Genomic DNA, 115,849 nt, shown 5'->3' on the forward strand with positions numbered 1-115,849 from the left:
TAAATATTTGGGTCGAAATTTTAATAACTGTGAATACTTTTAATTACTGATTTATGCGTTTATATTATAAATTTTATAAAAATATTTTATATATGTTAAAAATTAGTTATAATAATTTGATAAATTATAATATTTTATATTATTATGTATAAATAAATAAAGTACTTAAAAATTTGTTCTAATAAAATAATGTATAAACAATAATAATATCAAAAGAAATAAGAAATATAATGTATGCTAGGCAATCCAATTGATTGATATCATATCTTATGCTATAAAAAATGTTTTTTTTTTCTTATTTGTAAACCGGGAAAAATATCTAAAAGAAGTGTATTTCTGAGCTTGATTATTCTATTTGGGTGATTGTAATTTAATATATGATTGAAAATGTGGAGACATCATCTTTACTTTTAGTTTGATGGCATATTTCCATGAAAAGAAGAAAAGTGAAAGCAATACATTATAAAGTGAGATTCCTTAATAGAAATGTCTAAAATGGTTATAAATTTATAATTAATAAAAAACAGAAATTAGTCAATATTTAAAAATCATCTTTATTAAATACATATAAAATTACATTTTGCAAGAACTATAAATATTTTAAAAAACACCACATCACCATAATTCAACTTAAAAATTTATATTAGAGATCATAATAATATAATCACAATTTTTTTGACAAATGAAGTTTCATCACATCTTACCACACCCTTTTCTTTTACATAAAAAAAATTAAACTCATTCAACTAGAATTTTAGCAATTTTCAGATAGATTATTATATGACCAAATACTTGGAAAAAAAAAACTTTACATATAGACTCTTTATTAGGGATATCAATTTAATCCATCCAAATTAGTTTGTTTGAAATTGTTTTTCTAGGTGATTGTGTTATCATTCTCACATTTGCAGAACAACATGACACATCATTTTAATTTTTATTTATAATATCACTAATATGAATACTTATATTTTATTTTACTATTTTATATATTTAAATACATATATTAAAAATACACAAATATTTAATTTATTAGAGTATTTATATTATAAATTAGTTTAGTTAAAAGATATTTCAACTAAATTCGTTTAATAGACCAGGAAGATAAGCGTTTTTCTCGGATACGAGTTCAATAATTTTGGGGTTTGATTTTTCGGGTGTTAGTGAAAAGGTAAGTATTAGTTTTATATTTTTTTTTTTTTGTATAACATGTTTTTTCGTTATGTTTAAATAATTTTTATTTTTATTATTTAATATATATATATATATATATATGAACCAATTAAAACATAAAATAAAAAATCACTAATATATATAGTTATATTTCATTTTACTATTTTATATATTTATATAAAGATATTAGAAATTAAAATAATATAAATATTTAATTGACTAGAGTGTTTATATTATAAAGTATTTTAGCTGAAAGATGTATTTTTTTTATATATATTAAAGTATTGTTTTTCTAGTCTATAAAAAAAAACACCGTGTTCCGATATTTATAATGCAGGGATTCCCCAAATTGAACCGAACTAAAACATAGTAATTAGATTAAACTCAATCTGTCTCAATCTATCACATTGTCATGCCATCTATACTCCTTATGCTATGTTATAATATAAGAATAAGTTAAAAGTATACTACATCTAAGGAAGGTAATTAATTATAATCTTTAGGCAGTTTTCCTTGCAAATTATTTTTGTTCAGATGATTTTGTTTGTAGGGTAACCATTTTGGTCGGGTTTGAGTTTGCGGGTTGATCGATACTAACTTAAACATAACATGTATAGTAATTTGTAACATGAATTTGATTCTGACTCCTCAACCCGATTTAATTCGGTGTAATTAATATTTCAAGTTAAAATGTCATCAACACAAAAGAAACCTAAAAAAGAAATCAGGTTAATGAATCTACATGTCGACACAATTTTGATTTGTCGAGTAAAAAATTATCTAACCCTAATCTTTTATTTTTGTAGATATGAGTTATAATAAATGTGTCTATTTATATTTATATATCTATATCCAGCTTAAAATTATTATCATAAATATATTTATTTATATTTCAGGATTATTTTTATTTTTATTTTATAATATATTAAATTATTTATAATACATACAAAAATCTTTAAAATAATTTTACTTGAGTTCAGGTCAGATATGTTAGGACTGAGTTGAGGGCCAATTCGAAATAATATATATATATATATATATATTTAATTTAGTTCATATTTAATTTTTTAATTTTAAAAGGTATGTAAAATTTATACTAATATATCAATTTGATTTTTAAATCTCCCAAATGAAATTTGAATTCCAGTCTAATTTTTTTGGAGTTCACCCCAATTTCAAATCTGTATTCATCCCTAATTGATTCAATATATTCAAATTATTAGCAAAATAAAGTATATCTATATTTAAAAGATATTTAACCTAATATTAATTTATTTCAATCAGATTAAAAGAAAAATATTTTAGTTATTTGTTATAATTTATTTTTAACAAATTACTTCCATCTTATTTATTTCTTATTTTTAAAACCATAAATAAGAAAAGAAAGTATGAACCTACAAATAGTCACAATTAACCACCATAAAATCTTTTTAGATTTTGTTATTTCTAATAAATACTTCATAATCTATTTTCCTTAACTTAATTATAAAAAAAATGTTGTGGTTTTCTAGAGAGAACTTATTAACATTAAGGCCTTGTTCTCTTTAAGTTATTTAAAAAACTCATACAAAATCTATTTTTCAATCAATCACTTCTCATCCATCACATCACTTATATCATTAACCAAAATACAAAAATACCCTATATTTTAAATTATTATTTTATATTTTATTTATAAATATCAATACCCTTTAAGTCTTTTTACCAAAAATAATTATTACTTTCTCAAAATCATCACCTATCATCTAAATTTTCTCTCTCTTAGTTTTTTAAAAAACTAGAACCGAACAAGGCCTAAGTTAATTATAATTCATCAAAATATAAAAGTAATAGAAATACTAAAAGAGGGAAAATGTTAATATTTAAACATAAGGAATAGAATAGATTAAATGAAAATGACATGGTATCAATGATAAATGATTAAATTGAGAGGCCATAGAGGATGGGATCGATTGAAGATGCCATATTGACCATCTTAGATTGTTCTTTCTTTTGCGTGTCAACTTTCCTGTTATTTTTATAGCATATAAATTTGGATAAAAAAGAAGAAAAGGTTGTAAAAGCCATAGAAAGTGAGATTCTTCGTGAATATTTGATCATCTTGCTTGTTATGTGCGTCATCAATCCGAGGTTATTTGTGTGGAACATTAAATTGACAATAATTCTTGCTAAGAAGAACGTCGAAATTGATTATGATTTTGTGTCAAAATAAACCTAAAAGTAAAATAAATAAATATTCATATTGGAGTTTGAATCACATTTCAATGGATTTGTAGTGAAGATTCTTGGGTTTTGCCTTTTGCTAAAGAGAATATAATTAATTATGAAACTAAGATTATTTTAGTTTTTTTTGTCATATTTATTTAGAAGCTAATAGGTCCTATTGCAGTAATAATGAACCAAATGAGGACTTAAGGAGTGTGAATAATTTAGAAGCAATGGAGAGTAAGAAAAATTGATAGAAAATAAATTCCAAGGTGTGTGAAAAGTAAGTTCTAATTAACATTTTTTTAAATTATTGATATATAAAGTTTGGATGTGTTTTTGTATATGTTTAAATGATATTGAATTATTTATACTTATTTTAGAACTTTTAAAGATAAAAAAAATATATCTTATTTAGGATTACAAAGTTTGAATTTTTAGTTATTATTTGAGGATATGATAGGAAATAATATGTTTTATTCAAATAAACATATTTTTAAAATAAGTGAACTAAACTCATCTGTATTTTATTAGTAATTTAAATGTTAGAGTTTAATTAGTTTTTAGCATTTAAAGTTTAAATTAGTCTTTAACATTTTTATAATCTTTTAGACGGTAAAAAATCAATTAGTTAATCTATTATTAAGTTTATGTTTTCGTAATTTAGAAAACTTTGTCTTAGAAAGACTTTGTTTTAAGTCCAACTAAATATACGGAAGCATAAACTAAATAATATATTAACTAATTGACTATTAGAATAAAGGAAATTATTAAAATACTAATTAAAATTCTAAATACTAAAACTAATTCAAACTCTAACATTAAATACATGGAAAATGAACTTATATAACAATTTTTTAGAACTTACAATGTTAATTAAAATGGGAAGAATTATAATAGAAACTAAAAGTCATAATTTTAATTTTTTATTAATAAGGTTCTGTTTAAGTAAAAATGATGACAATAGAGTTAATCGCCTATTCCAATAAATAGACATAAGTTCACAATAAGCTTGCTTTGTTTATTAAACTTTTAAAAATAGATTTTATTATATTATTTTGTTAAGTTTCTAACTAATTTACATAATTTTTTTATGCTTCATAATCACAACGCCTGCTGAAATTATTTTTCTTTTTAAAATTCATAATCATACAATGACTGTAAAAAAAATAGAAAAACTATAAGAAATAATTTGAGCCACTTTTTATAATTTTTGAAACAAAACTAATCTATCTAGGCTTTAATGTGAAAAATTAAATAAATTTGTGTCCACTCAACCATCAACCTAAGCTTAGAGGTAGATTATTATTTTCTCTTATAATCATCAAATATCTTTTTTTTTTATGATGAGATGATTTGAATTTTTGTTTAAACTTTAACAACATAAACTTAAATTACACATAAACCATAAAACCTAAAAAAAAATAGATTCATAACTTTTAAGGACATAAACGTCACACATTTGTCGTTGGGTGACAAATAAAAAAATCACAATTATATTACATTTCCATCACACCCATTCTCTATTTTATAAGTGTGAATATTGTAGTAATGGCTAGTTCAATATCTATTGAAACTTTATCATTATCTATTTTTAATTAGTCCTAAAGTGTGACATTATAGAATATTCTCTTTTTATCAATATTTTATTTACTAAAATGTTTTTTTTTTTCTTTCAAAAAGTTAGTATAATATTCATGTTGTATAGAAAAATTTTACTGTCAAATTAATATAGCTTAAAATGCATTTAATAAAATAGGAAGAATGTCAATTTTACACATCAAGTTGTAGGAAGATGTCAAATTTACTTATTAAGTATCAAAATTCTATTTATATGTATGAACTTGTCAAAAAGTGTCAAATATATTTAAAATAACAGAAATGTTAAACAGTGTTAAAATTTTTGCCACATGTAATATCCATATATTTTTTATTTTTTTAAATTGACATTACTTTAATTATTTTTCCATTTAAACAAAACTTATTTTTACTTTCTCTCTCATCCCTTCACAACTCTTCATTTTTTCTAATTTTTCTCTCTTTGATTAACTTAAGTTCTTTTGGATTTTTACCTTCTTCCAACCTCCAAGTGCTCCCTAACTGAATTTTAAATAGTCATCATCGTTGGTAGAAGATTTTGTTGGCCGATTCCTAAATCATAGACGTTGTGGCCAAAATCTTCATTAGTCGAACCCTAAATCATTGTCGCCATTAGCGGACAATGCCGAATCAAGGTAAAATCTTCCTTAATCGACTTGTTTTAATTTTAGTTTTCATAATACTCACCCTGTTAAACTTTATCAGCTCTCAGACGTAACCTCCAAATCCAAGTCTTTCTCAGTTAAACCTTACACTATCATCATCATTGGTTGAAACATTCATTGATCGAATCCTAAATTGTCAATGTTGTGGTGAAGTCTTTGTTGGCCGAATCCTAAATTGCCAGTGTTGTGGCGAAGTCTTAATAACTCGTTACTTTTTAGAACAATTTTTATAATTAATCAATTAAATATTATTATTAATAATAAAATTACTCATAGATGGATAAATGAAGAGAGAAATATTTAAAGAAAATGGTAAGTTGTGATGGTAAAGAAAGAGAAAATAAATAAGAAAAAATTTTAATGTTTTGTTTGAATAAAAAATAATTAAAGTAATGTCAATTTAAAAAAATAAAAAATATGTGATACTACATGTGACAAAATTTTTAACACGTTATTTTAAATATATTTGACACTTTTTGACAAGTTCATACAAATAAATGGAATTTTGATACTTAATAAGTAAATTTGACACCTTCTTATAACTTGGTGTGTAAAATTGGCATTCTTCCCTTAATAAAATCTTGTAAAAGAAATTGGAAGATATGACAAAAGGAGGAGAGGATAGGTAATAATGAGTTTTGTAGCCCATAAACATTGGGATTGATTTCAATTCCAAAATCTTAGGGCTCGTTTGATGTATGCTTATTTTTGAATTTTTTTTATATTTTATCTCAAGGCCATGTTCGGATTCAGATTTTTCAAAAAACTTAGAGGGAAAAAACAAATAATGATTGGTGATGATTTTGAAGAGGTGGTGATTATTTTTGGTAAAAAGACTAAAGGATATATATATATATATATTTTAAAAAAATAAAAAATAATAATTTAAAATAAAAAATATTTTAATATTTTGGTTAATGAAATTAGTGATTTGAATTGATTTGAAGATTAATTTTGGTTGGAATTTTAAGAACAAGTCTGATAACTCAACTATCCTTCTGTCTATCCTTTCAATCATCTCATTACTCATTTTATATATTTAAATATCAATTTTTTATTTAATTATATAAAATTAATTTATTTTTAAAATATAAATAATATTTTTAATTTTCAACCATAAAAAAACTATTTTTTTTTTAACTTTAAACAAATATGATTTTACTGTTCCAGTTTAATTTATAAAATTGATAATATAAATCATAACTACATAATTGAGTTCTTGAAAAAAAATTGAAATAATATTATTAATTAAATAAGTAATTTTTATCTTAATTGATTTATTTATAATAAAAAAATAACTAATATAAAAAATTTATGAATTAATTATTATATTTAACTTAATTAATAATATATAAATCAATAATTAATAATTTCTCTATTTGTTTAATATTTTATGAAAACCTTAGCATACAAAAATGATATAATATATATAAAAAATTAATATATTAGATAGAAAAATGATTGAAGAAATAATTTAAAAAAAAATGACGTGGAGCAATTTAATTGATATATTTTGTATCACAGATTAAAACGTTATATCACTCGAAACATTGGTACATGAAAATTAGGATAGACTATCTTTTTCCTCACATTTTTTTCATTTTTTAACCAATTTGATGTTATGTTATTTCTTCTACCGTATCGTCTCCCTGTCATTATACTAATATGTTATTATTAATACATATATATTGATATTGATATTAGTCTATATTTTAGATTTTTCTTTAACTTTTTTTATTTTTTTTTATTAATTTTAAATACAATATTTTAATAATTTATTTATAAAAAATCAAACAAATAAGTTTTTATCATTGTTGTAAGTACCTATATAAACCCAAAATCAAACTAAGTAACTCAATTATTAATAGTCATTTCTAATATACGAAAGATCTCAATATTAATTTTAACAAAAAAAAAAAAAACTTCTTAAATAAAAATAAGTTTACAACTTTTGGAATCTTACTAACTTATTAAAATAAAAAAAAATATATATATAATAAGTAATTAAAAAACAATTTAAGCTGCTCATATACTACCTTCCTTCTTTATTTAATATCCATATTTGATGTTTTGATTTTGTGAAGTTTTGTTTAGACTCATTGTATGGTTAATTTTTATAAATTAAATATTTAAAATAATATAAATTTGAAAATAATTTAATAAAAAAGAAGGATAATAAAGAGCCGAAAGTTGGTATCGGGAGTTTTTCCACCATTCATAATGCCAGCCTCAAGAGATAAGGATGGATACCTTTTTATTTTTTTATTATTTTGGGAGTCTCCTGGTACGACGCCGTTTTACCCTGGCAGATACCCCATAACGTGTTTGTTCTGCGCCTCCGCCACGTGGTGATGGACCATCTCTGCATAGTGCTCAATAAAAGTAAAGTCATTGCATACTTATTTTATATTATTTCATTTTCAAATTCACATTATTCCTAATTATTTAAATAAATAATTTTAATGATATATGAAAAGTTGAATTATTCATTGTCTTAGTCGACGTATTATTATGACGTTTTTTTTAGATTCGTTCAGGAAAAAACAGTAGAGTTTATCGGAGAGTTAATCGTTTGTTACGATGATTTATGAGTTTCATAATTTATTGTTTATCTTTTCTTTCTTATCATTTTTTTTCGTTATAATTAAATATTTTTTTTCATTTTTAATATGCATATAATTTAAAAAAAATAGAGTTTATTTAAAATTATATATAAAAAGCTTGATAACAAGGATTGGTTAACAGATCCAAGAATGGATTTTTAAAAAACTAAAAGTAACTTTTTAAAGAGTAACTTGAAACTATAATATATTAAATTTGGTAATAAAATAAATGTAAAAATCTTTTAAAGAGTTAAATGAATAACAACTAAATTTGGTGAGATATTTGAAAAACTGATATCGACATCACTTGCACGTGAAACGATGAAAGAGTCTCTATCACCTAACATAATTGACAATATAAAAATGTTATATTTGTTAAATTAAAGTAAAATATTAATTAACACGAAACAATAAAAATTATCAAATATAACATTAGTTAGTTATATTAATTTTATGTATTATTGTTAACATGTTTTACTTAATAATTTAATTTGATTTTAAAAATCTGAATATGTTAGGTAAATATTCTTTTTGGGACAACACAAATGATTATATTGTTTCCTACTTTTATACATTTTTATTAATAAGTATTTTTAAAAAATGGATTATTGAATAAAATAATTTAAAATTTTAATGATTTCCCACTTTTTAAATTAATTAATTTGATTGATAAAAATTGAAATATTTATAAATTATTTAAATCATCTTATCAATTTTTTTTATAAAATCAATTATATTATTATAAAGAATAAGAATATTTTGATAATTAAAATTAAATAATTTAGTTAAAATTATTTTTCAGGCAAGTAATTAATTCTTATTAATTTATAAATAATAAAAAATAAAAAAATAAAAGATAATCTATATGTTAAATAGTAGGGAGAGTTTATAAAAATAAAAATATTATATTATAGAAGATTAAACAATTTTACAATTTTTTAGGTTGATTTAAATACTAACTCATTTGAGTTCCGAAGTTAAACAAACTATTCAACGGTATCAGAATAATGTTTACTAAATATTCTAAACTATAAAGAAAATTGACATTAACCGCAAGTTGCTAAGAACGTCAAAAAAATATATATATATTCAAAATAGTGAAAAACTCATACAAATAATGAGAGGATACTGGTAAGAGTTTTTTCCAAATGAAATATCAATTTTAATAACTCTTTATTCAAAACACACCAAAGTAGCTAATTGATTAGAGTCGGCTTAAGACCAAAATGTCACAGGTTCAATTCTATCTGAAAGCACTTTGGGTTGAAACGGAAATTATGACTTTGAAATGTCATAGTTCTACTTAATTTAAAAAAAAAACTCTTTATTCAACAAATAATAACAATTAAATATCTTACAATTTTATATCATTTATTACGAAAGAAGAAAATCAATACATACTCGAAAAAAATCACCAACAATCAAATGATATGAACAATAAACGATATTTAATCATTAATTAGTATTTCAAAGAATTTAACATGCATGCATTAGATTAGGGGTGAAAAAAATTACCGATATTATAAGTATATCAAAAGTACCGTACCGCAATATATCGAAAATATCAATTTTTAAGGTATATCGAAAAAAATGTAAGGTATGATACCGATACCAAAATTATTAGTACGGTAAATGTATGAGATTTTTAAAATTTTGGTATATCGAGATATACCGAAATAGTATTTATGAATTAAAATATATATAATACTTATAAAGAAATAATTAAATAGATTTGATATTAATTTAATTATATAAATATAATTTTTGAATAATATCAAAAATATAATTATACTGAAATATTATTCAATATATTCAATCTCTATCTTATCGATAAAATTATTATTTTTTAACTTAATATGTTTTTTTATGTATCAAAGATATAATATCGATGTTGTACCAAAATTAAGGTATACCGAAATCAAAGTAAAAATAATTGTATGAATTTTTTTATACCAAAATTAAGGTATATCGAAATTAAGTTAAGATAAATGTATGAATTTTTTGTATTACCGAAATTTTCGATAAAATATGTACTGACCCACCCTACATAATATTATAATATTATAGTATTATATATATATATATATATATATATATTTAAAATACACTTAAATATGAATTTATGATAAAAGTATAATAAAATAGTTGTGTATATAATATTTTAATAAATAGTTGTAACAATTAAACATGTCAATTTCAATAAGAAAATAGTCCAACCAAGCCTAATTAGTTGATGTTTATTTTTCATTTAATGAGTAGTCATGGGATGATATTATTTAAACGTCGTACCTTCTAACACTAAAATATAATAAAATAATCATATTAATATATATATTTATTATTTTGTATATATATATATATTTTTATGTAATCATGACTTTCATTTGCAGGTAAAAATTTGAACTTGTAATTTTTTTACCATTCCTTTAGCTTATTATATTTTAATGAATATGTAATTTATTAAGCATAGATAAAAATATAATTTAATATTAATCAGATGTTTTAGAACCCAAAAATAATATTAATTAATTTTGAAAAATAATATGATTCGGTGATTTTTGTAATGTTTATGGGCCAGGAATTTTCAGATGATACGTGTCTGATTATGATTAGGCGCATGTTCTCCTTACCATGGTCATGTCCGTAGGCAGACAAAGTGAGAAGATTTTTTATTGCTGACGTGTACAAAGTTCTACTAAGGTTAATATCGTCATTATGACGAAAAATAGACAATCCAATCGAATTCCACCCTAGTTTTCAAAACAGCTAAAGTGGGACCCAGTTGGCATTATTCAAAACGACGTCGTTGCTCTCTTTATAAAGAGAATAATACCTTTAACTGATCCCTCAAAGTGACACGTGTTACGAATCGGATCATTTCAGATCTGTAATGATCTATTAGTTTCTCGTTTTTAGATTCGATGACACGTCACCGTTCAAACCTACGTGTCATCTGACGTGGCACGCAACCATCTCTCACCGATCCTGAGCCTCGATATTATCCACGTCAGATTAGGTTTGGACAAATATAGTAGTATCTTGAATGTATATCTCTTTCTCTTCTCTCATATGTCCGGTAAAATCTGAAAGGAAATCAAAAAAGAAAAGAAGAAGAAGAAGAAATCAGCAATCTCTCTCTAGAAGAATACTTTGAAGCTCAACTCGGAAACCCTAGTAAGGATTCTGATTGATATCTCTGTTCAGATTTTGTCATAGCTATACCAAAGTTTCTTGTTTGACATAGTTTTTTTTAATCTTCTATTCCCAGCATGTATCTTTGAAGAGTAAGTCAGTTCATTATAGAGGTGGGTTTTGAGGGACCAAACAGCATGTGCAATTTCTCTTCAAAGACTCAGTTTTGTTTGCTATCTGAATCTAGTCCATTTTTCATTGGTGGTCTTTTTGAGTCTGGTTGATGAAGTTCGATCGTGTGGATTCTAATGGTCTGGCAAACAAAGGGTTAGCGGAACATAGTCATCATAAGCTAGATGATAGAAGGGAAGTAAGGGGTGGGGCTACAGGAGAAGGACAGGGACTGTCTGAAGAAGATGAATCAAGAGTTAATGGTGATAATGAAAGAGAAAAATGTGAATGCTTGGATATGGCTAGGACCAGTTCTGTTCAGCAGAGATCACTGCAGCAGTCTCAAGGGTCAGTGGTCCATTGGGAAAGGTTTCTTCCACTGAGGTCTCTCAAGGTTCTGTTGGTGGAAAATGATGACTCAACACGCCATGTTGTCAGCGCACTTCTTCGAAATTGCAGCTATGAAGGTGGCCAATTTTGTCTTTTTAGATATCCCGTCTTGTTATTGAGTTAATGATATGATTAATATTCATGCATGATTAGGATCTTCATGCTTTAGGATTTTCAATGAAATAAAAACACTTACGCTGAAGAGAACCCATTTCTAAGAATTAATCTTTGTCTTCTTTGTGTATGATATTTGATTTTTACAATACACAAGCAGTGGCAGGAAACTTTTATTCTGAACTGGTCTACCATTTTCCCTGTACAAGGTTCAATTTCATCCTTCTTGTGAGACCTGATACATTAAAACTTTCAGGGAATATTCTTAACAGGTTTTTATTGTTGACAACACTAGAAGTCTAGGATGGCACTTTGAGTTTATGCGAGGTCCATGTCTGCGGGGTGTCATGCTAGTTCTTCTTTAATTCCCCCAAAAAATATGTCTAAGATGGCCAAATTTGCCTGCTTTTACATATGAACCCATGATTAACATTGACATTTAGTGTGATTCATGTTGCTAAGGATTTCCTCTTTCAAGTCTTTCAAGAACTTCTAATGCACAAGTAACAAATAATAAACTAAATTCAAGAAATTGTGTAGCAGTTTCTTTGCAACAAAAAAAGGAAAAAGAATTATTTTCTCGTAACTCCACATTCCTTGCATTTAGACTCAAGAATCATCTTCCGGCTATAGATGCTTCTTCATGCCCAAAAGAATTTTCGTTAAACACAAGTGACAGTTTAATGGAATGCATTGAACTTTTTGCAGTTGTGGCTGGATCAGATGGTCTTGAAGCATGGAATATTCTGACAGATCTAACTAATCACATTGACCTTGTTTTGACGGAGATAAGCATGCCTAATTTATCAGGCATTGGTCTTTTATCAAAGATTATGAACCACAAAAACTTCAAAGATCTTCCAGTGATTAGTAAGTCTGTAGTTTAGCTTAATACACTTTCAATTTTACTTCAATTTGATGGCATTAGTTACTACACTAAATTATTTTTCTTCTGCAGTGATGTCATCTATCGACTCTATGGGTATAGTCTTTAAGTGTTTATCAAAAGGTGCAGTTGATTTTTTAGTGAAGCCTATTCGAAAGAATGAGCTTAAAAATCTCTGGCAGCATGTTTGGAGGAAGTACCACAGTGTGAGTCATTATGAATCAAGAATGATTATATTGTTTCATTGGCCAGACTGCTTCAATATATTAATCCTAATACTAGCACAACTCCATGCCCTTTGTCCTATTTTATTTGACTGATCGTAACTTTTGTGTTATTTGGCATGTGCTAAAATTGAGATAAATTAAATTTTATAAAATGTAAGACCTTATTGGAAGCATGTACTAAGCTACTTTCTACAAAAGGAATGCCACATAATTTTGGTAAGAACATTAGTTAGCCCCTTAACATATGTTTTTATGAATTTTGGCTGCTGAACGACAAATCAATAACTATGACCCCTGAACTTGAAACAATTGTTGGTTTTGAACAAAGTACAATGCAAAAAATAACATGTTAGTTTGTGATAGACCTCGAAATTACATGAATGAAAGAGATAAATAGAATTTGAGATGAGAAGATAGAACCCTAGATGAGAAGAGAGAATCCGGAGGTGAGAAAATAGACCTCAATTAATTTTTCTCGTACTAAACAATTCATTATCTATTCATACTACTCTAACCGCCCTTTCTTATACCCTAACCCTTCCTCTCGTATCAGTTTCATGATGCGTTTATGCAATCTTTGTTCTTTTATATTTGATGACGTGGTTGCCTAATTGATTAATGGCCAGATAAGATTCTTGAAAGTTTGCTTGAATCACTTTAAAAAACCTTCCTCTATCCAAACTCAGCACCTATAGAGAAATAAAATGATACAGAAACCCTATTCCCATGCAATGATCTTTTCATAAAAATTGGTTCAAAACCAACCGTTTCTTCAAGTAGATACTTAATATATTTAATGACCAAAATCCTTTCACAATTATCTGTTTGTCCTACTTGCCTTTTGCCTTACAGCCTATGTAATGTAGACTCAGGGCATTCCCATAGGTATTTCTTGCAAACAACCTTTTTTTTTCTGTCCGCAATGTTTATCTCCATTGATCTATCAAGAAGCCTATTCTACAAAAAAAATATCAGTCTATTGGATCTTACAAACCAATACACATGGGGAGCAAGTCTATATACCCTTTCTTAGTCTGCTAGTTTTACTAAAGATTTTGATAGGGGCTAAGTTATGCTTTATCCTATATAATTTGGACGGATAAAGGAATATCTTAGTCTTATTAAATGAAATAGACGAGTAAAATGCTTTTTCAGATAACTCCTTTCATCTAGAGACTGATTCTAGATGGATATCAATTATTGGTTCTTACCAGAATTAGGAGGAAATCTCTGCAGTCAATTGTTTACCATTTTTAGCTTTCTGCTGTTAAGTATTGTGTTAACTTTATTTTTTCTTACCAGTCTAGCTGCAGTGGAAGTGAAAGTGGTGTGCGGATCCAGAAATCTTTGACGTCAAACAGTGCTGAAGAATCTGAAAACAACAGTGACAGCATGGAGGAAGATGATATAGGAAGCATTGAATTGAATGCTAGGGATGGAAGTGATAATGGAAGTGGCATTCAGGTAAATATCAGACTTTTTTGTAAGACAATGGAAGTAAATACTTTTGTTGTTATTCCGATCTTAATCGCTCAGAACCATAACACAATATTTCAGATATATTAGATTGTTCTAACTTATATTTGTTGAAATGAATACAAGAGATTTTATTGATAGAAAAAGTCACAATCAAACCCTATCATATATAGGCTACAAGATAAGATTAAAATAAGGCATACATAGCCTTTGTTAATTAATCAGGATATTGGAAATCAAGGGTTACAAGGAAACCATAAATTATATATTTTCCTTAAATTTCCGGTTACCTTATTTAGCTCCATGTGTATATATAGTTGTACCTTGAGTAATAAGATATAGAAAAACCTTCAAAGATTCTATCTATTATGCCTCCATTACATGGTGTTAGCCTATGGTTTCAGTGTGAGATTAGAATTGATGGTCGACCTAGGAGAGGTGCTCCATGCAAAAGATATTTAGAGGTTGAGAGAGTACTGTTGGAGGCACATAATTCATTGGATCTTGTGCCCTTATTCTCGGGCAAACGAGCTACAATAAGTTTGTATACAATGTCAAGTTTAATCTCGATAGATCTGTTTCTTGTTTGAGCTCAATTAGTGGCTAAAGGGCAGTAGCAAAAATGAAATGTACGATTTCTCATCTCTTTAGTTGCGTCTCATAAGTGCTCACTTCATCGGGATGTCAAAAATACATTCTTGGTAGTCTTCTCAAGTACGATTTTCAGGGGAATAATAACTCCAACTTCAAAATGAGTTAAAGTCGACATGGATTATGTTTGCTGAATAATAAACTTAAAAGAGCCAATAATTCAAATTGAAGACAACAAATATAATAATTATTCCTTTTTTCCCTTCTACTGCAGAGTTCTTGGACAAAAAGGGCAGTAGAAGTTGACAGCCCTCAACATATGTTTCCTTGGGATCGTAGGGTAGCAGATCCTCCTGATAGTACTTGTGCTCAGGTTATCCATTCAAAGCCTGAAGCATTTTGCAACAACCGGCTGCCAGTAACTGCCACTATGGACTACCATGGACAAGACTGTGATCTTGGTATTTAAGTTCTACTATTTGCAATCACCTCACAGGACTACACTGTCCAATTTGTTCCTTTGATCTCTTCTTACCGGAAACTTATGTTTTGTTTCTTCCACACAGATAAAGCGATGGTGAAAGACTCGGAGAATGGAATAATACACAAGAACACAGATTTACACTTAGAAAAACGAATCAAAACCACATCTACTACTCCTGCACAAGGGTCAAATATTGATGAACCTTTTGTCTTGGAATCTGGAAAAGATGGTAAGGAGATCGATAAAGGGAAGTTTGAGAAGAATAATGATACAATAAATGCCAAAGCAAGGAAGAAATCCGGTGATGCAATTGGTGGCAGCATAAATAGGTCTGATCCTCAGATGGAGATCATAGGCACTGAAGTTGAAAGTAATGTCACCCAGATGAATAACAAAGGAAAAAATGTATGCCGTGCAAAGGATATACCTACCCTTGAACTCCGTTTGAAGAGAATGAGAGATGACGAAGAATTCGATATGAGCACAATAGAGAGAAATGTTTTCAAACACTCTGATCTCTCGGCCTTCTCAAGGTACGCCATTATTAGTATATATTGGGGGTTGTTTATTACGCTTTTTTTCATCTTCATCATGATCCAGAAAAAACTACAGTTTTGATGTTTGTCAAAAATATCAATGATCTATTCAATATCTTGAATCATGATCCAGAAAAAAATTCTATACCAACAAAAGCAAAAAAACAAATCATCAACAACTATATTTTGGATTGTGCCAAAATACCAATTTTTAAATAGGCTCAGTGTATATATATAATATGTGTATATAATAATTTTGTTTTGCTTGGAGTAGAGTTGAAGAACTTTCTAAATTTCTCTGCAGGTATAACACCATGTCAACTACTAATCAAGCACCAACTGGAATTGTTGGGAGCTGTTCTCCTCAACTTGATCATAGCTCAGAAGTGGAAAAGATGGAAACAGTCCAGAATTTTCAATCAAATTCAAACGGAATCCCTGATCAGGGTTCCAATGGAAGTAGCAACAACAACGACATGGGCTCCACCACTAATAATAATAATACTAAACCAGTAGCGAATTCTGTTGTGAAGCTTCATCCTTCTTGCTCCAAATTCGACCCAGTTGAAACCCCTCCACTTACTTCCTTACAGTCTATCATGCAAAATGAGGTAAATACTGTATCGAAAGATAATAATACGTCGGCTCAAGAAAGAGGCATGAATCCACATGTTCAAGTTCAGCACCATTATCATCATTACCACCACCACCACCATCATGTGCATGGCACAAAGCAACAGTTACATTTCCTAAACCATGATAATCCATCTCTCAAAACCAGCGTTGCAAAGGATCCTAATTGTGGGGTTTCCGATGCATCACAAAAGAAACCTAGGGAAGGTAATGCTGCTAACTACAGTTTGAATAGCAGTGGTTCTGGTAGTAATAATGGAAGTGATGGGCAAAATGGTAGCAGCGGCCAAATTGGCAGCAACAATGCTATAACAACTAATGATGGAGAGAAAGTGGCAATGGTAATAGATAACAGTTTAGCTGGAAAAGGTGAAGTTGGTGCTGCAACTGCGAATGGATGTAGGATGGGGTTAGATCAGAATCGTCTCACACAAAGAGAAGCTGCTTTGAACAAATTTCGCCAGAAGAGAAAGGAGAGGTGCTTTGAGAAAAAGGTAAACTGTTTCTCCTTTTCTACTCCATTCCTAGTATTCTACCAACTTACCAAACAGGGACTTGTGATAAACAGCTGAAATATGATAAAATTCATTTATGCCTGCAGGTGCGTTATCAAAGCAGGAAGAGACTAGCAGAACAGAGACCCCGAATTCGAGGGCAATTTGTGCGACAAGTTGCACGTGAAAATGGGAATAATGAAGAGGAAGATAGCTAACAGAACCAACACACAATTTAGTGTGTGAAAAAATGTACAGAGGTATTATTGATAAGCAGATAGTTGTCATGTACTCTACGCAGGCAGTGGCAGCAAGCTTCCACATAACATAAATATTTAGGGTTTCAACTTAAGTTAAAAAGTACAATGAGGTGAAGACAATGTATGCACTGACTGTGTGTAGTAGCTATCTCTTAAGCTTACTATCTTTTAAGTCTGTTTATAAGACTTGTTGTGTATTATGTATGCACCGACTGTGTTTGTAATAGCTAGTAGCTTCCTGGCTGCATTTGCTGCTTATTCTTGTTAACTATCCATCCTCTAGACTGAAAAGGGGTTTTCCCTTCTCTGTAATAAAAGCATTCAGTCTCTTGTTAAAAATCAGTATTTTTTTCTAGCACAACATTCTACTCCAATTTAGGTGTTTTCAGTAAAAATATACTTGAGCTACCCAAGGTAAAATGATAAAATTAATTTATTGATTTTTTTTTTTATTACGAGCTTACTGAGGCGTTCATGTAGTGCTTATGCAGCAAGCATCAAAAGCAATAAACAATAAGCTGGAGAAAGATTCAAAATTGCTGATATAACAAAAATCATTGATTTGGCACATTATGGTTCTCCATAGTACATTTGAAGATTTTCACCTTCATTAGTCATAGGGCAATCACAAGAATTGAATTTCAAGCTATAGAGAGAATGGACCGCGTTTCTAAGATGATAAAAATTATGTAGGTTTCCGATAAGCCTAGCAAGTCATAGTTCCAGGGTAGGAGCATTCGATGCAATTTTCCTTGACCCTGTAATGGAAATAGCTTATGCCCTGCTTCATGCTTCCTGACCCTTTATCTTTGTTCAAAACTGTCAACTGCATATGAACAAATTTCAATTTTTGATGAGCTAAAGAAAGAACTAGTACTATCTAGCAATACTATAATAATCCTTTCCAATGAACACTTTCTTGCTTACAACCATAAGTTTGTGCATAAATATGAAAATGGAAACTGTTCCATGTTGAATTATAAAATTCACTACTTTGTGTAACCAAGTATGGAGGAAACAGCCTCAAATAGAAACAATCAAAAACTAGTAGATGGACTATTATGACAAAGTGAAGATTTGTTTGGTAAAAAAATAGAGTTGTTGCATGGACTAAACAATATAGACAATATAGACAATATGAGCAATATAAGGGTTGTTTCAATCATAGTAAATAAGTGCAAAATGATACCTGACCATGGACATCAGTTGCCAAACCAGTGGCCAATGGTTCTGTCTTTATAACAACGTCTGCTAAATACTTCATTTGTAAAATAAAGGTAGGTCTTTCCACATCCGAATAGATATCTTTGTGAGTGAGAAGGGCAAGATGACAACCCTTTTAAGTAGAACAATAACGTCAAGAATTAGCATTAAAATGAGTATAAAGATGAAAGGATCTTGAAATTAAGACAAAATATAATGACCATGACTTACAAATTCTACAGTTAATGTGTGACAGTAGTGAAGAAAGTCTAAGACGCAATCTGTACTGCCATTAGCAGCCACTTCCATTAGACAGACATCATCTATCATGACAGTGATGGTCCTTTTTCCATTGGTGGAGACATTCATTTCTATAGCTTTCTGAATTTTCCCATACAGTTCAAGAACTCCATCTTCATTAAATTTAGCTCCTCCAGCTGAGCAAAAATTCAAATGGACTTATCGTTCACTTCACTTAGTGTTACTACTACACAGCTTGGCGATAAGCTAATAAGACAATGTACATTGCATCTAAGTAATTCAATTAAGGAAACTTATGTATATTAAATGACAAATAGCACACCAATAAATCAACCTTATAGTTAATGTTTATGGTTCTTTGCTGAAAGTAATTTAGATTCAACAAAAGATAATGTGTTCTACTTCCGCATATAATTGGGTGGATGAGGCATAAATCCCTACCTTCTTAGAAAACAAGTATTGAATTACTAGATCATATATTTGGCAGCAATCATCATAGAAGTAATAATTTGCAAAATTGACTATAATTACCTGGTTATCTCACCTGGACATTGGAACATGAGCAAATCAAAGAATATGAACTTTTTGTTATCTCGTTGTGCAGATAAATTGCAGCCCTGTTAACATCAACATGACAAGAATGTAAATAAATACTGCAATACATAAGGCAGGAAGATTTGACATTTATTTTGCTCCTCAAAGAAATTTACAATAAACAATAGCAAGATGCAATCTGATCACATAGATGACAATGTTGAATCAATGCCAGTGAAGAAGAATGGAGATTAGAAAGCAAGATGATTAGAAATGTAAAGAGAAAAATTGAGGGTTCCTGAAATGTGAATACTTTCACGTCTATTTCCTAAATACTACTTAATAACTTATGAAAATCAAGAACTAGAAGAACAACCAAAGTATATCAAGAACTTTCACTTTAAACAAACCGCCAACTAGAAAATCGCAAAAGTACCATCTTTCGAAGAATGCGATCATAGTGAGAGAAGGGTTGAGCAAAGGCAAGGAAGATGACGAGAGAAGAGGAGCGAGGAGAGAGCGCGCGCTTGAGGAGGTGATGAATGAGGAAGGCGCCGCTAGTCTCGACACAGTCCTCGACAAGAATCACTTGTCCGTTACGAGGTGAAGAAACATCTTTCTGATCTTCGTCGAAGTTGAGACCTATTGCTTGATCAAGCAAGGTCCTAGATTGATTGTCCATCTTCGTCTTCTTCGGTAGGAGAATTCTCCTTCTGATTCATATAAATCGCGACTGAGGGTTTTTGGCGGATGGAAAAACTGTTTTAACGCTTGAACTTAGTGAAAGTATTTGAATTAACTCTTAAATCTTTTTTTATTAATAATTAATCCCTTAAATTTACCAGTTTATTAAAGTGGAGTCTTAAAAAATAGATAACATCACTAACTTTATATTATCACTAGAGCTGCTCTGGTCATTTGGCAAAAATAGATGGTGATCTATTATTCAATATTATAAATTTTAATTTTTTCTTGAATATTTGTTTAGAAGAGAAAATAAGATTTGACTTTTTTCAAATTAGGGCCAGGCTTAGTAAGGTGAGTCTGCCCTGATATATATAGAGGCTCGCTCCAGATCGACTTAGACGAGTTTATGTCTATATTGATGATATTATTTTTACGAACTCTTTTATTTTTATATTCAAAATCATCGTAAAGATATATCTTCAATTAAAGACTTAGGTTAACTACTCGAGTTTGGAAACTAATCCTACATTAATTGAAATAACATGCATCAATCCAAGTCATTAAATACTAGGATAGCTTCAAGTCTTTCCTATCTCGCAATTTGGTAACTGATCCCACTATTTACCGTAGTATAATCGGTTCTTTTAAATACTTTACTTACACGCTTTCAGCTAACAATTGACAACTGTCATCGTTAAATGTATCTTAAGATATCTTCGACAAACTTCTCGTCATGGTCTGCAAATATGCACAATCACCAATTTCACATTAACTGCTTACTCAATATAATCGACGTTCCACCAACGATTAATGTGTATAATCTAATCACACCATACATCCTTATAAAATATTAAATTACATATATTCTTTAAAGAATTTGTTCTCAATAAGGTTAATTATGCTCGTGACAAGCTCATACTATAAATAATTAAGAGTTAATTATCACTTTGCTAATTATTTAGGATTAATAGATAAAAAAAATCTTATTCCTTTATTATAATTGTGTCATATATATATATATATATATATATATATATAATCAGGAGTTCAAGTTATTGTGTTCTTTCTTTTTTTTCTTTTTTCTTTCTAACTCTTGAAAACCTTCTTTATGCTTGTTTTAGATAACCCCAACCTTTACCAATTGAAGCTATTTATCGGTCAAGTTTTCCCTAGACTCTCATAATATATAAGGGTTGGTTGATTTTCCATAAAGAATATTTTTAAAGGATTCTTAAACCTAATTTAATACTCAATATAATAAGAGCACATGCGTTTATAATATGTTAGATAACGTTCAATTTCTTCATATTGTATTGCATAAATTGTATTCTTAATGGTTATAAAAGCCTCCTAATATAGTTTACCTCAACAAGGATCATTTTTAAGGGAAGGTCAAAAATCCGATTCCTATTTAAGCTAGTTTCACCATTTGAAAAAATTGTTTACAAAGCCTTTCATTTAAAGTATAATGACTATGTACATTCTCATATACTAGTGACCATTATAGAGTAGTTAAGTCATAGATATTTGTGCACATTCGAAGTCTCAAATGTAGGGTGAACAAATTGAAATAAAATTCAATGACTTTTTTTAATAATTTTTTCAATAAATGACAGTTTTATAAAGGCAACTAATGCAAGTCCAGAATAACAAACAAAGTGAGAAAAACAAAGAGAAACAAAACAAAGAAAAAAACTAAAACTAATGAGAAAGACAAGGGTAAAAATAAAATTCCTAAAGACAAGAAAACAAAATAGTTTACACATGTCTAAACATCTAAAATATCCAACACCTCACCACCCGAATAAGCGAGATGATACTAGTCACATGAAATACTCTTACAATTGTACTTTTATTGTAAGAAATCAACAATTTTATTTCATCCTAAATGATTTAACTACCACCAAACAAGGATAGAGATGTGGTCCTATGAGCTAGTAAGGACATTGTGCTTGCCCCCAACTTACCCAAGCTTCCCAAAATTATTGTCAACTTAATTTTCACAATAAGAGTGGTTTAAGAAACAAATGGAAATTAGTACAAAGAATTTTTCCAAGAAAATTTTGAATTACTATTAACAATATTATCGTAGAAAGAAAACGAGACTATTGTGTTTCAAACTTTTATAAAAGAGATGTTATAATAGAAATGATGCATGGACTTCGTAAGTTAACTTTTTTTTAACGTGATTGTTGCATTGAACAACTTCATGACTGTTTATATCTCATTTTTTTCAATTGATACGACAATATATTTAATAATGTCCATATTTGAATACCGAACAATTTTAAAGAGAATAATTATGACTTATAAAAAAGAAAAAATGGATAATATTTTGACCTGTCAATTGAGCAGCAAAATGAAACTAGTCACAACTCACTCAAAAGTGTAAGTAGAAAAGAAAGACAAAAAGAGAGGTGGGGGGAGAAGTGACGAGATCTTAAAGTATTAGGAATTTTTGTGTCTGTTATAAAGTATAGGGACCTTGAAGCAATAAAAGAAAAGTATACAGACAGTCAGACAGAGAGAGAAACCCGCCGTCTGAATTTAACTCTGTCTGAATTGTCATCTGTTCCGAAGCTGTTAAAGACTCTCTCTTTCTCTCTCTCCATTTGCGACGAAACCTGCATTTCTAGTGCAGAACCCGGATAGGTTTTTAGAGGGTTGAATGAATAACAAAACAAAAATGGGTTGTTTCCTCTTCTCTGGCAAATCAAACAAAGCTGTAAACAAGAAGCTCGAAGGGACGACACTAGATGATCAGATCTCATCTGTTTCAGGTACAACATGTTTATACCTTACAAGTCCACTTTTATGGCCGCAATTCATCCTGATAATGCCGGAACTGAACTCCAATCCTACATAACTGATCACCATCCTCCGATTGAATCTGGGTTTTTCATCTTTGTTTGATCTACTTACAGATTTTGTTCATGGACCCAATAATAGAAAACCCATAATTCGTTTACTAGTGATTCTTGATAAATGCCTCATAGATACCACCTCCTACTTTCTTTTTTCTTGGTTTTGCTACGCGTTAGAACGTAATGGGTTTTTGTGTTTTTTTCAATTTTGTTGCTTTTCAGTTTTGCTGGATTGGGTTGAACTTGAATTGGTTCATCATTAAACAGACTGAGCTATGCCGATATGAGCACCTTTTTTTTATTCATTTTGTAAAATTTATGCTTGTATGAACTGTTCAATGTCATCTCACACATGTTTATAAGAAATTTAGATACCCTTAACATTTGAAGTTCTAAACTAGTAATGCAGATGTTCAGATTAGGGCAAATAGGGCTAGATTGTTTTCTTGGATTTATGTATTTGATGAAGGTCTAATAGAGTAGGTTTAAGTTTTTTGAACACGAAATATACGAGAACTTATATGGTTGCTTGATTGTCTTTCCTTTTCTGTTCTTGAAATCCAATGGTCTTTGTATCTTCTTAACATACTCCTCTAGGTTAAATTGTGTAACTTCTTTATATTGTGAAATCATTCGATTCTTGAAAAAGTTGATAACAAAATTTCTATGGGTTGTAGAGAAAGTAAAGACATATTCATCAGTTGATGAAAAGAAAGATTCTATTGAAAATGGAGGGCCTCGACATATCACTTCCCATACATATACATTCCGTGAATTAGCAGCTGCGACCAAGAATTTCAGGTCTGACTTTCTTCTGGGTGAAGGAGGATTTGGTAGAGTATATAAAGGAAGATTAGAAAGTAACAATCAGGTTTTCGGTTTGTCTCTTTCTTTCTTATACTTGCTTGGTTTGTGAGAATTGGCATAACTTTTTACATTTTCTTCTTCTCATAATAGGTGGTGGCTATCAAGCAACTTGACCGCAATGGACTACAAGGGAATAGGGAGTTTCTAGTTGAAGTATTAATGTTAAGCCTTCTTCACCACTCCAATTTAGTTAACCTGATTGGATATTGTGCTGATGGAGATCAGAGACTTTTGGTTTATGAATTCATGGCGTTAGGTTCTTTAGAAGACCATATACATGGTATATTTTAATGCAATCAACTCGTAAAGTCTCATTTCTACATTTGAAGTTTCCATTCATGCTTTAGTTCAAAATTGCCCTTTTAAGTTGAATAATCATAGAATTAGATACTCACCCGGCTAGCTCAAAGTGGTAAGAGTCTTGAACTAAGAAACTGGGGGTCTTAGGTCCTTAATTGAAGTGGGATTTTGGTGTTTAAAAAAGAGAGAAATATAATCAGATCATTTGAAGTTCACCTACAAATTGCTTTAAAATCAACCAGATGTCTATCTAATACAGGAGATTAACTTCTTCTTTTTTTTACTTTTCTAGACCTTCCTCCGGACAAGAAAAGACTGGACTGGAATACGAGAATGAAAATAGCGGCTGGGGCTGCAAAGGGTTTGGAGTATCTGCACGATAAAGCAAACCCTCCTGTAATATATCGCGATTTAAAATGTTCAAATATATTACTTGATGAAGATTATGAACCGAAACTATCTGATTTTGGCTTGGCTAAACTTGGACCTGTTGGGGATGATACCCACGTCTCCACAAGAGTGATGGGAACATACGGATATTGTGCCCCCGAATATGCAATGACGGGTCAGCTTACACTTAAATCAGACGTTTATAGTTTTGGGGTCGTTCTTTTGGAGATTATCACTGGAAGGAAAGCAATTGATAATTCCAGAGCTGGTGGGGAACATAATCTTGTTGCTTGGGTAATTTAATTAGTTCTCTCCTTTCTTTACTTTTAAAATTGGATTCCTTTACAATTTGTCTGAATTTTTCTTAATTTTTTTAAACAATAGGCACGACCATTGTTCAAGGATAGAAGGAAATTCTCGCAAATGGCAGACCTAACACTTCAAGGGCAATATCCTGTGAGGGGTTTATTCCAAGCTCTGGCTGTTGCTGCTATGTGTGTTCAGGAGGAAGCCAACATGCGACCCCTTATAGCTGATGTGGTAACTGCCCTTAACTATCTCGCGAACCAGAAATATGACCCACAAAACCAGCCAGTTCAGAGCAGCAGCAGATCAGGCTCGTCTACACCTAGAGCTAGACGATAACATCCATCAAAGTTGCTCTGGCTGAAGAAGAAGACGAAGAGATATTGATGAAATGATCAAAGTATGATCACTTAATCATTTTTTCTATTTATTTTTTGTTTAGATTTTGGATGATGATCACTTTGACAGGTTGGTTGGTTGGTTGGTTCCATTTGTAGAGATAAGAAGAGGTTTTCATTTCATTAACATTTCATGTTACTTTTGTTTTTTCTTTTTTCTTCCCCATTTGTCTTCCTCTTTGCTTTCTCATGTACATCCTAGTCCTGGGTTACTGTATTTAATGGGGGATATTTTTATATCTAAATTTTTTAAATGATTTGTTTCTTCAGGTATTTGACTTACTATGTTCTTAATTTCTTTTTCTTCTCAATTAGACAATTTTTTGTTTATTTATTTAGATTTCGTTAAAAAAAAGTGGGTTTTAACTATTAGGGTAACTTTAAGTTGAAAAGTAAAATATAATGTTTGATTTTCATTTTTCAACACTCTAAATTGAACTTAACCTATCATGAATAGTTACAAGTCTTACCTTATTGACAAAGTTTAATTTTCGCTAATTTAATTTAATGTTTTTTTTAATATTCTAGTTCATAATTTAAATAATGTAATTAATGATAAGTTATTTGAGAATTATTTAAATTGGTATAAAGAAAGATAACGGTGATAGTAGACGAATTTATTGCTTTAAATGCTAAATATATTTAACTGGTATTTGTATTGTAAATGCTAAAATCAGTTTTTATTATTATTATGTATAGATTATGATTGTATTAAAGTTTAATGAAAAGTAATTACAAATTATTGTGTTGCTAAATATGGGATTTGTTGTCTATAACAAATTAACAATCAATAAAACTTTAAGGACCTTTTCTGTAATTTGATTTTTTTTTTTATCGAATAAAAAAAAAACGCCGCACAGTCGGACTTAAAAAAAAAAAAAAAAAAGTGCTAAAATAAACGGACCCATTTCTACGTCCGGGTTTTGCTAAAATAAGCCTGAGGGTATCTCTCTCTCTCTCTTTCTTGTCTTTCTCTCTCTTCCCTTTCTCGGCCATGCCCCCAACCTCTAAACTCTCCATCGTCTCTTCATCCATTTCTGTCATCAATCCTTATAAATGGGTGCGCAGGTTACCTGCCACTCTTTCCCCTTCTGCCGCACCTCGAAACCCTAGGTTGTCTCTTCTTCAATCTTCCGTTAAAGTTCATACTTTTAGGATTTCACAGGTCAAGTTTAACATTATAATGCCGTCTACAAAACTCCCCCCCCTTCCGGCGCAGGATAATAAGCTCGTCGGAGGATTAGATTTTCGCGGTCAGAGGTGTCTCCATAAAGACCATAATTCCGATGCGCGTGGAGGGGGCGTGGTCGATGAGATTGGGACAACAACGGATAACCACCCGTCGGATCGCTCTCCTCATCACTCCGAGAAATTGCTTACGTTGCCTACTATGCTCACTATTGCTCGTGTAGCTGCCGTTCCTGTCCTAATTAGCAGTGAGTTTGTTTCGTTTTCTGTTTTAAGATCCGGTGTTAATCTACCATACCTAACGTCCAAATCAGTAATGGGTTTTGTCCAGATGTTATAACTTTAGGGGCTTACTTGCATGTAGCTTAACCTTGATCCCATAAAACAAAAACTAACCTTTTACCCACTTGTTGCAACATTTTGTCTAGAAGTGGCAAATTCATCATGACTTTTCTATGGGTTATATCAACTAGCACATATTGGGTACAGCTTATGATGATATAAGTTTGAAAATCTTCTGATTTTGTACAGAAGTGGCATGAACACTCTGCAGATTGTGCTATGATTTTGTTTCTCTTCATTAGGCTATAATCAGAAGGGTGTCCCTAGAATTATTTCTTCGTGTTTTATTACAAATGTCTGAATGTACAAGGTTTCTTATTGATCGCAGAAGGTATATTTGTTTCTGTTGATGCTAAGAAGAAAGTTGTGTTTCTTAACAGCTTTTTATGTGAATAGTGGGTGGGGGCCTAATGCCACGACCAGTATTTTTGTTGCTGCTGCAGCTACAGACTGGCTTGACGGTTATATTGCTAGAAAGGTAGGGAATCAGTTTGTGAAATTCCATGATCATCAATTGCTCTCTAATGTTTGATTTCAATGTATTCCAGCTGAATTTAAAGAGTACATTTGGTGCTTTTCTAGATCCTGTTGCTGACAAGGTATTATTCAGGTTATGTATATTTTTTTAAGAATGATGCAGTTAGTTTCCTTCAAAGAAATGTGATGGCCTTTAAAATGATAAGTCATTGTCATTGTAATTGTAGCTTATGGTTGCTGCCACTTTGGTCTTGTTGTGCACCAGACCATTAGAAGTTGCTGCTTTTGGAAACGTTCCATGGTTGTTGGCTGTTCCATCCATTGCAATAATTGGAAGAGAGGTGAATACCAAACATTTAATTGCTTCTGCTATAACGTTGTTTATTTAAGTTCCCTTGTTAGAGATGGTTTTCAGATATAACCGTCAAACTTTTACATGCAATAGTTATATGAAATGCATTCCATTCATTATCATGTAGAAGAATATGAATTATTCATTTGTTTATGTTCCTGGTGAATGATAAACAAATGTGTAAATGATCAAATTTGTGGTCTTTAAGCAGCACCATGAGAACAGATTCGAGTCAAAGGGATTATTAATTATTATATCATAAATTTTAAAACCATCAATCTAATTGAACATTAGCTTTCCTTCTGGTTGTTGAGCATTTGGTAGGCTGCTGCAATTTTTCTTTGTATTTCTTGTGTATATCCTTTTTTGTTAACTGGCTTTCCCAATTTTTGTTTCTTTACCCTCCTTCATTTTTTGCCTGATTTATCCTTTTTTTGCAATTTTTGCCTGATTCACTCTGTTGCTTCTTATAATGTTTCTTTTTGCTGTATCTCCTTGCTGCATTCTGGTCTGCAACAGTGGCTTAGGAGGATTTATCCCATTTATATATACTTTTTTTTTTCTATCATGCTTAAACAGCCAGGAGAGCTGGCTTGCAATCTTTGAAGTTTGAAAACATTAGAATTCTCAATCTATTTGGAAACACTTTCTGTTTGTGGATCTGAATCTGGATCCAAATGAAAAAACGCCCAAATTTTTTTGTTGCGTGTTGGACTAAATTTTGTTTCCAGATGAGATCCTGATGAGATATCTGACATAAAAGAAACAGTGTTTCCAAATGGGGCCACACCAATGGGATGAACCCATTTTGCACTTGTTTAAACTTCTATTCTCCTTTTTCCCCCCAAAAAAAACTTCTATTCTAATGTATTTTCTTTCTTCTGCACATTAGAATAGAATATTGATGATCCCTTTGCTCGTAGTTTATTGTGCAATTGAAGGTTTATTTAGAAATGTTCTAACTGCCTTAAAATTATTACTGGTATCTGCTTCATCATTTGCACTTGCATTTTCTCGTGCATTGCTTGTATCTGTTTCAATCAGTATATGAGCATTGAAGTATTTTGGTTGGTTGTTATATCTTCAACATTGGTTCGTCAATTTGCAGATTACTATGTCTGCTGTAAGGGAATGGGCTGCTTCTCAAAATAGTAAACTTGGAGAGGTTTTCAAACTGCACCACCTATTCTCTATAGTCAACACTAGATTCAAATTTGGATGACTGAAAAATATTTACATATTTATCCTCAGGCCGTGGCTGTGAATAATTTGGGGAAATGGAAAACAGCCACACAGATGATTGCTCTAACTATCCTTCTGGCTACTAGAGACAGCAGGTAATTGACTATAAATTTTAATCATGCCCTTTCATGTCTAGCCGAGGCTGAAATTTAACGCCTAAGTTGAAGGGATGTGTGGAAATATCAACCACCTTTGTCTTTTCAAGAGACATTTACTCCAAATGGTTGGGGGTAATTTGTCTTCTGGACAAAAACTCATTCATTATCTAAGTTGTTCATATTTCCCTTAAATTTTAGCCTCTTGTAATAGTTTACTAGTCCAAATACATGAAGAAAATCCTCTCTACAAAATTCATATACACCTGGATGAGAAATTGGTTTGAAAGAGTGTTTCTAAATCACCCAACTCTTTGCATAGACCCCAGATTTTGGTAGGTTATTTTCATTGGGCATTGAATTTGGGTTTGTGAGGATAAATGTTTAGTTTATTTCTGCTGGTAATGTTGTTGTCCCTTGTTTAATCAGCCTTACAGGGTTGGACTCGGTGGTAGCTTCTGGGGTGGTTTTGCTTTATGTATCGGCAGGTCTTGCTGTATGGTCCTTAGTAGTGTACATGAGGAAGATATTGAAAGTATTGCTCAAGTAGAGTATATAATAATAATATATGCAATATAGTAAGTACTGTGCTCTTTGGCATCTAAGCTGTCTGTTCGTGCAGTGTTTCTAACTTTTTCATGAACAATCCACAAAATTTAAACCCAGCACTGAGGAGACACTTTGATGGCTAAATCATCCCACATTTGTTGGTGGTATTACTATATCAAGGCTCAACTTTGAACAAGAGAGGGATTAACATTTTTCTATTATTACTTTTTTCTTTTTTTACATTGAATCTTGAGGAGAATTTAGGCTTTTATTATTGGCTGAAAGTAAAGTATAATGTGAAAGTATCACTTATTTTTATGATAATAATTATGTAATTATAAGCTCTTGCTATATTTGTTTACCATTTTCTTAGTCATATAACTTTGTCCATTCAAAATCTCATTTAGCTACAAGATAGATTGGTTGGTGTGTTTCTTTCAAGATTGTAAATGAAATATAATCGTATCTGCTCCCTACATCAGAATCATATCCAACCCAATTTTGCTGCTACTCTATGACCACCCTCTGCAAAACCTCACTTCTTAGCCTGCATTAAAAAGCATGTAAAAGTTAGTTAGCCACATCAATCAGTTTTACACTAAATATAATTTAAAACAATCGAGAGAGAAATCTACCAAGAAACGTTTCTTCAAGCCGTCAACAAGCACCTTAGGGTCGAGCCGAGTCTGTTTGTATCCTTCAATCTTGTTCATCTCCTACAAAGCATAAAAGCAACAATAAGCATTGTCAAAAAAATCTAGTCCACCACAACATGACAAAGCACGTGATGATTGGCATGCATTTCATCATCACAAATGAACGTGTTAAGCTTCATCAAATAGCGAGAGCAATCCCAAGACCTGCTGCCCAACTTCAGGAGTGAATAATTAATGAAGTATGGAATTCCTAGGTGATGAACAAATGAGCAGTTTGTAACATCATTTAATTTTCTCTTTGTTTTTGTCTATATTGCAATCTTGAATCTTGCATCATTTTTAAAAATCAATTTGAATATACAATATGATCTTCTTTAATTTACTTTGCCTCTCAAAATCTACACATTAAAATGTAACCATGGAAACAAGGAGCTTCAATCAGTTATCTGTGTCATTTAAGGCATGTCTTCAATGGAATCCCCAAGACTAAGAGAGAGGGAACAAAGATGCAAATTGTAAAGTTTGGATCTTTTGCTTCATGCAATGGTAACTTGATCCTATATGAATGAAAAAAATAAGAGGAATAAGAGTTGCACCTCAATCCAGGTTGCCAGTTTGGGTCTGCCAGCAACGATATCATATTCTTTAACATCTAACAGGAAAGGCTGATATCTTTCAATGAAAGGAGCATAAGCTATATCCACCTTCAAAGGGACACAATCAATGTAAACAGATTTATAATTCTCAACATGAATATCTAAAGCCACTTTCAAAAGGGACAACAATTATGCTTACTAGACTAAATTGTCCCAGAAAAAAAGGTCCATCGTCAAACTTCAATAGATTCGCTTCAATTTGGTCTAGTGCAGCATCTATAAACAAATGGTGGTTCAAAATTACACAATGTATAAATTAATTGACATTCAATCTCATACAGTTTTAACATTATTACCAGTATCACTTGTTCCGTCTGTAGTAAATAAACTTCTCAAGGACCGACTGAAGTTATCAGTATATGACAGTAATTTCCCCGCAAATTCATTCTTGGTGGGTTCCTGCACGCTCAGAACATGAGATATTCTTTCATGTGTTGATTAAAAAACAGAGATCTCAGATTAAGCTTATTACATCAGGGAAGAGTGAAGGCCCTTCAAAATTACTGTCAATGTATCTGATCAAATCAAGACTCTCTCCTTTTACTTCATTGTTGTGTTCCAAAGCTGGCACCTATTAAAGAATTACAGAAATGAGATTATAAAAACAGTCATTCTATTAGGATAAGGCTAAGTTCGAAAAGGGATGGAAAATGAAAACGATTAGCCCCACACGGGGTTTGTGAATAAGTGATTGCCCTTGGTTGAGACCACATGTAAAAACAAGATTGCCATAAATTGACTAGGTATGGGTTTACACAGTTTTACCTTGTTTGGTGGGTAAACTTTATCCTTGTACCATTTTGGCCTATTTTGCAAGTCTATAGGAACCAACTGTATCTTCTCCTGCAATCCCTGTTTTTTCCCCCAATCACGAAGTTTGAAGTCATTCAATCACCATTCCTGTTTGTGGGATAGAAAAGGGTCGGCCATAACAAACCTTACAGTTTCTGGTAATCCATGTACGTTGGGCATATGGGCATGTATAAGATATATACAACCTTCAACAAAGAATACATCCCATGATTCAATCAATGTTTAAATTATAATAACATATTACACTAATCAAACCAACCTCGTTGTTCCATCAAAAAGTGCCGGTTCCTCTGAAGAAGAATCCAGAGGAGGTGGGAGAATTGTCTGCACACTTTTAAGCAAAAGAAGACAGATCAAAACTAAAAGAAATAAACAGGGAAGGATGATGATGCGCTTTGTTCAGAAATTGGATGTCTTTATTTGAGTTAAGGAAGCAATTCTATAATTAACTTACTCATCCGCCATTATTGGAGGTGAGGCCGATACTCTTTCTGTAAACAATCGATTTCTCCTATTTGGCGCAAATGGGTGATTGTAAGGATGGCGATGGTGGATTGAGAGAGTGGATGGATTTCCAGAAGGGTAATGAGAATCGTGGGAAAACGTCGCTGCTGACAAAGAAAAGGGTAACATGCAAAGAGAGAATCTTGATGCCATTTCCGGGGTTAGTTCAGGTTTCAAGAATTCTAAAGTGTAAACTAAACCAGAGAAGTAAACTGGGTTGTTTTTGGATGGCAGAACTCAACGAAGGAGAACCTCAAGCTCTCTCATTTCTTTTTGGCAGTCTGAAATTTTAGGGTCTGTTTGACTATAAATATTTAGCTGCTTCAGTTTTCTCTCTACTTTCTTCTTTAATTTAATAACTTCCCCCCACAAAAGTAAATCTCCCCTTTCACCTAACGCGTCATCGCCGGCGTAGCAGCCATGGCCAGCACAGTTCGAGTCGCCGCCGCCCAGATGACTTCCATCAACGACCTCACCACCAATTTCGCCACCTGTTCTCGTCTTGTCAAAGTATTCTCCTCCTCCATCTACCCAAATGAATTCTTGTTGAAGTTTTCTAATTGATTTAGCATAATGGGTATTTCTTACTCTGATCAATCTGATATTATTATGATTGCAAAGGAAGCAGCTTCTGCAGGGGTGAAATTTGTGTCTTTTCCTGAAAATTTCTCTTATGTGGGTGCCAAAGATGGTGATAGTCTTAAAATTGCCCAACCATTAGATGGCCCGATTATGAAAGGTTACTGCTCTCTTGCAAGGTGAGGCTTATATATATATGATCATATCTAAAAAGGATTTAAAGGTTTTTGAGGAATTTATTCACTTTAATCATGTTTCAGAGAATCAAGCATTTGGTTGTCACTAGGGGGCTTCCAAGAAAGAGGATCAGATGATGCACATTTGCGTAATACTCATGTTTTAATAGATGATACTGGAAATATTAGGCATACTTATTCAAAAATACACCTGTAAGTTGTAAGCCATTTTGAAAGCTTCTTATCTTCATTTGGATCATCATAATGTTAACAAAATGGGTAATGAAGATTTGATGTAGATGTTCCTGGGGGTAGATCTTATAAAGAGAGCAAGTTTACAGAAGCAGGTAGTTGTTTTTTTTGGGTTAGTTTCCTTGAATTGTGTTCCTCAAGCAACAAAACATTTTCAGGGAAAGATATTGTGGCTGTGGACAGCCCAATTGGGCGGTTGGGTGTTACAGTTTGCTATGATTTGAGATTCCCTGAGCTTTATCAGAAGTTACGGTTTGATCATGAAGCTCAGGTAGAAATTTAAGAAGCTTGAAATGCTTAAGGAAGTTTTTTTTTTTTTAATTGCGTAATGAGTGTATCCTTCTTCTACAGGTGATGTTGATACCTGCAGCTTTCACAAAACCGACTGGTGAAGCGCATTGGGAGATTCTCCTTCGTGCTCGAGCGATAGAAACACAATGCTATGTATGTTGATGAATAATATCTCCTCATTAGGGTTAGTTAAGAATTTTAAGAGAAATTCTTCCTTTCATATCTGCAATTTTAAGGTGATAGCTGCTGCACAAGCTGGAAAGCATAATGACGATAGAGAAAGTTACGGTGATTCATTAATAATTGATCCATGGGGAACCATTATTGGTCGGCTACCTGGTGAGCGATACAAATGGTTTAAAATCAGACAGAAGAATTCAATTTTGCTTTAAGAAAATCTATCTATATAACCCATTTATTGTTATTTCAGATCGATTATCAACAGGCATTGCAGTTGCAGATATTGATCTATCTTATGTGGAGTCTGTCAGAGCAAAAATGCCAATCTCCAAGGTAAAATAACAAAACATTGTTTCTGGTTGATTCAATCATGTGTTATAATCTATCATATACAGTTTTAGCCCTTTCTAATTGCGTTTTATTTGATATTTCTTTCAGCAAAGGAAGCCTCTTTGAGTTCAAGAAATGATAAAGATGCTTCTTCTTCCAACTCTCTCTTTTCCTATTTTCTCAAATTCAGAACTTTGATTAAATGTGGTGGATTATGTTTTGTTCTCTAATGGTGAATTATTCTAAATAAATAGCCATAAATTTCAATGATTCTTCATCCCAATGTTTTGAGGTTATTTCAAATAACCCTTGCCTTAGCCTAAAAACTATATTCATTTTTGTGTATCAAACAAAAATCATTTTGAACAACAAAATGCCTTGAAACTACACACTTCAAAAATTCAAACAATTACTTTTTTATATTAAAAGACAACTCATTTCCATTGCATTGTGAAAATGATCAACATAAGAAGAAAAAGTTTGGAACAGTTTTTCCCAATGTAATATAACAGTTGAAGAATTTGAATATCTTCAACTTCCATGTTACTCAAGTATAAAAAAAAAACTATGAAAAAAAAGGGAAGAGATTATAGAATCCAATTCAATCCAATTCATTATTGCAGCTGGAAGTCATGTATAGAATCTGAACTCGAGAGAAGATCAAAAGGCTTGGCTGCTAGGGAGTCTTTCAAGATAGTAATCTGACCTTCTTTAACAAGAATATCTTCGTCGAGACCCTCTACCATTTTCTTTAACTTGTTAATTTCCGAGTTCAACAGCATGTTCTTCTCACTGTATTTCTTTACCTCGTCCCACATCGCATCTCTTTCATCCGACACTTTTGGTAGTATGCCTCTCAGAATATTTAATTCCTTTTTGCATTCTTGTAGATCATTTTGAAGCCCATTTACATTCTCCTCCTTCTGTATAATCTGTTTGTTTTGTTTATACACATCAAATTGCTAACTATATTAGTGCCCAACTTTTACCCAAGAAAATTACCCTATTAACTATAATCCACTATTTGTATTAAAAAAACAGTTTATTTCAGAAAGAAAAACAAACTAAATCAAACAAGCTCTTAGCCATCCAGTGAGAAGATAATGGGGGACCGGGGTCTTACCTTAAGTTCAAGATCTTTCATTCTGTGAGAAGCACAGGAAAGGCCATCTAGTGCAGTCTGGACTTCAGATCTAAGAACATCATTGCATCTAACACCAACAGCCACATCAGCTTGCAGCTGCTCCACTTCAACCTCCTTGCTTAACAGCTTTTCTCTCAATAATTTCGTTAGTAAAGTTTCCGCCTTCAGCTCTGATTTAATAGTGTCGTCCTGTATTATTAAACCAAACAATAATTATCTTTGTTTTTATATTTCTCTTATGATAATCATTTTTTTTAATGAAGAAACACATTCTAGTAGAATATACCTCCGTTGTGCTTTGATCATGGATGGGCCCCTCCTCTGACTTGCATGATCGAGATTCAACAATACCACCCAAATTGCTTTTCTCATCTATGACAGCTTTTGTTGTCTGTAAATTCCTCGCTAGGCTCTGAATTCCCCTCTTAAATCCCTGAACTTTCGTATTGTACTCTATCAAAAACTCATCATTGAAGCCTATCTTTGTATCTGTAGCTTTTGATTTGACACAATCGAGCAATTTTGTGCAAGCATTGATCATATCATAAAGAAGCGAGAGTCCTTGATTCTGGATGGAAGATATACAATTCAATAGTTCTTGATCTAACTTGAAAGTTAATAGAACTCCCTTCCCACTGCCACTTAGACGTTCTAAAAGGGAGATATTCTCATGCCTTAAAGAATTAACTTCCATCTTGTAGGACTCGATTTCCTTCCTCAAAGCTTGTTCCACTCCAGCCAATCTAACATGCTCCATTTGCAGCTTTCTTGTATTCTTGTCAACATTACGGACCGAACTATTCTGACTAAGTTCCTCACTAAGTCCTTCTCGTAAACCATCCACAGTTTTCTCCAATTCATTGCATGTTCTTTGTAACCTTGAGACAGATCTATAAAGATCCTTGCACTCTTTATCCTTTTCTTCATAGTTTCTTTTAAACAAATCTCGATCTTCTTCTTTGGCTTTATGCTTCTCCTGCATATCCAAAATATTACAATGAAGACTATGATTCTCATCGTTTAGTCCCTCCAACCTTTCTGTCAAATCCTTAAGTTGCACATCTGTATGTGCCACCCTATTCCTTCCATCAATTTCCCTCTCACTTGAGCAAGTGATTTCTCTTTGGAGAGAGACATTCTGCTCGGCAAGCTCTCTTACCCTCTCGCGAAGCCTATGCTCTTCTGATTGACATTTCTCAAGCTTGAATGACCAGTCATTCGATCTTCTGTCAAGTTCCTTCTCTAGTGACAACTGAATCTCACTCTTCTCCTTTTCCAATTTCCGGGTTCTCATATCCAGTTCAATTCTTACCAATTGAAGTTCTTCCCGGGCCGATGCCCTATCAGAAATTCTGTCGTGCAAAGAAGCAGAAAGTTCGGCTGCCATTCCTATCCTCTCTTCAGCTAAGTCTCTAATCATCTGAACCAATGCTGGGACAGTAAAACCCTGATCAAGGAAACTCTGCTGCTCAAGCTCTTCCGAAAGCAGCAAAACCCTCTCTTTAGCCTCTTTCGATTTTCTTTGTAATTCGCAATCCAAGTCTTCTTCAGCCTCAGCATAACCCACATCGCCATATTGATCACAACTGTTAGGAATTGCATCAGATTCATTCATCTGACTATTCCCACAAAACTCAGCAGCAGTGAAGCTCTCAGATCTCTTATGAGATCCACCATAGATATCATCAAGAGTAATTGGAAAGTCAGGACTGTAGTCTTGTAAACACGGTTTTTGCAAAGATTGGGACTGGGAAAGTCTCTCGATTACATTCTTGGCTAATGTCCGAGGTGATTCTTTCCCAAATCCATTTTCTGCCCAATCTTTTGATGAATAATAAATTTGATTTCCTTTAGAATAACGAGAACTTGGTTTCTCCTTTGTACTGTGGATTATCGGTGATGTAGGTGCCGTGTGCTGAACTCTTGGAGGACGTTTTCCCAAGCCACTCTTCTGACCATCAAATTGATTCCTCATAGGTGAATTGCTCCTAGGTGTAGTAATATCGTATTGTTGTTCCCCATCAATGTAACGGTCCAAAACTTTGCTTGAATATGAGCTTTCTGATGAATCACATTGCCCCCTGGAAGAATAGGAGGAATCAGACAGTTTTGACGAACTTCCATTATGTAAGACTGCTTCATGGAATTTTGACCTAGATTGACTTTGAGGAGTAAGGGCACGACCACTTCAAAAAAAAAAAATTAATAAAGTCAGTTGAGAAATAAATCCGGCATATAAAATCAAGCATATTCATATATCAAATGTCTTACTGAGATGATCGTCTGTTTGACTGTTTTGATGAAGCATGTTTGCTACTATGAGATCCAGTTTGTTCTATGAAGCCATGAGCATTTCTCTGTAGTGAATCTGCTTCATTGAATGCAGCTGATGAGAACGAAAAGCTTCTCCGAAGGCATGGACTGAGATGTGAGGACTGCTCTTCAGATACGTGCTTTCGAGATTTTGAAAGTGAACGCCTGGGGCTTTGATGATTATCTCTAGAATTCTCATTAGATTGATCATTTGTTTTGAACTTCGAGTTATTTCCCCAGAAAGTTTGGTCATCCTTTGATTCTTGTGGAACAGAATCATTATTTGCACCACTTGAAGATGATGATGTTGATCTGAAAAAGAAAAGCTTCTTCATCTGAATGACTAGGAGTAGACAGCCTAAAGCACATATAGGATGTTTAGCTGTCTTTAGTAAAAAAACTACACCAGTCCTTCAGTTCTTTGACCTACAAAACAAAAAATACAGAAGAATTGAAAATGAAATTGAAAGACTTTTGAAGTAGATATATCACACTTTCATCATTTCATTTGCAAATCATTCATTTCTAACACTGTAGGTAACAAACTTTTTGATTGATTGAGAAAGATTAAACATAAATACATAATAATTCAAGCATGACAACCTCTAATGATCAATGGCTTTACAACCTCTATATCTGTCCCGCCTTAGCTAATCATATGATAAAGCATGCCTAGATTCAACCCTAAAAGTCAGAATAAATGTTCCAGAATTTCTGAGTATGACCCATTTCTTTAACCCCAAAAGTACACCCTCTTCCCAAGAACAGCCACCAATACAAAAGAAAACAAATTAAGACATTCCCCTTGATTCAAGAAAAGCTGGTTTGAGAGTTAAAGAAATCCTACATCTATTCAAGAAGATTATTACACAATCAGCTGTTTAAGTGGAAAGAGAAGAACAACACTTACCAAAGGCACTGAGGAGCAGTTCACTATCTACACTTCTCTTCTTTACCTATAAATTGATGGATGCTTATATAAAAATCGATGAACCCTGCAACCAAGAAATGACCGTTGGAATATTCAGGGTAAGCACCAAGAAGAAAAAGTAAACTTCCGTAAACAGCGCTGTGATATGAACTACTAGAGAAGAGAATTCTATACAACTCAAGAGAGAGAAGAAATCCAAGATCAGTCAATTTCACAATTACCACCGTGATCAAAGATTTCAAGAAATCAAACAATTTCAAATTTCAAAAAGAGAATCTCAACGACTAATAATAATAATAATCAAAGATTTGGATTGATTTCCTTAATCAGAATCAGAATCCAAAAAACCTAGATATACATTATACACAATAAAACACAAATCCTGCGTATCTCAAATCTATCTACGTAAATCTTTATCAGTTTACCTGTGTATAAGATTCGCCGGAGTAAAATTTACCGTTGATAAAGTCAGAGGCCGGCGGCAATCAGGTCGCCGTTCATATATATATATAGAGAGAGAAACAAGCTTATACAGTGTAGTTATTTTTTTTTAGTTTCATTTTATCAGTGGCCATGGACAAGGGTAATTTCGTCAATTTAAAAAAGTTTAAAATTTTAATATGCGCGAATACAGCGGAGCCTGATTGGAGCGTCCTTTTTAGAATATAACTTTTTTCCAGATATTTTATTTTTTAATTAATTATAAAAATATATTATTATTTATTTAAGAAATAGAAATTTCGAATTCTCTTTTTGTTTATAAAAATAACAATTTAAATGGATAAGCTTCCAGAAAATAAACTCTAACTTATAAAAATAAAAAAATTAAATTGACTAATTTTCAATTTTAAAAAAAGTAAATTTACTTTCTTAATTAGTTGTACTGATGATTACATATAGCATGCAAATATATGTGTGTGATCATATAAAGCCATGTTATTAATTAAAATGTTTAAATAATAAATAAACAAATCAAACAAGCTTGAACAATATGATTTTATCTTTTAATTATGATTCATAATTGTATTTGGTTAAATAAACGTATGGATTATAAATTAGTGATGATAAAAGACACTTTTGTCCTTCATTATATTTATATTGGATTTATAAATTAATAAGGATAATATTTAAAGTAATAAATGTGTTGATGTGATTTGAAACTATATAAAGATATTTTATTAAATTTAATTCACACCAAACAAGTCTTCTCCTTAAATAACTGTCGGATGGACAAAAACGGATTTTTCCCAAAATCCTACCGTTGATTTTGAATTAGGAATTAATTATGATATTAGGAATTTATTTTATAAACTAATTCATAAATTTATATATTTTAAGTTTTTTTAAACCTAAGTAACTTTTTTAATTTAAAATTAAAAAACTTAGACTTCTACAAAAATATTATTTTAGAAAAATATTACTAATATTATTATTTAAATAAGAATGCTATATATATAAGTTAATAATAGTAGAACTTATGCCTTTTTAGTAAAAAAAAGTAATAAAGGTATTAATGTTAATAATAGTAAAAAAAAAATTAAAAAAAGGGAAAAAAAATATAGTATTAATAATAATAAAAATTACATAATCTCAATAAGATACTGGAAATATTCAGTACTTATTTTATTTTTATTATTTTAAATATGCATTTTAAATTTGTAGCCTAATATTAATAATATAATGATATTTGTATTAAAAATATATATGTAAATAATAAATTATTAGTACTAAAATCAATATTATATAGATAGTAATATATTTTACTTTTATTGTTAATATTATTAATTATATAATATTATAAAAGTGTATTTTTTAATGTGATTGTCACTTTTTTTAATTATGCTTTAATAGTAGAGTTAATCTCTCTTTCTTCTTTTTTTAATTGTAGCAAATCTGGTAGTTTAAATGTATATATTTTAAATAAAGCATGAGATTAAGAAGCTGTAAAAATTAAATATAAATTATTTATTTTTTTACTAATTAACAATTAAAAGGTATTTTGAGACATTTTTAAAAAGTTAAACAAAACAAAAATCTTCTAAATATTCTATATGTGATTCACTGGATTCTAGGGGATGGACATAAAGCATAAAATTAGAATAATGTTAATTTTTTATATATATATATATATAGTTATAAATCTGGATGAGATCACAAAAATAAAAATAAAAGATTAATCACATAAATTCAAAAAAGTGTAATTTTTCTTTTTGTAAAGAAGGTTAAAGAATATTTAATTTTCTCTCATATTTATTATTGAAAAGTTCCTAATAAAATTTTAAAAAATATTTCTAAATAATAAGACATACACATATATTTTTTTAATCAAAATTATATATGTGAATAATAAATTATTAGTACTAAAATCAATATTATATGGATACTGTAATAAAATAAAGTAATATATTTTACTTTTATTGTTAATATTATTAATTATATAATATTATAAAATTGTATCTTTTAAATGTGATTATCACATTTTTATAATTATACTTTAATAGTAGAGATAATATCTCTAATTTAAAATCATCATTCATACAAGATTTTTATTTAAAAATAAGAAAATAATAATTGTAGCAAAACTGATAGTTTAAAGTATATATTTTAAATAAAAGATGAGATTAAGAAGATGTAAAAATTAAATATAAATTATTTAAATTTTTACTAATTAACAATTAAAAAGTAATTTGAGACATTTAAAAAAAAAATCTTTTAAATATTCGATTGACTGGATTCTAGGGGATGTGCATAAAGCATAAATGAGATCACAAAAATAAAAGCTTAATCACACACACATAAATTAAAAAAAAATATATAATTTTTTATTTTGTAAAGAAAGTGAAAATATATTTAATTCTCTCTCCTATCTATTATTAAAATTTTCCAAATATAATTTTATAAGGTATTTCTAAATAATAATAATAATAATATATATATATAATCAAAATTATATATGCAAATAATGAATTATTAGTACTAAAATCAATATTTTATAGATAGTAAAGTAATATATTTTACTTTTATTGTTAGTATTATTAATTATATAATATTATAAAATTGTATATTTTAAATGTGATTATCACTTTTGTATAATTATACCTTTTAATAGTAGAGATAATATCTCTAATCAATAAAATCATTATTAATACAAGATTTTTTTATTATTTAAAAATAAGAATATAATAATAATAATTGTATCAAAACTGATAGTTTAAAATTATATATTTTAAATCAAATATGAGATTAAGGAACTGTAAAAACTAAATATAAATTATTTAACTTTTTACTAATTAACCATTCAAATGTAATTTGAGACATTTTTAAAAAATTAAACAAAACAAAAATCTTCTAAATATTCCATATGTGATTCACTAGATTCTAGGGAATGGGCATATAATTCTGGATGAGATCACAAAAATAAAAATAAAAGATTAATCATACATAAATTCAAAAATTTATAATTTTTTCTTTTTGTAAAGAAAGTGAGAATATTTAATTTTCTTTCATATTTATTATTTAGAAGTTGGGATAGAAATTTAAAAAAGTATTCTAAATAATACTACATACATATATATATTTTTGTAATCAAAACTAAAAAGATACAAATCCAACCAAATCTACACAATTCTAAATCAACCAATTGACATATTCATATATTTAACCGGCATTTATTTATTTTTATTTTTACTCTCCTAATTTTTTTTTAAATTTATTATTAATTTTTTTTTTGAGATTTGAATTCACGACAAAAAACAAAAATCATCCTAAATCACTATGTTTAATTAATTTTTTTTTAAACTACATATCTTTTATTTTATTAAATGGACCACTGGACTTGCTGATATATATATAAATGAACTTATTAACGGAATGAGTGTAATTGTTAATAATTTAAATTTTAGCTTATATTTATTATTTTTGACTCATTAATTTTAATTCATTTTAATTTGATAAATAATTTAACTTATTTTATGAATTAAATATATATTTTATTTAAAATTTTAATAATTTAAAAATAAACTAACACACTTTATTAGAATTTTAAAAGAATGTTCATATATATTGAATCTTCATGTTTAGTTTATAATTTTATATTTTATCAAATGATCTTATGGCAGAAAAATTTATAAATTTTTCTGAAGAAAAATCTATAAATTTTTCTGAAGAAAAATCTATAAATTTTTCTGAAGAAAAATCGGACTGAACCAGTTAAACCCTACCTACATCTACCAATTCAAACAAGACTTGAAGTGGTTGATTTAAAGTATAATAGATTTGGATGTAAAAAAGATCATAATTGGGATGAAAATAGAGTCATAGACCATTATCTTGTTCAAGGAACAACAAACATAAATATTTTTCATACAAATAAAACTCAACCTAAAATAGTTATTGGCAACTACAGTTTGATTCTGAGTATAAGAAAGAGAATAAACATGAGTTCAACACAAATCCCATCCATCCATGTCAAGAAAATTGCATAACCAAATGCTTAAAAGAGAAGAAATCATGATCTTGTCTGTCTGTCTTTCTTAACATTAATTTTGATTCCTTTTCCATTAGAAGGACACTCTGATGATATCATCATCACCTTGGAGAGGAGCCATTGTTGTCATCCTCATCCTCCTCATAAGCAGGAGCAGCAGCAGGGCTCCTATCATCATCATCATCATCTTTAGCCATTGGGCTACTACCACTTCTACTGCGCCCACCACCATTCTCTTCTGAAACTGCCGGGCTCCTCTTATTATCCCTAGGGCTTGCTCTTTCATCATCATCCTCAATTGGACCTGGGCTCCTCCTCTTTCCTACCGGACTTAGGCTCCTTCCCCTTGGACTTGGGCTTCTACTGTTGTATCCCGACGACCCTCCATTTGTCGCCTTCCTTGCCGGTGGTGACTGGCTTCTCTCCTCCTCAGGTGGTGATGGGCTGCGTTTCCTGCCTTTAGCTGGCGGTGATGCCCTGTTGCTCCTCTTTGGAGGACTCCTGCTATAACTGCGGCTCCTAGATCTGTGCCTATCAATACTTACCTCTCTCTTTGGAGCAGGCGATCTGGACCGGCTACAGATTATAAAATAAAAAAGTTGATGAAATGAATCCCAGATGTTAAAGGTAATAATATTTGAATCTGGAGGGTGATGATACCTGTAGCTACGGCTTCTGCTGACATTCCTCCTTGGGCTTCTGCTTCTCCCACGTCGCGGGGGAGGGGAACGAGAATAGCTCTTCTCACGCCTGCACAATAAAGGGAGTAAATTCAAATAATCCAACTCTTTGGAGGGAAAAAAACAGGCCCAACACATTTCAAGAGTTAGTAATCAAAGGTTATGTGAAAAAGTGAGATGATTTTGCACAAGGGAGTATACATACTTGAGTTTCTTGGGACTGTTTTGACAGTTCCTTTCAATATGTCCACGATCCCCACAGCGATAGCACTTGTTCTTCCAGTCTCCAGCTTTGCAGTCTCGGGCCCAGTGACCATCAAGACCACAATTGAAGCAACGCCCTGCACCAGGTGGGGGACCCCTAGCCAAATCTCCACGAAATCCACCTGGAGGACGTGGTCCCTGTATGGTGTTGTCCACAAAAATCTTTAACATCATCTTTTCAATGAATCAAACACTTTATCCAAGAATACGATTCTCTGTTTAAGATGTTTTTGCTATGGATGGATAAACAAGAAAGAAAAACATTGCACATATTTGTAACTGTCAAACAAAATTCGTATTAAATTAATAATCCACTACAATGTTATGGGAATTTTGATGGTCATAAACAAACCAATTAAATTCAATAATATAAAAAAATAAAGGAACTGGAGACCATCTACAAAGATTCATGTATTCAATACCTTATGAACATAGACAATTAGACATGCACATTTCATTCTGGTTATCGTTATTGAGACTATTTTAGTTTGTTTTAAGAATTGGGAAAATGAAGAACCTAGGGAAGGCATAACCATGCATCAAAGTTATACAGGTTAGCTTGGGATTTATAAGAATAAGACCTTGTTTGATGCAAAAAGCTTGTCTGATGAAAGAAGTGAATTATTTGGGGTTATTGAGTTAAATGACTAAAGATTTGGGACTATTGAGTTAAATGACTAAAGATTGAACATACATACCCCTCTTGCAAGTTCAACAAGGATTCGGCTTCCACCTATATCTCGGCCATTTAATGCATAAACTGCATCATCCGCATCGCGAGGATCACCAAATTCCTGTTTCAAGGACAGTAAACAATACAGAAAGAAGGCTACTATGACTTGTAGCCTTTGTACAGAAAAGGACAAGCCAATGCTTCTAACATAATAGTAATAAAGTAAAGAAAGAAAAAAGTAACAAGGAAAGAATACATACAATAAAGGCATAGTCACGCTTCATATCCACATCGCGTATTCTGCGTAAATGGGTGCCATAAACAGTAAGGCCATCATGACATATCTACGGAAGGGTTGATACTTTTTTCCCCCCTCAATGATGAACTAAAAACCACTTCAAACTTTTTCCAGATCCATGATTCAAAAAAATAATCAAGAACACTATAGAAAGAATCGCCAAGATCCTTTTAACACATAGCAAGAGTGGCCACCAATTCCCACACCAAGGACAACATCTCATCATTGACCTCCAGGTTGGGCAATAACCCAGAAACCTTCAGAAAGACCATTCAAGTTAAACTTCTGAGGCCACATGGCTTGACTTAGTGAATACTAAGCACACGTTCTTGTAACTGAACGAACATTAGTTGGGAAAACATCTCATCTATCTCCTAGAGACAAGGTTGAGTACTCTAATTGTCACTAAAGACAAATCACACTAACAAGAGAATAAGCACATATCAGAAGAAACAAAGGCTAACCAACAACAACGATAAAACATCTTCCAATTGAAATAGCAAACTACGGAGATGTTCTTTGTGATCATCCTCTCTACCATAAGTTTATTATTACCTTCCATATCTGCTAAACATGTCCTCCAAATCGCGGGTCCTTGTTCTTGATGACAAACGGCCAACATAAACTCTTGTTGAACCATGGTGATCATCATACCTAGGCATCTTACCTGAAATCAAGTCACATTTTTGACAAACAAATGTGAATAGACAAACTATACAAATTCTATAACAACACAAGTAGAATTGAGTTTTAATAATCCCCAAGGTCACACATTTATACATTAATAACTAATTACAACCATAATTAACAATTAAAATTGAACAGACTATTCTGGAGATTCTTCCTAAACCCTATAACCATGTTTCTGTGACATCCCTCAAAGGCCTTGTCCAATTACTTGGAACAATCTCCGATATTTCATCTCCTCCTATCAAAGGAGATTAAGCAGGCTTTTGTATATCCATTATTCGGTACAATAATCTATAAAAGCATGTTTCTTTACAGAATAGATCCGAAAAAAACAAGAAAACGAGATTGACTAACAAGTTTACGACACCCTAAACTCACCTGCGAGTCTCCACGCCGCTTAACAAACGCCGAGGATAGATATGGAGAGAGAGAGAGAGAAAATGATAAGAGAGAGAGAACCCTAGTCGGTCTGTCAATCTATATGATACATAACTTCCCACGGTGATATTTTTGTAGCCAAACATATAAAATCACCATCAAATTTGAATCATATATTCAAATTCATCTTTTATGTTTTTTATTTGTCAAATATTGCCATCACCTATTTGATTGAGTTGTCAATATTATAGTCCTTTACCTTAAAATTATTTTTTATTTTTGTTATTTTTCTTTGGTTGATCATAAATCCGCTTCTAACCACGTATAAATCCGTATAGGGTCCGACATTGAGAGGGTTTTGTAAATATTATAAAAAAAAATCACAATAAATTTTGTGAGTTAAATAAAAGTTGATTATAACATTCAGGCAATAGGGAGGATTGCTTTTATGACATTGAAAGAAAACATACAAATAGCTAAAACATAATAAAATAATTATTTTAATTAGAGACAAAAATAAAAAGAAATAATGTACTAGTGGAACCATGAATGTGCTCTTCCATCAACTGTAATAAAATCCTCAGTTATTTTGTAAATTTCTTTATCAATTTTTTTACTTCATTCTTATTTCTTTCTTGAAATTGTTTTATCTTTACAATCCTTGAGATAGTCAGTATAAAAAAGTCAGGCCAATTTTTTTTTTTTTTTTTTTTTTTTGTAAATGTAAGAATTTTTTTTAGGATTAGTGTGAAGTTTTGTAATTTGAATAATATTTTCAACTGTTTAATTATCGTTGGTTGCATCAAATAGTTTAGTGATTGTTTGTTGCTCATCATCAAATTTAAACCATTGTAAATTAATAATGAAATATATTATTATAATAAGACTAGTATAAAATATAATAATTATCAATAGGAATTCGAATAGAAAAAAAAATGCTAGCTACAAGCATATGAATAAATATTATAATATATAATTAAATAATTAAAAATATTAAATATTGAAAATTTGGGCAGACAAGGGTGGGTGCCCTGTTCAACCAATAACTCATCTATAAAAATTTAGGTTACATTACGGCTGTGATGATGATTATTTCTCAAATATTTGTAGTCTCATTCTTATAATAAAACAAAGTTATTGAATATGAAGTTTTTTTTTTTTTTAATAAGTCATTTAAACTATCTTTTAGTTGAAGATCTTTTTGAAGATATTCTCATATTATTATTTTATGAATTTTTTATTATTATATAACTAATTAGATTATTAGTTATTATTTAATAATATTCTTTTTATATTATTTATCAAAGTTCGTTAATAATAATTTTTAGTGTTACTCAAATTTTTTTGAAAAAATTCTTTTTTTAACATTGTTTGACTGATTTGTTCGATTTACTCTAATTCATCATTATCATTATAAATTTGGAGTCATAATAAAAAAAGTTACACGATTATTTGATTTTCTTATTATAATTTTAACTTTTATAGAAATATATATATATATATATATATATTATTTAACATATAGATTCTCGTTTATTTTTTTATAAATTTTTATATATAAAATAAAAAATCTAATGGACACAAATTTTTACCCACTTGAACCATCAGTCACTATATAAAATATAAAAGTTGTACAAATTATTTTGGTTTAGTTTAAACAATAATAGAAAATGTTAAAGTTGTATATATATATATATATTTAAAATGATTATAAGAACTTACATTTATTTTATTTTTCTTTTATTTAATTTATTATTATAATTTTTTAATTTGTTTAATAATATTATTATAGTTTTGATGATCTAAATGAATTCAACAGGGTCTGCCATGATGTGACAAATGGTGGAACCTCTTTTGGTATGATTATTATGGATAAGGAATTGTCTGTTAATATTCAAAATCTCCTTCTTCTCTTCATTTTCTCTAATCTTAATTATTATAATTTAATAATAAAATATAGATCTTGATTAAATATATACAAGTTTATTATATTGTGTATACTTTTTTACTGTTAAATAAATATGAATTTAGTCTACTAGTTTAATTATTATTAATTAATTTCCAATTAAAATAAAGTAATTTTAATTTATATAAATAAATAGATACTATAACTTAGAATCTAATAACAATTAAAGTATAAACTAGTTTCTTATTTTTAGATTTTATTTTACCAAATGTGGTATTAATTTTACCACAAGATTGAAGAACAATAATATATGACAGTTACCTACCATAATGGTCACATGGCCTTGATAAAGGTGGTAGGCCATATATATATAAGGCCTTCTAGTAGATGTTTGAAGGTATATTGTTGATCTTCTTCAAGGGACATATCAATAAAGGAGATGAATTATTGACAATAATGTCTCTCCTTGTGAATTCAAGTAACATCTATTTTATAAGTACATTTTTTCCAATCTTAATTTAGTTTATTTTTGTTTGTTTGAATAGAGAAGAATAACATGCCCCACAGACATGATACCCATTTTAATTTAAAGTGTTTTAAGTGAGAATCGAATCTGTGATATTTGGTCTCTTATGAATATTACTTTCCACTTGAACTACCTTGATGAATTGATTTAGTTTCACTTTGTTAAACTTGGAGATTTATATAAGTACCCGTTAAAGTATTTTTTGACAAGGTCTGCAAACTCAAATGCAACCTAGTTATATGATCTTATATAAACAAACATCCATAGAACTGAATCTTACTAATCAATAACAACAAGTTACTTGTTTATGGTTTTATTGTCATGTCATGTTCAAATCCATTCATCTAACTAGAGTTTGGAAAAACATACAACTGAAATAGTAGTTTTTGAAGAAAAGTTGTTAAATTTGTTTATATCAAATAAAACTTGTTCACTATAGGGATCTTGGTGATAAAAAATGATAGAACTTAATAATGGGCTTGGCTGGGTCATCATGGGCTTTACTAAAGTGAGGCCCATTTTCTGCTAATTGTTTCAATTTGTTAGCAACTTTAGTGTTTTTTTTTTTTCAAAAAGGAAAAAGATCACTTCTTACTAAAATAAATAATTAAATTAAATGAGATGGCAAACATAATCTGATATAATTTTCAAAAGAAAAAAATATGCACCATAAAATTCCATCAATGTATACTATTATAGTATATCTCCTTCATATTATTGTCACGGTGAAAAATGATATATCATAATGGTTCGTTAAAGAGGAGCATAGAAGGAGAGAATTTGAAAGAAGAAATGATGAGAAAATTTGAGAGAAGAAATGATGTGTTACCATATCACTGACAGGAAAAATAATAGAGGGTGAGGAGAAAGAGAATACAATTTTTTTTTTTTTTTTTCAGCGAATCAAATTGCGCCATATAATTTCCTCCCCAATCATTTATCTTCTTAAAATAGCTGTCCATACATTTATTTTCCGGGTCAGTGGGTAGTGAGTTTTGGAATTTTCCAGCCCAAAAATATAAAAAATGTAAAAAAAATAAAAAATTGACGCTTCTATTTTAATTAAAATAGATTGTTTTTATTGAGATTTGAACATATATCCAAATAAATTTCACAACCACATCTTCAACCATACAATAAATCATTTTATGTTTATAAAAACAAACAAATTTAACTAAAATCTATTTTTTTAAATGAGTTGCCAGTCTAAAGGCTTACCCTGGGCTCAATGTTCTTAAATTATTGCCCAATGTACACGAAATGTTTAGTGGTTATTAGTGTCTAAAAATTGTATATTTTGAAAACCACCTAGCTCAAAACATAATATAATTAATAATTATGATTAAAAAATTAACTTGAAGTTTATCAACATTTTTTATTACTAAATATGATTTCAATAATCTCAGAGTTTCATTATTACATTAATTAAGTGTTACACAATTTCAATCCAGTTGACTAGCTAGGATGGATACAAATTGAAGCATGTGAGGCAATTTCCTTTTTCTTTTCTTTTATATACATGCATGATAATAAGAGATGGGGTGATGATATATATATATTTATTTATCACAAATAATAATATTATTTTAACTCATATAAATTATTTATATTAAAACCAATTTTTATTATTTTTGCTGATGATATCATTTATTTAAAATAAATAAATGCATATGAATAGAATTTACTAAAAGAATCTAAAATAACACCCCGAATCAATCAAACAAAGTAACCCTTAATTAAATTGAAGGATGTATATGAGTCATCTTGAGTCAAATATACAAAAGAAAATGACTATTAATTTCAACATATTGAAAGAGTTTTGTTAAATATTTGACCACATTTGCACTTAAATTACTCATTTTTTTTTTTTTACATTTTACAATAATTTAGTATGACTTGTTTATTTTTTCAAACTAATTAGATAATCCATTTTACATTTGCACTTATATTTTCAACTCTTTGTCGTCATAATAATATGTTGTGGATTGAAACTACGAGTTCAGTTGGATTGAGTACTGTTATCTTTTTTTAATGGACCATTTCATCCCAAAAATCGTATGACATTCAGTTATCACGGTCGACCTACACGTTTACTCCACAACATATTATTATGACGACAAAGAGTTCTTCTCGGTAAAATCGGTGGAGACGGGAGAACTAACATGACACCCACAACTATGACTCTCAGTTTACATTCAAGTTGACGAGTAATTTGTTTTAATTTTTATATAGTTAATCTCACCATGATTTATGTGTTTAGTGTACTTTAAGGCCACATATATTTCATATGTTTTTTTTTTAAGTTTAAACAACTCTCTTATATCTCCTAATGCCCATAAAGCTCCATGTATTTTTGTACCAAGACAGGAAATAATCCTTTCCATCTTCTAGTTTCGGTTGAGCAATCAAAGAAGTAACAAGAAAAATTGAAATCTTTCTACTCGAATAAAAAGTTCTATCATCATTTGTATAATGGAGTTCGTCATTCATTGACGATTTTTTCCGGTTATTTTTTTTCCTTGTATTGTAATAAAAAGATTTAAATTAAATGTTCCATTTTTATATCGATGAAAATACTCAAAAATTGTTGGACATATATATATTTCAACCAGTTAATTAAACTACTGAATATAGTGACCTTTATTTGGAATCGATTTAATATATGATTGTACATATATATCTGGTAGTTGAGACCATTTAAAAATAGTCATGGAATTAATAGTTGCATCTCCTATTACTATTATTATTATTATTATTATTATTATTATTATTATTATTATTATTATTATTATTATTATTATTATTATTAAGACTAGTCTTGACACGAGAATCATGAGTGGTTAGAAATAATATGTTTATTTATCTTAAAAATTAGTTTGATTATAAATAATAAATAAATTATATAATCATATATTAAAAAATTATTTGGAATCGATTTGATATATGTTTGTACATATCTGGTAGCTTAGCACATTTAAAAATAGTCATGGAATTAATAGTTGAATCTATTATTATTATTGTCCAATTAGGATAATTAATTAGTCTTACACGAGAATCATGGAGATTATAAATAATATGTTTATTAATCTTAAAAATTATTTGGATTATAGTTAAATAATAAATAAATTATATAATAAAACATTAAAAAAAACATTTGAAGTAAGAATTTATTATATGAAGAAAGTTAGCTTGAAGTAATAGTCTCTTCCTTCAGGGAATTAATTATTAGTGAGAATCAATTTTTTGACTGAGTATGTACTTGAATTACCCAAGAAAATTAATAGCTTACAATAATTTAGTACATATATTAACTATTTAATTTTTCAAACTAATTAGATAATCAATATTTGAGTATATATTTATATTGATATATAATTGAAAGCTTAAAAATGGCTAGTTCAATGTAAGGGTACTAAAACTAATTTAATTTGGTTATATGTTAACTTTTTCTATTAAATAAACTTAGATTTATAAAAATATAAAATAAATTAAAGTCTATAAACATGTTTGATAATCCTATTTGAGTTTGTGCGACAATTCTTTAAAAAATATCTTAAGTGAAAAATATATATATTTTTTTTTGTTAACTTACCCAATCCATTCAATTAAATTATTACCTAAAATATATGATCAGTTAGGTAAACCATCTAAAACAAATAAATTAATTAATAATATAATTAGTAGACAAATTTCACAAGCTGCTTTGAATAATATTTTTGTAAGGCAGTTAGTTAGACAGTGATGATATACATGTACATTGATCATGCCTATTTTGTGAGATCGTAGAAGAGAGACTGGAACAAACAAAAGATGTACAAACATCTATACCGGTTCTTTCCTGTGCGTCAAATAAACTCAATAAGTTTTTTTTTTAATAAACGCTGGGTTTCGCAACTCCTTCCGTAATGCGATTAATCTCTGCGAATTAAATATATAACCCACACACTCAATCAATTTAACTAGACGTGTCGTCTTACCAGGAAATTGGGAATATCCACTATCTTTTTGTTATTTTTGTGATGATGTATGAAACTCAATAATTTTATACATCAAAAGAATTTTAAAAAAACTAACTCACAAAAACTAACATTAACCACTTAAAAGATACAAATAAAAAAATAAAAATAATTAAAAACACACACAAGCCCTTACAAAATGAAAATAAAATTTTATTACTGTATTATATAAATTCTCACTCCAATAAGTAACTAGTTAGTCAACCAACCAGACCTATGACTGTTTTTGAGAAGGATTATAATGTCAATGGTACTTTACATTTTCTTCTTGTTTGGATTGGGTTATTTGAATAACTTGGAGAGAGAAAAATAATGATGGTTGATGATTTTGAGAAGATAATAATTATTTTTGGTAAAAAGACTTAAAGGGTATTGATATATATATAAATAAAATAAAAAATAATAATTTAAAATGGAGGGTATTTTAGTATTTTGGTTAATTAAATGAGTATTGTGATTGGTGAAAAATGATTGATTGAAAAAAATGATTTTAGTAGTTTGACTTCTGTCTTTTAACTCTCGATATGGATTATTCCAATTACCCTTCTCGGGACCTTAACTTAAAAAATGTTCAAAATTATTAATCATCGTGGGATGAGGAACATTTGGTGTGGGATGTCAAAATGGAATGGTACTTTACAAAAAAATTGGTGAGGTCATTACAAAAGTGAACCTACTGATTAAGGCACTTAAAAAGAGGGAGTGGAGATTCATCTCTTGAGTCAAGCCGAGGCGTCGGCTGCACCTTTAATTGAAGTACCATTCGACGAACGAACAAGCGAGAGAGAATGCTATTATATATGGAGGGTGAAAATAAGGAAGTGTAAAGGTCATCCATGTTTGTCAAATAGCAAATAAAAAGAGTGGATTGATCAATTTGTATACTTAGAAAATCATTGTTTATCCAATGAAATGAGGTGATTAAGAAACATTATAATTAGTTATAATACTAAATTTATCATAATAGAGAAAAATATTAAAAATTCTTTTTACAACAATTACAAGACGACGAAGGATAATAAATCGAGCTTGAAATATAAACCTAGAATGATTCCTCAATTGAAATACTAACGTGTAGTTTTGTTTTGATGAACATGTGTCAAATTGTGTCACTTCATTTGTAATTATTAATTGTACATGTTACATGATTTTTGTAATTTTGTAGCACCTTTATTTAATGAAAAGACATTTTTAAATTAGTGTTGATTTAAGTTCATTAATTCTAATTGTGTCAGCAATTAAAATTTATGAATATATATTAATTGCAAATAAATTTATTGTATTTTTCGGGTAGTGAAAACTTAAGATATGAATACATTAATTTCTTAGAGAGGATTTGATAAATGAACAAAGGGTTATGGCTAAAGCAAAAATATTTAATATATATATATATATATATTTTATTTATTTATATTTTCTCAAAAGAAAATTAAAATCAAGTCAATGAAACGTGTTTATACATACCAACAAATATGGCATGTCTTCCTTATCTTGGTTAGATTTATCATTGAATTATTTTATGATAAATATAATTTTTTCCGTGCCTCTATATCATATTTATTAATAAAAAAATACTCTCAAAATAATATTCTTTGTCCAATAATCTAGGCGTAGACCGATTAGATGGTCTTCAATTATTGCTTTTTCAAATATGTTATGTTTTTAACAACATGATAATTGCCAAGATTTATGATAAGAAGAGGTCGGAAAAGCCTATGAAACTTGGTCAAAATTTTCATACGATTGACAAATCTAAACATAGTGTATTTGAAGAACTTGACGGTGGAAAACTCTTTCAAAGGATGCAAAGAAAATAATAATGGAAAAGACAATCAAAATTGAACGAAAATAAAAAAAAAATAAAAATGAACATGGTAAACATTATGAATTGATAACACAAATGAAATATAATAAAAAACTTATTACGATGAAATACTAGCTTGGTTAGGAGCCGTTGTTAAAAATATTAATTGAGTTATTTTAAGATTTTACTGTTATATTGCTATATTAGTGATTAGTGAATCAATTAAATAGTTTAATAAAACAAATATTAAGGCCCGTATAATAATGAGTACTACACATGATCTTAGAAACTAATTAATCGAGCTTTATATATGTATTTTAAAAAATAAATTAAAACTTAAGGGGTTTAAAACTTTAAATATATATGAAATGAACAAATTCAAATTGTAGATTGAAATTGATACAAAAAGAGGTTTCAGCATATTAATATATAAAGTTTAAGTATAAAAAAGCATTGAATATGAGCACCTATGCGCCATCGAGAGCAAACAAAAATCATTTTGGATCAAATGGGTCCACACCCCGTTTATGAAACACGAAGCAAGCGTCTGGACACACAAAAAAAATTAAAATATGAGATGGTTGTTATAGAAAATTCGTATGCTAAGAAACAATATTGCATGACTTTTTGACATTAGCTGGAGAGACGGCATAAACACACTATTTTGGCATGGTTCCTGGTATGAGGACTAACCGCTAATCAATAAAGAGGAATTCAAAAACGTGAGGATCAGATGTGACTGCCTAACTGCCAATGTCAGAGACATTAAAGACGGGCTATGAAATTCGCTTTTTAGACGAATACCGGTGGGGCGACGCATTCTCGAACATATCAGTAACATCCAATTCAACGAAAGAATAGACGTACACCGATGGAAAGCCGAGGAAAACGGGAAGATGATTTCAAGCAAAGTGTGGAACACTATCCGAGAGAAGAAGCAAACATTAGATTGGACTAATCTGGTATGGTCGTCAAAGGTTATCCCGAGACACCAATTCATCATATGGCTTGCATTTCGAGAAAGGCTAAACACGAGAGATCGCGTCGGGAAATGCATGAAAATTTTGGATCCAAGTTGGTTGTTGTGTGAAGGGAATGAAGAAATAATAGATCACTTATTTGGTTGTTGTCCTTACACAGCAATGGAAGAAGTTTGCCAAAAGCATGGAAATGGTCAGCCTTCCTACATAATGGAAAGAGATAAAAAAAAAAGGAAGCCATGCACAAAGTAAAGGGAAAAAGTTTCAAATCAAGTGTTTTCAAAAGCGGCTTCGATACAATCGTCTACCACATATGACGAGAAAGGAACGCAAGGGTGCACTCGAGAATAAGAAGAAGTGTATAGAAGATATGGGAAGACATAGTATTCGACAACAACACAAATCTACAAAGGCTGAGACGAGTACCCATGACTGAGCAAAACTTGAAACTAAACTGGAACTAGAAAAACACATTCAAAGAAGTCACGAGGACGAAATTTTTTTTAGTTAGATAAACGTTTTCAATTGTTTGTGTGTTGTATAATTCATTTGTTTCAGACGGTTACCAACTAAATTTTCTTAAACCTATCTAGGAAAATACATAAACTCATTTGTTTTTAATAAAATAAAATTAACTCGGTTTTCTAATAAGAAAATGGATTAATTTAAGTATAAAAAATAATTATATGTAAATAAATTATATTTTTGTATGAACAAGGAAATGTTTATATATGTTATGCATACATGCATCTTAAGAGTAAATTAAATGTTCATGTATACCAGCAATATTGTCATTAATTGTTTACAGTTAGCTTTCATTATACATTTTACACTGGCCTACTAAAATATCAACGTGGGAATGATAAAATTAATGTCTTTGTTTTCAAATAAGAGTTTAATAAAAAAAGTAAAAAAAAACATTTTTTTTTGTTCACACTCAACTAAATTAGAGTTATTTTAAAAGATAAATCAATATAAATCATAACAATTTATTTATTTTTTATAATAATATGAGAACAATTCTTGGTTTGGACAATAATGCTGCAACAACTTCATGGTTTATTTTGAGAATTTTTATTTTTTTTATAGTGAAATAATTATTTATTTATTTTTTTTAAATATAATCGTAAGAGATTCTATATATTAAATAATATCACATTATAATTATATTATAATTATATTTTGATTTGATTTTCAAAAATAATATTTTATATTTAATTAAACTAATATCATATCTATTTATTTTTTTATAAAGATTATATATATATATATATATATATATATATATTAATTTATAAATATTATTTACCCGAAGTACCTAAAATTTAAAAATCTCCTTACTAATCATTTTGAAATAGGTACCATATCATATTAATTAGCTCAAAACATAACTTAATAATTAATAATTATGATTAAAAGGTTAACTTTAAGTTTATCAACAAGCTTTATAGTTTATACTGACAAATTTTATTACTAAATATGATTTCAATAATCTCAGAGTTTCATTACAATATTAATTAAGTTTTACACATTAATTTCAATCCACTTGACTTGGTTGGATACAAATTGAAGCATGTAAGCCAATTTTCTTCTTCTTTTATATATAGGTGATAAATTATATATTCCAATTAATAATATTTATTTAACTCATATAAAGTATTTACAGTAACACCAATTTATTTATTATTAATTATATATTATATTACTTTTGTTACTAATTAACACTACTCATTCTTTAATGTCATAACTTCATATAAATTTGTTAAAAGCATTGTAATTCAAAATTTTATTTATTATATATATCAATGTTAAGTTTTTTTTTTTCATTTAATACACTGATTTAAATAAAACAATAGAAATAAATATGAAAATAGAAACAACAAAAAAGTACTTAGATCTATAAATACTGAAACAAAGTAACCAAACAAAAAAAAAACTAAGATCGATGTGTGAACATAAATGATCAATTAAGTCTATAGAATGTTTCAAAAGAGTTATATATATATAATTTATTTATACTAATACAAATATTTTATTTATTAGAGATTATAAATAGTTTTACTTAAAATTAAACTATAAATTAATCTAAATCTATGCTATATTTGTTTTGAAATGGTTCATGTATACTTAAAAAATAATTATATTCATTTAAACTTAACAAAAATTCTTCGTCACATCCAAATAATTCATCTTCTTGAAAATGACTATTATTTTCAACATATTAAATGAGTTTTGTTAAATATTTGACCTAAGTGACAAACCTTTTGAATATTGTTTTGGTATCATGCACAAAAGAAATTTGGGATTGAAAATTATAATATATATATATACATGACAATACAATTCAAAACAATATACATAAATGTGAGTAGTTGTCCTCCATTTGGGGTACTATATTTAACATGCACATATTTTATTTTGTGAACAAGTCATTCACAACTGTAAGAATGTTTCAAATATTTTTAGAAGTTTTTATTTGGTTAATAATTAAGTACAACTATAACAAAAAAAATTACAGATATATAAATAAAGAATCAAAACTCACTATAATAATTTAAATGAAATGAGTGATCTTATAATGTATTAATTTTTTTAAAATTTAAATACCCCAAATTAAAATTAAAGTGGAAAATCATAATTATGAGATACTGCTATTTTTTAAAATAATAATTATAGTTTAAACAATATAAAATTTGAAAAAAAATAATCTATTGATAATTTAACCTAACTACTAAAAAGACTTAGATTTGATATAATTCTTCCCGCCTCATCACCCCTACAAATCAACGATCTAATAGTTAGACAAGTCCTCATGCATTAATTGTTGATTAATTAATTCGTTCTATTAGTAGCTAATGTTTTACGAGAAGGTAAAGGTCACTTGATCACTTGATTTTGTATTACAAAGTAATTAAAGGCATAATTTGGAACCTATTTTAGAATATGATTATATGTATTAAGTGAGTCAATGTTCGGTTGTTGGAAAGATTGGATTGAAATCGCGAGTTTGATTAGCTTGAGTCGATGAGTCTCTATCCGGATTATCTTCTTCTGGTGGACCATTTGAAATTTAAAAAAATGTATGACATTCAGTATCGTGATTGACTGATGCATTTACCTTGTCACGTTTTTTTTATTACAATACAAAACCTGTAGAGACAGTTGTGAACTAATTAATCTTCTAGAGTATCTCTTATATTATAGTTCTACTAATATTTTATTTTAATTTGTGGGTGGTGAGTAATTTGTTTTACGTTTTATTGTTATTTTTTAAATAATAAACTAGTGGTTCTTTAGGCAGACTTTTTTTTTATATTTTGTTTTTTCGTTAATTAAACTATTATCTTATATATATATATATATATATATATATATATATATATATATATATATATATATATATATATATATATATATATATATATATTTCAGCCAGTTAATTAAACTATGGAGATCACAAAATTGACCTTTATTTGGAATTGATTTGATATATGTTTTGCGCGCATATCTTTAAAAAATAGTCATGGAATTAATAGTTGCATCTATTATTATTATTATTATTGACATGATAATCATGAGAGGATAGAAATAATATTTTTATTTATCTTTCAAAAATATTTTTACTATAAATAATAAATAAATTATATAATCAAATATTAAAAAATAAAAAAATTAAAATTAGAGTTTATTATATGATGAAAGTTAGCTTGAAGTAATAATCTCTCATTTCAGTTTAATTGGAGAATGGTTATTGGTTAGTGAGAATTAAATTTATGATCACATTTGCATTTGAATTACTCAAAAAAAAAATATTTTACAATAATTTAGTACATATGAATTGTTTAATTTTTCAAACTAATTAGATAATCAATATTTGAGTATATATTTATATTGATAAATGAAAACTTAAAAATGTCTTGTGTACCTAAACTAGTTTGGTTAGCTTTAACTTTTTCTATTAAATAAACTTTGATTTATAAAAATGTAAAATAAATTAAAGTCTACAAATGTTTGATAATTATATTTGAGATTGTGCGAGATTGATTCGTCAATTTTTGTTTCTCAATTCTATAAAACAATCTTAAGAAAGTGAGAGTAATTTTATTTTTTTTAACTCCTCCTAGTTCCTCTTGTATAAAAGGGTGTCTCGTTTTTTATTTCACAAATTAATTTGAATTGGTTTAAGTTGTTGTTGGGTGCGATGCCCTTTTTAATCGAATTGAATTTATTCTTGAATATTTTTTTTTATCTCAATAACTTTCAGAATTTAATTAATTGGTCAATAGTTGCTCACATGCATCCTCTCATTGTGTTGATAACTTTATATTGAATCATTGTCCAACCGTATCATAGTAGCAAAGAACCTCTTATTTATTTAGGTGGGGACCAAGTCAAAGATAAAAAAAAAAATCACATTAAATTTTGATTTCATAGCTAGAGATGAACTGTCGACTACTAAGTTGTTTCCCGATAATGAAGTCTATACAGATGATAAAAAAGCAATTTTAAATTTAACTTGTATCAAGTCTATATTGGCTATATTGGTGACAAAGTTACAGAGATTTGGAATATGGATATGGTCTAGCAAAAGAGGGTTAATTCTTGTTAATTAAATTATTACCTAAAAATATATGAGTTAGGTAAACCATCTAAAACAAAGAAATTAATTAATAATATAAGTAGACAAATTCCACAAGCTATGCTTTGAATAATATTATTGTGAGGCAGTTAGTTAGACAGTGATGATTTACATGTACATGCCTATTTTGTGAGATTGAAGAAGAGAGACTAAAACAAACAAAAGATGTACAAACATCTGGACTTTTTTGTAAAAGAAACTCAATATTTTTTTATTTTATTTTTTTATTAGAACTCTAATTTCCCGTAACTTATTTTGAGAATTCCCGTGAGTTATATATATAACCCGTAAACACACTCAACCAATTTAACCAATCATGTCGATTGATGGACTCGACCCAGGACCTCAAGGAGGTTAAGGATACGAGTTCATTAGCATCTTCTGTGATAATGTATGAAGATCAATAATTTTATAAGTCAAAGAATAAAAAAAAATTACTCACAAGAACTAACATTAACCACCTAAGTAGACTATTGTTGAGAAGGTTGATAATGTGAACGGTACTTTGTGAATGTTGTTCTTCAAACTTGTGCCGCTTTAACCATCTATATGGACTATTCGAATTACTACATTAACATAAAAGAGTTCAAAATTATTAATCATAGTGGGATGAGGAACATTTGGTGGTGATTGTTTACAAAAAAAAATGGCGAGGTCGTTCCAAAAGTGCACTCACTCGTAATGCCACTTAAAGGCGGGAGTGGAGATTCATTTCGTGAATCAAGTCGAGGTGTGGACGACACCTTTAATATAAGTACCAATCCTCAAACAAACGAGAAAGAATGTGATCTTGGAGGATGAAAACGTGGAGTCAAAGAGCATACAATTTTTTTTTCATATTTAGAAAATGATTTTTTCTCCAAAGAGATATGACGTGATTTAAGAAACATTAACTTAGAACAACGATAATAAGACGATCGAAGGATAATAAATCAAACTTGAATTAGAAACATAGAATGATTCCTCAACTATAACACCCATGGAAAAATAATATACAGATCTAAAACACTAATCTGTGTAGTTTTGTATTGACATCTGACAAATTTTGTCCCTTGATGTAATTATCAATTGTGTTGTTACAATATTTTGTAATTTTGTGGACCTATAGTTAACGAAAAGTCGACATTTTTAATAAATTTTAAATTATTGTTAATTTATGTTCATTAATTCTGTTTGTGATAGAAATTAAAATTAGTGAATATATATATATATATATATATATATATATATATATATATATATATATATATATATATATATATATTAATTGCAAACGAATTTATTGTATTTTTCGGTAAGTGAAAACTTAAGATATGAATACATTGATTATTGTTAAAGAGGATTTGATAAATGAACAAAATGTTGTGGTTAAAGAAAAACTATTTAATTTTTTGTTTTATAATTTATTTATTTAAAAAAAATGAAGTCAATGAAACGTGTTTATATGAAATATGTCACGTCTTCCTTATCTTTTCTTAGACTTATCATCGAATTATTTTGTGGTAAATAGAATTTTTTCTTGCCTCTATATCATATTTATTAATAAAAAATACTAAAAAATATATTATTCTCTGTCCAATAATCTAGGCGTAGACTGATTAGATGGTTTTCAATTTTTGTTTGGTATTAAAAATCATGATAAGAAAACTTGATGGGGGAAAACTCTTCAAAAGGATGCTAAGAAAATAATAATGGAGAATTAGACATAAAAGTTGAATGGAAAATAAAATATGTTAAATATCATGAATAAAAATATATAAAAAAAATTGAACATGTTAAACATCACGAATAGATAACACAAATAAAATATTTTTCCGGTTAGGATGCGTTACTGTTATTGGCTTATCTGGTTCATCGGTTTTTTAAATAATTGTATATTTAGGGGTTTAAAACTTTATATATATATATAAATAAATGAACAAATTAAAATCGTACATTAAAATTTAATACAAAGAGGTTTGGGCATACTAATATATAAAAATTAATTATATGTTTGAATATAAATAATAATTTTTTTTTTTTTTTTGTATGAATAAGGAAATTATGCATGCATCTTAAGAGTGAAATGTCACATCTCTTAAGAGTAAATTAAATGTGTAGCAACAATTAATGTCATTTATAACTGTTTACAGTTAGCTTTCATTGCACATTTAAAACCGGCGTGCCAAAATATCAATGGGAATGAGAAAAATCAATGTCTTCATTTGTTTTCAAATAACAATTAATAAATTTATTTAAATACATTTATTTTTCAAATATTTTGTTAAATATCAAGTGGGAATGAGAAAATGAATGAGAAAAAACTACAAAATTACAAATGAAAATATGAATAATGTGTTTTAATTTGAATATTCTCACACACACACATATAATAAATATATCATCGTTAATTAATTAACATGCATGCTGCATGCACCACTGGCCGTTGACTTTAAAATATAAATAACTTTTTGCTTTTTCAAACAATAATAATAATTTATGTTAATTATTTTGCAAGAGGTTATTTGCCGATGTAATTAACAATTTTGTAACTTGTTTCTATTTATATTGTTTATTTAACCAAAATATTATTCTTTTAAAAATAGACTAACGACCCAAAACCATATGGCCTTTTTCTTTTATAAAGAAATTATAACATCATAAATTGAATAATTAATCAAATCTCTAAATATAAATTTATTTTATTATAATATTTAATAAATTAAACTAGATAACTTTTATTAATATTTAACGCTTAAAGGATACAATGTAGAAAAAAAAAATCAAAAAATCAATTGAGACTTAGGATTTGTATTTTTTTAAATTTGTATGCTGGGTTATTGAAGTCATCTTTTATCATTAATTGGTGACAATTTATTTAACTATTTATTTTAATAATATATTTTCACCTAATGAATGAGACGTTTTCTTAGTACAGTATCATATATATATATATATATATATATATATATATATATATATATATATATATATATATATATATTATTATTAAAATTAATTTAATATAATATAAAAATTTACTATACAAACAATAAAAAGTGAGTGAAATTGTTCAAAATTATGCGTATTATAACATCCTATATTCACTTTATTTCTCAATTTGCTCAAGTCCAAATATATACAATACAAGGAATGCCATATTGATAAATAATTTTTTTTTGTTAAATCATTCAATTTGAAAAGATTAATGATGTCATGTCAAATTATCGCAATTTAAGAAATAATTCAGCAAAAATAATAATATAATTAAGGAATAAACCATTATTAAAAGAAAATATCATTTCCAATTGAAATCTACTTTAATTCAATATAGCACTTCAAAGTTAATGATTTAAATGTTATATATGAATTAGAATTTTATAAAACTTAAAATAAATTAATATATTTTGAATTTACTAATTCGATTTAACTTTATATTTATAAATCAAATTATTTAAACATACAAAATAAAACATTATTTGAACTCATATTTACAATATCACAAATATATCTATTTAAATTTCATACATTTTTTAAAATATTAAAATAAAGACATTATAAACAAAATAAAATATTCAATATATTATTAGACTATTTATGCTCCAAAATCCACCTGAGCGTTTTTTTAAAATATTTTTTTTATTGATAAAATACTTTTGTTGTCATCTATAATATAACGGGTACCCAACATAGCTTCTCCGAACCCTAATGTATGCCCTGCGTGGGAATTCTCCGAATCGATACATGTTAGAATGGATTGGGGATGATAAATTCATTCTCCACCCAAATTCGACAGATTGATCTTCATAATTTTAATGTAAATATATCATTATAATAATTCGTAATATTAATTTTGTAATTTGATGTTTTACACAAATACATAAATAATAATACTTTTATTGAAAACACTTTAAATTGTTTTTTTAATGATCTTATTGTATCAAATCATTTTTGTGTTCAACTATATATATCTAATAATTTAATATTCAATTATTTATTCAAAATACGGTACTAGTCTATTCAAACAATTCCAAACTGAGAAAGATCGTGTTCAAATTTAATTGGATATAGTAAAATTAGCAAATACAACATTAATTATGATGTAAAGTGGAACTATTTATGTTTAAAAATATTATTTAGGAATACTTTGGTCTATTTCTATGTGTAAAAAAGACAACTATCTCTTTCTCCTTGAATATTTCATTCAGAAATGTATTGGTAACCTAATTTGAAAATTCGTTCAAGATCGGTTACAACAATAAATAAATTAATATAGCTTAATAATTTTAAATAATAGACAGGATAACTTGTCATGTCTAGTAAAATCAATTTACTTACTTGTAGATAATTTACCCACAACTTATTTAAGCCTGAAAAGTCAAATCCCATGACTTTATTATTATTATTATTCCCAAGTAAAAGGAATATAAGTATAACATGATCATTCTTAATTAAAAAAACTATTAAAATGAATTAATGATTTAATGTCGCTTGTTCTTACTACCAAGCAACAAACAAAAGTAAAACAGGATTCTAAAAAAGAAACCCCATGCAACTGTAACCCACAAACAATTCCACTTGCTCAAATCAGTAATCCCCTGTTGCCGGAGTATGTCAGCTCCGGTAGTCAAGCAGGTGGTCGGAGTAATATTCATTCCCAAAGTACTACTCATACTCCCCAAAAGCTTCACCTTCAACGCCTCCGGCACCTCCCCAAGCGGCGAATTATCGAAGATCTGAATTCCACGAACGAAACACTTGACGGGATCTTGAAACTCGTTAAGAAGAACAGCCTCATATGGATATTTCACTAAAGAAAGATAATGAAACCATATCCAATAAGATGGGATTCGGTTTCTGTTTATGAAGAAACCGCTGAATAGGAGGAAGTAAGCTAGGATTGCTACCACGATTGTGTAACCGAGCATGACTTGTGGGACTACGCCTGAGAGGAATGTTACGAATGAACTTCCTGCCCAGAATGAGGCCAGGATTATTATGAAGTAGAAGAAGAAACCGGATATTCCTCCGTCGAGTCCAACCGCCCAAAACGTCACAATTGATAGCGATAATGCTAGGAAGATAAGAGCTGGGAGGGAAGTTATTGCGTTTGAGAGAACGTAGGAGGATCGGCGGTAGGCGTTATGAGAGGTCTCCCTCATGAAAATGTAGCGTTCTTGTAGGAAAACAGGGAGGGCGTCTGCACATGTGTAGAACGTTGTTGATAATGTGAACGCGAAGAAACCGAGGCGTTCGAGGATTCCTTTTGGGGAGTTGTCGAGTTTTAAGAACACCGTGGCTAGAATAAATCCGGTAACTAGAACCGCGGCGAAGCGGATGGCGAACAATTCAGGCATTCTCCTGGAGTTCGTTATGGAACGTTTCGACAACACGACAAGCTCTTTCCACATCGGGTTTGCGAAAGTGGGTACTATCGAGGAGGAGGAGGCGGCGCCTCCGCCTGAAGCGGTGGTTCCGGGGACGAGCTTACCGCGAGATATGCTAGCGGTTATGGCTTCTTTCAACGACATTTCTTGGATTGGATTCTCGTGGGTTTGGGTTTGGGTTTGTGAATTAGATTGCCAGGTTTTGTTGAATTCCACCAGCTTTTTCGTTCCTCCTTCGGATACTTCAAGATCTCTGATAAGATCCAGGGCGTATTCAGTCCTGTTTTCTTTATCGGGTATTGGCGAACCGAAATCAGCAAAGAATCGAGGCAGGCTTGACGGTGAACCACTGAAAACGGTCTGTCCACGCGATAGGAAAATGAGTTTGTCGAGTAAACCGAGGATTCGATAACTCGGTTGATGAATCGACGTAATCACGATACTTCCACTCCGTGCAATTCGCTGGAGAACCTTCACCACCATAAATGCACTCGTGGAATCCAAACCCGACGTGGGTTCGTCGAGGAATAGAACAATCGGGTCATGAATGATATCAATTCCAATCGAAACCCTTCTACGTTCACCGCCGGAAACACCTCTATGACCTTCATCTCCGATGACAGTTCCAGCAGCATTACGAAGTCCCAACTGATCAATCAATGCTTGAACACGAAGCTTCTTCTTGTTATTAGACAGAGTTCGTGGAAGACGAAATTGGGCAGCGAACATGAGAGTCTCCTCAACAGTTAACATTGGATAAAGAAGATCATCTTGTTGAACATAAGCAGAGATAACTTTAAGCAAACGAGATTCAAGGTTTTCACCGTTTAAAGTAATTTTTCCTTTAAGACTTTCTTTAGAGATTCTATTAGCTAAAGCATCTATCAAAGTTGATTTCCCGGAGCCACTAGCTCCGAGTACGGCCATGATCTCGCCGTCGCGAGCCTCGCCGGAGACATCGTTTAAGAGGAGCTTTGTTGATTTGGTTGTGGTGGAACAGGGGAGGGAGAACTTAGTAGGTTTGTTGACGGAGTAAGTTAGGTTTGTGAATGAGAGAAGGAAAGGAAGTGGGCGGAGATCAAATGGGTTATTGTAAATGTCGAGAATTTGATGGTCGGGGGTTTGGACGGCGTTTGGGGCGGTGGAGATATCTCCGACGCGTTTGAGGAGATCTCCAAGCGTTGGAGACATGGAGAAAGTATGGGAAGTACTATTGTCCTCGGCGACTATTCTTGCCATTGATTTGATTGATCAATGGAATGGAAGTTAATAATAATAATGAAGAAGAGAAGGAAAATGGGATGAGTAGAAAAGAGAAGTGAGGATGCCTTTTATAATTGCATGGAGTTTTGATTATTGAATATGGTTGGAACGATCAAGTTTTAAATGCTTTAAATTCTTTCTCATTGGAAAAAGTCAAAAACATAAAAACAGAAGAGAGAGAGAGAGAGAGAAGGGGGTGACCTACATTATTTACAACAAAGATTGTACTCTGCAACTTCCTAGGACACGCAGGATAGCTGCTATTGTATGACCGGACACGTGGCAGTAATTTTTTTTTTGTTTATTTTGATTTAGGTGTAACTAGTAATCTACTATTGCTACTAGTCTAATAGTAATGCTAATTAATACTGTAATCGTAGCTCCCAACCTATAATTAAGTTTTTTAATTAATTAATGCTTTTGTTTTTGTTTAAGGTTTAAGAGCTTGTTTGATTATGGGTTATTTGATTTTAATAATTATTCAAACCTTATTATGGATAACTTGTGAAAAGGAGCTAGGCTTCTAATATGGATCTTTCCAAAGAAGAAGGATGGATGTTCAATGCCCAACTACTATAAAGTATGAATGTTTTGATTGTTTGAATGTATCAGTGTTTTTGAGTAATTAACATATTTGTTCTATATATATTCAAACAGTAAAGGTTTGTTCAGATTAGGTTATTTAAAAATAATGGTTTGATAAAAATATTTAAAATGTATTAATATATAACGGTAAAATAAAAAATAATAATTTTAAAAAAAATTATTTTAATATTTTATGATTGAAGAGAGTAAAGTGAAAATATATTTTTTGAATTTTAGTTATTTACATAACTCAAATCAAATCCGTCTAAATTATATGATATATAGTTTTTAGGAATATTTTTTTTAATTAAACTATTTTAATTGGTTAATAAAATACTTGATTTCAAAATTTATAAAATAATAATTAATTTTTATACTTTTTACGTAAAAAAATTTATTTAATTCAATTATGGTTAATGCATCAGAATTAAATAATTATGGTTAATAAAATCGTTTTTACATAACTGTTTACAAGGTGATTTGGATTGGTAATGATAATAGTAACAAAATAATAGTTACTTTTTTACTCAAATTAGTCAATAATCAAGGTAGATAATGTCAAAAAAAAAATTAAAAATAATCTTTATAAAATTTTCAAGAGAATAGGAAGCTATCACTGTTTCACAAACATGAAAAAAATGGATATATATGTGTACTATTGCTTGTCATGATATGGTTAGTGCATCACAATTATTAATAGCATAATAATAAACATATTTAACTTGTATGAGGAATATATTATTGACTAAAAATATTAATCACATGTCCAACTTATTGGATAAGATTTAAGAATAACAATAAATATTTCCTTGAGATTTTTAATTAGTGAAATAAAGTTTGGCATATAATGAGAATATATATATATATATATATATATATATATATATATATATATATATATATATATATAATAACGATTAAAGATAGTTAACAGGAATTTGATGTCCTAAAGATTATCAGAAATAATGTGTGAATTTAAAATCTAATAAAAGAGATAAATTTAATTTTTCAATTTCACTCTTATTTGACACATCATTCTTCATATCTATCATTACTCCTATATAATATGTCTTAAAAAAATATTACTAGTAAACAAATTAAAGGGAAAATATTTGAAAACAATAATCACTTTATTCCTTTTTTAGTATTATTATTCTTAATTTGAAGAATGGTTGAAAAAAATTAGTGACTTTTCCTTTTGGACCAAATTTTCAATATATTCTATAATTTTTTCATTGATAAGAAAATATAATTCTTCATTTCTCATTTATAAGTAATTTCAACAAATATGATCCTAGATAAGAGTTACTTTTCAACTCTTATTCAATATTATATATTGTCACGTTTATTTTGCATCATTTTAGAGTAACTTATTTATCTGAAACAATGCTTATTTTGTGTATTCTTCAAGCATATGAAACATGAAAACAGTCTTGGCGTAAGTAATCATTATTTAATTAAAACTATCATTTGAAACAAAACTTATGCATGATTCAAGATCAAAATCAGGCAAAACCAAACATAAACCCTCTACAAAAGAATAACTCTCACTAAAATTAATTAATTAATATATGCTTCAGAAAATTCTTTCGACAATTTTCTTAAAATTGAGAAAACAAAATTAATTTCACGATAAAACGACCATTAACTCCTCATTAATTAATTTGAATATATTCTTTCTAATGAGAAATCTCATTGATCAAGAATAATGACATTAATTTGCATCCCAAGTTCCCAACACTGATCAATTATTGAGACGTCCCATTTTCCATGATAAATTAATTTGGTTTTTGTATAACTATTTTATTTATTTGAATCTCAATAAGATAATATATTATTATATATAGAACATATAACCGGGTTAATTACTTTTATCTATGCTTTTTTGTTTTATATGTCCAAAAAAAATAATTGTAAAAGTAAACATATTAGTCAATAATGGTGAATTAGAAGGATTGAAGTGATTGTTAAGAAGACTTGAAATATATATATGGTTACGAGTCTTAATTAAATGATGTCAAAATTGGAGATCATTTTGAATATTAATTGCTGATCATCAAGAAACTAATTCTACATTTCTAAAACGAGGACAATTCAATGTATATATATATATATATATATATATATATATATATATATATATATATATATATATATATATATATATATATATATATATATATATATATATATATATATATATATATATATATATATATATATATATATATATATGTAGTAACATGCTGCCTAGCTAGCTTATTTGTTTGTATTTATAATTATTTACGTACCTACTTGCGTAGGTTCCATGCCACCTTGGGAAGAATGTCAATTTTGTTTATAAAGTTGGAGCGAGGTGTCAATTTTGTTTATGAAGTTGCAAAATTCTATTTTTGTATATAAAGTTGTCAAAATGTTTTAAAAATAAATAAAATAACGGCAACATTTAACAGAGTTAATTTGTATCCATGTGGCATACACGTGGCATCCACGTATTTATTTTATATATTTGTTTATTTATTTTTTTAAAACCAACCTCAATAAATAAATCAATAAAATTATCCTCTTTTTTTTATCTGCCTCCATCATCAATCTCTTCATCAGCCCCGTCGCCGCCCTCTTCACCAGTCGTGGCCGTCGCCGCCCTCTTCACAGCTTTAGACACTAAAGCTACTCAAGTTCATCAATTGACATTGAATCACTTATGTTAGAAGAAAGAACAATAGTTGAAATCATTGCAATTCTCTCAATAGTTCTTCAAAAGATCCTTCAAATAGATTGAAAATCAGAAACTTTTCATTTTACGCTTTAGACACTAACCCAATTCAAGTTCAAAAACTGGCATTGAATCACTTATGTTAGAATTAGGAACTCATGAAGGATCAATAACCATACAGTTGAAATCATTGTAATTTTCTCAATAATTCTTCAAAAGACCCTTAAAATAAAGTTTGAAGAATCACTTTAGTCACTAACCCTATTCAAGTTCATCAACTGAATTTGAATTATTTATGTTAGAAAAAGGAACCCTAATGAAGATAAAAACGAAGAGAGAGTACAAGAAATAAGAAACCCTAAAACCCAAAATAAAACATAAGAGACAGGAGAGAAAGGAAGTTACTTGTGAGCTCGAGCTTCGACGCCGGAGTTCTTTTGAGAGAGAGGATCGCGAGGGCCGATTATCTTCTTGGCAATTCGCGACGACCACTGCTGGTGAAGAGGGCGACGACGACCACGACGGGTGAAGAGGGCGGCGACGGCAGGCTGATGAAGAGATTGGTGATGGCGGCTGCCGGTGAAATATGGAGGTAATTAGGTTTGTAAAAAAATTAAAAATAATAATTTTATTGATTTATTTACTAGGTTTGTTTTAAAAATATAAAAATAAATAAATATGTGGATGCCACGTGTATGCCACATGGATACAAATTAACCCCGTTAAATAGTTGCCGTTATTTTATTTGTTTTTGAAACATTTTGACAACTTTATATACAAAAATAGAATTTTGCGACTTCATAAATAAAATTGACACCTCGCTCCAACTTTGTAAACAAAATTGACATTCTTCCCATTAATTATTTCATATTTATCATATTATTTTAAATTATCAAAATAAAACAAATCAATTATCTCACGTAGTTGAGGTGGTACCACACACACATGTTGCAGTCTTCTTCTTCCTCGTCTCAAATCTAATCATGAATTTTGTTAAAGATTTTATTTATTCGCTTATTTTCATTAAGTATTAATATGTTCCTTAAAATAAAATAAACAACTTTTAATAATATATATGACAGGATTAGAATTAATTTGTGTAAACACTTTTTTGTTGTGACATGGTTCATGTGTCTTTGATTTCTATTATTTTTCTTTAGAAAAAAGTAAAATAAAATTCATTGTATTGTGACAATGGATGTCAATTATAACTCAACAGTGATTTTGATTCGAACTATTTCTTAGGGATGGGACGAGAGCAAGCCAAAATGGATGAGGCAATCAATGCTAGCCCACCTTTAAAGGCCCCAATCTAGCCATTAATTTAATTATAAATTAGTTAATTTTTTATACATTAGAAATGTTTTATATAATATATTATAATTATATATTTTGTATTTGTATATATATTATTTTTCTTAAAAAATTAATTAGGGCCCAATTTATTTTTTGAAAATGGCCTCCAAATTTTAAGGTCACCGTCAGCCATTGGTCAGGAGAAGACAGGATGGTATTTGTGTTAGAGTTTATTTTATCACAATTCTATATAAAATTAATAAATATAATTGAATATATAATATTACCAATATATTTATTTATTTTTGATATTTTATAAAAGTTTTAAGTTTATTTTTTATAATAATAAAAAAAATAATATATTAAAATATATATAATAATAAAATATTCGTTTATATAATTTGATGTAAGATTTTTTTTTAATAATATGATATAACGATGACCCGTGCGAACTTTCCGGAAATGAACGAGGCAGGAATGACAATAAAAAATATCTCCGAAATATAATGGGACTGAGATAGTAAAAACTTATTCTCCGATCCGTTCCCGTTATTATCCATAATTGTGATGTATATATACTTATGTAATATAAATGTTAACTTCCAAGAAATTAGAAAACAAATATGAATTAAATAGGAAGAACCGTGGGCAAACAACTACTTAAGTATTATTGGATGGTTTAATCAATTTTTTCAACATAGATTCGCATTTTCATATTATTAATTAAAAGGATCGTTAAAGCATAATTAATTACAATAAAATAACAACATACACATAAAAAAAAATTAAAAGAACTAAAAAGAAACTAGAAAATAAAACACTACTAAGGAACCTTAAGAACCTTAATCTCACTATTATTGTTATGATTCTTAGGAATCAATTTTTTATTCACCCCTCAAATAAATATACATTTCATTCCATGCCTCCAGGCTCCAAGCATCCTTTTTTATCAACCATATGATATCAACTTATTTAGTTACTAAAAACTTCACAACAATAGACCCCAAATTATGAAATGAAGAGCCTAATATACATAGAAAAACACACATGTTTTAGAACCAAATTTGTTCTTCCAATCCAATCTTGAACAACAAAATAAATACAATTCAATAATCTGTATTAATTACAAATCATCAATCCTCCTAACTTCAGCCTTAACCATTTGAGAGAAAACTCTACTCATTCCAACTCCATCAAGATCTCCCATGCTTGTTGTGCTGAATACAATGCCCTCATCTTCTTCTTCTTCTTCAATCGTTGTCTTTCCATTCGCGTGTTCGTCGTCGATTCCAACTTGCATTCGAAGAGCCGATTCCAAGTTCCACAACACATTCCCCATCGTCGGCCGATCATTTCCAAATTCCGACAAACATTTAACCGCAATTTCTCCAAATTTCCTCAAAGACTCCACCTTTATAACATCATCTCCCTTAATAAGAAGCCGATCATCAATCACTTTCTCCAATTCACCTCTCTTCTCCATCTTCATCACCCATTCCACCAAATTCACCATCTCTTTCTCCCTTGACGGATCGACCACAGGCCGACCACATAAAACCTCGAGCATAACCACCCCAAACGAATAAACATCCGACTTCTCCGTCAGCTGTCGTGTCGTTAAATATTCAGGGTCAAGATAACCAAAACTACCCTTAACCGCGGTACTCACATGACTCTCATCCAATTCAGGTCCGTTTCTAGATATCCCAAAATCCGACACCTTTGCCATGAAATTCTCGTCTAATAAGATATTCGACGACTTAACGTCGCGATGAATCACCGCGTTCGTCGTACCCGTGTGGAGGTAATGAAGACCTTTAGCCGATCCAATGCAAATCTCCAGCCTCTTACGCCAATTCAAACTCGGATAATCGCCTTCGTAAAGATGATTCCTCAGCGTTCCGTTAAGCATATACTCGTAAATTATAATCATCTCGTTATGATCGTCGCAGTATCCAATAAGCGATACCAAATGACGATGACGAAACAGAGACAGCATCTCGATTTCGGTTCTGAATTCCAACATTCCTTGTTCAGACCCCGACATTCCCCTCTTAACCGCTACCAATGTCCCGTCTTTGAGAATTCCTTTGTAAACTCGCCCGAATCCGCCAAAACCGATAACGTTTCCTTCGCTGAAATTCCCCGTCGCCTCCTCAATCGTCGCAAATGCGAATTGATACCAAGTTTTCGAATCGGAGATAACAGCAGCATCAGACGTGGAATGAACATGAACGTGAACTCTCCTTCTTCTTAATTTACGAACGAGGAAGAACATCGAAGCTATAATAACCACAAGAGCAAGACAAACACCTCCGACAGCTCCCAAGATCGACGAAAGATTCGATTTTGAATCGAAACCCGGATTCGAAAATGGTCGTTGAGAGTCGAATGAGGAAAGGCTTCCGTCTGGATTGCTGATTTTCATTATCTCGAGTCCATTTAGGATGGCATTTGCGTACGAAGTGAAAATCGTAGAAGGGGCGATGCTGATTCTTATAGTGCTGTCGTTTGATTTCACAACAAAGTCTAGATAATACGGGGCACCGAATACTGATTTTGTTTCGCCGCTCAAATCTAGATTTTCTTCGACAATCAAAGAATTGACGTAAACCTTCAAGAAGATTCTTTCCGGCTGGGATGTAATAAAATCGCAGAAATGTAATCGGATAAGGTAATCAAAGCCGGGATCAACATCAAGAACCCATGTTATGTTTGCTAGAATATTAGGATCCATTTCACTTCTAAGCATGGTTACTGTTCCATAAACAGAAGGCGGTGCAATATAAATTGAAGGCCAACCTCTAGAGTAATTCACTGCTTTAATATCCGATTTGAATTCAACAAAATGTTTGTTCATCAAATAAGGTCCATCAGGAATCCAAACTCTCCATAAAGTATCGTTTTCGATCGAAACCATCTCATTCCCCATACTCAGCCTGACTGTTGTTTCCATTGCGTTTGCAGAGAAGGGTCGGTATAACCCGGTTGGGAGATTAATTGCGCGAGCACCATTTGGAAGAAGGTCATTAGGAATGGAGAAAACTTCCAAAGCATTGATGAATGCAAATGAGGAATTTGAAAAGGGGGTGAAAGTAAGGATAAGAACATCTGAAGTAACATTCAAATTGTATTCCTTAACAACAGGATCACTCTGCGGTTGGAATTCTTTAAGAAGGGTGAAGTTTTGGGAAGAAACAGAGAACTTGGCTGAGCTCAAGTTATAGTTTTCATTTACAAAAGGGAAGAAATGCAGACGAATCCAATGTCGACCCTGTTCTTTAATCGGAAAGGAATAACTTGTTGTTTGATTGAAAATCCTTACAGTTTGGAAGAGAATTGAATCATTACTGTTCTTGGTTTTAAGGGTTATATGAAATGGTGTTGAAAGAAGAACATGAGGGTAGAAATTATCACCCACGAAAACCCGATTTACAAAGGAGACATTTTGGGAAGATCCACAGTCTATAAGATAGTTATCAACTGGATCATATTGTGAGAGGACTATTATCAAACAGGTGGTGGACGAGATTAACCAGAGCAGGAATTTATAAGCAGAAATCATCTTCATCATCTATGCATTTGCTTTCATGGCGTATATCCTGAAACAAACAACAGTAGTAGTGGAATCTTGAGTACATTAATTATTAGAAAAACAAAAACCCATTTGAAGATGATCCAGGAAACGAAAAGGGTTCACCTGAAAGAGTCCTGTTTTCTGATCAAAGATGTAATGCGATCCGATTGTTGAAGATTGAATAGAACAGAACACAGTACGTGCTTAGAACTTTAGGGTAGAACTTAGAAGAAGAGTTAGCCAGCCAACCAATCATTTCCTTTCCTATTTTGGCACTTTGCATTTTCTTTGAGCAGTAAAGTCATAATTGGCTAGTTTGAAGTATGAACAATTGTTATATTCACACTTGAATATTTAAATAATTAATAATAATAATAAGTTGAAAGAATATTAAAATTAGTTTTTTAAAATAATAATAATAATGACGCCAAGATGAATAGGATAATATTTATGTGTCTGTGGTTAAGAATATTATCTGATAAATAAATCGGAATTATTTATAAAACTTTATATAAAATAAAAGAGTGGATATATATGCGTGCACTTGGTTGAGATTCTGAAGAATGACAAATGTATTATATATTTGTTATATTTTATTTTATTTGTTTATAAGAAATGAAAGAATTGACCTTTGTTTTATTTAATTTTTGGTTTTTATTTTGGAAGAGTTTTAGTATATTTTATTAGAGACCTAACACATCACTTTTATCATAGTGTTTTCACACAAATAATGTATAAAATTAATTTGAAAATATGGTATATATTATTTATTATATATAATTAATTTATAATTTAAAATGTTTTGTTTTACTTTTATTAATGTTTTTGTTGCTTAAATAATTATATATATATTTTAATGGTTAGTCGTATGTGTCACGAGAAGATTGAATCGACAATTCAGTTACTTTTAATTTGCATTGTCGAGAGTGAATAATATTTGGAGTTTTTTGTGAAGTATTATTGAGATTCATTGGGTGATTTTCGAGTCTTTAGGTAATTGTTGAAAAGTTTGAATTGATGCGACTGATATTACATTCTTACATATTTGGGTATCATCTTAATTATTTTTTGATGGAATATTTAGTTTGAGAGAAATCCTCAAATTTTTAATGATCGTAGTGGTTTGTTTCGAAAAACAGTAAACTCCGTTAGAGAATTAATCGTTCTTCTTGAGAACTCACGAGTTTGATAACTTATTAAATAACGTTTTTTTCATGTTATGTTTTGTCGTTGTGTTTGAATAATTTTTATTATTTTTAATATATATTAAACATTTTTAATAGATGAAAAATAAGTGTTAAAAAACAGAAAAACATAGTTATTTTTAAAAAAAAGCGACTCTATAAATTAAAGATAAGAATGACGAATCTAAAAGACGAGAAATAAACGAAAAGTAATAAAGAGTTAACACATTGTTAAAGGAAGTCACACACTTATACAAAACAAGAAGTGATAATGAAAATTTTTACGAACATAACATTATAAAATTGATATTCTCAACAAAAGGAACGAAGAAAAACATTGAATGTTAAATTAAGGCAATAAGGTTTCCAGTCAACTAATCACTATCAAGAAGGTGTTTACCTAACAAATCTGTGTGTCCCATCCCAATTATAGATTTTAATTTTTAATGAATGCTTCCAATCATTATAATTCATAAATATTTAATGTCATATTTAATTTACAAAACTAAATATATTCGAACTTCATATATATTACTTATAAAATAGTCAATTATCTAAGTTGAGTGTTGAGACAAATTTATAAGAGTTATTAATAAATGTTGAATGAAAGTTGAATTTACATTAGAAAAATATAACGAAGACAAAAGTAGGTAGATTAGAAAAGGATAATGAAAAAAGGACAAGGGTAAGTATGTTTTTTTTTTATATTTATAATTATAATTTATTTTCTAAAATAAGTTAACATTAACTTCCCTTTAATATAAGATTCTTTTATATGAATTAGTATTAAAACCTACTATAGAAGAAATATCATAATTATTGATACAAAACCTTTCTCCATTAAAAAATATTTTTTTATTACAATAAAAGGAGTAAGAATAAGTTGATTTAATTTGTAAATAGAAGATATAAACAAATTTAAATGAGATCTTGAGTTACCCCTATAGGAGAATTAGGGATTTAATTTGTAAATAGGTAATCTCACTTTTTACTTTCATATATTTGCTTACACGGGTATAGTTTAAATCTTGTAGGTAATTTGATTTGGATTTTATTGAAATTTTTATTTAAAATTCAATAATATAATTATAATTTTTTTAATTATTAAATCATCTTATCCATAAATTAAAACATTAAAATATATATATTTTAAATGATCCATATATATTAAAAAAAATATAACAATCGTTTAAACTACAAAATTTAGAATTAAGAATGTCACAAAATATTAAAAATAAATCAAACATGTTATTCATCAAATTATCGAGTTCGTAAATTTTCGAGAAAATCACGTCGTTCATAGAGTAGGCAAGCTAAACAATCTAAACACCCCCACAAGAGTACTCAAAATATATATATATATATAAAAAAATTAGTAACACCTACCAGATTTGATCATTAAATCACAATATATTATATACCAACTAAATTATGTTATTTTTTTATTTTTTTTTAAAATAATACAAATTTATTATATTTATTTAATTTAACCAAACATATAACTACTAAATTGATTTTTTTTTTCCGCTTAAGACATTCCAAACCTCATGTCAATTAACTTTTCAACCGAGTTCATCTACTTGTACACGAAATATTTAGAATGTATTGATATAGTATTAAAAATTATACGTATTAGACAATAAAATATTAAAATATTTTTACTTAATTTTTATAAAATAATAAATATTAAATAAAAATAACATTGTAAATAATTTAATTTTTTTTATAAAAAAATTATATAAAAACCTAGTTTGTGTTATTTGGAGTCGATTTCTTTCTATGTAGTATTGTAATGAAATTTTTGTTTGTAAGAAAGAATTAATATTTGATTTATACAACTGAGTATTCATATAATAATTATCTTTAAGAAAATAAATATATTTATTAAAAAAAATTTGAATAGTTGAGAGATAAAAAAAAAACTTGTTTTAAAACACGAACTCAGTTAAAATGAGGTTGAAGATGAAAATTTATTAAATTGATTAAAATATATTTTATAGTATTATTTTAATTAAATTAATATTTGAATAAAATATTAATTTAAAAAAGTAATATGGAGAGAGAAGAAGGTAGGTTCCTTGTAGAAGAAAACATAAAAGGTCAAATCAGACATGACGCAATCAAAACGCGCTTTCAACAACCACCACACCGCGCAGTTAATTACGGAAATAAATAACAATTAATAAAACTTCCCTGGTAAATACTAATTTCTAAACTTTTACAAATTCTTTTTTTAAATCTAGATTTTAAATTTATGTTTGTTTATCATTTCAAATATGATAAAAAAAAAACAAAAAACATAAAATTTAGTTGATTTTTTTTAGAAAGTAACTTTTATTGCATATTTTTATAATTGCTTGTAAATATATTTTAATATAACATATAATAACTCATGTCAATTTAAAAAATTAATTACTTAATTAAAATATTATTTATTTTAATAAAAAAAAATAATCAAAATACTTTTAAAATACAATCTTTTATCATAATATATTTTTTTAAAAAATTCATTAAAACAATTGTGTTTTCATATTTATATAAGATAATTGAATTATTTAGTAATCAACGTATAACTTTAAGTTAACTAAAGAAAAAAGCTTTCTTAATTGAATAAATATATCATATTCCATACTTATTACAATAAAAGACTATGCTAAACTCTTCAAAATAAATAAAAAATAAAAAAATCTAGACTTTAGTACTATTAATTATATAAAAAAATCATTATTATAATTCAAGTATTAATAATAGAGTCCTAGACTAAAATACATTAGTTTGAAGTGGATAATGATTATGTGATCTTACTAACTTTTTAAACTAAAATAAAATAATAGAATAATATTAAAAAAAAACTAAGGTTCTGAAAACCCGTTCTAATCATCAATTTTTTTTTTAGAACTTTGGTTTGGACGGGATTTTAATTTACTTTAAAAAAAAATTAAATATATTGTAAGTAAATTTTATATATAATCCACTTAGGGCATAGACAAAAATTATACATGTGAATTAAATTCAATATTTTACAAATTAAATTAATATCACACAAAATAATTATAATTTCTTATAATGAAAATTTAATATTTTATGAATTAAATTAATATTACACCAAGTAATTCCTTAGAATGAAAACAAGAATCACACCAAATATAATGGATTAAATAATTACAAAATTATTTGAAAATTATTTAAATTACTTTAATAAAATATTTTTATTTTATTAGTTATAAAAAATATCTAATACCTTTTTGTTTCAAATAAGTGATTTGAATAATCTTTAAATACTTGTGAGCTTTTCATTTATCCCCATATTAATCAGTTAATAATTAAAATAATTTAATTTAATATATATTAATATTTTACAATAAAAAAATCATCTTAATAATCAAGCATTTTATATTTTAATATATCTAAAATTATTTATGAGTCATCTAAATCATATTACCCTAAATTAATATGAGTTTGTTTGATTTTTAAAAAAAATAAATTTAAAATTTAAAATCTTGTTGGATGACAAAATAAATTATTTTTTAAATAAAATAAAATTGAATTATTTTGAAATAATATTAATCTTAGATCAAACTAGCTTTAGCCTTAGTTGACAGGTTGGGACAGGAGAGAAATCATAGTTCATCTAGTTATAAAATTTTCTGAGGCCTAAAAGGAGATTAGGAAAATTTATCATCAAGAAAGGGATTAAAATGCATGATGATGGCTACTTTTTCAACCTGATTTTTGGTCGAACAAGTCCATTCACCCGTTTCGCAGTCGGATCGCCAGTCATTCATCGTCCATTCACCCGTTTCGCAGTCGGATCGCCAGTCATTCATCGTCCATTCACCCGTTTGGCAGTCGGACCGCCAGTCATTCATCATAACAAGGCCTAAATGTTTATATTAAGGGTACCATACTAACATCAAGTTCTATTCTTATTGAAATCAACTAAACTGAAAAGGCCTAGATGTTTATATATGACACCAAGTTATTATTCCAATCTACAAGTATGCATCAAGACCATACTAATATTTTTTATATTAACAAAATAAATTTTCAAATTTGTGCTCTAAACTTGGGTAAAATGTTCACTAGCTACCCTGAGCTCATACATGCCATCAAAATAGGCCACCTGAAAAACACAACCTAAAAGTTCATCACTTCTTCATATACACTTGGATCAAAACATATCATGGACCATTCTCAACACAATTTGCAAGAAACAAAAATACGATTTAATAATTGTCTTAGAAGTAAGAGCAATTGTGAAATCCAAAATCCTCATCACAATCATTTTGTCAAAAACAATACTAAAATTGTCTAGCAACACACAATTGCAGAAGGATGATGAAAACTGCACCCCCCTTTTACCTTATTCTTCTTCTTAACTCGTCAAATGAAATTCAAAGAAGCTTAACACCAGCTTCCCTCAACGAGTCAACAACTGCCTTAATCTTTCCATGATACTTTTGATCTCTTTTTAAGAAGACTGAAACGGCAGGAATATCCTTTTGCAGAAGACGTTCTCCCAACAACTTACCTATCTTTGCAGCGGCTGAAGTGTCTCTTGTAGACTCCATGCTTGTCCTAAACGCCTCTTCCTGAGAGCTTGCCGATGATGTTACGGTTGCTGTTGGGGTGTGGACCACTTGTGCATGAACAAACTTGTTTGTGAAATGCATCTTTAGTAAATAAGGTTTCAGATACCTTGTTATCTTTTCTGCCCTAGCTGGCGGAGGAATCACCACCATTGTTATGTTCAATCAATACCTACAACAACCAATTTAACAATTGAACTCAATTCCCCCATTAGATGGAACAGTGTTGTATCTCTTCAAGTGCTCATTAACTTTTAAACATAAAACATAAACAAAAATACATTAAAGAAGCTCTAATTGACTAAAACATCGTATTCAACAAAACCCGTCAATATTCAGGGTAAATTCCATAATGAACTTGAATATTTGTTTAAGACTGTGATTTCAGATTAAATGTGTTCTGTTTGTTGTGCTGAATCTTAAACAATAGAACATATTATTATTTGTAAACGTCCATGGGTTATTGAAGTTTGGAAGATTTCTGGATTGTCTTAAGGAATTTCAGCATCTTCAATTGTTAAATTTGATTCTTAGATTGAGCAAGTGTTTATGGAATCTTAAACACACTCCAATAATGATTTCTTACATGCTTTATATTTGTTAAGATCTAAGGACACAAAAGTGTGCAGTCATCCTTGACAAGCATAATCTTATTGAATGGTGATTTTCGAGTCATTAAAAAATGGAGGAATGGTTTGTTGTTGTGGATTCCTCTTCTCCTATAGTCACTAGATTAGATAGAACTAGAAGTGGAGATAGCCACTTCTGATTTGGGGATTCTGAAAGTTAATATGGATGTTGCATTTCATCATGTTTCTACTATTAGGCTTTCATTGCTATGGGTATTCCAGATAAATAGGGTAAAACTCCCATGATTTTTAGTGCAAGTCAATTAAGAAAATAAGTCACATTGAAGGTGAGGCACAGGCTTTGTTTTGGGAAGTTTCGAAAGTATGGGATCTGGCTGTCTTTGAGTCTAATTGGCAGCAGCTATGGAAGAATTCTCATCTTTTCCATGGAGTCGTCAGGATTTAGAGGCTTGACAATTTGGCTAATGTTCGTTTCTAACTATCACATGTAATGAACAAAAAGTAAAGTTGACATCAAAAACAGGATTACTCTGAAATGAGGAAAATCAGTCCAACCCACATCATCAAATTGTTAATGCATTTTCCATCGAAATCTTCAAATCATAACACATAAGTATAAACAAATCAAGATATTTGAACAGAAACGGAACACAATAGATGTTATTTAAAAGCAGACAGTTAAAGAACAGTGAAGAAAGAACACCTTTTTCTTGTACCAATTTGCGCAAATATGATGAGATGATTTCGGCTAGTCAGGTCAGGTATGGCCGGCCGTCGGCGTCTCCTCTATCTCTTTCTCTTCTTGTTCGGTTTCCTATTTCCAGCAGGACCCATTTAGGTCATCCGTTTTATTTTTAATTTATTTATTTTCCTTAAGCCCAAAGATTAAATATATATTATTAACTACAAAACTTGTATTTATTTAAATAATTTTAAAATAATTATATTTAGAAAGAAAATTTTATATTAATTTCAAGGCTTATTTTTTTTTACATTAAATTCATTCAAGCCTTTTAAACTATAATTTGTGGATTTTTTACTCCACATGATCTTATATTTCTACTAAATGAATAATATCCTAGAAGAATGCAGTTAAAACTCTAGTTTATAAACTCCTATTCACCATTCCTTTGACATCCATCGTTTGTTTGTGAGTATCCATCATGAATTGAAGTTCATTAAAAAAAAAAGGATAGACTAATTAAGGTCATATATGTTCTCACTAATATTCTCTCATTTAACCTATTTTTAAGTAAGGATTAACAAGTAATAATGAATAATTATGTATTTGCTATTTTTAAGTAATAATGAATAATGACTATGCTAAGCTGATATAACCTATGTATTTGTATAGAATCACCATACAGAGGGTCACATAAGAATTAAAAATTAATTATTTCCAACTTATGAACTTAGCCTATATACAAAGTTATATGATAGCAGCCAATTTTTCAGATTCAGCGATTCTATCTACGATGGGTATGGGCGAACGACGGAAATTGAACCCACGCATAGTGGATTCACAATCCACTACCTTAATCCACTTGGCTACATCTGCCCCCTTCGTTCAATATGTAAGGCTTTTTTTTTATTTATTTCCCTTTTTACAGTACTTTATACGATAAAAAGGGTTGTTGACGAGATACTATAGAAAATATGATCTTATCTTGGAATAGTCATATATTAAGAATTTACCGCTTATTACAAGATGCGGAATACCTAGACCAAGACAGAAAAACCACCTATAATCTTTAAGCTTATAAAAAAGAATAAGTTAAAGTTATTTTTATTAAATTTATGTAAAATTATTATATGCTATTACCAGTCACTACTAACTACTGTCGTTTTAGCACTTTTCAACATAGAGATTATGTTTGAAGCGAATTGAAGCAATGTTGTCCATCTTGAAAGTGGACAAGTCTAATATATAGAACTATTTCATATATTTTAAGTGACAATAGTAGTTCCTAATATATAGAACTATTTCATATATAGATAACACACTACAAACAAATCAAACCCGAGACCTACTATCTCTTTAGACAAGATTTTTTCCACTTAAACTAGCATCATAACCAAAATATACAAAAGAGCATAACCTAACATGGTGAAAGATAAGCTTTTCTTCCTTCCACCAAATAACAACATAGATTCATCCTCCTAAGGTGGACATTGCTAGCTAATTCTCATACAATAACTTATTCACATATAATAACAATAGTTTTCATATCCAAAAACCCACCCATACATACAAGATGAAGATCAAAGTGCATAAATCCGATTCCCATCAACCTCAGAATTAGAGAACTCAGAATGATGCCAAGAAGCCGAAACACTCCTTTTCCCATAATCCTCCCCCCTTCTCTTCCTACTCATAGATCGCATCCTCTTAGACCTCACCACATAATAACTCATAGTCCCCAAAACACCACCCATAATAACCCCCCCAACAACCGTCACCAATATAGCCGCCCACTCATTCCTTCTCCCCACAACAATATAAGAAGAAGCCATAAACGCAACCGACGTACAAACCGACGCCAACCACATCAACTTATTAATAATCCCCACCACCCGTCTCTCCGCCTTCGTCTCCCCTCTAACCAACGTTATCTGCACCACCACAACCGCCAACGAAGTGAACAACGCTATCGCGTTGAACACGAAAAATATCTTAAACGACCTATACCCCGCCACAACTGCAGTCCCGTCGTCATTGTCACCTCCAGGAACCGTAAATATAGCAGCGAACGCAACTGTCGCGAATAGAACTGCCACGACAGTCACTGAGTTTGTCGCGTTGTTGATCCCCTCCCGGTGGAGCTTCCTCAGCTCTTTCGCGATCCCATGCACGTTCTTGTTCGTTCTCATTGTTTGCTCAAGCTGACTATGCACGTCCTGTTTTATTTGAGACACTGTTTTCCTCAGCTCGTCTTTCGGTTGGTTTAGTTCGTTGGCTTTCAGCCCCCCATACCTAAGCAGACAGTGTTTCATGTCGGATGAATCTTCAGATAACGGGAGCTCTTCCGCGATGTCAAGAGCGGTTTTGTGATCTCGTGTTAGCGCGTTCACGTTTGTGTCGCGTAAACGTAACAGCTCGTTCACAATCTCTACTCTTTTCTTCCTGGCAGCTACGTGTAATGCTGTGTTACCGAATTTGTCTGGAAGCATAACTATAGCTGGATCAGATTCCAAAATAAACTTCACCACTTCAATGCTCACACCCTTCACCGCCATATGAAGAGCAGTCTGCGATTTCTTATCAGTTCTACGAGCCAATTGCGAGTCCTTTTCAAGAAGAGACTTAACTATATGCAAATGACCCTGTCTTGCAGCTAAATGAAGCGCGTTTTTACCATTTGATCGTGAAATCTCAACTAACGCCCCATCCTTTGAAAGAAGTTCATTAACAACAGCCAAATGACCTCTTGTAGCAGCTGTGATTAGAGGAGTCGCGTTAGAAGGACCAATCGTTTTACTTAATCCAGGATCGTAATCCAGCAATACTTTGATGATTCCTGCAATGCAAGATTACTCGATTACAGTTCAATTCCATAAAAACGAAAGAAGAACAGTAGTAAGGCATGATTATATATATATACCATGGTGGCCCTGGCTAGCAGCGATATGCAAAGGATCAAAACCAGATCGATTCTTCTTCGAAATACTTTCCTTATTAGCATACTTCAAAAGTTCTATAACAACATCAAGATGACCTTTATCAGCAGCAGTAAACATTGCAGTCTCACCTAATTCATTAACCTCATTTACAACAGATGCTTGAATTTCAGCTACTTCTGCATCAAAATCTTCCTCACTTAGGGTTTCCACCATCTGAGAACGAATATCATTAAGAATCTGCCTCACAGCAATCAGATCGCCTCTTTGAGCAGCCAAATGGAGATCTGTATCGTTGTAACGACCGGTCACCGACTTCACATACTTCTTCTTCCCTGCTTGATCTATCCTTTTGCCAGAGTTTGATAGAACTAAGGCCGGTGCAGTCGAAGAAGACGGGGAAGGGGAAGGAGATGGCTCGGCCGTACTGTTTTGACTAGTCAATCCCTTCTCTAAATCCATATCTGCCAAACAGTATTCATTCATTGATTCAATAATCAATCGATGAAAGTATAAACAATGATTGCGTACCTTGATTGAGATTAGATGAAGCCATTTCCAAAACGGATAATTAGGTCAGAAATGAAGAATGAGAATTTGAAAGCAGTCTTTTGTGGAAAATGAAGAAGGAACCGAGAAGGAACCTTTCTCCAATTACACGACAAAAGCAGGAAAGCGGGTAGAAGGTCCTTTTATAAATGCTGTTGTGAAATTTAAAATTAATCAAATATTCAAAATAGGACTTATATTTTTGTTTTCTTTTCAAATTATACTCAAATTTTATAATATATAATAACAACACTTTCAATTATGTATAAAAATTAGGTATATTTTCATATTTAAAATTTTTACCATTTATTTCTTAGAATTTAAAGTATCAGTGACTGAGTAAGCAAAAGAGGCACATGTTTATTTTTCAATAAAATTATAATTTATTAATATATAATTAGAAGTTTTCCTTAAAATGGAATTGAATAATAATAATCTTTTAGTTGGGCTTGGGCAAAGGGGTTGAATAAGATATATTTTCTTGTTTGATTTCTAAGTGTAACTAATCCTTTGTCTGTTTGCCTTCACTGGTAGTTAAATTAGATTTTATTATTATTCAGATTGAAAATGGATCCTATAAATTAAATATATATTTTTTATATATATATAAAAGAAACTAAGCATATAAATAAAGTAAACAAATCTCAATGAGGAGTAATGAAAAACTTAAAAGATATTGGTTTATTTGTTTCAAAAAACTTAGTGGTTTAAAATATAAAAGAGAAAAATAAACAGAATTATCTCTATATTTTATATTATTGTTTTTATAATTAAATGATAAAAATTTGTGTTCTAAGTGAAAATTTATTAGCATCCTTAATTAGTGAGATGATAATGAATGGGTGAAAAATATTCATAAACAAGCATAAATAAATCTCTTCAAAAGAAATAACTAAGTTGGAATTCAATTCAAACATCAAAACAAAGTTACAACCAAAATAGAATGCTATGGTCAATTTCAAAACAACCAATAAATCCCATAAAACATGATTTTAACAATGCTTGGAATAATAAAACAAACAACCTACACCTTAATTGCAAACTTCCTCAATGGGTAATACATCTCCTTCTTCTTCTCCCTTTCAGTCTTCAATGATACCTACAAATAAAAAATAACCCATTAAAGATTATGTAAAGAAAAACCCTTTAATATCCCCTCATTAGAACAACCCATCAAAGACAACATTTGATCATTCATTCATTCATCTACTATGATTATTACCTGATGCTTAGTGAGACGCTTTCTAATAGCTCTGGTTTTCTTGGGACGAAGGTCGAGTGGCAAATACTTCTTGTTCTTGTAAACTTCCCTCAATGCAGACTTCTGCTTCTGTGAAACCACAGTCAGAACCTGAGCAATCGACAACCTCACCACCTTACTGCACAACAATAGCCAACAACAAATCAATAAAGACCCAATTTCTCTTATCTTCTTGTCAAAATATTAGAATCATAAGCAAATTACAGAACACTAGTGTGAAGATTTGATCAATAGTTTAATCAATTCTAAAAAAACATAACCAATCAATCATCATTTTTCGACCCTAACTATGTAATTATCCCTAATCCAGATATTCACCATCTGCTGGTGTTAGATTGTGATTTTAAGTGTCTCTAAGATTCAATTATTTTAAGCATAAGCCAAACACAGAACATTACAATGGAGAGCAGTTTAATAGCTTCATCAATTATGAAATACCATAACCAACCAATCATTATTTTTCAACCCTTATCTTATTATCCATAATCCAGACATTCATCTTCAAACTTATAGATGATATTTATAAATTGTTGCTAAATAGATTAGATGCCACAATTCAATACAGTGAATTCCAGGATCAGTTATCAAATAAGGCTTTCTAAATATAAACATCAGTTAACAAAACATACAAAACGGGGATTTATCAAGGGATGAATGATCCAAACTATAAGTATCCGTCTAATATGATTGGCTACCAAAATGTCGTAAAGCAAATACGATATTCAAAGCAAACGAGATAGAGATGAGAGAAATCGCGTACATCTTGGAGAGTTTGTTTGCGGCACCACCAGTAACTTTGGCTACGCGGAGGAGAGAGAGCTCGGCCTTGAGATCCTTGAGCTGAGCCAATAGGTCAGCCTTTGTCTTCTGTCTCAACTCATGGACCTTAATTCTCGCTGAAACATGATTTAGGTCAAATTCAAATACAAATTAGAAGGAGGAAAACAGTTCATTTCCATTTGAATAAACTTAGTTTCTTACCCATGGCGGTTGTTGAAGGATGCAACAGAAGCTGCTCTTTGCTTGCTTGACGAGAGAGATGACGGTAAGGCGAAAGATAACTAGGGTTTCCATCACTTTATAAGTAGGTCAGAGAATCAGACAGAAGGTTTACAATCAATTGGACTTCCTTTGGGCCTAGTGGGCCAAGTACCCATACCCATTTTTAATTATAAAAATATTGGGCTTTTTCCGTATAAGAATTTAAGTAAAAACAAATTTATTTTTAAATATATTATATTAAGAAAAAGCATTTATAAAATAAAATATCCTATATTTATTTTAAATACTAAATAATTAACCTACATTGTTATACCACATCTTTATTATACTTTAAACCAAGCAATAATAATATATGCAAGTTATATTATTTATTTTTTTTATCTTTAAAGTAGATTATTTATTAAGAAGAAAGCCCAAATGTCAGTTTATTTGAACACATGCCCATGGGTCAAAATTGAAAACCTAATTTTCTCATTTCATTTGATCCATAAACTTATTAATTATTATGCATGCTCGAATCTAGTTTATCAAATTAATTATTAGATGTCACATTGAGGCACTATTAATTGTCAATAAATAAATAAATAAAAAATACCAAATGATTCCAAATTTCTTCCAATCATATACAAACCACACGTATGAAATCCTATAATGGACTAAAAATTAAATTGTATTAAAGATGAAAAATAAATCTGACTCGAAAAATAATTAAACTAAATGATCGAATTTATAAAATCGTTAAACCGAACGATTCGGTTGGTCGGTTAAGTAGTAGTCGAATCGTCAAAACTTTGATGATTATTTTTAAGTGGTAATTTGTAATTGAATTTGGGAACTTTGATCTATTAAAAACCAATATTCATCTTAAAATTTCTCAGTGTTTTATAAATTTTAAGTATTATTTAGCAATATTTTTTACGAACGAATAAAATTAATCGAATTAATTCTTCTTACTAACTAATAAATTAAAACTAATGGTTTACAATTTTTTCAATCCAACCTCAAGAGTTTATTTGTACATTATAATTTATAAATCGACTGAACTGGGCAACTTACCAACTTACCTTTAGCCAGGTGTAATTCTGAATCATATATTTTTTTTTAAGATTAAAATCATTCAATTTAGCGTGGAAATGAAAATGTATAGACAATTGAACAAAACATAACTTACTTATCTCACACTTCCTCTATATTTGGTGCAAAATTAAGAAGAGGTTTTTGAGATGGCTAAGGTAAAAAAAACAATTAACCAATTTAAGGAGTTATAAAAATTCAAAATTTAAGTCGACATTTTACTAGTAATAAGCTTTTTATTTTGGTTTAACTATTTATTTTATTGTCAATATGTTTAAAAAATATATATATCACCAAACACACAAGTTTTAATAATAATAATAATGAAATAATACACAAATTAAATAGCATAGATTGAAACGTACCTTATAACACTGATTGATTTCATTGAAGATGTGGACGTTTAAATTTAAGAACAATGATTGATTTATTTTTTTAATTTTGACTTCTTATCACATGACCACGTATTCAAATTTTAATCATGATAGAATTAAAGAAATAGGTTAACTCAATTGAGAAATATATTAGATAGAGATTTTTTTTTTTTTTTAATTTGATTCATAATAAGTAAAAATATATGTAAAAGGAGTAATACTAACCACCAAGAATAATTCATATCACACAATAAAGGTTAAATAAAAATGATTTAGTTGACATTTATTTTATTTTATTTTTTTTTTCTTTTAACGAGAATCGAATATAAAATATTTAGTCATCCACCCCGTTGTCTTTAAATTGTGGTTGGCGTAAAATTAAGAGGTACATAACTTAACAAAAGTGCATTAATCATGTGTACTTTAATTTAAATTCCTTGAGAACACAAAGTTGAAAGAAATCAAGTGTAGCACATGATCTTTATGTGAGGATACAAATAATTCCTTAATTTCTGTTTTATGTGTGCTAATAACATGGGTTAACATATTTAAAATTGTAATTAGTCGGTTAGCTTGTTTATTTTATTTTATATTAAAATAATAATAACTAAAATTATGGTAACACACAAATACCATGTGGACAATTAAAGAATATCATTAATTAATTGAGGTCATCTTTGAATCTATAAGTAATAATATTATAATTTATAATTATTAGGAGATTGTATTAATTAATTAATTAATCTGTAAGACAATTTAAAATTTTAGTTTAAATCAAATAATAGCCACAAAATATTTGACTTTACACAAGTTGTTTTATCTTGAATAATTTGCAAGTGTTTTAATTAGTTTGATATTCTAGATTTATATTTATTTATTTTATTACATTATTATTTTATTCTCCGTCAATATACTAACCTACAACAAATAAAACATTTTAACGAGTTTTACTAAATTTTAATTTTTTTTTTTTAGTTAAACCAAAACATGAACATGTGTTTAATTACATTTTTAATTCAGAAAATATAATTGTAATTTCTTAGTTTAAAGAATGAAAAGTTAAAATTAATGAATCTTAATTAAAGATTTAAAAAACCATTCAAATGACAATTTGGTTGGGTTGAGGATGAAAGTTTATTTTTTAAACTTCTTTTTTATTCTTCTCATTCCTGTTGTATGTATGCACTTTACTCTCCCCGCATCTCTAAGAGCCAATATTGTATTTTTACATTATTTTAATTAAAATAATATTTGGTTAGCATAGAGGGTATTAATTAACCTGATCTACTGATTATAATAATTAGGTTAAACAAGTTGTATTATTATTAAAAACATCTTATTAAGATGGGTGACATATTAATAACACTAGTGGCCGGTGCCCTAAGCAAAAAAAATCATATATTTTATTAAATTAGTAGTTATGTTTTGTGTTATATTAAATTAATATAATAAATTTGTATTATTTTTAATAAAAAGTAATATAATTTAGTTGATTAAATGGTAGGTACAGGATTAAACCTTGTTACAACTAAATTTTTTATTTTTTCGATTTTATGTACCGTGTGGGAAGAGATCTAAACGGCCGCCTAGTTGGCCTTACTCACCCTAATTAGTAAGTTATTCAGCTAGTTAGGTTACATAGTTTATATGAAAATAATATGGCTTCATAATTGATTTACTCTCAAAACACCTTAAATTAATGTGGAAAATTATAATTACTAATAACATGCTAGCTTATCTATATATATATATAATGATGATTAATTTTTAAAGTGTCTGAATTACCGGGTCGAGAGCCGTGATTAATTTAGTATGTTTTAAACTTGCAACCTAACATAACAAGTACAACTCTTTAACCAACTAGGCTACAAATACTTTATATTTTAAATTCAACACCAAATTTGATAAACGCGGGACGTTTTAATATTAATATAAGTTCAACTTTTTAACTAATTAATCTATATATATATATAATGATGCTTAATTTTTAAAGTGTCCTGATTGCCGGGTCGAGAACTGTGGTTAATTTGGATACTTGGGTCGGATTGTGGGTTGACCCGTTTTTAAATTTAAAACGGTTAAAAATAAAATTAAAAATCCTAGAGGTATGTTTCGAACTTGCAACCTAACAAAACAAGTACAACTCTTTAACCAACTAGGCTACAAAGACTTTATATTTTAAATTCAACACCAAAATTGATAAACGCGGGACGTTTTAATATTAATATAAGTTCAACTTTTTAACTAACTAATCTATATATATATATAATGATGTTTAATTTTTAAAATGTCTGGATTGCCGGGTCGAGAGCCGTGGTTAATTTGGATGCTTGGGTCGGATTGTCGGTTGACCCGTCTTAAAATTTAAAACGGTTAAAAATAAAATTAAAAATGCTAGAGGTATGTTTCGAACTTGGAACCTAACAAAACAAGTACAACTCTTTAACCAACTAAGCTACAAAGACTTCATATTTTAAAATTCAACACCAAATTTGATAAACGCAGGAAGTTTTAATATTTATATAAGTTCAACTTTTTAACTAACTAATATATAATGATCTAATATATAATGATGTTAAGTAAATGGATACTTGAGTCGGATTGTGGATTGACCCACCCATAAAATTAAAACGGTTAAAAATAAAATTTAAAATGTTATTCGTAATTTTTCCCACAAATTTTTATATTATTACTCGTGCAAATGCACGGGATGCTAGTTTAATATAATTTTTTCAAATTATGTTTTTTTACGATGGTTTTGTAACAAGTTGGGGGTAAATTCACCAATGTGTTCAGGTATTTACATTGATTTATTGAATATTTTTTTATAAAATTGATGAATGTATGGTACACAACAACACAAACATTAATTAAAAAATAAAAAAAACTTATAATGCATCCTCTCCTACATGGAACGTGCTAAGTAAACGTTTTTTTTTTTCCCACAACTTTTGACCATTTCCCAAAATAATTAAATAATAAAAAGCATAATCATCTTTAATAATAATGCTTAATTCTCTTATTTATTCATGAGTGGAAATCGATCTGGAAACAACTTTTTATATATAAAATACTAAATCCTAAAGCTTGAACAAATCCACATGTCTAAATAAACATTAACAAATCTCAAAAAAAAAAAAAAAGTTCAAAAGCTACAAGATAACATATTTTTTGATAAAAGTTTTTGATAAATATTTTTTAAAGGGAAATAACCATTTCGTTGGTCCTTTTATATTTTACAAAAGATAACATATATAATAACATTAAAAATAATTGAATACAAATTATAATTTTATAGACTGTTTTGCTCATCCGGACATAGTTAAAGTTGCAGGAAAGTAAGGTATAAGATTTTTATGTTTTTTAAAATACACCAAATTCACTATTAACTAAACATTTCACGGATTTAATTTTTATTTAAAACGCTTTAAGTTGAAATAAAACTTTTGGGTCATACTAGTTTTATACGTTAACAAAATATAAATAAAAAATACATTATTTGAGATAATTCTAAAAGTTTACAATATTTGTTTAAGGACTTCTTTTTTTCAAAATTAATACAATGAAAAAGGCTTTAATAATATGGTCATAAAAAGGGAAAGTGACAAATGAGACTAAATAATTTGAATAAAGGAAGGTCGAAATAATATAAATAAAATGTGGTAATAGTTGAAACTTGCTAAGAGATATCCAGAAAATACAAAAGTGTCTATATTATTGAATTGCTGTGACCTATTTATTTACCTGGACAATAATGTCCCATTTCATCTATCCATCATGCTCATGCTTTCCACTTGTTATCAAATTAATCTAAAAAGCCCCCTAAACTAGACTAGATCGACATTTTATCAAATTTTAAAGGCAATCTAAACCAGATAAAAATTTTGACTTTTCAAAATATTTGAAGTTCTCATTTAGGGGTGTTCAATATTTGGTCTGAACCGAATATACGACCGAATTTGAATTCACCGAATTTGAATAAACCGAATTCGAATTTCATTTTCGGTTTTCGAATAGAATTTCAAACCAATTCGAATTCAAATACGGTTTTCGAGTTTGGATTTCAACTCGAAAAGCAAAAACCGAAAACCGAATTCATTTTTTATTATTTATTCTTCCAAACTTAGCTTAAGAAAAAGTTCAAAATAATCAAATTAGAATATTTTGAATTCAAAATTTAATAATAAAAGAAAATGTAAACAAAAGTACCAGAGGTCTAGTGGTAGATTAGTACTCTGTTACGGGTACAGACCCGGGTTCAATTACCGGTTGGTCCAATTTATTTTGGGTTATGCTAGTTCCAAAACATGAATTCGGTTTGAATTCAAATTATTCGAACCGAATATCGAATTCGATTCGGTTTTCGAATTGGCTAAAAAAAAATTGAATAAACCGAACTGAGGACCTCGAATAACCCGAAAACTGAACCGATGAACACCCCTACTCAAATCATCGCCCTATTAAAAATTTGAAAATTCAAGTTATAAGAAAATGGATTCACTCAGTCCAAACCGAACATTAAACCAATTCGAAATTGGTTAATATAGCAACGGATGAACCATTAAACTTAATGACAAATTATTAAGAAAAGAAAAAAATATGCATATAATTAGATGTATACCTAAACCTCTCTTTTAGTGGTTAATTAAGTTACATGTTTCAAAAATATAAATAATAATAGTAAAAGAAATATTTACACTAAATCATTTATATGCAGTTTATTATTATTTTTTATAATAAATTTTGACGTACAATTAAAATAGATTAAACCGACCAATAAAGTAAAATTGACTTTTTTTTTAAAAAAAATTCTCACTCACGTCAAGAATTTGATTGTAAAATTTCATTTCAACTAAACCGAAAGAAACAATAATTAGCACTTTAGAAGATATAGATAAAGCAATTCATCTTACAATTAAAAAAATCACCAATCATTTGGTCAATATAAGTGGATTGTTTTAATATTAAAAATATATATATATATATATTATAATAATTACAAAACCAAATTTAAATTATATATATATAAATTATATATATATATTATATATATATATATATATATATATATATATGTTAATACACAAAATTTTTATAGAGGGAAATTAATGTTAAATGTTTTGAACTTTTTCTATGAAAAAATTATTTATTAGATGAGCACATGTTTCATTATTAGATGACATAATTGAGTTATTTGTTGAGAAAAAATGAATAATGTGATTTTTTTTTTTTGCAAAAGAGATAAATGAATATTTAAGATGATATGAGATGTCATGTCTATAGAGTTCGTGCTAACTTAATTCCTATTTTATTTTTATAAAAACAAAAGGTTAAAACATTTTCAAATTATATTTTTATGCTTATATATGGTTTAATTAATTTCTTGAAACATAAAAGATATTTTCAAACAATAATAGTCATATTTAAATCACAATTCTTTTAAAATAATACAAGTATGAAGATTTATATTCCTTATCTTAAGAATATGTTTTCATTATTTATCACATAATATTTCAAAGAGTTATAAGTTATTGATCTATTTCTCTAAGGTTTCAGAATATATATAACATAATATTTGAATTGAAATGCTACTTTTCTACTAAAAAAATCTTCATTTTCCAATTCTCAATAACATTTTAAGATAATATTAATAATGTTGATCTATTAATGAAGAAGTGGAAGAATTCAACACATGAGCTCAGATTGTTTATAATTAATGTACATAATACAACATTTCAGATGACCCAAAGCCAGTCAAATGTGGCTATATATAATATCCCTTCTATCTTTCCAGTCCAAAATTTTAATTTGTGAGCAGTGATTTTAATGAAAATAATTGGTACATCAACTGGAATTAAATTGAGAATTATTAAATTTATTAAAATGTAATGTGTGTTAAATATAATGGAACTTTAACTTTTCATTTGCTCAATACAATGTCTGTTTATAAGACCTAATTCGGAATAAGTTTATTATAATAAACTTAGATTATTAAAATAATACTGATTGAGGTTGATTTGAGATAAATTCTATTTTTTTTTGTAAAATAAATAAATAAAATATATTAATATATAAATAAATGATATTTTAGTATTTCATTTAATAAATTGAGTATTGTAATTGATGAGAGATAATAAAATAATTTTTAGTTGAATTTTTATAGAGTTATAAGATCATTATTGTTTAATAATTGTTAGTAAAATATAAATGTGTGGGTGAATTTAACCGTGGAATTAATAGATTTTTTTACGAATTTATAAATTCTATCATCAATTCAAATAAGTGTTTGTGTTTTACTTTTTATATGTTGTTGCATTTTTTTTCTCTCCTTTGTAATTTGTGTTGTTAGGATTAACTAACTTTAATGTATATAATGAAATATACAATCACTTATAAAATTTATAATAAATAATTATTTAAATTTTAGTAAAAAATATATATATATATAATGGAGTAAATTAAAAAAAATAATAATATAATTGTAATAGACTAAGTTTATTTAATGTAATTCATATTATTGATGCAATATAAGTTAACAAGTAATGTATTATAAGTTATAATTGAATTAAAATAATAAAATAAGAGAATAATATATTTAAATAAAATAGTTAATCATATGTCAATATGATTTCTGTATAATTATGGTTCAATTTAAATTTCATTTCACAAACTAAACTAAAAAAAATAATATAGTTAATAATATGAAATTATATTATTTACAAATTTCTTAAATTTATAGCCTAATTTCATTAGGTCTTGATTGGTGGGATTATTTAAATACTTTCAGTAAGGTCTTGATCGGTGGGATTATTTAAATACTTTCATTAATGTCTTGATTGGTGGGATTATTTAAATAATTTCAATCTAATCAAATATCATTTTATTCAAAAAAAAAATTCATTTAATCACTCAATTAATTAACTAAAATATTAAAATATATTTTATTTATAAAAGTATATAATTATTTTTTTATTATATATTAATATCATTCAAGTCTTTTTAATTATTAAAACAAAAATATCTACATTCTCAAATCACAATAAATTATTATTTTTATTCCAAACAAAACGATAGGAGTAACCAAATGCTATTATTTTCATTACAAACTTTATTAATAAAGAAAGTACATATTATTCTATACTAAACTTATACAACAAATCTGGCTTAAGCAATATTTTTTAAACGTGGACACATCATTTCATAAATTTAACAAAATTAAGTAAAGTTAACATTAATAACAATTAAAATTATCATTAGTTTTTTTTTTAAAGGTCAACTTAACCAAAGTTGTCATTATTTAAAATAACACAAAGCTTCAAAGAATAGATAAAGCATAATTTGCTTAATTTGTTGAAGCAAATCATATCTCATCTTTATGAGATTGTGTTGTCAACAACATGGTGTTTGTGATTTTAAATATTTCACTAATACATAATTTTACAAAATAAATAAATAAAATTCAAAAACACGTGAATTTGACTAGAAAAAACTTGACATCTTACTCATTTATAAGCTCCGTTTGATGTTTTAAGTGTCGACTCATAACTTAGTGGTAGAACACATATATTTACGGTAATGAGTTATAGTCTTCAACACGGACCATTTAAAAAAATATATATTTAAAATATTATTATTAAATTTAAAATTTAAACATTAATATTTAAGTAATTCATTGTACAACAGCCTACCCTCTTTTTTATGAAATAATTTTTTTTGAAAAAATCCTAGAAAAGCAAAGATCAAACAAGATCACATATGGAAGTGTGAATTTGACCTTTTGCTGTTACCATTTTCTTTAATCTTATTTGACATTTTTGAAAGTCGGGATTCAAAATCATATAATTTTCTTTCCAATATAAGAGGATATATTGATTTAGGTAATTAATTAAGGATTTCACTACTGCACTAGATCAGACCTCAAGCATTGTGCTTGATGTAGACCTTACTACTGTATAATATATATATATGATAATTTGAACATGGATAATTCTTTATTACTTCGTATTTAATTATAGAATATTAAAAAGCTTTTATCCTTCAAACAAAATAAAATTATGATATAAAATGTTTAAATGTAGCAAGTGACTGCCTTAATAATTGGTTTATCAATATGTTATTATATTTCCATTAATTGTGTGGTGTCTTTCATTATGAAAGGTGTGAAGGAATATATGATTATTATCGCATATAAATATATATATTGCTTAACAAGTCAAATTATGATATGCTTTTTCTTTAGCAAATGTTTTAATATTCTTAAGAAAATAATTACATATATAATGGTATCTTATCTCTAAATTCCCCCACTTATTAAAGTTATTAGTATAAGCACATGCCCGACAGTTTGGTACAATTAACCACCTTATTTAATTATTTTTAATATATTTTAATTTTTTTAATTTAAAGTTATAATATTATATAGTTAAAAATTATAAAACATCCATTTTATTTGAGAAGGGATGACAGTATATAATATATGCTTGAATTTTTTTTTTTTATTAAATAAAATTCGAATTTTTAATAATATAAGGCATATTATAATATAAATATAATATATCGGTAAAATATTATCAAACTATGATAAATTGTATTGTGATAATATCAATATTATTATATATATTATACTATTTTTCTTATAAATTTAATTTAATATCTATATATATTAGATATAATTTATATAACTCAAAATATATTATTCAATAAATTTCCCAATATCCTACTATGATAAAATATATTATTCAATACAATCTCCCTATATTCTAAAATGGTTAGAGAAATTTATTGAAGGATATATTTTAAGTTATATAGATTATATCTAATATATAAATATTAGATTAAAAATAAAAAAAACTAATAAAATATAATAATATAATATTGATATTACCACAATACAATTTATCATATTTAATATAATATCTTACCGATATTTTTATATTAACATAATATTTGTATTTTCTTAATTAATTTATCATTTCTAAAAATAGCAATTCTTTATATATTTTTTAAAAATATTTATATACATTACACATTTTTAAAACATTCAACTGTATTTGATAAAAGTTTGAATATTATATATTAAAAAAATTACTAAATTTAAAAATAAAAATAAAAAGTTCAAATTGATAAATCGTACACAAAATTATATCATTATTGAATTTTTAAAAACTAAATACAAAATTTATATCTATTCAAAATTTTCAAATATTTTCTCATATTACACATTTTTTTAGTTACTAAAATCAAATTATGCACAAATCTCAAAAACAATATTCATATAAAAAAAATATTCAAAAATTAATTGTAAAATGAATTTGATACAATAAAATAATAAAATAGATAATTTGCATTTTATTCCTTTTAAAAAAATCCACTTCCCATCATTTACTAAAAATTTGACCGAATCAAATAACAAGTTATATATATATTTAAAAGGATATGACCCATATTACCGTTTTTTACAGCATATAAAAAGGAAAATATAGTAATTGAAGGGATTTAGTTACAAATATAAAAACAAACCATTTAGCCCGTGCATTTGCACGAGTAATAATATAAAAAACCGCGAAAAAAATTACGGATAACATTTTTAATTTTATTTTTAACCATTTTAAGTTTATGGGTGGGTCAACACATAATCTGACCCAAGTATTCATTTACTCAACATCATTATATATTAGTTAAAAAGTTGAACTTATATTAATATTAAAACGTCCCGCATTTATTAAATTTGGTGTTTGAATTTAAAATATAAAGTCTTTGTAGCCTAGTTGGTTAAAGAGTTGTACTTGTGTTTGTTAGGTTGCAAGTTCGAAACATATCTCTAGCATTTTTAATTTTATTTTTAACCGTTTTAAATTTAAAAACGGGTCAAGCCACAATCCGATCCAAGTATCCAAATTAACCACAGCTCTCGACCCGGCAATCCGGACACTTTAAAAATTAAGCATCATTATATATATTTATATATATATATTAGAAATAATTTGAGCCTAAAAAATAAAATAAAATATAAAAATATTGGCTGGCTAGGAATTCTAATTTGAGTAATATAATTAAAACGGTCTCCTTGTTTGACCAGGCAAATCTAGAGAGAGAGTGAGAGAAATATGTTTATTTATAAACCCACAAGATACGCTCATAACATAGGATTAAGATTTAAGAAAGAGAGAAATACCAACTCAGTTACTTTGTTCTTCCTTCTCCATTACCAATCCAATCAATCAAACATCTTTCTTTCTTCCATGGTATGTTTAATTTCTGACATGATCATCATATATTATCTGGGTGTTCTGTTTCTTGTCTCTGTTTTTGATGGATTGAACTATTTATTACAGGCTAATAATAATAAGTTTGAAGATGAAGAAGGCATCAAATACGAAGAGGAATTCGTTCTGAATTCAAGAGGAATGAAGCTTTTCACTTGCAGATGGGTTCCAACAACAACATCAAATACAGAATCAAAAGGTTTGATTTTTCTTTGCCATGGTTATGGAATGGATACAAGCGTAAGCATGAAGGGAACAGGAAAGAGGCTTGCGAAAGCAGGGTATGAAGTTCATGGAATGGATTATGAAGGACATGGAAAATCATCTGGTCTTCAAGGATATATACCTAGCTTTGATGCCCTTGTTAATGACTGCTCTCGTCATTACAAATCCATCGCAGATAGAAAAGAAAACTTGAAGAAGATGAGAATATTACTTGGAGAATCCATGGGAGGAGCTGTTGAGTTGCTTTTGCATAGAATTATGCCCAACTTTTGGGATGCCGCCGTTTTAGTTGCTCCCATGTGTAAGGTAATTTATGTTAATGGGTTTTTTTTGAAAATTATTTTAAACCATCAAAAACTACACTATCAAACAACCCGTTTTGGTTCGAGCCCGTCCGATCGTAGTTATGATTTCTTCGCATAATTAAATGATTAAGTGCTTAACCCGCGGAGATTGTCCCACTCCAAAGAAGTAGCGAATCACAAAAAGTCAACTATAGTTACCAATAGAATCAATATTTGGGGTCAAATGATATATATGAGATCCTATTTTTTCACTCTTCAAATTTAGTATTAATTTATTCAATAAAATGAAATAACAGATTATGAAAATAATAATAATATCATGATCTGTTATTTTCGTTTAAGCAAAAAACAAAGGACAATAAGAAACGTCGTGTAGCAATTTGGAAAGTGGGAAAGTTTGATTATGTAAAAGGGTAGACTTTGTTGGCATTATATTCATATTTTTTATATACAACTATTTAAGCATGATTGATTAAATTAAATATTAAATTTATGGTTTATATGTTTATACAGATTGCAGATGACATGAAACCAAATCCATTTGTAATCAAAGTGTTGACCATATTATGTAACATAATTCCGACATGGAAGATTACTCCAATTCCAGATATTATCGATATTGCCTTTAGAAATCCAGAAATCCGAAAAGAGGTTTGTTTTTGTAAAGTTTTGTGTTAAGAAGGGTCTCGAATTTATGATTAATTGAGATAAATTAACATTAAGTTCGTACAATTACAGGTTCGATCAAACCCTAATTGCTACAAAGGCCGGCCACGTTTGTTAACGGGAAATCAACTCTTAAATGTCAGTTTAGATCTTGAGAAGAGACTTAACGAGGTAATTAGAAATGTTCCAACTAACTAAAACTGTCTTATTTCATTAACTATTGCAATTGTTTTTTGGGATTTTTAATTTGTATTTTGTATGCATGGGTATTGGGTAGGTAATTAGAACAATATTTAACACAAATAGTTGGTTTCAATATTGAAGTATCTTATTTTAATTTTTTTAATAATGCTTTCATTTTACCTACTACACTATGTTTTTTTTATATATGTATGGTAATATATCACTTACTTCTACATCAATTATTAATTATTTTCAAAACCCGTTATGATTTTTTTTTGTGTGTGAAGAATTAACTATTTAATTAATAATTTGAAATGATTCAAAACCCATTATGTAGATTGATCTTTAAGATTGTTTTTGTTACAAATTTGATAATTATTATTGTTTCTTGACATGAATAGGTTTCACTACCGTTTCTAGTTGTACATGGAGATGCTGACAAAGTAACGGACCCAGCGATAAGCAAGCTATTGTATGAGTCCGCTAGCAGCACCGACAAGACATTCAAGTTGTATCCGGGAATGTGGCACGACTTAATCTACGGTGAATTGCCTGAAAACATTGACATTGTCTTCTCCGATGTCATTGCATGGCTCGACGATAGAGTTGTCGCAGAAAACGAAAGGATGGAAAGGGAACAAAAGCTGGCTAATGATGAAGTTTACATCAAATAAGCTGCAAACTCCATCCAAAGAGTGATTTGATTATATCTTTGTGTTATGGTTTTTACTTGTTTTGTGGTGAAAGTGAATTGATTTGCAATTAATTAACTTGTGTATTAAGGAAGTGATTGTGTAGAGAAATTGTTGAACTTTAATATGAAAATGAATGGCAAAGCTGAAATGTAACACTAAACAAAAGTGCTCAAAATAGAGGCATATGGATGTATTGATGAATAACTTTTCATTCATTTTTCACTAAATAAAATTACAATTTGCATTATAGTGAATTATTTATCCAAACGTTCAGATATAGAGTGATACTCATGTTACTATGTGCGAAATGATTTTACATATATCCTATGATCTTGATCTTAATTTATTTAATAAGAAAATTAAAAATAAAAGTTGAAAGTTCAAGAGTTTCTTTAAGCATCGCATCGAAGTTACTTATTTTTCTTTTCCATTACTCAGATTTGATTGATGCAGCGTTTTCTTTGGTCCGACATTCTATTTAGGCAGATTGATTTTTTTGTCACGGATTTTTATTGTCTGAATAATACCTTCAATCGCTGGTAGATCGTTTGTTACCAATATTCTCCGATTGTGATGTGTCTATCTCCTTCCTAACAGGAAATGATACAAAATAATTGGATTTGGAGTCATAGATGTAGATGATCTATTTTACTTTACATGACCATTTCCGGCGTTGTTTATACAACCTTCGGCTTGCTACACTTATAGTTCAAAAACTTAAATAACCTACATAATATTAACCAAATATAATACAAAAAATCAACTGAATCTAATCAGCAATAACCTTCCCCTAATTTGCATAACAAATAAAAAATAATTTTGAGACAAGATTGTGACAAAATATGGATTCCAAAAGAAAGAAATAGCATAAAAGAGTGAAATCGTGACTATTAGACCAAAAACAAACAGAAATGACAAATAAATCCACTTAAGAGAGGATGATGTGAGAATCATCTTCAATTACATTTACTCACTTGAAATAACATGTAATTAACAAACAAACAAACCATGGTCGGTCGGCATTCTAAATCTATATTTCTCTACCGTCTCTGTCTGTCTGTTTGTCTTCAAAACATCACTAAAATATTATTACTCAGTTTTCTCATCTACCCAATAAAATAACCCTCTGCATCCATTTCAATCATACAAGATGATGTCCTCACTAGATAGATTGAGATTCCTGCATAAAAAAATAAAGTCAAATAGCTGTCTTAGAGCAATTAATAATTATGATAATTGATGTCATGGAGTAAACCTCGAACCTAATCCTCCTCAAATGATTTTATTTCGAATTTCTTCAAGTTTCTTTAGAATTTCAGCAGGAGTTCTATCTAGTTCATCAGCAATTTTCCGCTGCATATCCATAGGCAATGTTGGATATTGCTCACATAGATCTCCATCAATCACATCCTACACCATTATTGATTGCTCCCCACATTAATAACTCGAAATTCATAATCTAAATAATGTGACAAAATACTAACTTACCTTGACAGGAAAATAAGCAGATCTGTAGGACATATGATCCCTTCCACATAAAGGTGGATGCTCCTGCCTTAGATGCATTTCCAAATGAGAGAAGAAATCAACATCATCCCTAGAAGTGAAAGCATGCAATGCGCCCAAACTTCCCATCATAGTTCCATATATAATGTATTCTCCGCCGCCTGGAAGTAGAGATGCTTTCTGCAAGGATGTGACAACATCACCAACATGAAACTGGACTATTTCCTCCACTTTGTTTGGGGCTCCGTTTAGCTTTCCTTGTTCCCACTTAATCTTGCCTCCAGTTGGGTCTTCTTCTATTTCATCTGATACATCCTGAGGTAAACGCACAAAATAGATATTTCCAAACTTGTCTGAACCAGCCATTGTGTCGAAATCCACGTGATGGGAAGCTGTAAGCCATCTCGGCACACAATCATCCGCAAATATGTATAATTGGTTTTCGTCTGGCCTATACTTGCAATAGTGGAATGACTGCAAACAGAAACCAATGTAGGTGGTCAAGTACTGAATCTAATCAATCCAAAAGTTAATCCTCTCAATTTTGCAGCTATAATTTCAATAAAAAAGTAAATTAAAGAAAAAAGATAGAAGTAACACTAGGATCTGGATCTGAAAAGGAAATGTTAAGAAATGGGAATAGCTATGTTGAGGAACATTTTGACAATTTTCTCAGATAAGCATTTGCTATTTTATCTTTGGTTGACTTCACTAATATAAATTTGAGAATTTTTCCTATTTATTATCATCATATATATTTATAAATTTCCCACAAATCAATATTCTGTTAATATATGAAAGCCAACGTCAGACCAAAATAATAGATACATAGTATGTAACAAACTAGAGTTCTAGTAAATTATGTAAAACAAAATGGGACAGGAGATATGTTAGTAAGATGGAGAGTAACTCAGTATTCATTAGAAGTTGTGCCCAAGATAGAAGACCCAGAAGCTGTTTTTTATTCATTTTACAATTACTGTACCTTTTAAATGAAAATTCCATTAATGAGAAGTGAGAACCCTAAATGACCCAATATTTTTTACAATTACTATTTTCCAGATAGTCTAAAACAGCTCATTTAACTATCAAGTCCGCATACATTAACTGTGATGCATCAGATCTGCAAGATTAAAACAATTGGTCTAACTATTGAGTGAACAAGAGAATGGTTACAAGCCTAACTAGTCCTATTATGATGTTATTATACCAAATAGGTAGATGTTTTTAGATCAGGAGGGTGACTTTTTCATAGCATGGAACTATATTGAGTGAATGTTTATAAGTGGCGTGATTGGAAGATTACATCCAATGTTCCATTTCTAGCCATAATTCATAACATTTTATGTTTGTGAAACCTCAAAGTCAATCAGTCTCTCATAGTAAAGAGAAAGAGTGAAAAAAAAAGACAGAAAAGCTACTTAATAGTATAATATCAATGCAAAACTAACTGAACCAAGAAATAAGACATACCTCCTGAATGTCACCAACATAGATTCGATCACGGTATGTATGAATAGAGTTAATTGCACTGGGGAACATCTTGTTTTCACACTTCCTAAGCAATCTCCTCTTTCCCAAATCATATAGTCGCAGCACATTTCCAACTCCAGCAAGTAACTTTCCTTTGAAATTGCACAGAGCAAGAGGAACCCCTTCCATTTTTGTCTTATGTAAAAGTTCAAGGGACTTTCCACCATCCACAAATCTATAGATATGTATATATCCAGCAATTTGTGTCTTTTTGGGCCAGAATTGAAGACCCTGAGCTGTACCGACAGCTAAGAGTGCCCCTTTGTCTTTGAAGTTCACTGTGCATATGCTGAATGCAGCTTCATTATCCTGAAGCTCCAGCAAACAAGTGGTGGTTGCAGTCTTTGGGTCAAGAACTCTTATGCAAGAAACCCACCTATCCGATTCTGCTTTGGGATAGCCATACTGCTCGTCGGAGAATGGATCTTCCTTATCCTCATCATCACCACCACCATTTTCCATCTGGTCAGCCTTACCATTTTCTTCGATACCAGTTTCAAAGCACTCCTTTTTAGCAGCCTCACGCTCTTCTGCCGTAAGTGCCCCTTGATCACTCTCAATAATGACCAACATTTTCTGCTTTTGTTGTTGATGAAGAATAAACTTCCTTGGGGTGTACCTCAACGGAATGGAAGTTTCATTAAACGTTTCTCCCAATCTTTCAACTGTAAATACCCTTAAAGCTGTCCCAGCAACAGACACCACACCTTCCGCACAGTGATCGGATGAAAACGAAGCAGCATACTCAAGAGTTTCATATGAAAGTGGTGTCAGAAGAAAATGACCTTGATGTATGTAACCAAGCCAGGGACGACTAGACAAGCATAACATGGCACGCCTTCCTCTAACAGAAATAGAGAATAATTTCGGGGCTTTTAGCCCCAAAAATCGAGATCGAGCATCAGAAAGCTGACCTGTTACCATGTCAACCACAGTTCTGAACAAGACACCATTCTGTAAACCAGCATTGAGAAAGAGGCTAGCAGGATGATCAGCACCATCCTCCCCACCCACAGACGCCTGCACTTCTAGAAAAATAAGGGATTCTGGTGGTGAAGAGACACTTTGCAGACTCAACACTTGCATACAATCATCAGGATCCAAAGATAAGATGCGAATGCTGTTGTCATATGATCCAACAGCTAGGAAGCGCGATCTTTGTCGTCCCTCTGGAACAGGAGCAATATCCAAACAAGCCACATCACCCGACATCTCATGCTTCTCAACTTCCATCAGCTGTCCATTCAGATCAACTTCAAAATAAATAAGCTCGCCTCCACTCAATGCGATAACCACTTGAAGCCTGTTAGCTCCAACTTTAACAATTGTCCTCTTCCCAGGGGTTCTCCACTCATTAATACGACCATCCTCCCTTATATGTCTAATCCCACTAGGGTGAACTTGCATCAAAGAATCGTCTCCTATCAGAGAAACTGCAAGTGAAGGTGTGGTGTCCAAAAATCCACTATCACTCACTTCTTCAACAGTCTCACCAATAGAGAGCACAAGAGTTGCATTGGCAAAGGAAACAACAATATAAGCATCAAATTCATCATTGACATTCTTCTTCACTGTCCATACAGCACTTGGGACACCAGGAAGGTCTGAAACGGCCATTTCACTGACAGCCAGGCCTGGTCTTAATATCCTCAGAGACGAACGTGGACCCCTCCCACAAAGAGTGAAAATCTGAGGGGTCTCTTCTTCAAAAAGATTATCAACTTTCATATCCATTATTGGCATTAAGCTCTCAACTTGGTCTATCCTCAAAAGATTCTTCAATTTCCTTGGCTGGAAATAGAGAGGCTGGAAACCTTCTTCTGTTTCCATCAGTGTATTTGACGAAGACTCAACATCAGGGTCATCTCCAATTGCCTGAAACTGATACAGAACATGATTACCAAACTCAGATGCAGCAAACAGAAACCCAGACTTCAACACACACAGTGAAGATGATACAGGAATTGTGTCAAAGTACTTAATCTTTAACTCCTTCACTCTTTCATTATCATGGTCTAGCGTAACCTTAAAGATGTCACCGTACTCTGTTTGCAAGAGAAAGAAGAACATGGACTTTTGCTTGTGAGTTGCAGCCGAAACAATCAAGACACCACGTTCTGCTGGCAAATCTGCCCGCCTAGGAATAACAGCCCTAACATCAGGGTGACCCTGATTTTTGTATATGACAAAATTCTCAGCACAAACAAGCACACCACTAGGGCCATCTCCACCACCAGGCACGGTAACAAGCATGTTGGCACCATTATCAACCTGCTCAGACCACTTCCTTGAAACGTGATTCAGCCCAAGATCAAGCTCATAAAAAGTAAGGTGCTTCTGCGCCTCTGCAGCAGCCTGTCCTGTTGAATCTTGATCTGCTTCAGCGTAATCAAGCTCAATTGCAGCAAATATTGGATTATCAAACCCACAATCAACCCCACATATAGAGTAAGTAATGGTATGAGTTTTGTGCGCCTCCAAGGGTGAAGAAATCGTCAACCTAGCTGCAGTATCCCTATTCAATACATAAACAAGCTTCTGCTTCTCACAAGCCCCAACCATAGCCGCCCTACCTTTAGGATCAATAGCCAAGTACTGCCCAGGCACAATCCGTCGACAACCGGACTTCCCAAAAGTCTCCTGATGAACTTTATCGAAGACATTCTTCTCCTTATTGTACTCTAGTATGACAATCCGGCCCGAATCGGAACCAACAACAATATAGTCTTTCTGGGCGCCGGTTAACCTGAACTGAGCTAAAGACCTAATAGCACCAAAAACTTCAACAGAGAGAAGTTTCTGAATCTTACCGTTTTCGTCGGGTCGGAGCATATCGAGAACCTTGCCTCTTGCAACGACAATTTCTTGGACCTTACCACCGGAGAAACTTCCATTGATCGCGCAGACTATACCAGCAGCTTGCTGGAGAGTGAGATTGTAGAGATACATTCTTCGCTAGCTAGAACAATCGTAAGTAAATCCCCCCGTGTTGCTTGCTGGAAATGAAGGACTGACTGACTGCTTGATTCGGGAAGAAAGAGAGGGGATAAACCCTAGAAAACCTCGCGACGGAAAATGGAGAAGCAAAAATTGCTTACCATTAAAAATCTCTGCAATTTAACTATATAAAATTCGTTTTTAATTAAATATTATTATTTACATTTTAGACAAATTAAATTATTTTACTTACAATAGAAAATGTATTTGAACTTGAATCTAACAAATAGGGAAGGATTACCATTTCTTTCTCATTTTACTTCGGAAATAATTTTACTACTTGAGGGAGTCAATATTTTTTTTAAGTAAAAAAAATCAAAAAATTATATAAATTTTTATTTTATTTTATTATTTTTTTAAAATGTCCATATATATTAAAATGGAAAAAAATCTTTTAAGCACAACAAAACAAAAAATCATGACATAAAAATAAATTTAAAAAAAAAACAGTACTAAATAAATTTTTGAGTTCGTAAATTTTCAAGAAAAATGATTAACTCCCGACATACTCTTTTTTCATAATAACAATATTATGAATTATACGCATCAGACTACTACGATCATTGAAAACGACAATTTCTCTCAAAATAGATAATTCATCAAAAAATAATTTGGATGGTAACTCAAATATGTAGGTCTATCAAATCAGCTACATCAATCCAAATTTCTCACAAACTACTCAAATACTCGAGCATCACCCAATGAATCTCAATAATACTTCACAAAAAAATTTAAATACTAGTCCCCCTTTGACACTGTAAAAATAAGTGAGTTGTTAATTCAGCCTCATTGTGACACATACAACTATCCAAAATACAACATTTTTTATGCACATATCAATCGTTATAATTCCACAATGATTAACGCTTTATCCAAACAACGAGATATTAGATGAAATCTTTGACTCCCAAACTTTTTTCCAACAGAAACTATATCGACATCTTAGTAAACAACTTGTAGCAATGTCTCACATAAAAACTATCAATATATTATCAACGCATAACATATTGTTAATACAGTGACATTTATTTACATCTAATCAACAATAAACTCTATAAGACGAGTTTAATTTATTTTTTTATATCTGATCAGCTAACGAAACCATATATATATATATATACGATATTTTAATATTATATATTATAATATATTGAAAATTAATATTATGATAAAAATAAACTTAATTTTTTTTTATTAAATATTAAGAATATATATATATATTAATAATTTATATATTTAATTATGTTGAGCTATTAAAACTACTAACAAAATCTAATTGAGATCTCTATTAACATAAATACTTGCATACTTAAACAAACAAAAACCATAAAGGCAAATCAATTTTTTTTCAAGGACTTTATAAATTAATTATTGATTATTTCATAGTTCCTAGTTCATTTTTTTTTATAACATGATTTTTGACAATTGTAATTTTTTGAATGATCCAAATAATATAATATATATATATACCAAAATCCAAAACAGTGTTGTATTTGTTGAGCAAATAAATCAAATAGACTAATATTTAACCCAACATGGTTTTGGTGACATCAAATAATAATAACCACTCCAACACAACATATTAATAACATCAAATTGTCTCATTTTTCTTTAGATGATTTATTCATATATGTATATATAAGCCAAACAACTATTTGCCTCATCCATCTTATGATTATTAATACTCCCCCATGAAATCCATGAACACCCTCCCCAGCATTCTATGTCTCTTCTTCCTACACCTCTCTTCATCAGCAAACACAATTTTTGTCCTAGGAGAAGGCCTCGATGACCCATCTATAATTGCCCAAAGTAATGACCCTAGTAACACAATCTCCTTCTACATGCACGATGTTCTCGACAACCAACCCTACAAAGAAGAGCCAATAATAACCCAGCGGTTACCTAATAACAACCAAGAAAACAAGCCAGACCTGCCCACAACCGATGGCAGGGCAGACATGGAAGGTCTCGAATTCGGTCCAATCACAGCCATCGACCAGGCTTTGTACCAATATTTGGAACCAGGTTCGCCCGTGCTAATAGGAAGTGCTCAAGGGATTTATGTGGCAAGCTCAGATGATGGAGTTGGACATTATATGGTGGCTATCAAAGCTTCTTTCTCTAATGGGGATGGACTCAAGTTTTTCGGGGTGCACCAAGTTGACACACATGAGTCTCATATTGCAGTCGTTGGTGGGACCGGGAAATATCGTAATGCAAACGGGTATGCATCGGTTAAGACATTGGATTTGGGATCAAATGGGAGGCCTTACAAACTGCTTTTATTCAATGTTCATTTGGGATAATCTAAAAGAGAAACAAAAACAAAATTATCAAACTGTTTTTTTAAATAAGCGTGGTTTATTCTTGAATAAAGCTCACACGACTCTACTATTAAATCAGAATGTTGTTAGTGAGAATCGAATATAACCAAATCGACTAAAATGGGAAACACACGATCAAACATATGTGGTATTGTGTCTTGGTTCCTAGTTTACACCCCAAAAAAATGGTACAAATCACAAAGCAATCAAACACATAATCAATCCCTTACCTCTTTTCTTTCCTCTAAACCTAAAAACTACACCAATCCTCTGCAATTTCCTATACACAAATGAAAAAACCAACTGAAATTCAAAATTTTACCTTCTTAACAAACTAGTTCCTCTTCAAGCTCGCGAAACAAAGATGTCTCTATCTCGGCAACAAATATGTCTATCTCTTCATGAAGATCCAGCCACTTGACCCCCTCATTTGCAGAGAGAACCTTCTCAGCCACCTTCATCTGCGTTTCCTTCACTCTCACTTTCTCTTCGTTTATCAAGAATGTCCATAGTTCATCCTCCACCACCTCCCGCCTCTGCCAAAACTCAAAAATCCTCCTCAATTGTCTCGAATTTGATCTACACGGTTGGTGGTGCAGGATATGCCTTAGTGCAACATTTATTCGGTCGAACAAGAGCTTCCTTTCCCATCTCTCCCATGTTTTTTGCTTGCCAAACTTCTTCTCCAGAATCTCAAAGATTATTGGGCTAATCGGAAGCTCTTCAGAGTACCATCTATCAAAGCTAAGGGTTTCATTTCCATAGAAGCCTGCCTCGTCTAGAGCATCCACAATGTAGGAGAAATCTCGACTCCCCTGAACTCCAAATAACTCCATCATTTGTCGTTGATCTTCTTCAATGAGTTCTTCTGTGTTTTCCTCATCTTCATCGCTCGATACCATCATTCCAGACACTTCTGAATTCATCTCTTCAGATTCGGATATCAGGAATTCAAGATTTCCATGTATACCACCTAGTCAAATTAAAATAGTGTCAAAATCTGAAAATTTAGACGAATTTAAACTAAACTCCACATTTCATTTGAAATTACCATGAACGTCAGATTTAGTAGACTCGATGCTTTCGGAATTATCGCTTAAACACGGCTCCAGAACAGAAATTGGACTGGGCGAACAGTAATCTGCGCAGCTTGATGATAGAAAGCGAGAATTTTCTTCTTCTTCTAGATGGTTTGAACCATTGGGACTGGTTTCTTGATCTGCACAGGGGAGTACACCATTTGGATTTGCAAACGTTTTTACAAGACACAAGGGTGATTTTTTCTTGGCAAAACGAAAATCCGATGTTATTTGTCGTTGATTTTTCTTCAGCCCAATACCAGATTTTGCTCTGTTTACAACAATTAGATGGTTTTGAGCATTTTTGGGCTCTTCTAAAGATCTCTTACTAGCAACACAATCATTGTGGGATGACAATGGTTGCTTCTTCTTTCTTCTTGATCCCTGAAATGATGATAGTGATCTATGCAAACCGATTGAAGCAGTTTTCTGGAGATAGTCATCGGAGAGGACTCTAATTGGGCCGGGTGAGGACTGAAACGGAGGATTGACAACATTATTGAGATTCATCAACTGAGCAATGACACTTACTGTGCATTGCTCAGGTTCCATTTCCACCTTCAATTCTCCAACGACAACTGCCTTCTGTTCCAAATTCCAATACACAATTTAACAAACAAACACAAAATCAGTCCCTTCTTTGGCGTGCGTGATTTCAATTTCACATCAAGATGCAAGAACATGAATTAAAACAACAACAACAACATCATCATCATAAATCGAAATCAAAGTATTTGAAACTGCAAATAGAAAAGAGGGTAATCATCACACGAACAAATATAAACAGTTAATTTGATCATAATTTACCTGATTATGATCCCCAAATTAGCAGTCAAATCCACAGAGAATTGGAGAGGAATACAAAAGAGCAGTAAAATCCTTCCTTAATATGCAACAATCTATGAAACCCAAATCATAAACACTGAAGAGGGTTCGATCAAGATGGATTTAGGATCGGAAGGAAGACGATGATGGTCAGCCAAAACAAAGAATTGGGTTTCTTCTTACAATAAACAAAGAAAACTTCATGGATTATGTGATGTGGGTAATCGAAAAGATAGATTGAAAGAAAGAAGGAAAGATAGAAATGAAAGAAGAGAGAAGAATAAGGAGGAGCGAGGATGTTTCCGGGTTAGGAGGCGGCGGCGGTGGCAATTAGGTAGTGACTGTGCGACCCTTGATGATACTATTGTATATAAAATGATTTCTTCCATCCAGGGTACCCTTTTTCAAGGGCTGACCGACATGGATGATTGATGATGAGGTATCTCTCTCTTCCCCGTCTATCTCGCGCCAACATTTCTACACTATTATGCAGTCAATCAATGATATTACTTACTATCTAGTTATATCATTGAAATGAATCACAATCATTTTATAGCTTAAAGGTAAAAATGATTATTTTCTCCAAAATTAAAATTAAATCCAACATTAGCTCAAATTTAATAAAAAATTAACTTTTTTTTATCTTAAAGTAAATGATAATGATGATTGAAAACTGTTACGGTCATCATCTCGATTTTTTGTGAGGTTCGGTTCAGCTCGATTCGGCCCGATCCGATCTAATAAGTGGTTAAAAAAAATGAATAGTTAATTTGACCAAATTTTAAAACAGAATGTTGGCAACTAAACTAACGTTATGAATGCAATGTGAGGTAACACTAAATTGACCAGCATCATTCAAGACACTTTATTCATCGCATTAGAATATTCATGACATTATATCAAGTGTGCTTCATCAGTAAAATCAGAACTCCCAAAACATCAACCGAAGATAAATCTGCATGACCTAAAACTTTAAACATTTCACAATAAAATCAGACTATAGATAGATGAAACATAATTTAAATTTCAAATAAGAAATAATGTTATACACCATTATAATTGAAATCACAAGTAATTGTAAACCGTATTAAACAATTTTAACGAAACAACCCTATTCAAAACAAACATTCCATCACATAATAAAAAAGAATCTTCATATTATCAAGGTAATCGAGAATCAAGGTTATCTTAAAGCCAACGTGAAGCCAAAAACTTTGAGTTCAAATCCGTATAATTCGATAAACCCTATCCAATTTCAAGAAAGGGATCTTCTATTTCATGAATAGATCTCAACGAAAGTAGAACTCTGGTTTAAACCCTTAAGAGATGCTTCCACAAAAGTGGGGAGTGATTAGAAACATCGTTTGTCAGTAGAGTTTCATTAAAATGTAGATAATAATGACTAACCTTTCAAATCGGAAATTTCTAGTAGAACCGATTGGTCGGACCGAATTTTGACATGTTCAAAAAGCTGGATTGAAGTCTAATTTGGACCATTTATTTTAAAACTATGATAATTAATGATATTTGTTTGATATATTTTTAAGTGTTTATAAACTTTTAAAAAACTAATATTTCATTATATATATATTTTTTAAATTGCATAGGTAAACTCATTACCATGAACTCTCCTAGTCTTTACAATATTTTATCATAATTACCAATTTACCACACTATAATATTTTAAGTAAAAAAAATATTATTTAAGAAATTAAGTCTCTCAAATTTCATTTTTAATAAAAATAAGTTCTAAATTGAGGTAGGATTGGATTAACTTCTTTTAAATTAAAAATAATTATAATATTTTATTTCTATTAGAAACAAAAGATATGTGAAAATGAAAAAAAAAAAACGTTGTTGATAAATTTTAAATCATATTATAATAACTAAAATTTTGATCAATTTTTTGTATATTTTTTATAAAATAATAATTTATGTAAATAAGGTTTTTTTTACCAGAAGGAATCTAGTTTATTTGATGGGATTTGATAGCCTTATTAAAAATCAATGATACTTTTGAAAGTATTGATATTCTCTCTTATTTTTAGGGTTTCTTAATTTCTTCCATCTTTTTTTTGCAATCTATATTATGTTTAAATAGTTTGATTGGTGAATCAATGGTGCACGATTTTAGTCCTATCTAAAATTAAAATATGTAAATCTTTAAAATTTGTGTGGTAAAAAATAATTTTAATATATTAACACTAACCTGAACAATGTTCATTAATACTCCAACCATGAAGCAATGTTGTAGTGATTATAAATAAACTTGTTATTAATTAATTTAAAATATATCTTTCAATATAAAAAGTTTATTATATATTGAGAGTCATTTTTGTAACGATATGTTTGGATTAGCTGAATTTAATTGGAAGTGTTATTAAAATTCTAATTCTAATTTCAATTTTATAAAAATTAATAATTAATTATAATTCAAAAATATACAATTTTTATGTTTAAAAAGTAATATAATAAAAATAATTTAAATATACATTATCCATATTATTAAAATATTTATTTCACACAACTTAATAATTGTAAATAAGTGTCAAAAATAAATTGTCTAAGGTTCAATTCTCATTAAGGAAAAAAATCGATTTAACATATTAACTTTCTAAATTAAAAAAATATTAATCTACATGTTAACTTCCTAAATTCAAAAAAAAAAAGAATATCCATAAACTAACTTACTAAATTAAAAAAAAATATATCTATAGTTCAAAATGTTAACATACTAAATAAATAAATTAAATATTAATTCGACATTTGAACTTTCTAAACAAAAAAAATCTTAATTGTGTTGTAAATATAAAAAAAATAAGATATTTTGTTTGAAAACACATAAAAGTAAATATTAAAATAAGCTTTTATTTCGAGTTAAAAATAATGAAATTGATTAAAAAAAATTATATTAGTTTGAATTTCAATAAAAGTCTAATTTCAATTTTATTTTTTAATATTAAATGACTTACAAAAACTTAAGAATTAAAATTGAACTTCAATTCAAGTTTAAATGGTTACTTATTTTTATATGGACATAATCTCTATTATAAACTTTCTTCTCAATGGTTATAGAATAACTCATCTTAAATCAGTTTTACTCACTTTGTTTCATAAATTTGCTAATGCTTATTTTACTTGTTAATTTTCTTTTATAAAAAAAGGATGAATTGGTTATTATTTTTTTAAACATGAGCTCTTAGTTTTTTTTTTTAGTTGGTAGCTATTCCTATATCAATATTCAACAATAATACACTCTTATAAATGTTTATCAGTAAACCAATTTAGGAATAGAGATTATTGCCTTCAACAAATTCAATAAGGTTTAACTCTCATTGAAAACATTTAAATTATTAAATATATATATTTTAATTAATATAAAATTATTTTTTTATCATATTATATTTTAAATTTTGTAAGTATTGTTTATATGGATTTTGTGTGCTTTTGTCTTCTTTCAATCATGATATATTTATTGATATGAGAATAAAATGTAACTAATGTGAATTAAATTTGTTTATCTTATTTTCAGAAAATGAATGCAAAGAATAAAAATTGTGTAAAGTTGAAGAAAAAAAAGTTTACTTGAAAAGAGAATTATATATATTAATAAAAGATAAAACCAAGGTGGAGGTAAAAGTTTAAGAAAATTATTAAGCCATTATTTTTATTTATATAAATAATTATTTGTAATAATAATATATGAAAAAATATAATATTTTTTATACAATTAATCATAAATACTTGAACAATTTTAATATAAAAAATTGTATGATCCAGTTTACTATTTAATAGGAATAAATAGGACACATCTAAATAAATCTGTGTATTAAAATGAATAAACTGCTTAAATATTTATAAATTCTATTAAAATCATATAATATAATATAATTATTATGTATAAATATTAAATATTTAAAAATTATTAATTAATAAAAATAATATTCTCCTTTTCCTTTTTTTTTTTAACTAAAAACTTAAAAGAAACATAACTACCTACAAAAATAAAGGAATAAATAAAAATATGAAAAAAAAGTATTGAATAATAATAAGAGAAAAAATAGGAGTGCATGTGTCTTCCTTCAGACTATATATATAAATATAAATAATATTCATCATTAATATAACTAAATCTCTTCTCTTCTATACATTGCTTTCTGAAAAGTCGTTCAATGAATCCGTTTCATGTGTCAATGAATCAATCTCATTTGCCGCCGAAGAAGAGAGATAGTCCAATGAATCAATCTCATTTGCCGCCGAAGAAGAGAGATTCAATGATTCGTCGCCAATCATCCAATGTATATGAAAACAATGAAACTATACATGAAGTTATTTCAGCC

At 29.5% G+C, this 115,849-nt stretch overlaps 17 protein-coding genes across 19 annotated transcripts; 6 read left to right on the plus strand and 11 right to left on the minus strand.

Annotated features, from left to right (window-relative positions):
* The first annotated feature begins 11,272 nt into the window (after nt 1-11,272).
* On the plus strand, nt 11,273-17,973 carry LOC124928874 (two-component response regulator-like PRR37). The gene is made up of 9 exons (XM_047469122.1): nt 11,273-11,419; nt 11,514-12,015; nt 12,761-12,922; nt 13,011-13,144; nt 14,468-14,629; nt 15,507-15,693; nt 15,799-16,249; nt 16,557-17,379; nt 17,487-17,973. The coding sequence occupies exons 2-9, from the start codon at nt 11,661-11,663 to the stop codon at nt 17,595-17,597; spliced, it is 2,385 nt and encodes a 794-aa protein (XP_047325078.1). The 5' UTR covers nt 11,273-11,419; nt 11,514-11,660; the 3' UTR covers nt 17,598-17,973.
* A 190-nt stretch (nt 17,974-18,163) lies between these two features.
* Nucleotides 18,164-20,354, minus strand: LOC124928877 (elongator complex protein 6). Its single transcript, XM_047469124.1, has 5 exons — nt 20,074-20,354; nt 19,648-19,720; nt 19,074-19,279; nt 18,829-18,975; nt 18,164-18,465 (listed from the first exon to the last, which is right to left on the minus strand). Exons 1-5 carry the CDS (start codon nt 20,317-20,319, stop codon nt 18,346-18,348), a joined length of 792 nt encoding a protein of 263 aa, XP_047325080.1. The 5' UTR covers nt 20,320-20,354; the 3' UTR covers nt 18,164-18,345.
* A 2,537-nt stretch (nt 20,355-22,891) lies between these two features.
* On the plus strand, nt 22,892-25,722 carry LOC124928876 (probable serine/threonine-protein kinase PBL7). Its single transcript, XM_047469123.1, has 5 exons — nt 22,892-23,104; nt 23,866-24,059; nt 24,146-24,335; nt 24,648-25,039; nt 25,130-25,722. Exons 1-5 carry the CDS (start codon nt 22,993-22,995, stop codon nt 25,388-25,390), a joined length of 1,149 nt encoding a protein of 382 aa, XP_047325079.1. The 5' UTR covers nt 22,892-22,992; the 3' UTR covers nt 25,391-25,722.
* Nucleotides 25,723-26,391: 669 nt separating this feature from the next.
* LOC124931048 (CDP-diacylglycerol--glycerol-3-phosphate 3-phosphatidyltransferase 2) lies at nt 26,392-30,055 on the plus strand. The gene is made up of 7 exons (XM_047471437.1): nt 26,392-26,885; nt 27,360-27,457; nt 27,528-27,578; nt 27,684-27,797; nt 28,917-28,973; nt 29,060-29,145; nt 29,575-30,055. Exons 1-7 carry the CDS (start codon nt 26,444-26,446, stop codon nt 29,693-29,695), a joined length of 969 nt encoding a protein of 322 aa, XP_047327393.1. The 5' UTR covers nt 26,392-26,443; the 3' UTR covers nt 29,696-30,055.
* Nucleotides 30,022-32,609, minus strand: LOC124931049 (glutathione S-transferase L3-like). Its single transcript, XM_047471438.1, has 10 exons — nt 32,274-32,609; nt 32,079-32,150; nt 31,944-32,004; nt 31,772-31,858; nt 31,479-31,577; nt 31,303-31,405; nt 31,146-31,222; nt 30,947-31,054; nt 30,330-30,410; nt 30,022-30,241 (listed from the first exon to the last, which is right to left on the minus strand). Exons 1-10 carry the CDS (start codon nt 32,474-32,476, stop codon nt 30,230-30,232), a joined length of 903 nt encoding a protein of 300 aa, XP_047327394.1. The 5' UTR covers nt 32,477-32,609; the 3' UTR covers nt 30,022-30,229.
* A 54-nt stretch (nt 32,610-32,663) lies between these two features.
* On the plus strand, nt 32,664-34,395 carry LOC124931051 (deaminated glutathione amidase, chloroplastic/cytosolic). The gene is made up of 9 exons (XM_047471439.1): nt 32,664-32,833; nt 32,945-33,081; nt 33,163-33,291; nt 33,367-33,425; nt 33,489-33,601; nt 33,682-33,774; nt 33,858-33,960; nt 34,052-34,134; nt 34,240-34,395. The coding sequence occupies exons 1-9, from the start codon at nt 32,744-32,746 to the stop codon at nt 34,255-34,257; spliced, it is 825 nt and encodes a 274-aa protein (XP_047327395.1). The 5' UTR covers nt 32,664-32,743; the 3' UTR covers nt 34,258-34,395.
* A 132-nt stretch (nt 34,396-34,527) lies between these two features.
* On the minus strand, nt 34,528-39,081 carry LOC124931047 (myosin-10-like). Its single transcript, XM_047471436.1, has 6 exons — nt 38,945-39,081; nt 38,499-38,583; nt 37,547-38,014; nt 35,562-37,461; nt 35,255-35,464; nt 34,528-35,063 (listed from the first exon to the last, which is right to left on the minus strand). Exons 3-6 carry the CDS (start codon nt 37,921-37,923, stop codon nt 34,746-34,748), a joined length of 2,805 nt encoding a protein of 934 aa, XP_047327392.1. The 5' UTR covers nt 37,924-38,014; nt 38,499-38,583; nt 38,945-39,081; the 3' UTR covers nt 34,528-34,745.
* A 3,769-nt stretch (nt 39,082-42,850) lies between these two features.
* LOC124931028 (serine/arginine-rich splicing factor RS2Z33-like) lies at nt 42,851-46,114 on the minus strand. 2 transcript variants are annotated; one of them, XM_047471416.1, is made up of 7 exons: nt 45,989-46,114; nt 45,476-45,587; nt 44,883-44,922; nt 44,648-44,743; nt 43,891-44,087; nt 43,666-43,755; nt 42,851-43,581 (listed from the first exon to the last, which is right to left on the minus strand). In XM_047471416.1, exons 2-7 carry the CDS (start codon nt 45,580-45,582, stop codon nt 43,107-43,109), a joined length of 1,005 nt encoding a protein of 334 aa, XP_047327372.1. In that variant the 5' UTR covers nt 45,583-45,587; nt 45,989-46,114; the 3' UTR covers nt 42,851-43,106. The 2 variants fall into 2 exon arrangements, with proteins under 2 accessions (XP_047327372.1, XP_047327371.1); XM_047471415.1 differs by lacking the exon at nt 45,989-46,114 and having other exon boundaries at nt 44,648-44,922; nt 45,476-45,585.
* An 18,126-nt stretch (nt 46,115-64,240) lies between these two features.
* On the minus strand, nt 64,241-66,511 carry LOC124931777 (ABC transporter G family member 1-like). The gene has a single exon (XM_047472330.1). The coding sequence runs from the start codon at nt 66,462-66,464 to the stop codon at nt 64,320-64,322; it is 2,145 nt and encodes a 714-aa protein (XP_047328286.1). The 5' UTR covers nt 66,465-66,511; the 3' UTR covers nt 64,241-64,319.
* A 5,582-nt stretch (nt 66,512-72,093) lies between these two features.
* On the minus strand, nt 72,094-74,979 carry LOC124931044 (receptor-like protein kinase HERK 1). Its single transcript, XM_047471432.1, has 2 exons — nt 74,786-74,979; nt 72,094-74,687 (listed from the first exon to the last, which is right to left on the minus strand). The coding sequence occupies exon 2, from the start codon at nt 74,657-74,659 to the stop codon at nt 72,209-72,211; it is 2,451 nt and encodes an 816-aa protein (XP_047327388.1). The 5' UTR covers nt 74,660-74,687; nt 74,786-74,979; the 3' UTR covers nt 72,094-72,208.
* Nucleotides 74,980-80,049: 5,070 nt separating this feature from the next.
* Nucleotides 80,050-81,870, minus strand: LOC124931548 (50S ribosomal protein L18). Its single transcript, XM_047472036.1, has 2 exons — nt 81,729-81,870; nt 80,050-80,607 (listed from the first exon to the last, which is right to left on the minus strand). Exon 2 carries the CDS (start codon nt 80,586-80,588, stop codon nt 80,241-80,243), a length of 348 nt encoding a protein of 115 aa, XP_047327992.1. The 5' UTR covers nt 80,589-80,607; nt 81,729-81,870; the 3' UTR covers nt 80,050-80,240.
* Nucleotides 81,871-83,080: 1,210 nt separating this feature from the next.
* Nucleotides 83,081-85,298, minus strand: LOC124932713 (ankyrin repeat-containing protein ITN1-like). Its single transcript, XM_047473379.1, has 3 exons — nt 85,175-85,298; nt 84,628-85,107; nt 83,081-84,543 (listed from the first exon to the last, which is right to left on the minus strand). The coding sequence occupies exons 1-3, from the start codon at nt 85,197-85,199 to the stop codon at nt 83,288-83,290; spliced, it is 1,761 nt and encodes a 586-aa protein (XP_047329335.1). The 5' UTR covers nt 85,200-85,298; the 3' UTR covers nt 83,081-83,287.
* Nucleotides 85,299-86,066: 768 nt separating this feature from the next.
* LOC124931531 (60S ribosomal protein L35-like) lies at nt 86,067-87,565 on the minus strand. The gene is made up of 4 exons (XM_047472016.1): nt 87,435-87,565; nt 87,214-87,349; nt 86,415-86,571; nt 86,067-86,291 (listed from the first exon to the last, which is right to left on the minus strand). Exons 1-4 carry the CDS (start codon nt 87,436-87,438, stop codon nt 86,217-86,219), a joined length of 372 nt encoding a protein of 123 aa, XP_047327972.1. The 5' UTR covers nt 87,439-87,565; the 3' UTR covers nt 86,067-86,216.
* Nucleotides 87,566-99,055: 11,490 nt separating this feature from the next.
* LOC124931304 (caffeoylshikimate esterase-like) lies at nt 99,056-101,330 on the plus strand. The gene is made up of 5 exons (XM_047471740.1): nt 99,056-99,147; nt 99,238-99,699; nt 100,212-100,349; nt 100,437-100,535; nt 100,949-101,330. The coding sequence occupies exons 1-5, from the start codon at nt 99,145-99,147 to the stop codon at nt 101,219-101,221; spliced, it is 975 nt and encodes a 324-aa protein (XP_047327696.1). The 5' UTR covers nt 99,056-99,144; the 3' UTR covers nt 101,222-101,330.
* Nucleotides 101,331-102,091: 761 nt separating this feature from the next.
* LOC124931783 (spliceosome-associated protein 130 A) lies at nt 102,092-107,363 on the minus strand. Its single transcript, XM_047472335.1, has 4 exons — nt 104,222-107,363; nt 102,731-103,222; nt 102,505-102,652; nt 102,092-102,422 (listed from the first exon to the last, which is right to left on the minus strand). Exons 1-3 carry the CDS (start codon nt 107,228-107,230, stop codon nt 102,515-102,517), a joined length of 3,639 nt encoding a protein of 1,212 aa, XP_047328291.1. The 5' UTR covers nt 107,231-107,363; the 3' UTR covers nt 102,092-102,422; nt 102,505-102,514.
* Nucleotides 107,364-108,969: 1,606 nt separating this feature from the next.
* On the plus strand, nt 108,970-109,587 carry LOC124929799 (dirigent protein 25-like). Its single transcript, XM_047470189.1, has one exon. It carries the CDS (start codon nt 108,970-108,972, stop codon nt 109,585-109,587), a length of 618 nt encoding a protein of 205 aa, XP_047326145.1.
* Nucleotides 109,588-109,721: 134 nt separating this feature from the next.
* LOC124930876 lies at nt 109,722-111,983 on the minus strand. Of its 2 annotated transcripts, none has more exons than XM_047471245.1 (3): nt 111,492-111,983; nt 110,657-111,266; nt 109,722-110,578 (listed from the first exon to the last, which is right to left on the minus strand). In XM_047471245.1, the coding sequence occupies exons 2-3, from the start codon at nt 111,234-111,236 to the stop codon at nt 109,932-109,934; spliced, it is 1,227 nt and encodes a 408-aa protein (XP_047327201.1). In that variant the 5' UTR covers nt 111,237-111,266; nt 111,492-111,983; the 3' UTR covers nt 109,722-109,931. The 2 variants fall into 2 exon arrangements, with proteins under 2 accessions (XP_047327201.1, XP_047327200.1); XM_047471244.1 differs by having other exon boundaries at nt 110,657-111,269.
* Nucleotides 111,984-115,849: the final 3,866 nt, after the last annotated feature.

This window comes from Impatiens glandulifera, chromosome 3, assembly GCF_907164915.1.
Source record: "Impatiens glandulifera chromosome 3, dImpGla2.1, whole genome shotgun sequence".
Lineage (NCBI taxonomy): Eukaryota > Viridiplantae > Streptophyta > Magnoliopsida > Ericales > Balsaminaceae > Impatiens > Impatiens glandulifera.

Excerpts from the sequence above, each read along its gene's own strand:
- LOC124931531 (XM_047472016.1), bottom strand. Across the intron at positions 86,572-87,213 it reads GCAAACAAACTCTCCAAGAT|TAAGGTGGTGAGGTTGTCGA; the intron begins GTACGCGATTTC and ends ATTGTTGTGCAG. Across the intron at positions 86,292-86,414 it reads AGCGTCTCACTAAGCATCAG|GTATCATTGAAGACTGAAAG; the intron begins GTAATAATCATA and ends TTTTATTTGTAG.
- LOC124931783 (XM_047472335.1), bottom strand. The coding sequence starts at position 107,230 with ATGTATCTCTACAATCTCACTCTCCAGCAAGCTGCTGGTATAGTCTGC. Across the intron at positions 103,223-104,221 it reads ATGTTGGTGACATTCAGGAG|TCATTCCACTATTGCAAGTA; the intron begins GTATGTCTTATT and ends TTCTGTTTGCAG. Across the intron at positions 102,653-102,730 it reads CTGCTTATTTTCCTGTCAAG|GATGTGATTGATGGAGATCT; the intron begins GTAAGTTAGTAT and ends ATAATGGTGTAG.
- LOC124931548 (XM_047472036.1), bottom strand. The coding sequence starts at position 80,588 with ATGGTGGTGATTCCTCCGCCAGCTAGGGCAGAAAAGATAACAAGGTAT.
- LOC124931047 (XM_047471436.1), bottom strand. The coding sequence starts at position 37,923 with ATGAAGAAGCTTTTCTTTTTCAGATCAACATCATCATCTTCAAGTGGT. Across the intron at positions 37,462-37,546 it reads TCAAACAGACGATCATCTCA|TGGTCGTGCCCTTACTCCTC; the intron begins GTAAGACATTTG and ends TTTTTTTTGAAG. Across the intron at positions 35,064-35,254 it reads TGAAAGATCTTGAACTTAAG|ATTATACAGAAGGAGGAGAA; the intron begins GTAAGACCCCGG and ends CAAAACAAACAG.
- LOC124931049 (XM_047471438.1), bottom strand. The coding sequence starts at position 32,476 with ATGGCATCAAGATTCTCTCTTTGCATGTTACCCTTTTCTTTGTCAGCA. Across the intron at positions 31,859-31,943 it reads GGATTACCAGAAACTGTAAG|GGATTGCAGGAGAAGATACA; the intron begins GTTTGTTATGGC and ends GGGAAAAAACAG. Across the intron at positions 31,578-31,771 it reads AAGTTTACCCACCAAACAAG|GTGCCAGCTTTGGAACACAA; the intron begins GTAAAACTGTGT and ends ATTCTTTAATAG.
- LOC124928877 (XM_047469124.1), bottom strand. The coding sequence starts at position 20,319 with ATGGACAATCAATCTAGGACCTTGCTTGATCAAGCAATAGGTCTCAAC. Across the intron at positions 18,976-19,073 it reads ACACATTAACTGTAGAATTT|GGTTGTCATCTTGCCCTTCT; the intron begins GTAAGTCATGGT and ends TCTACTTAAAAG. Across the intron at positions 18,466-18,828 it reads CAACTGATGTCCATGGTCAG|TTGACAGTTTTGAACAAAGA; the intron begins GTATCATTTTGC and ends GTTCATATGCAG.
- LOC124931051 (XM_047471439.1), top strand. The coding sequence starts at position 32,744 with ATGGCCAGCACAGTTCGAGTCGCCGCCGCCCAGATGACTTCCATCAAC. Across the intron at positions 32,834-32,944 it reads CCTGTTCTCGTCTTGTCAAA|GAAGCAGCTTCTGCAGGGGT; the intron begins GTATTCTCCTCC and ends ATGATTGCAAAG. Across the intron at positions 33,082-33,162 it reads GGTTACTGCTCTCTTGCAAG|AGAATCAAGCATTTGGTTGT; the intron begins GTGAGGCTTATA and ends ATCATGTTTCAG.
- LOC124931777 (XM_047472330.1), bottom strand. The coding sequence starts at position 66,464 with ATGGCAAGAATAGTCGCCGAGGACAATAGTACTTCCCATACTTTCTCC.
- LOC124932713 (XM_047473379.1), bottom strand. The coding sequence starts at position 85,199 with ATGGCTTCATCTAATCTCAATCAAG. Across the intron at positions 85,108-85,174 it reads TTCATCTAATCTCAATCAAG|ATATGGATTTAGAGAAGGGA; the intron begins GTACGCAATCAT and ends ACTGTTTGGCAG. Across the intron at positions 84,544-84,627 it reads TGCTAGCCAGGGCCACCATG|GAATCATCAAAGTATTGCTG; the intron begins GTATATATATAT and ends CTTGCATTGCAG.
- LOC124931048 (XM_047471437.1), top strand. The coding sequence starts at position 26,444 with ATGCCCCCAACCTCTAAACTCTCCATCGTCTCTTCATCCATTTCTGTC. Across the intron at positions 26,886-27,359 it reads CGTTCCTGTCCTAATTAGCA|CTTTTTATGTGAATAGTGGG; the intron begins GTGAGTTTGTTT and ends GTTTCTTAACAG. Across the intron at positions 28,974-29,059 it reads AAAATAGTAAACTTGGAGAG|GCCGTGGCTGTGAATAATTT; the intron begins GTTTTCAAACTG and ends ATTTATCCTCAG.
- LOC124930876 (XM_047471245.1), bottom strand. The coding sequence starts at position 111,236 with ATGGAACCTGAGCAATGCACAGTAAGTGTCATTGCTCAGTTGATGAAT. Across the intron at positions 110,579-110,656 it reads TACTAAATCTGACGTTCATG|GTGGTATACATGGAAATCTT; the intron begins GTAATTTCAAAT and ends TAATTTGACTAG.
- LOC124928876 (XM_047469123.1), top strand. The coding sequence starts at position 22,993 with ATGAATAACAAAACAAAAATGGGTTGTTTCCTCTTCTCTGGCAAATCA. Across the intron at positions 23,105-23,865 it reads TCAGATCTCATCTGTTTCAG|AGAAAGTAAAGACATATTCA; the intron begins GTACAACATGTT and ends TATGGGTTGTAG. Across the intron at positions 24,336-24,647 it reads TTTAGAAGACCATATACATG|ACCTTCCTCCGGACAAGAAA; the intron begins GTATATTTTAAT and ends TTACTTTTCTAG.
- LOC124928874 (XM_047469122.1), top strand. The coding sequence starts at position 11,661 with ATGAAGTTCGATCGTGTGGATTCTAATGGTCTGGCAAACAAAGGGTTA. Across the intron at positions 12,923-13,010 it reads CAAAGATCTTCCAGTGATTA|TGATGTCATCTATCGACTCT; the intron begins GTAAGTCTGTAG and ends TTTCTTCTGCAG. Across the intron at positions 16,250-16,556 it reads GATCTCTCGGCCTTCTCAAG|GTATAACACCATGTCAACTA; the intron begins GTACGCCATTAT and ends ATTTCTCTGCAG.
- LOC124931304 (XM_047471740.1), top strand. Across the intron at positions 100,350-100,436 it reads ATCCAGAAATCCGAAAAGAG|GTTCGATCAAACCCTAATTG; the intron begins GTTTGTTTTTGT and ends GTACAATTACAG. Across the intron at positions 100,536-100,948 it reads TTGAGAAGAGACTTAACGAG|GTTTCACTACCGTTTCTAGT; the intron begins GTAATTAGAAAT and ends TGACATGAATAG.
- LOC124929799 (XM_047470189.1), top strand. The coding sequence starts at position 108,970 with ATGAAATCCATGAACACCCTCCCCAGCATTCTATGTCTCTTCTTCCTA.
- LOC124931028 (XM_047471415.1), bottom strand. The coding sequence starts at position 44,893 with ATGCCTTTATTGTATGTATTCTTTCCTTGTTACTTTTTTCTTTCTTTA. Across the intron at positions 44,088-44,647 it reads TTGTTGAACTTGCAAGAGGG|GGACCACGTCCTCCAGGTGG; the intron begins GTATGTATGTTC and ends AACACCATACAG. Across the intron at positions 43,582-43,665 it reads AGCAGAAGCCGTAGCTACAG|CCGGTCCAGATCGCCTGCTC; the intron begins GTATCATCACCC and ends TATAATCTGTAG.
- LOC124931044 (XM_047471432.1), bottom strand. The coding sequence starts at position 74,659 with ATGATGAAGATGATTTCTGCTTATAAATTCCTGCTCTGGTTAATCTCG.